The 144,179-nt window shown below is 44.1% G+C and overlaps 4 protein-coding genes and 1 long non-coding RNA gene across 5 annotated transcripts; 2 read left to right on the top strand and 3 right to left on the bottom strand.

Moving 5' to 3' along the window:
• Positions 1 to 42,104: 42,104 nt before the first annotated feature.
• On the bottom strand, positions 42,105 to 43,837 carry LOC134131240 (piggyBac transposable element-derived protein 4-like). The gene is made up of 2 exons (XM_062562986.1): positions 42,729 to 43,837; positions 42,105 to 42,571 (listed from the first exon to the last, which is right to left on the bottom strand). The coding sequence occupies exons 1-2, from the start codon at positions 43,624 to 43,626 to the stop codon at positions 42,105 to 42,107; spliced, it is 1,365 nt and encodes a 454-aa protein (XP_062418970.1). The 5' UTR covers positions 43,627 to 43,837.
• Positions 43,838 to 44,391: 554 nt separating this feature from the next.
• On the bottom strand, positions 44,392 to 45,811 carry LOC119196956 (uncharacterized). The gene is made up of 4 exons (XM_062563080.1): positions 45,324 to 45,811; positions 44,853 to 45,212; positions 44,623 to 44,741; positions 44,392 to 44,554 (listed from the first exon to the last, which is right to left on the bottom strand). The coding sequence occupies exons 1-4, from the start codon at positions 45,394 to 45,396 to the stop codon at positions 44,435 to 44,437; spliced, it is 672 nt and encodes a 223-aa protein (XP_062419064.1). The 5' UTR covers positions 45,397 to 45,811; the 3' UTR covers positions 44,392 to 44,434.
• A 4,505-nt stretch (positions 45,812 to 50,316) lies between these two features.
• Positions 50,317 to 65,683, bottom strand: LOC119195795 (aminopeptidase N-like). The gene is made up of 21 exons (XM_037451057.2): positions 65,326 to 65,683; positions 63,709 to 64,015; positions 61,854 to 61,996; positions 61,603 to 61,739; positions 60,766 to 60,892; positions 59,974 to 60,128; positions 59,673 to 59,786; positions 59,439 to 59,582; positions 59,204 to 59,269; positions 58,756 to 58,821; positions 58,466 to 58,638; positions 58,060 to 58,136; positions 55,731 to 55,864; positions 55,573 to 55,628; positions 55,221 to 55,368; positions 55,001 to 55,092; positions 52,500 to 52,607; positions 52,255 to 52,422; positions 52,009 to 52,149; positions 51,743 to 51,824; positions 50,317 to 50,983 (listed from the first exon to the last, which is right to left on the bottom strand). Exons 1-21 carry the CDS (start codon positions 65,621 to 65,623, stop codon positions 50,834 to 50,836), a joined length of 2,886 nt encoding a protein of 961 aa, XP_037306954.1. The 5' UTR covers positions 65,624 to 65,683; the 3' UTR covers positions 50,317 to 50,833.
• An 8,593-nt stretch (positions 65,684 to 74,276) lies between these two features.
• Positions 74,277 to 75,534, top strand: LOC119195799 (uncharacterized). The gene is made up of 3 exons (XR_005114245.2): positions 74,277 to 74,466; positions 74,563 to 74,663; positions 75,287 to 75,534. It is a non-coding gene; the product is annotated as an uncharacterized LOC119195799 (long non-coding RNA).
• A 9,804-nt stretch (positions 75,535 to 85,338) lies between these two features.
• On the top strand, positions 85,339 to 99,166 carry dnaaf4 (dynein axonemal assembly factor 4). Its single transcript, XM_037489454.2, has 9 exons — positions 85,339 to 85,797; positions 87,843 to 87,990; positions 92,493 to 92,623; positions 92,727 to 92,943; positions 93,030 to 93,175; positions 93,890 to 93,999; positions 94,078 to 94,231; positions 94,501 to 94,606; positions 94,797 to 99,166. The coding sequence occupies exons 1-9, from the start codon at positions 85,675 to 85,677 to the stop codon at positions 94,904 to 94,906; spliced, it is 1,245 nt and encodes a 414-aa protein (XP_037345351.2). The 5' UTR covers positions 85,339 to 85,674; the 3' UTR covers positions 94,907 to 99,166.
• The last annotated feature ends 45,013 nt before the right edge of the window (positions 99,167 to 144,179 follow it).

The raw sequence follows: 144,179 nt of genomic DNA, 5'->3' as shown, positions 1-144,179 counted from the left end.
TTCATACCATAATGATAATGATGAAAAAAGAATTGGCTTGATAGACACAGTGTAAGCTAATGCATTCTTCAATAGAGTCCGTTTTAGCTGTTTCCTCCTTCTGCAAAAGCTTTGACAGTAACAAAAATCGTCAAAACGTTGTTGAGTGAATTCAGGTTCTAAAACTTTACCTAATCCTTCATACCATGATGATGAGGAAAAAGGCAATTTGCCTATAAGAAACAGTGTAAATTTTAAAGCATTCTTCATACAGTCTGTTTTAGCTGTTTTCTCCTTCTGCAAAAGCATTGACAGTAACAATAATGGTCAAAACGTTGTTGAGTGAATCAGGTTCTAAAACTGAACCTAATCCTTAATCCCATAATGATAATGATGAAACAAGGTTTTTTGCTTGATAGACACAGTGTAAGCTAAAGCATTCCTCTTACAGTCTGTTTTAGCTGTTTTCTCATTCTGCAAAAGCTTTGAACGTAACAATAATGGTCAAAACGTTGTTGAGTGAATAAGGTTCTAAAACTATCCTAATCCTTCATACCAAAATGATGAGGAAAAAAGGTAATTTGCCTATAAGAAACAGTGTAAAGTAAAGCATTCCTCTTACAGTCCGTTTTAGCTGTTTCCTCCTTCTGCAAAAGCTTTGAAAGTAACAAAAATCGTCAAAACGTTGTTGAGTGAATCAGGTTCTAAAACTGAACCTAATCCTTCATCCCATAATGATAATGATGAAACAAGGTTTTTTGCTTGATAGAAACAGTGTAAGCTAAAGCATTCCTCTTACAGTCTGTTTTAGCTGTTTTCTCCTCCTGCAAAAGCATTGACAGTAACAATAATGGTCAAAACGTTGTTGAGTGAATCAAGTTCTAAAACTGAACCTATTCCTCATCCCATAATGATAATGATGAAACAAGGTTTTTTGCTTGATAGAAACAGTGTAAGCTAATGCATTCTTCATTAGAGTCCGTTTTAGCTGTTTCCTCCTTCTGCAAAAGCTTTGAAAGTAACAAAAATCGTCAAAACGTAGTTGAGTGAATCAAGTTCTAAAACTGAACCTATTCCTCATCCCATAATGATAATGATGAAACAAGGTTTTTTGCTTGATAGAAACAGTGTAAGCTAATGCATTCTTCATTAGAGTCCGTTTTAGCTGTTTCCTCCTTCTGCAAAAGCTTTGAAAGTAACAAAAATCGTCAAAACGTTGTTGAGTGAATAAGGTTCTAAAACTATCCTAATCCTTCATACCAAAATGATGAGGAAAAAAGGTAATTTGCCTATAAGAAACAGTGTAAAAGAAAATCATTCCTCTTACAGAACGTTTTAGCTGTTTACTCCTTCTACAAAAGCATTGACAGTAACAATAATGGTCAAAACGTTGTTGAGTGAATCAAGTTCTAAAACTGAACCTAATCCTTCATCCCATAATGATAATGATGAAACAAGGTTTTTTGCTTGATAGAAACAGTGTAAGCTAATGCATTCTTAATTACAGTCCGTTTTAGCTGTTTCCTCCTTCTGCAAAAGCTTTGAAAGTAACAAAAATCGTCAAAACATTGTTGAGTGAATCAGGTTCTAAAACTGAACCTAATCCTTCATCCCATAATGATAATGATGAAACAAGGTTTTTTGCTTGATAGAAACAGTGTAAGCTAAAGCATTCCTCTTACAGTCTGTTTTAGCTGTTTTCTCCTCCTGCAAAAGCATTGACAGTAACAATAATGGTCAAAACGTTGTTAAGTGAATCAGGTTCTAAATCTAAACCAAATCCTTCATACCATAATGATAATGATGAAAAAAGAATTGGCTTGATAGACACAGTGTAAGCTAAAGCATTCCTCTTACAGTCTGTCTTAGCTGTTTTCTCCTTCTGCAAAAGCATTGACAGTAACAATAATGGTCAAAACGTTGTTAAGTGAATCAGGTTCTAAATCTAAACCAAATCCTTCATACCATAATGATAATGATGAAAAAAGAATTGGCTTGATAGACACAGTGTAAGCTAATGCATTCTTCAATAGAGTCCGTTTTAGCTGTTTCCTCCTTCTGCAAAAGCTTTGACAGTAACAAAAATCGTCAAAACGTTGTTGAGTGAATCAGGTTCTAAAACTTTACCTAATCCTTCATACCATGATGATGAGGAAAAAGGCAATTTGCCTATAAGAAACAGTGTAAATTTTAAAGCATTCTTCATACAGTCTGTTTTAGCTGTTTTCTCCTTCTGCAAAAGCATTGACAGTAACAATAATGGTCAAAACGTTGTTGAGTGAATCAGGTTCTAAAACTGAACCTAATCCTTCATCCCATAATGATAATGATGAAACAAGGTTTTTTGCTTGATAGACACAGTGTAAGCTAAAGCATTCCTCTTACAGTCTGTTTTAGCTGTTTTCTCCTTCTGCAAAAGCTTTGACTGTAACAAAAATGGTCAAAACGTTGTTGAGTGAATCAGGTTCTAAAACTGAACCTAATCCTTCATACCATAATGATAATGATGAAACAAGGTAATTGGCTTGATAGAAACAGTGTAAGCTAATGCATTCTTCATTAGAGTCCGTTTTAGCTGTTTCCTCCTTCTGCAAAAGCTTTGAAAGTAACAAAAATCGTCAAAACGTTGTTGAGTGAATAAGGTTCTAAAACTGAACCAAATCCTTCATACCATAATGATAATGATGAAAAAAGAATTGGCTTGATAGACACAGTGTAAGCTAATGCATTCTTCAATAGAGTCCATTTTAGCTGTTTCCTCCTTCTGCAAAAGCTTTGACAGTAACAAAAATCGTCAAAACGTTGTTGAGTGAATCAGGTTCTAAAACTTTACCTAATCCTTCATACCATGATGATGAGGAAAAAGGCAATTTGCCTATAAGAAACAGTGTAAATTTTAAAGCATTCTTCATACAGTCTGTTTTAGCTGTTTTCTCCTTCTGCAAAAGCTTTGACTGTAACAAAAATGGTCCAAACGTTGTTGAGTGAATCAGGTTCTAAAACTGAACCTAATCCTTCATACCATAATGATAATGATGAAACAAGGTTTTTTGCTTGATAGAAACAGTGTAAGCTAAAGCATTCCTCTTACAGTCTGTTTTAGCTGTTTTCTCCTCCTGCAAAAGCATTGACAGTAACAATAATGGTCAAAACGTTGTTAAGTGAATCAGGTTCTAAATCTAAACCAAATCCTTCATACCATAATGATAATGATGAAAAAAGAATTGGCTTGATAGACACAGTGTAAGCTAAAGCATTCCTCTTACAGTCTGTCTTAGCTGTTTTCTCCTTCTGCAAAAGCATTGACAGTAACAATAATGGTCAAAACGTTGTTAAGTGAATCAGGTTCTAAATCTAAACCAAATCCTTCATACCATAATGATAATGATGAAAAAAGAATTGGCTTGATAGACACAGTGTAAGCTAATGCATTCTTCAATAGAGTCCGTTTTAGCTGTTTCCTCCTTCTGCAAAAGCTTTGACAGTAACAAAAATCGTCAAAACGTTGTTGAGTGAATCAGGTTCTAAAACTTTACCTAATCCTTCATACCATGATGATGAGGAAAAAGGCAATTTGCCTATAAGAAACAGTGTAAATTTTAAAGCATTCTTCATACAGTCTGTTTTAGCTGTTTTCTCCTTCTGCAAAAGCATTGACAGTAACAATAATGGTCAAAACGTTGTTGAGTGAATCAGGTTCTAAAACTGAACCTAATCCTTCATCCCATAATGATAATGATGAAACAAGGTTTTTTGCTTGATAGACACAGTGTAAGCTAAAGCATTCCTCTTACAGTCTGTTTTAGCTGTTTTCTCCTTCTGCAAAAGCTTTGACTGTAACAAAAATGGTCAAAACGTTGTTGAGTGAATCAGGTTCTAAAACTGAACCTAATCCTTCATACCATAATGATAATGATGAAACAAGGTAATTGGCTTGATAGAAACAGTGTAAGCTAATGCATTCTTCATTAGAGTCCGTTTTAGCTGTTTCCTCCTTCTGCAAAAGCTTTGAAAGTAACAAAAATCGTCAAAACGTTGTTGAGTGAATAAGGTTCTAAAACTGAACCAAATCCTTCATACCATAATGATAATGATGAAAAAAGAATTGGCTTGATAGACACAGTGTAAGCTAATGCATTCTTCAATAGAGTCCATTTTAGCTGTTTCCTCCTTCTGCAAAAGCTTTGACAGTAACAAAAATCGTCAAAACGTTGTTGAGTGAATCAGGTTCTAAAACTTTACCTAATCCTTCATACCATGATGATGAGGAAAAAGGCAATTTGCCTATAAGAAACAGTGTAAATTTTAAAGCATTCTTCATACAGTCTGTTTTAGCTGTTTTCTCCTTCTGCAAAAGCATTGACAGAAACAATAATGGTCAAAACGTTGTTGAGTGAATCAGGTTCTAAAACTGAACCTAATCCTTCATACCATAATGATAATGATGAAACAAGGTAATTGGCTTGATAGAAACAGTGTAAGCTAATGCATTCTTCATTAGAGTCCGTTTTAGCTGTTTCCTCCTTCTGCAAAAGCTTTGAAAGTAACAAAAATCGTCAAAACGTTGTTGAGTGAATCAGGTTCTAAAAGTGAACCTAATCCTTCATCCCATAATGATAATGATGAAACAAGGTTTTTTGCTTGATAGAAACAGTGTAAGCTAAAGCATTCCTCTTACAGTCTGTTTTAGCTGTTTTCTCCTCCTGCAAAAGCATTGACAGTAACAATAATGGTCAAAACGTTGTTGAGTGAATCAAGTTCTAAAACTGAACCTATTCCTCATCCCATAATGATAATGATGAAACAAGGTTTTTTGCTTGATAGAAACAGTGTAAGCTAATGCATTCTTCATTAGAGTCCGTTTTAGCTGTTTCCTCCTTCTGCAAAAGCTTTGAAAGTAACAAAAATCGTCAAAACGTTGTTGAGTGAATAAGGTTCTAAAACTATCCTAATCCTTCATACCAAAATGATGAGGAAAAAAGGTAATTTGCCTATAAGAAACAGTGTAAAAGAAAATCATTCCTCTTACAGAACGTTTTAGCTGTTTACTCCTTCTACAAAAGCATTGACAGTAACAATAATGGTCAAAACGTTGTTGAGTGAATCAAGTTCTAAAACTGAACCTAATCCTTCATCCCATAATGATAATGATGAAACAAGGTTTTTTGCTTGATAGAAACAGTGTAAGCTAAAGCATTCCTCTTACAGTCTGTTTTAGCTGTTTTCTCCTCCTGCAAAAGCATTGACAGTAACAATAATGGTCAAAACGTTGTTAAGTGAATCAGGTTCTAAATCTAAACCAAATCCTTCATACCATAATGATAATGATGAAAAAAGAATTGGCTTGATAGACACAGTGTAAGCTAAAGCATTCCTCTTACAGTCTGTCTTAGCTGTTTTCTCCTTCTGCAAAAGCATTGACAGTAACAATAATGGTCAAAACGTTGTTAAGTGAATCAGGTTCTAAATCTAAACCAAATCCTTCATACCATAATGATAATGATGAAAAAAGAATTGGCTTGATAGACACAGTGTAAGCTAATGCATTCTTCAATAGAGTCCGTTTTAGCTGTTTCCTCCTTCTGCAAAAGCTTTGACAGTAACAAAAATCGTCAAAACGTTGTTGAGTGAATCAGGTTCTAAAACTTTACCTAATCCTTCATACCATGATGATGAGGAAAAAGGCAATTTGCCTATAAGAAACAGTGTAAATTTTAAAGCATTCTTCATACAGTCTGTTTTAGCTGTTTTCTCCTTCTGCAAAAGCATTGACAGTAACAATAATGGTCAAAACGTTGTTGAGTGAATCAGGTTCTAAAACTGAACCTAATCCTTAATCCCATAATGATAATGATGAAACAAGGTTTTTTGCTTGATAGACACAGTGTAAGCTAAAGCATTCCTCTTACAGTCTGTTTTAGCTGTTTTCTCATTCTGCAAAAGCTTTGAACGTAACAATAATGGTCAAAACGTTGTTGAGTGAATAAGGTTCTAAAACTATCCTAATCCTTCATACCAAAATGATGAGGAAAAAAGGTAATTTGCCTATAAGAAACAGTGTAAAGTAAAGCATTCCTCTTACAGTCCGTTTTAGCTGTTTCCTCCTTCTGCAAAAGCTTTGAAAGTAACAAAAATCGTCAAAACGTTGTTGAGTGAATCAGGTTCTAAAACTGAACCTAATCCTTCATCCCATAATGATAATGATGAAACAAGGTTTTTTGCTTGATAGAAACAGTGTAAGCTAAAGCATTCCTCTTACAGTCTGTTTTAGCTGTTTTCTCCTCCTGCAAAAGCATTGACAGTAACAATAATGGTCAAAACGTTGTTGAGTGAATCAAGTTCTAAAACTGAACCTATTCCTCATCCCATAATGATAATGATGAAACAAGGTTTTTTGCTTGATAGAAACAGTGTAAGCTAATGCATTCTTCATTAGAGTCCGTTTTAGCTGTTTCCTCCTTCTGCAAAAGCTTTGAAAGTAACAAAAATCGTCAAAACGTAGTTGAGTGAATCAAGTTCTAAAACTGAACCTATTCCTCATCCCATAATGATAATGATGAAACAAGGTTTTTTGCTTGATAGAAACAGTGTAAGCTAATGCATTCTTCATTAGAGTCCGTTTTAGCTGTTTCCTCCTTCTGCAAAAGCTTTGAAAGTAACAAAAATCGTCAAAACGTTGTTGAGTGAATAAGGTTCTAAAACTATCCTAATCCTTCATACCAAAATGATGAGGAAAAAAGGTAATTTGCCTATAAGAAACAGTGTAAAAGAAAATCATTCCTCTTACAGAACGTTTTAGCTGTTTACTCCTTCTACAAAAGCATTGACAGTAACAATAATGGTCAAAACGTTGTTGAGTGAATCAAGTTCTAAAACTGAACCTAATCCTTCATCCCATAATGATAATGATGAAACAAGGTTTTTTGCTTGATAGAAACAGTGTAAGCTAATGCATTCTTAATTACAGTCCGTTTTAGCTGTTTCCTCCTTCTGCAAAAGCTTTGAAAGTAACAAAAATCGTCAAAACATTGTTGAGTGAATCAGGTTCTAAAACTGAACCTAATCCTTCATCCCATAATGATAATGATGAAACAAGGTTTTTTGCTTGATAGAAACAGTGTAAGCTAAAGCATTCCTCTTACAGTCTGTTTTAGCTGTTTTCTCCTCCTGCAAAAGCATTGACAGTAACAATAATGGTCAAAACGTTGTTAAGTGAATCAGGTTCTAAATCTAAACCAAATCCTTCATACCATAATGATAATGATGAAAAAAGAATTGGCTTGATAGACACAGTGTAAGCTAAAGCATTCCTCTTACAGTCTGTCTTAGCTGTTTTCTCCTTCTGCAAAAGCATTGACAGTAACAATAATGGTCAAAACGTTGTTAAGTGAATCAGGTTCTAAATCTAAACCAAATCCTTCATACCATAATGATAATGATGAAAAAAGAATTGGCTTGATAGACACAGTGTAAGCTAATGCATTCTTCAATAGAGTCCGTTTTAGCTGTTTCCTCCTTCTGCAAAAGCTTTGACAGTAACAAAAATCGTCAAAACGTTGTTGAGTGAATCAGGTTCTAAAACTTTACCTAATCCTTCATACCATGATGATGAGGAAAAAGGCAATTTGCCTATAAGAAACAGTGTAAATTTTAAAGCATTCTTCATACAGTCTGTTTTAGCTGTTTTCTCCTTCTGCAAAAGCATTGACAGTAACAATAATGGTCAAAACGTTGTTGAGTGAATCAGGTTCTAAAACTGAACCTAATCCTTCATCCCATAATGATAATGATGAAACAAGGTTTTTTGCTTGATAGACACAGTGTAAGCTAAAGCATTCCTCTTACAGTCTGTTTTAGCTGTTTTCTCCTTCTGCAAAAGCTTTGACTGTAACAAAAATGGTCAAAACGTTGTTGAGTGAATCAGGTTCTAAAACTGAACCTAATCCTTCATACCATAATGATAATGATGAAACAAGGTAATTGGCTTGATAGAAACAGTGTAAGCTAATGCATTCTTCATTAGAGTCCGTTTTAGCTGTTTCCTCCTTCTGCAAAAGCTTTGAAAGTAACAAAAATCGTCAAAACGTTGTTGAGTGAATAAGGTTCTAAATCTAAACCAAATCCTTCATACCATAATGATAATGATGAAAAAAGAATTGGCTTGATAGACACAGTGTAAGCTAAAGCATTCCTCTTACAGTCTGTCTTAGCTGTTTTCTCCTTCTGCAAAAGCATTGACAGTAACAATAATGGTCAAAACGTTGTTAAGTGAATCAGGTTCTAAATCTAAACCAAATCCTTCATACCATAATGATAATGATGAAAAAAGAATTGGCTTGATAGACACAGTGTAAGCTAATGCATTCTTCAATAGAGTCCGTTTTAGCTGTTTCCTCCTTCTGCAAAAGCTTTGACAGTAACAAAAATCGTCAAAACGTTGTTGAGTGAATCAGGTTCTAAAACTTTACCTAATCCTTCATACCATGATGATGAGGAAAAAGGCAATTTGCCTATAAGAAACAGTGTAAATTTTAAAGCATTCTTCATACAGTCTGTTTTAGCTGTTTTCTCCTTCTGCAAAAGCATTGACAGTAACAATAATGGTCAAAACGTTGTTGAGTGAATCGGGTTCTAAAACTGAACCTAATCCTTCATCCCATAATGATAATGATGAAACAAGGTTTTTTGCTTGATAGACACAGTGTAAGCTAAAGCATTCCTCTTACAGTCTGTTTTAGCTGTTTTCTCCTTCTGCAAAAGCTTTGACTGTAACAAAAATGGTCAAAACGTTGTTGAGTGAATCAGGTTCTAAAACTGAACCTAATCCTTCATACCATAATGATAATGATGAAACAAGGTAATTGGCTTGATAGAAACAGTGTAAGCTAATGCATTCTTCATTAGAGTCCGTTTTAGCTGTTTCCTCCTTCTGCAAAAGCTTTGAAAGTAACAAAAATCGTCAAAACGTTGTTGAGTGAATAAGGTTCTAAAACTGAACCAAATCCTTCATACCATAATGATAATGATGAAAAAAGAATTGGCTTGATAGACACAGTGTAAGCTAATGCATTCTTCAATAGAGTCCATTTTAGCTGTTTCCTCCTTCTGCAAAAGCTTTGACAGTAACAAAAATCGTCAAAACGTTGTTGAGTGAATCAGGTTCTAAAACTTTACCTAATCCTTCATACCATGATGATGAGGAAAAAGGCAATTTGCCTATAAGAAACAGTGTAAATTTTAAAGCATTCTTCATACAGTCTGTTTTAGCTGTTTTCTCCTTCTGCAAAAGCATTGACAGTAACAATAATGGTCAAAACGTTGTTGAGTGAATCAGGTTCTAAAACTGAACCTAATCCTTCATACCATAATGATAATGATGAAACAAGGTAATTGGCTTGATAGAAACAGTGTAAGCTAATGCATTCTTCATTAGAGTCCGTTTTAGCTGTTTCCTCCTTCTGCAAAAGCATTGACAGTAACAATAATGGTCAAAACGTTGTTGAGTGAATCAGGTTCTAAAACTGAACCTAATCCTTCATCCCATAATGATAATGATGAAACAAGGTTTTTTGCTTGATAGACACAGTGTAAGCTAAAGCATTCCTCTTACAGTCTGTTTTAGCTGTTTTCTCCTTCTGCAAAAGCTTTGACTGTAACAAAAATGGTCCAAACGTTGTTGAGTGAATCAGGTTCTAAAACTGAACCTAATCCTTCATACCATAATGATAATGATGAAACAAGGTAATTGGCTTGATAGAAACAGTGTAAGCTAATGCATTCTTCATTAGAGTCCGTTTTAGCTGTTTCCTCCTTCTGCAAAAGCATTGACAGTAACAATAATGGTCAAAACGTTGTTGAGTGAATCAGGTTCTAAAACTGAACCTAATCCTTCATCCCATAATGATAATGATGAAACAAGGTTTTTTGCTTGATAGACACAGTGTAAGCTAAAGCATTCCTCTTACAGTCTGTTTTAGCTGTTTTCTCCTTCTGCAAAAGCTTTGACTGTAACAAAAATGGTCAAAACGTTGTTGAGTGAATCAGGTTCTAAAACTGAACCTAATCCTTCATACCATAATGATAATGATGAAACAAGGTAATTGGCTTGATAGAAACAGTGTAAGCTAATGCATTCTTAATTACAGTCCGTTTTAGCTGTTTCCTCCTTCTGCAAAAGCTTTGAAAGTAACAAAAATCGTCAAAACGTTGTTGAGTGAATCAGGTTCTAAAACTGAACCTAATCCTTCATACCATAATGATAATGATGAAACAAGGTAATTGGCTTGATAGAAACAGTGTAAGCTAATGCATTCTTGATTACAGTCCGTTTTAGCTGTTTCCTCTTTCTGCAAAAGCTTTGAAAGTAACAAAAATCGTCAAAACGTTGTTGAGTGAATAAGGTTCTAAAACTATCCTAATCCTTCATACCAAAATTATGAGGAAAAAAGGTAATTTGCCTATAAGAAACAGTGTAAAAGAAAATCATTCCTCTTACAGAACGTTTTAGCTGTTTACTCCTTCTACAAAAGCATTGACAGTAACAATAATGGTCAAAACGTTGTTGAGTGAATCAGGTTCTAAATCTAAACCAAATCCTTCATACCATAATGATAATGATGAAAAAAGAATTGGCTTGATAGACACAGTGTAAGCTAATGCATTCTTCAATAGAGTCCGTTTTAGCTGTTTCCTCCTTCTGCAAAAGCTTTGACAGTAACAAAAATGGTCAAAACGTTGTTGAGTGAATCAGGTTCTAAAACTTTACCTAATCCTTCATACCATGATGATGAGAAAAAAGGCAATTTGCCTATAAGAAACAGTGTAAAGTTTAAAGCATTCTTCATACAGTCCGTTTTAGCTGTTTCCTCCTTCTGCAAAAGCTTTGAAAATAATAAAAATGGTCAAAACGTTGTTGAGTGAATCAGGTTCTAAAACTGAACCTAATCCTTCATCCCATAATGATAATGATGAAACAAGGTTTTTTGCTTGATAGAAACAGTGTAAGCTAAAGCATTCCTTTTACAGTCTGTTTTAGCTGTTTTCTCCTCCTGCAAAAGCATTGACAGTAACAATAATGGTCAAAACGTTGTTGAGTGAATCAGGTTCTAAATCTAAACCAAATCCTTCATACCATAATGATAATGATGAAAAAAGAATTGGCTTGATAGACACAGTGTAAGCTAATGCATTTTTCATTAGAGTCCGTTTTAGCTGTTTCCTCCTTCTGCAAAAGCTTTGAACGTAACAATAATGGTCAAAACGTAGTTGAGTGAATAAGGTTCTAAAACAATCCTAATCCTTTATACCAAAATGATGAGGAAAAAGGTAATTTGCCAATAAGAAACAGTGTAAGCTAAAGCATTCCTCTTACAGAACGTTTTAGCTGTTTACTCCTTCTACAAAAGCATTGACAGTAACAATAATGGTCAAAACGTTGTTGAGTGAATCAGGTTCTAAAACTGAACCTAATCCTTCATCCCATACTGATAATGATGAAACAAGGTTTTTTGCTTGATAGAAACAGTGTAAGCTAATGCATTCTTCATTAGAGTCCGTTTTGGCTGTTTCCTCCTTCTGCAAAAGCTTTGAAAATAAGACAAATGGTCAAAACGTAGTTGAGTGAATAAGGTTCTAAAACAATCCTGATCCTTTATACCAAAATGATGAGGAAAAAGGTAATTTGCCTATAAGAAACAGTGTAAGTTTTAAAGCATACCAAAATGATAAGGAAAAAAGGTAATTTGCCTATAAGAAACAGTGTAAGCTAAAGCATTCCTCTTACAGAACGTTTTAGCTGTTTACTCCTACAAAAGCATTGACAGTAACAATAATGGTCAAAACGTTGTTGAGTGAATCAAGTTCTAAAACTGAACCTAATCCTTCATCCCATAATGATAATGATGAAACAAGGTTTTTTGCTTGATAGAAACAGTGTAAGCTAATGCATTCTTAATTACAGTCCGTTTTAGCTGTTTCCTCCTGCAAAAGCTTTGAACGTAACTATAATCGTCAAAACGTTGTTGAGTGAATCAGGTTCTAAAACTGAACCTAACCCTTCATCCCATAATGATAATGATGAAACAAGGTTTTTTGCTTGATAGAAACAGTGTAAGCTAAAGCATTCCTCTTACAGTCTGTTTTAGCTGTTTTCTCCTCCTGCAAAAGCATTGACAGTAACTGTTACGATACTAGGCGGTCCAGGGATAACCGTAACACTAATCCTGTCAATGTATCAGGGGGGTGAGAGGGAGATGAAAGGAGACATGGCAGGCACTTTGTGGATAAAGCAAAACTGGGGTTTTATTGTTTCCACGGGCCCAGTTGATTTAAATGCTCGTGCACTATGCACGGTGCAAACAAAAAAAAACAGATGGAAACAGACACCCATACATGAATACACTGGGGAAAGAACGTAAGTGGCGCCAACTGAAAGAACCAAAATATAACAAAACACCCCTACCTCGACCTACCCCTAACCAAAGAAAAAGGTAGAAAGAAAAACGGAATCTTCGCGCATCCGGCGCCTAAACATCCTAACCGATAACAAAAATACAGGGGGTGGCGCTCACCTCTTACCTGGTGTTTCTATACACAGAACCGCTACGGGCAGGATGTATATCGCGATATACTAGCCTACCGTTCTTCCCCTATGTAGCTTTGCAGCTGATCCCGGAGTACTGGGCATAACACATAATATAAACAAAAACACTTATCAAAACAGTCTGTGGTGCACAACAGACTGCTTGCTGGAGCAGTCCACAACCGGCTGCCGTGAGCGTCAGCGAGAGTGAGAGACCCCGAGAGAATGAACCCGCCGTCCCTCTTAAGCAGCGGTTCCGTCTCCTGATTGGCCCCCGTCCTCCGCCCCACTGACGACCGATCCCCGAGTTCCGCCAGTCACAGCGACCTAGAGGAGGGCAATCCACAGGAAACAAAACAATGAGCAACCAAACAATAAGCAACACTCACCGAACAACACCCAGCTGCACTGGGAACGTAACACCGCCCATATATTCCTAATTTCTCCCGCATAGCGAAGCCACTGTACAGTCTGCTGGCGACAGAAACATCGGCAGGTAGTAAAGTTCAAGGCACAAACGCAAACCGCGGCAAAGGGAAATCTAAGAAGTCAGACCAGCGACCCTCAAGCCAGCCTATAATCTGGACAGAACTACATCAGCAAGTACTCTGCCAGCTCCTAGAGCATCTGTTGCGTCCACCACTCCTAGGTTACCCCGATTTTGAGAAGCCGTTTGTGCTGCACTGCGATGCCTCTCAGCAGGGGCTTGGTGCTGTACTATACCAGAGGCAGAAAGGCAAGCAGATTGTCATCGGTTATGGGTCGAGAACACTAACCGCTCCAGAAGCGAATTACCACCTTCATTCGGGAAAATTAGAGTTCTTGGCCATGAAGTGGGCAATCTGTGAGAGATTTAGGGAGTACTTGTACTATGCACCTTCCTTCATTGTCTACACGGACAATAACCCTTTAACTTATGTATTGACAACAGCAAAGTTGAATGCCACAACACACAGGTGGATTGCAGAATTAGCCGACTTTAACTTCTCAATTAAATATCGGCCAGGAAAAGTCAATGGAGATGCTGATGGCTTGTCACGGATGCCGCTGGACATGGAGCAGTACATACAACGATGTACACAGGAAATGGAGCCAAAGGTAATCACAACCATCACACAAGCACTACAATTGGAATGCGACGAGCATGAGCCCTGGATGTGTCCCGTCACCATCACTGCTGCATGCAATGACGATTGATTCGAGCTCAATTAGTGTTACCTGCGGCGTTCCACCAGTTGATCTATAAGGAGCTACACGAGGAAATGGGGCATCTGGGAGTGGAGCGGACGCTTGGTCTGATCCGAGATCGGTTCTATTGGCCTCATATGCAAAGAGATGTGGAGCACTATGTGACCAATGTGTGCAGCTGCCTAAAACGGAAGCGTCCAAACAAGCCAACCAGAGCACCACTGGTTAACATTGTGACGACATATCCTTTTGAGATAGTCTCAATAGACTACCTGCACTTGGAGAGCTGCAAAGGAGGATATGAGTACATCCTAGTGGTGATGGATCACTTCACACGCTTCGCGCAGGCGTATGCGTGCACGAACAAGTCAGCAAAAACTGCAGCTGAAAGAATATTCGGTGACTTTGTGCTCAAGTTTGGATTTCCTGCCAAGTTGCACCACGACCAGGGCCGGGAATTCGAGAATAAGTTATTTTCCAAGCTGGAAGAATACTGTGGCATTCAAGGGTCACGTACAACACCTTACCACCCGGCTGGCAATGGTCAGGTGGAGAGGTTTAATCGAACACTCCTTTCCATGCTCAGAAACCTCACAGAAGAAGCTAAGTCAGACTGGAAGACCTCCTTGGCGAAAGTGGTGCATGCGTACAACAGGATATGCCCCCTACTACCTTCTCTATGGTAGAAACCCCAGACTTCCTGTGGACGTGATGTTTGGTCTGAAACCAGCTGACCAGAGCGCTTCTCACAGTGAATATGCAAGTAAGTGGAGAAAGCGAATGCAGGAGGCATACGAGCTGGCATCACAGACAATTCAAAGGGAGAAAAATAGAACTAAGAAACAGTATGATCGAAAGGCTTATGGAGTTGAGCTACAGCCAGGGTGCAGAGTACTGGTGCGGAACTTCAAGGACAGAGGGGGACCCGGAAAGCTCAGATCATATTGGGAGGACAAAATCCATGTGATAACAGAGAGGAAACATAAGGACAGTCCTGTCTATGTTGTAGAGCCTGAGAGAGGCCCAGGAAGGACCAGAGTACTGCACAGAAACCTGTTACTGCCCTGTGACTTTCTGCCAGTGGAAGAGGTTGAACAAGAGCAGATGGAAAGGAGGAAGGTGAAAACCGCTACTAACAAGAAGAAGCAGCAAAGACAGAAGGGCAGAGATCGTGACAGTAGTTCAGAGGATGAAAGTGACTGGAGAATTATCACACGACCGGCAAAACCACTGAAACACCATAGAAGCCAGCTGAGAGCTGAGGCAGCGGAATTCCAGCCACAAGTGACTATCGGAGAACAGGAGCAAAGTGGTCAGGAAGAACAGTCTCCAGGTGAGGTTGAGGAAAACAGAAGGGAGGCAGAAGTGGAGCACAAAGGAACAGAGGGAGCTGAGCAAGAGGAGTCCTCCACTGAAGCAGAGAAGGTCAACTCCGGACAGGGGTCGTCATCTGATGAAGCAGATGAGAGGGATCTTGAGTTGCCTTCAGCTTCACCCAGAACATATCCTTTTCGACAAAGAAATCCACCAAAAAAACTCACATACAATAGATTAGGTCAACTGTCAGTTATGTATAGACACAAGTGAATAAAAGGAAGAGACTAGGGTTGTTATTGATTATGGTAGACACATGTTCATGAGTGTTAGCTGTTGTTTGAAAATGGTAAAATTGATGCAAGATAATGTTAGTCCAGGTGCGTTGATCAAGAGAGTACTAGAATACAGACCACTTACATGTAGACTAATACTGGAACATGTGTGAAACATATAGTATTGCATGTGGGTGGGTGTGTTGGGTTATGCAGTAGAAATAAGGTCAAAATCTTTCATTCCAGGATACATAGCCGCATGAATAGCGGACTAGCACTTCAGATATCACCTGGCCAGTGGTGTCTGCTGCTAACACGTGACATAAGAGGGAGATGAATGTTATGTGAATGACTGTTGTTGTGCAGAGAGTATCTCGATAGGATGACTCCCATCCCGCCTACTGTCATAACGCAAGAGTTGAGGACACAAGTACTCTTGGTGAATCTGTAATGTCGGGTTGACATTCATTTTGGAGGGGAGAGTGTGGGGTCCAGATTGAGTTGCTACAAGAAGTGGACACCCCCCTATTGCATTATCTGTTGATTTGATTTTTCTAGTTATGTTTATGGAACCGGCATATGTTTCTGTGCTTGTATTGATTATATATTATATATCTATGATTAGGTGAGAACAAGGGGTGCCCACACAGGCACTGAGGTCACCTAACGGGTCCTTGTACAGGAAGTGTAGCGGGAGGTGTTTTTCGCGGGTTTTTGGAGAAAAAGTAAGAGAAGAAGGAAGAAGAGGAGAACAAGTGTACCTGTAAACTGGCGCTGGTGCGCACTTCTACCACTGTCCGTTAAGAAATAAAAGATTCATCAAACTCAACGCACGCCTGGATGTCACGTTTGTCCAAGTGTGCTACATATAACAAAACAATATTGAGATATAAATATGCTGCATTCTTTACTAAACTTGGCTCCCACAATAAAGTTAAAGATGTAGTCACTTCTTATGATTTCAATGCTTTCAAATTTCTTGGTATTTCATCTAACCTGCCCCAGCAACTGTTGTGATCAATTCTTTCCCAAGGTGTCAAGTGTGTGCTTTGATTTTTTTTGATCATTGCAACCCTTATCTGCAAGGAGGGATTGCTCTTGGCTCTGATATTTATTGTCCACGCATTGTGTTGCTTCAGCGAACGCACAGCAGAGACAGTTAAAGGAGACGCAAGAGTAAATGTGTTCACATCTCCACCAGTATGTGGCAGAATACGTGTATTTAAACCATATATTTAATTATATTGATGTACTGTATATGGATGTTATTCCTTGCAAGAAAGGTCACAACAGCTACGTGCTCTCTCAAGAACCTCCTTGCCCCTCAACAGAGCGAGGCAGTTCTTATACCTAAGTTCAGTTATCGCTGGCGTCAACAGAAACCATGACCACCTTGTTGAGTATCTACAGCCAGAATACTGGGGACATCTAATCCATGTAAGACATGTCAGTTCTTTGACCATGGTATCGCCCTCCCAACACTTGAAAACAATTCGGATTATATACATATAATCCACTTTGTTTAGTTTCTACAGCTAGGACGCTGGATTCATCTAATCCATGTGAGACACGTCAGTTCTTATACCATGGCCTTTGCCATCTCAGCACTTGCAATTAATAAACTGGTTATACAATGAAGCATTTAGAAGAGTTACATATATTTTTGCGATTACACGCTCCACACAAGCCGCACACAGTACTTGGGTTACTTACCAACGCTACCAACCAATACTTACAAAACCAGTGGGATTATATTTTCTTTTAGATAAAACAGGCATTTTTCAATATTTTTACAACTTCCTCAACGCTACGCGAGGAGGCCTACCAAACAAGATAAGCCTGAGCCTGTGCTACAGTGCTAAAGGTAATTAGCAGAAGATGCCTCCCTTCTCTACGAAAGATTACCACAAACTCCAACAGAAGATTTTACTGTTGGAAACAAAAGTTAATCGGTTAGTAAATGTAGAACTAAATGGACCATGTGGGAAAAACACCACTCTAGCACTGACTCAAAACAGTGGACAAGAGCAAGCTAGAACCCAGCTAACTAGCAATGATGGATCTATGAAGAAACAGGAGGACTCTGTACAGGGGAATAAATCTACCAGCGATAATCTTCCCTGGAACACACTTGGTGCAAAGCCAAAGATATCTGTGATCTGGCCGACTGGCCTGCGTTACCATCCAGGCATAACGCCTCCTCAACCCCCGTGCTTCGTAGAACAAAGCAGCGGACAACTGAGAAGAGGGGAAGTACCAAGAAACCTCCCCAACAAACAGGTGTACAACTACAAAATAGATTTGCTCCACTGTTGCAGGACCATGGATCCCCTTCTAAATTTCTGGATCACCCTCCACCACCACGCAGCTGGGTAAGACCTGCTAAAGCCACACAGTGCCGGCGCTCCGCACACCACGCGCTGCGCGTAGGGCACCAAGTGCCTGGGGGGGCACCAAAAAATCTGGGACGTGAAAAATCATCACAGTAGGCTACTAGTATAAATAACAAATAAAATATGTCTAAAGCATGATAATATGCAAAAGCAATACAAAAGTAATAGGCCTAGACCAAATTAGTGGAGAAAAAGGGGAACCTCCTGTGCGCCCCCCCCCCTCCCAGTGGTTTGTTCGATTATGCCTCAAATCTCAAATGTGGCAGACAGCTTTGAAATGGCTTCGAAAAGGCATCAAGAGTCGGGGGCGGAAAAAAGAAGAAAGAAGAGACAGCGGCATGATGCTTGCGCGTTTCTCTCAGGTAAGACAATGTTTTAAATCAGGGGTCCCCAAACTTTGTCTCGTGAGGACCGTTGCTAGCGGTCACCGGGCGGCCGGCTGCCCACATATACCCGCGCTCATAATGTCCGCACGGATCGCCGTATTCGGTACTCGTCCGCGGGCCGCCCGAAGTTTCTGTTACCGTTTTTGTTATCATTTGTTTTTTATGTTATCATTTACGTTTTTGTTATCATTGATGTTACCGTTATCGTTTCTGTTACCGTAAGCAATAATACTAGCAATCATTCCTTAGGTTGCTAGCTAGCAATGGTATTTCTGATTATGCTTAAATTGGGCCTGCTATTTATTTTAGCCATCAGAGATAGAGGCCATTTCTCAATATGCGTTCTTGTGTGGACTTTTGTTCTCGTGGACTCGTGAAACGTCATCAGTCGCAGCCCGAGTACTGTTCCAATTCTAAAGTCCGCATCTGGCCGAGAACGGCCCGCACAGAGCAGCCTGTTTTCGGCGAGTCTTCTGTGAAATGCTCCGCTGGTTTTCACGTCTCCGTAGCGGTTATACATGAGTTTTAACTGTACTATAACAAGTCTTCATACGTTTTAATGTGGTGTCAGAGACTGATGTTGTTCACCGTCTGTTTGAGGACAGAGTTTAGATTCATAACTTCATGTAACTTTAACGTATTGTCTGTATCCGCAGAGTGCAGCTTGTTTATTGTCCATCATTGTGCATTAAAACTAACAATGTTTTAATTAAAGGACATGAGGAGACCGTCCTCAAGACTCTAAACCGGCAGCAGAACTTCAGCTTCAAATAAACTCTGAAGTTCTGAATTATAATAATAATAAATAAAAAAATTCCACATATGAATTATTGTATAGTTCTCTGTAAGATCTTTGATGTGTGGTCAGCTGCTTGCTGTACGAGGACCACTACACTGATTATTAGAGATGAGCCAGATACTCGGCTGAAACGAATATCCGGTACGGATAAAGCACTTTTGCCAAGTACGAGTATTATTCGAGTAATAAGAGTCAATATCTGTGCTCGGATTGAATAAAAGTCCTTATTGGGTAGCTGTCTGTGTCTGCGTTCTGTGATTGGCTGGTAGTCACGGCGCCCCTCCCCTACACACATACTGTTTGTGTTGCTGTGTCCCGCTCGGCTCACTCACACACAGAACTCCTCTCTCCCTCCCTCAGTCACCAGGTTCGCGGGTCTTTCCCGATAAATTTAAACGATTTCTTCGCCTTTATTTTTTTTTACTTCGGTTTGTTGTTCTTAACTAGTAGAGTTCAGGTAAACGTGGGGCTTGTTAAGACGTGGTGCTTAAGAATGCGACTCGCGTTGCGTCTCTGCCTGTCGGAGTTTTTTTTTTCAGTCGGCTCTAACCAGTTTTTTTTTTTTAACTTTACGCACTGACCTCTCTCTCTCTCTGTCTCTGTCTCTCTCTCTGTCTCGGTGCATGCTGGGAGTGAGTGTGTGTGAGCGTGTGTGAGTGAGTGGCTGTTTGAGCGATTTTCTTGCATTGTTTTCTCCTTAGTTATATATATTTAATTTAATGTGGTTTATGGGTTGGTTTTCACCTTAGTTGAGGGTTTAGTCTTTGGTTTTTTTTATTTGTTTGTTTTTTTTCTCCTGCCGGTGTCTCGCCAGTCGGCGTCCTTAGGACGCCATGGTAAATGGGGAAAATCTGTCCCACCTCACGCGAAAGCATGGCATTAAGATCAGCGCCGGCTTTCCGTGCAGTGTGGAGGACATTGGGCTGGCTGTGGGGGAAATAGTCGGGCACGGCAGCGTGAAATCGGCCGCTCGGATGAACGGGGCCGTAGTCATTTTCCTGGACCAGGTGGGGAAGGTGAACCGAGTCGTCGAGGCGGGCCTCACGGTAAACGAAATGTTTGTGCAGGTGATGCCGCTAACACAACCGGCCACGAAGGTGGTTTTATCTAACGTCCCTCCGTTCATCACCGACGAATTTCTCAGTAAAGAACTCTCCAGACACGGAAAGGTGGTGTCACCGATCAAAAAGATCTTGTCTGGATGCAGGTCTCAGTTACTGAAGCACGTAGTGTCTCACCGCAGGCACCTCTATATGATTGTTAACAACCGGAATGTGGAGCTCAACCTCCGCTTCCATGTTAGGATAGATGATTACGAGTACGTGATTTTTGCAACATCGTCAGCGATGAAGTGTTTCGGTTGTGGTGAGGAGGGGCATACCGTGGGTGCCTGTCCGAGACGCGGGGACCCGACCCCGCCTGGCCGGGCCGCGGCGGGGGAGCCTCCCCCCGCGGCGGCGGCGGGAGAACCTCCGGGGCCGCCTCCCCCCGCCGCTGCGGCGGGAGGACCTCCGGGGCCGCCACCCCCCGCCGCTGCGGCGGGAGAACCTCCGGGGCCGCCTCCCCCCGCCGCTGCGGCGGGAGGGCCTCCGGGGCCGCCTTCCGTCGCTGCGGCGGCGGGGGAACCTCTGGGGCCCCCTGCCGCGGGGATGGCTGCGGTGTCCGAGCGGCCGGTTTCGCGGCCCGCGGGCTGGTCCGCTGCTGTGTCTGATTTACACGGGGTGAGTATGGAAGATGTGCACGGTGTGGATGAAGGTGGTTTGGTAGGTGAGAGAGACACTTTGGGTGAGGTGGTAGAGGGTGAGGATGGGGAGGAAGGAAAGAAAAAGGGTGAGGGGGGGTGCAGCGTGGGACAGGAGGCGGGGGGTTTGAAGGTTCAGTTGGGGGAAGAACTGAACGGGGCAGTGGAACAAGTGGAAGAGGTGGAGATGGTGGAGATGGTGGAGGAGGAAGCAGGGGAGACGAAAGCTGCAACCAAAAGAAAAAAAAAGAAGCAAAACATAGGCAGCGAGGCAAAAGCCAGTAAGGTTGGGGAGGAAGAGGAGGCAGGTAGGGGGCAGTTTACAGACGGAAGTGAAAGTGAGGGCTGTGTGTCGGATGGCAGCGACATACACAGTGCCTTTTTAACAAAAAGCCAAAGAGAAAAATTATACTCTGCAGACCAAATAAAAACATTCCTACAAAAAGTAAAAAATAAAAGAAATCTAAAAATTGAGGAGTTTTTCCCAGACCTAATGTGCTTTTATAATTCAACCAGACTCCGCATGAGCCAGAGGGAGGAGTCTGGCTTCACCGATCAAGAGGTTTTTAGACTGAAAAAACTTGTGCTAAAAGCAAAACGGGCGATTAACGATGGTCACGAAAAAAGCTCCAATGTGTGTTTTTATTGATTTTTTGGTTTTTATTTGTGTTTTAATTTTTTTATTCATCATGGACTCTTTTAAAATAGGAAGCCTAAACGTGAATGGAGCCAGAGAGGCCAAGAAGAGAACATCTATTTATGAATTTAAAAAAATGAAACACCTTGATGTTCTCTTCTTGCAAGAGACGCACAGTGACAGCACCAACGAGGCCGACTGGAGGAGGGAGTGGGAAGGGGAAGTCCTGCTGAGCCATAACACCAACCTCAGTGGAGGAGTGGGCTTCCTCTTCTCCAGGTCTTTTAATCCAGTCTCCCTGGAGGTCAAACACATCATCAAGGGGAGGTTGTTTTTAGTCAAGGCACGGTTCGACCTTTTTACTGTTGTTTTTATCAATGTGTATGCTCCAACAATCGGTGCAGAGAGGAAGCTGTTTTTACAACAGATTAATGAGATTTTAAATGGCTGTGCCTCGGAGGATTTTTTAATTTTGGGTGTTTAAAATGTGCAGTATTGTTCCCGCTGGTTTTACTGATCATGCTTTGCTTTTATGTAATGTTTTTATTGGAAATGTTTTACCTAGGAGCGCATACTGGCATTTTAATTCCGTTTTAGCTTTCGATAAGAATTTTAGAGAGGTGCTTTTTTATTTCTGGAGTGTTTTTAGGCTGAGGAAGAGCGAGTTCAGCAGTCTTAAACAGTGGTGGGACCGCGGCAAGATTGAGATTAGACTCCTCTGTCAACAGCACACCTTCAACGTCACCAGAGACATCACCAGATCTATGAAGGACCTGGAGACTGATATAGTGGAACTAGAACGTTTAAATGAGTCCACAGGAGATCGAGGGCATATTGAAGTCCTCAAAGTAAAAAAAATGGCTCTGGCCGACCTGTTTGACGTTAAAGTACAGGGCGCACTGGTCAGGTCCCGATTTCAGACCATCACGGAGATGGACACTCCCTCTAGCTTCTTCTTCGGCCTGGAGAGGAAGAGTGGGCAGGGGAGGGTGATCCACTCACTGCTAGGTGATGCAGGGCAGCCCGTGGTGGAACCATGCCAGATCCGAAGGCGAGCTGTGGGTTTCTTCTCCTCCCTGTACGCCAGTGAGTACAGGGAGGAGGAACCACTGATGGAGGAGCTCAGTAATGAGCTACCTCAAGTCTCTGACGAGACAAACCAGCAGCTCAACAGGCCCATAGAGGTGCAGGAGCTGAGGGCCGCCCTGAAAAGCATGCAGGGACGGCGTGCTCCCGGCATCGATGGCCTCCCTGCCGAGTTTTATAAGGCCTTCTGGGACATCTTTGAGGAGGACATCCTCAAAGTCCTGAACGAGAGTCTGGCCTCTGGTTCCATGCCGATGTCCTGCCGCAGAGCTGTAATAGCTCTGCTGCCAAAAAAAGGAAACCTGCAGGACATCGGCAACTGGCGCCCTGTGTCCCTGCTGTGTGTGGATTACAAGCTCCTGTCCAAGGTCTTTGCCTCCAGGCTGAGAGAAGCTATGGAGCAAGTCATCCATTGGGACCAGACCTACTGTGTCCCTGGCAGGTCCATGGTGGACAATGTCTACCTTATTCGAGATGTTTTGGAGGTCTCCAGCTCGTTGGGCATTAATACTGGCCTGATTTCTCTAGACCAGGAAAAGGCTTTTGACCGCGTTGAGCACAACTTCCTCTGGAAAGTCATGGGGAAGTTTGGGTTCAGCGCTGGTTTCATAGCTAAGATCAAAGTGTTGTACAAGGACGTTGAGAGTGTGCTGAAGATAAACGGCAGTCTGTGTGCACCTTTTAGAGTGTGTAGAGGGATCCGCCAGGGTTGTGCCCTGTCCGGGATGCTCTATGCACTCTCCCTGGAACCCCTCCTCGAAAAAATACGCTCTAGCCTGGAAGGCCTGATTTTACCTGGTTTTAGTAGAAGAATGATTTTATCGACGTATGCCGACGATGTCGTTGTTTTTATTAAAAACCAGAGGGATGCAGACCTTTTAACTGACATTGTAAAAATTTTTAGCAAAGCATCGGCAGCGAGGGTGAACTGGAACAAAAGTGAAGCCCTCGCTGTCGGTGAATGGCGTGGCGGCCTCCCAGTTCTTCCCCAGAACATAGTGTGGAAGAAGGACGGTTTGAAATACCTGGGGATATACCTCGGACAAGAGAATATAGTCCAGAAGAATTGGGAGGGCGTCACAGAAAGAATTGAGGGGAAACTTTCAAAATGGAAATGGCCGCTCCCTCAAATGTCTTTTAAAGGAAGAATTCTGGTTTTAAACAACTTGATTGCATCCCAGTTGTGGCACCGACTCACTTGTTTAGACCCTCCCTCGGGTTTCCTGGCCCACATACAAAAGAAAATGGTAGACTTCTTTTGGGGGGGTCTACACTGGGTGCCACAAGGGGTGCTGTTTTTAGCCAGGGAGGAGGGGGGACAGGGCCTTGTCCACCTGGCCAGCCGGACGGCCACTTTTAGACTCCAGTTTATACAAAAATACCTCACAGGTCCAGATGATTTAGTGTGGAGAGACGTGGCCAGCTGTATTTTCAGGCGTGCAAACAACATGGGGCTGGATACTGCTCTGTTTTTAATTGATTCCAATGTTTTAAAGCTAGATGGGCTACCTCCGTTTTATCAGGGTGTTTTTAAGTCGTGGGCCCTTTTTAGTCGTAAAAGGTGCCCACAGTCTTCCTCTCTGTACTGGTTGTTGAGAGAACCTTTGATTCATGCAGCAAAGCTGGACATCTGCAGCAGTGGTACCCCTGGCCTGATGGGGGCGCTGCCTGCAGCAGCTGGTGGACGCAGTGGGGCCGACGCTGAACGACGCCCCGGCCCTGGGCTCTCTACTGGGACTGCATTCCGTCCGAGTGGCAAGGAGGGTCCTTGAGCTGTGGAACCAGAGGCTGACGGGAGAGGAAAGGACCCTCCTCAAAAACTACAGCCAGAGCCAAGTGGAGCCGGACCCTGCAGACCCTTTCCCCGAGATCTACTTGAGCCCGGGGCTGGGGGACCTCACCGGCCCCCTGCTCGCTACAACACGCCCGGAGGCACTAACACTACATGAGGCAGACAAGAAGACTCTGTATTTTAACTGTGTGAAGGGCATAAACCGGGCTGGACTACACAACAGACTCCCCACTGTGTGGTCAAACAGACTGGGACAAAATGGACCTGGCCCACAGTGGAGGATTTTATACAAACCTCCCCTAAAAAAACGGACTGCCGACCTCCAGTGGAGAATTTTACATGGTGCTGTCGCCTCCAACGCTTTTATTTCTGTCATCAACCCCACTGTCCTGAGCAAGTGCCCCTTCTGTGACCTCCGAGAGACTATTTATCATGTTTTTACTGAGTGCAAGAGACTTGCGAGTTTCTTCTCTCTTTCAACATTGGTTTTTAGTCTTTTTAATGTGGCTTTTACAGAGAAAATTTTTATCATGGGAGCTGCCTACAAGAAAACAGAAAAAGAAAAGTGGCAGCTCCTCAACTATCTCTCGGGGGAAGCAAAAATGGCCATCTACCTGAGCCGGAAAGCCAAAGTAAAGAACGGAGAGGGGCAGGAAGCCAGGGCAGTGTCGCTGGTGAACATCAGGGCCAGACTCTGGCTCGAGTTCAGTTTTTATAAGCACATTGGAGACGTGGACGCTTTTAAACAACGCTGGTGTTTTAATGATGTTGTTTGTTCTGTAATCGAAAATGAATTGGTGTTTGCTCCAGTTTTTAAAAAATGAAGTGTGTATTGAAAAAAAAAAAAAAAAAAAAAAAAAAAAAGCAGCAAAGCACGTCTGAACTTGAAAGGATTATAACAATGTAAATAAAGCGTTTTTTTAAAAAATCAAAAAAAATTAAAGCTGCAAGCAGCGATGAACGGGCCTTCGCCTATTCTCGCACGTCGGGGTGGGGCGGCGGTCGGCCGGGCTCGCGGGTCAAAAAAGACTAAAGAGACTAAACAAATCACTCTCGGGGCTGCCATTCAAACCTTAATCTGCGGCCTCGCGAACGGAATCCACCGACGCCGGGCTGTTGCCCCGCTGCAAAAGACCTGCGGAGTAATTGTTACGGGTCTCGGGCACGATGACCACAATAAGTATCACAGCAACACTTGTCTCGTTCTCCAGTTTGCGTCTGTATAATTGATTCAACACATATACACATCCAGTGCATTTTTCTTGTCCTGTATATCTTAGATATCATAGATGCAGTCTCATTTAAGGTTAATTCCCAGAAATATCCACCTGTAATTACCTTAGCTGTTATTACTGCCTACTATAGTTCCTATTGACCAACTACATAAGGGATATTTCCATACCATATTGACTATGAAAAACGTATACAACTCTTATTCACATATGGACATTGCACTTTAGAATGTATATTCATTAACTCAGCATGTACCAAACCATATTGTCATGTAAAAAAACCAAAACATGACCAAACATGACTAAATAAATCACTGCCCTTGCATACTGAACAAATATTGCATTCTGGATTCATTTTAAGTCACATGAGGAGTCTTGTGCATGCCAAGAATCAAACCCTGGTTTACTGCGCCAGGGGCCAACGCTCTGCAGATGACCTATATGGTCCAATACAATTTCACAATCGAAACGTCACTCAAATAGGATTGGTGCCTCTCTTGCAAAAATACAGCGAATTTTAATACTTAAATGAGAGCTAAAGGAGAAAATAAAACGCAGTAGGGTCACATAAGTTCTGTCGGATGTTTAAGTTGCCCAGAAGGATGAGCGGAGAGCTGTCATCTGGAGGTTGTAACTCTTCCATTCGTTGTAGAAGTAAATAACTTCTTCTCTGGAAGGATCATTTTCCGCTGTGGTCCAGTCGACTTGGGTCTTTGCCACGATTGCCCGCGGTGAAGCCCACCCGTGCCGTGTGGTGGAAGAAAAAAAGAAGGCCAAATTATTACATCCATCGACAGTCACACGATATGGAATGCTGTTGTACGAATGCGGGAAGAAGTCTTTTACAATTATGCAGACAGAACAAAATATACATAAAGAAATGCTTTCCCACCTCGCTGGAGTTGAAAGCCACGTGTCCCATGTGCCATTCCCAGTGATGTCCTCAGACTGGTGGCATGACTTTGCACGGGCCATCTGAAAATATTTGAGCACCAACGTGTATTATCAGAATACGATTATGGCTGTCAACAGATTATAGACAATTGACTAGTTAATCACACGTTTTGAAAACATTTATCTTGATTACAATATTTTTTTCTCTTATATTAACTGTTTACAGTTTAGTAATTTGTTGTTTCAACTCCATAATGAGCTTGACGTGTGTATATTATTTCTTTGGAATGAGGGGCATATTAATCATATCATTTAATGTTAGATTCATGCTCATTGTGAAGGCAATAAATATATAACATATTGAAAAGCATTGAAGACGCACAATACATTACGTGTCATTTAGCTGCGCCCGGCTGCAGGCTGCGGGCAGATTATAGAAAGTTATTTAGGGCACACGGAAACGTAAACAAAGTGGCGCTGATAGCGTGAAGAGGGGTCTTTTATCCCCGTGAAGCTACCGTAGTTAGCTTAGCTAAAAGACGTATGCTGGTCGTTATGAGGTCATCGAATTTAGGTTGCTTTGGGCTGTGCTAAATAAAAACCCTCTTGAATGTAGAACACGACTCACGTCTGGCCTCATATGACAGGCTCTTAATGTTGGCAATTAAGTCCATAGCAAATACTAATACCGTTCTCCCTCAAACAGCTGTTAGCAACGAGGCACTGTTAGCACGTTCCCCGCAGTATCCCCGCTATTTAAGTGGGTAAGACTGGAGAACGCACAAGGAAAACGTAATCACTCACCGTCCAAAAGCGTTTTCACTTGGTTGAGTACATGTGGATGTACGCACAACAGATAGATCCCCCGTAACAACATCCATGCATTCCAATGTGTGCTACAGTCATTAGCAACATAGAGCCATGGATGCGGTAAACGACAGGCCAAGCTTTACATTGTTGTTCTTAACTGAATGCAGGAAAACATGAATTAACATCATTCAAGACTACCCATAACGAAGAGATCCTTGTATACAATAAAGTCCAATGTTATTCACACTGCGTCCCCAGTATTATGTCCACTCGCAGCTCACGGTTCTGCCCGTTCTGTTAAAAAAAAGGAGCCACAAACCGGTGTCCCCGTTGCTGTGGGTGGACAAGGTGGCGTCACTTGTGGCACTTGTGGCCAATACTCACAAATGTCTGTTAGTGGCGTGGGAGAGAGAGGGGGGAGAAAGCCGTTGATCTCCGGGCACATCACTGGCTGTAGAGGCGAGGCGGCTGGCTGCCGTTTGCGTTCGCGGTGAAGCCTTCGGCGTTGGTGACGAGCTAATGACGTTTCTAAAGTTAGCTTCACACTGAGCTGAGCTGTGATTACGCAATACAAAATGGCGGAGAGTGCGATCTTTGGGGAATTTATTTTGCAGCATTATTCAATAAACACAATGTAAGTCACATCAGGAGTCTAATTAATTAAGTAAGGGCGATGTACAAAGGGCAAAACATGAATAGCGGTTACTTTGAACAGAAATACATTACGTTGGAGCTGGCGAACTCTCGCGATAAAAGCATGATCTCACGAGAGACTACAAGCGCGTCTGCGGCTCCGCTATTTATATCTGTAGATGTAATTATATTGAACTGTCCGTGTTATCTGTCCAGGTTAGATATGTCAAACTCGCGACACGCTGCGGAACGGCTGTCCCGTCCAGACCGTACCGCCACTGGACTGCGTACTGCAAACTGCCCCGCCTCTGCCTTTCCTTCGTCAGTCAGCTGTTAGTTCCGTTCCTGCTGATCCTACACCGCAGCCGACAGTAAACTTAAATGAGTTTGACAAACGTCCTCTAAAGTGTACAAAGTCCATAACCTCAGCAAGGAGAGTAAACTGAATCATTTTGTTCGTTAGATCAGACGACACGCGTTTAAAAAGAGGAGGAAAAAAAAATGATTTCGTCGGGAATCGATCCCACGACCATAGCATCGGGGGGCCAACACCTTACTCACTGAGCTATTCTTTCAGATGGATTTGAGAATTCGAAAACTCAATGAAATAGGATTGGTCACTCTCCGCCAAAAATACAGGTAATATTCACACTAAAAAAATTATAACTGCCTTCCTGTTTGTTTTAGAGAAAATTCCTCAGAGACTTTTTTAAGTCTCCCTTTAATACATTTGGTAAAAAATCAGCGGACTTGTCGGTCAAACAGGGTGCGGGCGGGGCTTCGTCAAAATCTTCCAGGGGGCGCAATGGAGGCAATTTTTCACTTTTGATCCAAAACTGCACATCAGGTCTGTAAAGGTCATCACGTAGGATACTCACAGAGGTTTTCAAGAGTTTTGGAGTGTGCCGAGGCTCAGAAGATGTGCTTGAACTTTCATGCGAATATGGCGACGTCACAGCCACAAAGTTGGTCCAAAACTCCCAATTCTCACTGTGAGCCATCGTCACAGTCTTACGTCTTATATTCCCAGATTTGAAGTTGATCAGATTAAAGGGCTAGGAAATGGACATGTAAATGTAGAAACTTTGCATTGACCTAAGCCAATAGGTGGCGCTATACTTTTTCGAAAATCACTGCATGGCATTACTTAAAGGCCTACACAAGCATCATGAATATACATTTATAGCCAGAAATATCAATGTTCCTTGGAGTTATACCATTTTCCGTTCTGGAAAAAAATCTTCCAAAATTGTCCAAACTGCACGCACGCTCACGCCCAGGTAGTTTTATGAAAACTCTTGATTTTAATAACTTTTGACCCCAAGGGTGTCAGGAACCAGTTGGCAGATTTTGAAATGGATCGGATTTAAACTCTCGGAGGAGTTCGTTCGTTTGTAAATGCAAAAATTGAAGGAAATGGCCAAAAATACACAGTATCACCACAGCGCCCCCTAGTGTTCAAATATTCTGGGAAAATTTGGGGATGTTCTAGGACTCATTGTGAACATGTCCTCAAAATTTGGTGAAAATGACGGTTAGAAAAAAAAAAAGTTATAGGCCTTTGAACTTTTAGGACACAAACCTACAAACTTCATTGGTCCATAACTTTATTGAAAAATGAGATATCAACATTCTTTCAATAACTTTTGATCGCGTCAAGCCAACGATCATTTTGCCGAAGATTTCGTAAGAATCGGACCAAGCGTCTGGGAGGAGTTCGCAAAAACGTGTTTTTCACAAAATTCAAAATGGCGGCCATAAAACGGTAGGCGCATTTGCATACCATAATTTTTTTTGTGTACAGCACATCCAAGAGAACCTGTGTGAAAAGGTTCCAAGTCGATCGGTAAAAGTAAAAAAAAAAATTAACATTGCGGCCACTTTGGGGGGCGCTAGAGAGTTCTTTTTTCTCTCCTCTAATTGCGGGACCCCAATCATACGTCAATTTTGCGCACTTCTGATGCGCGTGCAAAAATTCAAGAGTTTTTGAACATGATAAAGTCCCCAAAAGTGCGTTCGAAGTGGCGAAATAATAATAATAATAATAATTCTTGCAATTTCAATAGGGCTTTCGCCCGACTTTCAGTCGGCTCAGGCCCTAAAAAGAAAAAGAAAAATTCTTGCAATTTCAATAGGGCTTTCGCCCGACTTGCAGTCGGCTCAGGCCCTAAAAATCTCTCTCTGTCTCCCTCTCTGTCTCCCTCTCTCTCTCTCATCAGTTTTTTTTACCGTCTGCTGGCTCTCTTCACGCACTCAGTGTCTGACGTTGACTAGTTGTGTTGAATAACAAAATATTAATATTACAAATTAAGCCACACCCACTTCCCCTCTCTCTCTCATGATCATCAGTGATAAGAATTAAGAAGGAATGCTGTTTTAACCGCAGAAAGGCTTAACCCGACAATTTACGGGGTAAATCCTTCCTACTTCCGGGTTAGGCCCCGCCCATTTTCGGGTTAGGCCCCGCTCAGTCCGAGTACGGATACGGATACAGATAATTCATATGGTTCAACAGATACAGATACAGATAATGCTGTACTCGCTCATCTCTACTGATTATCAGCCTCTTGATGTTTGAGTAACAAGACAAACGGTATGTCTGTGCGCATTAAAATATTTTAGTATAATAGTTTATTTTTTGTTACTATATCCAACCTCCTCCTCCTAAAATGATAAAGGTAATTATTTTATGACTGATTATATATATGGTGCTCAATATTATCATCATTTTAAATGAAAATGAGACAAAAGCTTGTTAATAGTAAAATATTTAAGTCAAAAACTAAATTAAAACGTATTAGCAAGACCAGTTGACGTGGTGACGTCATCAAGTCAGCTGCTGTTCCAATTGCGGAAATGACCGTTCTCCTGAACCTGCGAGTCAGGACTCCCGAGTCTGTCTCCCGAGTCTATTCTCGCGGGAACGCAAGTCCGTTCTCGCCGTCTCAGGTATTGAGAAAGGGCCATAGTCAGGTAACGTTAGCCTATTAGCCTAGTTTGCTTTGTACTTCAGGACGCTTTTTTTGCGGTGGTTATCAATTATGTTCAAACAATCTTATTGTGTAGTGAAAAAGTAGCCTAGCTACAAGTGACACTTTCACAACGTAATGAAATGATGAGTGGGAAACTGCTCTTGGTAAGGTTAACTTTGGAAAAACCCTTCGACTGAACGTGACGTGATTTAGGGAACGTTTAAGTGGTCGGGCCTTTGACAACTGATGGTAGTGAAAATGTTTGTAATCGGATAGCAGAATGGTCTCTTTTATAGAGATGGTAAAGTAAATTCTACTGTGCAGTTTGCACTTTATTATTATTATTTGTACTTATGTAGATTATTTACTGAAGAAATGTGCACATTATTACTTACACGGATATATACTTGAATACTTTCTGCGTTTACAATTTTCAGTTCTAAATCTGTGTTTTTAGTAATTGTGGTTATATTTGGTATTTATAATTTATTTTATTTAATAATTTAAATTATTTGGGGAATAAAGAGAACCTAACTAAGACATTCTGAATGGTTGTTATTCCTTTCGTGGTGGTGGTGGTTGGTTGGTTGGTTGGTTGGGGGGGGCACCACCAAGCATTTGTGCTTAGGGCACCCAAATGGCTAGCGCCGGCCCTGAAGCCACAGAGAAAGCTAACGACAGGGCCTGAAAATCTGATTGTGGGTGATTTTTCTGTAAAAGATATGAAAAGTAGTAAAGACACCAAAGTACTCTGCTTTCTGAAGGAAATTGTGTCTGCACACCCAACTGTGAAAAATATCATTCTTCACATTGGTTCTAATGACATTGAAAAACAACAATCATAAAAGTTGAAAGAGCACTTCGACAATCTCCTAGAAACAGTCAGCTCTGTGAATGCTGAGGTGTACGGCAGGACCACTGCAGGGACAACCACCATCAGGTCGAACCACCATCCACAGAGGCTTCTGTGGGGAGGGAGAGCAGGAAGATGTTGGTTTATGATGACAGTAATATGAATCATATATAAAGTAATGATGATGGCAGCAGCAGGTGTCAGGAGAGCCATGCCAGGAGTCAGAACCGGGGTCCGCACGAAACAATGATCCACGGAGACCTGCTAGGCGAGAAAGCACAAAAAACTCCCAGAAAGAAGCTGAATTAGTGATGTACATTAATAAAACATGAATGATTGTGGAAGGAGAGAGTGAGAGTGTGAGCGTAAGAGAGGGGCTCGGTGTGTCCTAAGAAGTCCCCCGGCAGTCTAAGCCTAGAGCAGCTTAACTAAGAGCTGGTCCAGGCTAACCTGAGCCAGCCCTAACTATAAGCAATATCAAAGAGGAGCATTTTAAGCTTTATCTTAAATGAACTGACCGAGTCTGCCCCCCGAACTGAAAGTGGAAGCTGGTTCCACAAAAGAGAAGCTTGATAACTAAAGGCTCTGGCCCCCATCCTACTTTTTAAAACTCTAGGAACCACAAGTAGCCCAGCATCTACGGAGCGCCTTGTAGGAAAATACGGTGTAACAAGCTCTTTAAGATAAGACGGTGCCTCACCAGCAAGTGCCTTGTAGGTGAGGAGAAGTACCTTAAATTCTATTCTTGATTTAACAGGAAGCCAGTGCAGAGAAGTTAATACAGGAGTTATATGATCCCATTTCTTAGTTCTTGTTAATACACATGCTGCAGCATTCTGAATCAGCTGGAGAGGTTTAAGCGATTTACAAGAGCAGCCTTTTAACAAAGAATTACAGTAATCCAGTCTAGAAGTAACAAATGCATGAACTAGTTTTTCTGCATTACTTTGAGACAGGAAGTTTCTGATTTTCGATATATTACTGTAGTAGAAGTGCGGGACCCCGAGGGAGTTACACGCGGACACCAGGCAGCTCAGTTCGATATTTCTTTATTTCTTTTTGTGTTGCACGCCGTCACTCGCTCCACGCGCGCTCGCTCCTGCGTGCCGGGCTCTGTTCGCCCTCTCCAGACCTGCTCACTGTTTTAAGCACAGGGGAGACAAATCAGTCCAATGCTTTCCAGCTGCGCTTATTACCTGCCGGCATCGTTCCCTGAACCCCTCCTCCCAGCTCCCCCCCCCCCTCTGGAGCTGAGCTAATCACACCCCACCACCACATACCCCCACCGCCCGACTTAGGCCGGGGAGCCATCCGGCCGAACCAACTCCCCCCTCCTCCTCCGGAGGGCGGGAGAGGAAGTCGGCCACGACCATCTGCGTCCCGGGCCTATGGATCACCTTGAAGTTAAAAGGCTGTAAAGCTAGATACCACCGAGTGATCCGGGCGTTGGTATCCTTTATGCGGTGGAGCCACTGCAGCGGAGCGTGATCCGAGCAGAGGGTGAATGAGCGTCCCAGGAGGTAGTACCGCAGGGAGTCGACCGCCCACCGGATGGCCAGGCACTCTTTTTCCACGGTGCTGTACCTGGCCTCTCTTTCCGATAGCTTCCGGCTGATGTAGAGGACTGGACGGTCCACCCCCTGCACCCGCTGGGACAAAACGGCCCCCAGCCCTCTGCTCGACGCATCAGTCTGCAAGATAAAGGGGAGAGAAAAGTCAGGTGTATGGAGAAGTGGTTCCCCGCAGAGAGCCTGTTTCACCCCCTCAACCGCCCACTGGCACCGCTCGGTCCACTGGACCGGATCTGGGGCACCTTTCCGGGTCAGGTCAGTTAAGGGGCTGGTCAGCTCCGCAAAGCCCGAGATGAACCTCCTGTAGTACCCGGCCAGCCCCAGAAACTGCCTCACCTCTTTTTTTGTCTTGGGACGCGGGCAGGCCGCAATAGCCGCGGTCTTGTCTACCTGAGGGCGCACCTGCCCGCCCCCCAAGTGGTACCCCAGATACCGTACCTCCCTCCGCCCAACTGCGCACTTCCCCGGGTTGGCGGTGAGCCCGGCCTGCCTCAGGGATTCCAGCACCGCGCCCACCTGCCGCACATGCTCCGCCCAGGTGGTGCCGTGTATGATCACATCATCCAGGTAGGCGGCAGCATATGCAGCATGCGGGCGAAGCACCCGGTCCATGACCCAAACGGAGTGGAGAAAGCCGTCTTTTCCTTGGACTCTGGTGATAAGGGAATCTGCCAGTAGCCCTTGGTTAAATCCAGTGTCGTAAAAAAACGTGCGGTGCCCAATCGGTCCAGGAGTTCGTCGACCCGGGGCATCGGGTAGGCATCGAAACGTGACACGTCATTCACCCTGCGATAGTTCACACAGAACCGCACAGACCCATCCTTCTTAGCGACCAGGACGATGGGGCTGCACCAGGCGCTGTTGGACTCCTCTATTACCCCCATCTCCAGCATCGCCGCTAATTCTCGCTGAACAACTTTTCTCTTGTGTTCAGGTAACCTGTAGGGCCGTGTTCGCACGGTCACGCCCGGGGACGTCTCAATGTGGTGCACTATGAGGTCCGTGCGACCTGGCAGGAGAGAGAACACATCATTAAACTGACTTTGCAACCGGGCTAAGTCTGTTTTCTGGGTCGCAGAGAGATGGGCATCGAAGTGGAGCCGGGTCGGATCGGTGGGCTTAGGAACCTCGGGCCCCAGCTCCTCTCTCTCAGCTACTGCGGACACCAGCGAAACAGACTCCGCCTCCCTCCATTGTTTGAGGAGGTTGAGGTGGTAGATCTGCGTAGCTCCGCCCCTGTCAGATCGCACCACCTCATAGTCGACGTCCCCCACCCGCCGTGTGACCTCGAAGGGCCCTTGCCACCTGGCGAGGAGTTTTGAGCTGGAGGAAGAAAGCAATACAATAACTTTTTCTCCCGGTGTAAATTGTCTCAGCTTTGCTCCTCTGTTGTACAGCCGTTGTTGACGCTCCTGGGCCTCGAGCAAATTCTCACGTGACAACTCACCCAGTGTGTGGAGTTTGGCTCGCAGGTCCAGGACATATTGAATCTCGTTCTTACCGGGGCTCGGACCCTCCTCCCAGTGTTCCTTAAGCAGGTCGAGCACCCCCCGTGGTTTCCTGCCAAACAGCAGCTCAAAGGGAGAAAATCCCGTGGAGGCCTGAGGCACCTCCCGTACTGCAAACAACAGAGGATCAATCCATTTATCCCAATGACGTTCATCGTCGTGAATGAACTTACGAATCATGGATTTTAAGGTTTTATTTAGCCGCTCCACCAGCCCGTCGGTCTGGGGGTGATAGACGCTGGTCCGAATAGACTTAACTCCCAGTAATTCGTAAGGTTCCCGCAGTGTACGTGACATGAACGAGGTGCCCTGGTCAGTCAGAATCTCTTTCGGGATTCCAACTCGGGAGATGACCTGAAACAGTGCCTGCGCAACGCTCCTCGCGGAGATGTTGCGCAATGGCACTGCCTCGGGATATCGTGTTGCGTAATCCACCAGAACTAGCACAAAGCGATATCCCCGTGCACTCCGGTGAAACGGCCCGATGAGGTCCATACCTAAGCGCTCGAACGGCACCTCCATTAACGGGAGTGGTCGCAGCGGCGCTCTCGGAATGGCCGGCTGGTTCACTAGCTGACACTGCGGGCAGGACGCGCACCATCGGCGCACATCCGCCCAAATGCCTGGCCAGTAAAATCGGGCCGTTATCCGGTCCATAGTTTTGTCACTACCCATGTGGCCCGCCATCGGGTTATAGTGAGCCGCCTGGAAAATTATTTCCCGACGGCTTTTCGGTATTACTAACTGAGTGTTCTCCTGCCCTGTACGAGTGTCACGACTCACTCTGTATAACCTGTCCCTGATCAATGAAAAGTGCGGGTATGATAATGCCGTGTCAGGGCGCACCATGTGACCATCAATACGTATCACCTGGTCGAAGGCAGAGCGTAGAGTATAATCACGAGACTGTTCCAGTGGAAAATCTTCCATGGAGCGTAATTCGGGAGCCCGCGGAGTCTCTGGGGGAGGCTCCGTCGGTTCCCCGTCCCTGTCTGCAGCGTCGGATAACCTCGCGTCACCACTGAGCACCGCACACATCCCACATGTCCCTGCTGCTCGTGACCGCACCCCCGCACACTGCCCCGCTAACTTATGAAACCCTGCCCAGTCCGTCCCCAAGATTAGGGGGTGGGGTAAGGCGGGAGCTAACCGCAACCTTTATCTTATGCTTTTTACCCCCAAACCTAATCTCTACCGGTACCACTGGGTAGTCGTGAACATCCGCATGCACACACTTAATACACACCCGCGATGCCTCCACCAATACCCCGGGTCGAACGAGCCTCTGGTGGATCATGGACTGCGTGCAGCCCGAATCCACCATCGCCTGGTATGTACCCCCCTGGATCCTTACCGGAACGCAGTACGTCGCTCCCGGACCGGGGGAGGGTGTTGGAGGTCCGGCAACCCTTACCGTCCGGCCCACCTCCATCAGGGGGCACTCCCGCCGGTAGTGCCCGGGCTGCACTCCTGCCCTGGCGGTTGAGGCGCTCTCGGCGGGTCGGGAAGAGTGCCGGGCCCGGTCGGTTCCGCACGGTCGCCCCCCCTGGTACGGGCTGGTGATCGCGGCGTTGGCACGCGGGGTCCTCCTTCGCGGCGCGGGGACTGGCTGCGGTGGCGTGGGCGGGCGTCCGCCGTCGCCCCGTCCGCCGGGGTGCACCGCCAGGTGGTCCTCCGCCAGGGTGACCGCGGCCTCCAACGTCGCCGGGCGGTGATATTGGACCCACGACGATGTCCGCGGCGGCAGCCCCTGCAGAAACTGCTCCACCACCACTTTCTCCACCACCGCCGGTGCTCCGACCGCGCCCCCCGGCTGCAGCCACTTGTTGGCCGCGTCCCGTAGCTGCTGGGCGAAGGCGAATGGACGGTCCTCCGGCCCCAGCCTCGCCTCCCGGAAACGCCTCCTGTGGTCCTCGGGGGAGAGCCCCAGCCGGTCCATGATGGCCTTCTTTACCCCGGCGTAGTCGTGCCTTGCCCCGGGTGGCAGCCCCAGGGCTGCCGTCTGCGCCTCCCCGGTCAGCAGTGGCAGCAGGCGGATCGCCCATTCGTCCGCCGGCCACCCGCACGCCCCCGCCATCGCCTCGAACATTTCCAGGTAGCACTGCACCTCGTCCGCCGGCGTCATCTTGTGCAGCACCACCCCCGCGTACGCCGGGGGACCCGTCGCCGGTGCTGCCGCGACTGGCCGGGCCACCAACTGCTCCAACACCCGGGTCTGCCGATCCGTCTGGGCTTGGAGCGCCCCCAGGAAGTGCTGGTTGGACTCGGCCTGCTCACGCTGCATTGCGGCGATCTCGCCCAGCATCCGCCCGAGCGTGACCGCCGGCTGCGCCATCCCCTCCCCGTTGTGATCGCCGGGTTCCATTCTTTAGTTGGGTGCCACTGTAGCAGAAGTGCGGGACCCCGAGGGAGTGACACGCGGACACCAGGCAGCTCAGTTTGATATTTCGTTATTTCTTTATTTCTTTTTGTGTTGCACGCCGTCACTCGCTCCACGCGCGCTCGCTCCTGCGTGCCGGGCTCTGTTCGCCCTCTCCAGACCTGCTCACTGTTTTAAGCACAGGGGAGACAAATCAGTCCAATGCTTTCCAGCTGCGCTTATTACCTGCCGGCACCATTCCCTGTACCCCTCCTCCCAGCTCCCCCCCCTCTGCAGCTGAGCTAATCACACCCCACCACCACAATTAGATAGATGAAAAAAGGCAGTCGTTGAAGTCTTCTTTATATGAGAGTTGAAGGACATATCCTGGTTGAAGAGAACTCCAAGATTTCTGACGGTGCTGTTGGATACCAGAGCAATTCCATCCACAGAGACTGTATCACGTGACAGCTGACTTTGAAGGCGCTCTGGGCCTATCATGATAACTTCCGTTTTTTCTGAGTTTAACATCAGGAAGTGGCAGGTCATCCAAGTTGTGATGTCTCCAAGACAATCCTGAAGTCTAACAAGCTGGTTGGTGTCTTCTGGCTTGATCGATAGATACGGTTGAGTATCGTCTGCATAACAATGGATGTATTATTGATGTATGTAGATCTGGAAAAAGAGGTGGAGGGATTGCTGCTATATTTAAAAATATATTTCAGGAGAAACAGATGTCACTTAGTGATTTTCCATCATTCGAATACCTTTGTGCTGTATTGTGTTAGGAGTTAGGAATTTAAGAAGTATGTTACGTGTATCAATGTTTAGTGTAGAATTGTAGTTTGTGTGATGTTAGATAGTATATATTACATTTGTATGTTAAATGAAGTGAATGTATTATAGTCAATAACAATTTATAGTCATGTAAATCATATAAATACTGTATACATTAACATCCTGTCATGATGTAATGTTAAAACCTGGGGACGGAGGCTAATTGCCGTCCGTTATGGATTTCTCCCATCTTTCCCCAAAAGAGGGTTTTTGTTGGGAGTTTTTTCTCCTGTCAGGTATTAGTTAAGCAATTGGATGCAAGACAGCCGAATGAGGCAATGTGTTGCACCAGATAAACTGTGATAAACCAATAAGTACTGTGATCTTATATGTTGTGTTGTAATCGAAGTGTACTAGTTATAAGATGAAGACAAACTATGTAAATTATGTTATATTCACTCTTTGAGGCATAAAGCCAAAATGTTTTTACATAAGAATGCATTGGAATGTGAGGGAGAGATAAGACAGAGATTTCAGGTTACTGCAGCAGATTCACACCTTGATGTGAAAAGGCTGAACCAGGAGGAGATACATTGAAGGAGCCAATGACATTCAAATACACCCAGAAGACAACCCCCCCAGGAGCTTTCGAATTGACAAACCGGGAGGAGAACAGTTAGATTTTTTCTGCAGCCGCTTTGATAAGTCACCTTTGACTTGGTCGGAGAATTCTCAATTTCGCGAAATATATCACTATTTACATTGTATTTCACTTTGTAATCCCAGAGTTCTGCTGTTAATTATTTACAGGCCACCTAAATATTCTGCACATTTTTTCGATGATTTTACTGAATTATTGTCTACTGACTTTGACTGTCTAGTTATAACTGGTGACTTTAATTTTCATACTGACGATTTGAATGACAAGGGTGCAAAAGAACTTTTGATTTTTTTAGACACATTTGAACTGTCTCAACTTGTGAAAGAGGCTACTCATTGTAAGGGACACACCCTGGACCTGATTATCACAAAAGGTCTCATTGTTTCGGATGTTTTTGTGACTGATCCTTCATTGTCTGACCACTTCTGTGTTTTCTTTCATATTTCTTTCATTCTTGACACACAAACAAAATCAAATACTGTCAAAAAACGGTACATCAATGAACATATTAACGTATTCTTTAAAAATGCCATCTCCTCGTTACCACCTTTAGTCCCATGTCATGCTGATGATCTTGTAAACAACTTTAATTCCAAAATTTTGAATGTTATAGATGACATTACACCTGTTACGGTTAAAACCAGTTTGATTAAGCAAAAGGCACCCTGGAGAAAAGCTGCTGTTGTAACAGCCCAGAGAAGAGAGTGCAGGAAGGCTGAACGAATCTGGCCAAATACAAAACTTCATATTCACCATGACATCTATAAAGAGCGCCTCCAGGCCTACAATTTAGACTTAAAAAGTGCTAGAGAAACATTCGTCTACAACATCATTAACAACTACACTAATAAGGCAAAAACCCTATTTGAAACTGTTGACAGACTGACCAACCCCCCAACACAAATACCACCTGAAATCCATTCCACGCAGAAATGCAATGAGTTTGCGTTCTTTTATACTGATAAAATTCAAAACTGCAGTTATTAAACCTCTCCTAAAAAAGCAGAGCCTAGATGCATCTATTATCAACAACTACAGACCAATTTCAAATCTACCTTTCATAAGTAAAATAATTGATAAAGTTGTCCTACAACAACTTAATCACTTCCTGGCTTCAACTGGCTGCCACAACAACTTCCAGTCAGGATTTCGGGGACATCTAGCACCGAGACGGCCTTAATTAAAGTTGTAAATGACATCCGTCTGAACACAGACTCTGGCAAAGCTTCAATTTTAATGCTATTAGACCTCAGTGCTGCATTTGATACTGTCGACCACTCAATACTTTTGGACAGGTTGGGGGTCTCAGGCACAGTCTTATCTCTCCCGTTGTCCTCCCATCCTCCAGCAGTCGCACGCACGTACGTACGTACGCGCTTACGTCACGCGTTCAGCCATCATACAACCCCGCCCTCCGGTAGTCGCACGTACGTACGCGCTTACGTCACGCGTTCAGCCATCATACAACCCCGCCCTCCGGTAGTCGCACGTACGTACGCGCTTACGTCACGCGTTCAGCCATCACACACCCCCGCCCTCCGGCAGTCGCACGTATGAACGTACGCACGCACGTACGTACGCGCTTACGTCACGCGTTCAGCCATCATACAACCCCGCCCTCCGGCAGTCGCACGTACGTACGCGCTTACGTCACGCGTTCAGCCATCACACACCCCCGCCCTCCGGCAGTCGCACGTATGAACGTACGCACGCACGTACGTACGCGCTTACGTCACGCGTTCAGCCATCACACACCCCCGCCCTCCGGTAGTCGCACGTACGTACGCGCTTACGTCACGCGTTCAGCCATCATACAACCCCGCCCTCCGGTAGTCGCACGTACGTACGCGCTTACGTCACGCGTTCAGCCATCACACACCCCCGCCCTCCGGCAGTCGCACGTATGAACGTACGCACGCACGTACGTACGCGCTTACGTCACGCGTTCAGCCATCATACAACCCCGCCCTCCGGCAGTCGCACGTACGTACGCGCTTACGTCACGCGTTCAGCCATCACACACCCCCGCCCTCCGGCAGTCGCACGTATGAACGTACGCACGCACGTACGTACGCGCTTACGTCACGCGTTCAGCCATCACACACCCCCGCCCTCCGGCAGTCGCACGTATGAACGTACGCACGCACGTACGTACGCGCTTACGTCACGCGTTCAGCCATCACACACCCCCGCCCTCCGGCAGTCGCACGTACGAACGTACGCGCTTACGTCACGCGTTCAGCCTTCACCTCTCTGTGCAAGACTATTATGGCCCTTTCGCAATACCTGAGACGGCGAGAACGGACTTGCGTTCCCGCGAGAATACACTCGGGAGGTTCGGGGCGGGGGGGGGGGGGACGGTCATTTCCGCCATTGGAACAGCAGCTGACTTGATGACGTCACCACGTCAGCTGGTCTTGCTAATACGCTTTAATTTAGTTTTTGATTTAAATATTTTACTATTAACAAGCTTTTGTCTCATTTTTTGTCTCAGAAATTGTATATATAAGCCGTCGTAAAATAGATAGCTTTATCAAGGAGGTTGTAACAAAAAATAAACTATTATACTAAAATATTTTAATGCACACACACACACACACACACACACACACACACACACCTACCGTTTGTCTTGTTACTCATCAAGAGGCTGATAATCAGCGTAGTGGTCCTCGTGCAGCAAGCCGCTGACCGCACATCAAAGATCTTACAGAGTACAATAATCCATATGTGGATTTTTTTATTCATTATTTTTACAAGTCAGAGCTTCAGATTTTCTTTGAAGCTCTTCCGCCAGTTTAGACTCTCGAGCGCGGTGCTCACCTCGTGTCCTTTAATTAAAACATTGTTAGTTTTAATGCACAACGATGGACAATAAACAAGCTGCGCTCTGCGCATACAGACAATACGTATGTACAAAAGTTACATGTAAACATGAAGTTATGAATCTAAACAAACAGACGGTGAACAACCTCCGTCTCTGACACCACGTTAGAAAACGTACCAAGACTCGTCGTGGTACAGCTCGACGAGTCTCACGTATAAACCGCTACGGAGACGCGAAAACGACCGGCGGAGCATTTCACAGCAGACTCGACGAAAACAGGCCGCTCTCCGCGGGCTGCGAGATGATCAGCTGACCTCCCGGCGCTGGAGGGTGTCCGTTATGACGGTCCGTTATGTCCGCTACACGTCCACGGGGCAGATTGTTACGTTAAAGGCTGTTGACAAACGTTTGCTTTAACAACTAACTTTAGTCATAAAATTACATAACGTTACTTAAATAAAGTAGTATTTATAAAACTCGGACTGTGTGTTTATTTTCCTCCGTCGGTCGTTGTCGCCTGCCGCTTAGGTTGAAATGCATTCTGGGATATTTGGCTCTCACAACAACAGGCGAGCCTGCTCCGATGCATTGTGGGTACAATGGAGGGGGCGCGAGTCGCGTATTATGACCGCGTTCGTGTCGACGAGGAAGACTCATTTAGAATTTCACGTTAAACGGTGCAACTTTTACTATAGTAAGCAAACTATATATATATATGTATGTATGTATGTATCCGTCAAGTATTTGTGTAAATGTGAATAAAGACAATGCAGATTGGTGTGTACATCCATTGTGTTTTTATTACGTCAAGCATTCAGCCTTCACCCCCGCCCTCCGTTAGTAGTAGCAGTCGCCGACCTCGGCCTCGGCGTGCCGCGTGCTCATGAGCACCACGTTGCGGTTTTTCTTGGGCACGTAGGACACCAGGGCCGTGGTGGGCGTGAACGCAAACATCGAAGAGAACACCGCCCTGTCCCTCGTCGCCAGCAGAGCGGGCGGAAGCTCGGGCTTGTTCTTTCGAACCGTGCCGACCACGGTGATCCCCCTGGCCAGGAGCCGGCGCGCCAGCTCGTAGGACGTGAAGTAATTGTCGCACGTCACGTTGCGACCCGCCAGGCCCTCCGTGACGTCGAGCACGACCCTCATCCCCAGGTTCCTCTCGGGGCCGCCGCCGCCCGTCGTCGGCTTGCCGGTGTACACTTGCATCTTCCACGCGTAGCTGGATCTGGCGTCGCACGCCACCCACGTCTTGATTCCGTATTTCGCCGGCTTGCTGGGCATGTACTGCCTGAAGGGACACCGCCCTTGGCGGCGGGGGGTTACGAGGAGAGAGAGAGAGAGAGAGAGAGACAAGACAGAGAGCGTCGTCATCATCATCATCATCATCGGCATTGTCTTTTCGCGAATCTTTACAAGAAAATAAAAAAAAGCCCCTCCGCCGCAGCCGCAGCCGCCGCTTACCTCTGAACGGAACCAGCTGCTCGTCCACGGTCACCTCGGGCCCCGGGTTGTAGAGGAGCGGCAGTCGGAGCACCCACGCGTCCCACACGTCTCGCACGGCCGCCAGTTTGTCGCTCGCTCGTCGCTCGCGCCTCGTCTCGCGGTCGTCGAATCGCAACAGTGTCGAGTACGCGTGAAAGTCCTTCAGCGGCATCGTGGCGCGGAAAATGGCCCTTCCGCTCTCCGCGTCCCACAGACTGGAGGCGGCCTCCCCTCTGGACCTGTACACGCCCGCCAGGATCAGGAGGCCCACGTAGGCGCGCAGGTCGACCCGGTCCATGCCTTTCCAGTCGTCCCCGTATCTTCTGCGACCTTCGAGGTTGGTCATCTCCAGGACAATGTCTTCTATCGCGGGCGTCACAAACAGCCGGAACGTCGAGGCGATGTCGGTGGCGCGGGACGCCGCTTCCTCCGTGGGCCCGGGGGTCGGCGGACCCGGCCGACTCTGCTCGTCGGTCGCGCCCCGTCTGCCGTGCGCCGTCGAGGACCACGTCAGTTCGCCGTTTTTGGACGGAAAGGTGCAGGTCTCGGGTCTTTCGCCCATGGCGCGGTCTTCTTCTTCTTCTTCTTCTCCTCCTTCTTCTTCTCCTTCTTCTTCTTCTTCTCCTTCCTCCTCCTCCTCCTCCTCCTCCTCCTCCAAAGACAAAGCTTCGTTCTCCGGGTTGTATTCTTCGCCGCCGTCGTCGTCGTCGTCGTCGTCGTCTTCTTCTTCCCCTCGTAGCTCTCGTTCTTTGTTGTCAGCCGCGGTCGAAGCCTCTCCCTCTCCCATGTCAGAGTAGTGGTAGACCTTTCGCGGCTCCACCGGATCTGCGAAAAGACGTTCGAGGAGCTCGAGCGCGGTCGGCGTCGCGGCAGTCATGACTTCGGGCCCTTTCGGGGAGACGAGTGTTTCGCGCGTCGCCTCGCCCGACTTTATCACGCGACGTTAGTATCGCCTCTCTCGCCGACCCGTTCTGTCTCTTCTGTCTGTCTCTTCTGTCACCTACACGCACGCACGCACACACGCACGCACACACACACACACAAACACACACACAAATCCAGCACCTCGGACAGATCTGCGAGCGCGCGAGGAGAGAGAGAGAGAGAAATTCCAGCACCTCGGACAGAGGCCCCCGAGTCCCCCACCCCCTGAAGCTCTATCTGCGAGCGCGCGAGGAGAGAGAGAGAGAGAAATTCCAGCACCTCGGACAGAGGCCCCCGAGTCCCCCACCCCCTGAAGCTCTATCTGCGAGCGCGCGAGGAGAGAGAGAGAGAGAGAGAAATTCCAGCACCTCGGACAGAGGCCCCCGAGTCCCCCACCCCCTGAAGCTCTATCTGCGAGCGCGCGAGGAGAGAGAGAGAGAGAGAGAAATTCCAGCACCTCGGACAGAGGCCCCCGCGTCCCACACCCCCTGAAGCTCTATCTGCGAGCGCGCGAGGAGAGAGAGAGATAGAGAGACATGTATACTTTCATGATTCTTACCAAGAACTTTGCACAAACTCCTCCTTGGTCACCCGCCAGCGCAGCCAGCGCAGGCAAACGCGCGGACAGAGAGTCAGGGGGAGGGGGGGGGGGGGGGGGGGGGGTGGGGGGTGGCGTCTGTCCGAGGTGCTGGAATTTCTCTCTCGCTCTCTCTCTCTCGCTCTCTCTCTCTCTCTCTCTCTGCCCCGGTCGGCCGATGTCTCTAGCGCGCCACCGTCGCGTTCATGTCCTCGTACACGTCGTCGAGGGGGAACCGCTGCAGCTTCTTCCTCTCCTGCCGCTGCCGCCACCGCCGCAGCGCTTCCTTCGACATCCTGCACGCCTGTGTCGGAAACGAACGCGTTAGTCATTGCGGCGTCGCGAGGCTTTTTTTTTTGGTCGGGCGCCTACCTTCAGGAGCGTCCACGCGAAGCACCACGCGATGACGACGACGACCAGGACAACAAAGGCGCAGGTCGCCAGTGTCGTAGGGGGGGTGTCATCCCATAGCTCGTCTCGACACCTCTCGCCTGTCGCGGACACGAGAGAGAGAGAGAGAGAGAGAGAGAGAGAGAGAGCGGGTCATTCGCTCGGCCTCGACGCGATGTCCTGTTTCGCGCGCGTGCAATATTTTTGCTCACCCGGCGACGACGGCTGCGGCACGACCAGGAACACCGACCCCGTGCCCGGCAACTCCACGGGTCGCCGTTGGCGATCGTATTTCAAATACACACACTCGTACCGCCCCGCGTCGGCGGGAGTCACGGGGTCGATGACGACGTCCACGTCCGGAAACGTTTCGCTGCACCGAAGTCTGCCTCGGTATTCGGGGGCGACGGTGCCGCCGCCCGGCTGGTCGTCTTTGAACAGGACCCTTACGTCGCCGCGGCCGCCGGCGCCGCGACCCGTCATCAGACTCAGGTACTCGGGCTTCGGATGGGAAGATCGGCACCGGACGGTCACGGCTTCTCCGGGCTCCCTCCACACCGCTTCGTCGGGCCCTGCGACGATTTAAAAAAAAAAACCACGCCCCAAATCATTTCGCCTCGCCTCGCCCGCACACACACACACACACACACACACACACACAGAAACAAGCACGCGACGCTCACCGGGACCGCGCGGGGCCGCCGCGCAGGAGAGGCACAGGGTCGCCGCCGCGAGGCTCAGGTAGAAAGTCGACATGTCGGCAGAGCGCTTCCCGGCGTCGAGGCGATCCGTGAGTAGCACGCGACCGTTTCCGCGTGCGCATTCGTTAGTATGTCACCGACATCGATGTCATCGGCCACACGAACCCCGACCGAGGGTACGCGAACCGAGGTGGCCACCGCGAATTAAATTGTCACAAGCGGCCCCTCAAATCTTGTGCCATACGCTACACGACAAGGCAACGACACGTGGAGATTGGTTTTAACCTTTTATTTTATTTCACACACATACGCACGCACACGGACTCCAAAGTCGCAGCGACGGGGACGGGTGCTCGTTTACGTGGAAAACACGTGTCGCACGAGGGTCCGGGTGGTCACGCGAAAGCGACGGTGAGAAGTGGCCGCCCGCTCGCTCCCTCGCTTCGTCTTCAGGGCACGACGGTCGGCCGCATGTCCTCGTAAACGGCGTCGTCGGGCCGCCGGGCGCGCTCGGCCATTCGGCACATCCGGGTCTGCGGACGCACGCACGCGCACACACACACACACACAGGAACGGTTGTTGTTGTGAGGGATTGAGAAAAGCTTGCACGCGCACACACACACACACCACTCGGACTACGCGGCTACCTCGTGGATGATCCACGCGAGGAGCCCTATGACGACGGCGGTTCCCAGAAGCAGCGCGCCGACGCAGGTCACGTTCGCCACCAGGGCCGCCAAGCCGTCGCCCCAGCTCGCCGTACCTGTCGTCGTCGTCGTCGGGAACAGCAAATGAAATACAAATAAAATGCGTTTAGCCCGCGGCGCGTTTAGCTAGCCTGCGTTACACCCCCCGCAGCCCTTTTGGGAAACTTGCGTGAATGTTGAGAAGGAGGAGGGCCAGCCGCCACCACCAGGAGCACCGACCCGGTTCCCCGCTGGTCCAAGGACAGGTCGAACCCAGGCTCGCGCCCCGAGTAAAAGCACCAGTACTGGCCCGTGTCTTCGGCGATCAGGTTCTCGATGACGGCCTCCGAGTCCGGGAACGTCCCGCTGAACCGAAGTCTTCCGCCGACGACGGCGTCGACCATGACGTTTCTCGGCGAGGCGCCCCGGGCCGCGAGCGTGAAGGTCTCGTCGCCGACGCTCTTGACCAGCCTCAGGGACCTCGGGCTCGCTCCGACAACAGCTCGGCACCGGATGGACACAGTTCCTCCGAGGTCTCTGCGCACCGCTCTGCCGCGCCCCGCGTAGGAAACCGCCGAAAAGGGCACGCGCGGGTCACTCTGCGGGACTGCGACGGCGAGACACAAGGCGGTCGCTAGCTTCAGATAGAAAGCCATCGTCACCGGCTGGCGTCTGTGGGTCGGAGCCGCTACTTATATTCCCGCGGCGGCCTTTCCCCCCCCCCCCCCTTCTTCCTTTTCCTCCAACCGACCTCTGCAGAGGGTGTGTGTGTGTGTGTGTGTGTGTGGGGGGGGGTGCTGTACAGGAGGCGAGGGACCTCGGTGGACAGGTAGGCGGCGGCGGGGTTCGACACTCCGATCTGCATCTGCCAAGCCGCTTGTTCCTCCCTCGCTCTGAGAGAAAAGCACTCGGCGAGATCGCGACTCTTTGCAGTCGTCCTGGCTCCCAGATGGCGGAACGAGCTCTGCGACATGAGGCGTCGGGACTGCGGAGGGCCTCTACGTCTTCCGCGGGAAAAGTCGAGACGCACCTTTTTTAGACCTCGACTAAAACACTAACGGACCGTAGCACTGACAAATGGTAGCACTTGAATTGGACTCGTAATGGCACTTTTCTGTAACGTGTTTTCAAACTGCTTATTTGATGAAAAATGTACGCTCACTCTATGTGGAAATGCACTTACGTCGTACGTCGGCGCTTTGGACAAAAGCCTCAGCTAAATGACATGTAATGTAATGTAGAAAGGGGAGGATCGGGGCGGAAGAAAAACAGCTCCTCGAGGCCCCTCCTCGCGAACGAAGAGAAGGGAGAGGAGAAAGCTCACAGGCTAAATAAATGGCTCTCACAAAAATAAAAAGTGACAAGTGGAGCGGCGGATCGCGATTCCGGCAGGCAGGCAGGCACGCATGCACGCACGGAGGAGGAGGAGGAGGCCTCCGCTGAGTCCTCCGACTGCAGCTGCGGCTCCCGGAGGCCTTCACGCCGTGGACTACGTAGAGGGATTTCTGCACCGCATCACTAAAGGAGCCAAAGGAGCGCAGAGGTCTCTCTCTCTCTCTCTCTCTCTCTCTCTACTAGTACTTTTGTTTATTTGGGGTTGTGTTTATTATGTGCTTTGTGTTGAGCTGATTTGATGTTGTGAATTGTTTTCTTGGGATGTTGAAAAATAAAGTGTTTTTGAAAAACCAAAAGAATCCCTCTCTCTCGCTCTGTCTGTGTGTGTGTGTGTGTGTGTGTGTGTGTGTGTGTGTGGTTCGGCACCCCTTCGGCCCTTTTGATTGCGACATACAGCGAAAGGTCAACTCGAGAGGCCTTGCCGCGGTTGGATATTATACTTTGTGTGGATCTTTTGCGGACGTTGATCGCGTACCTGAAGCCTCTCTCGCACTCGGCGGCGATGCATGTTATCGTCTCTCTCTCTCTCTCTCTCTCTCTCTCTCTCTCTCTCTCTCTCTCTCTCTCTCTCTCTCTCTGTGTGTGTGTGCGTGTGAGGTTCGGAACACATTCACCCATTGCAATCGTGACATGTAGGAAAACGTCATCTCTCGCCGAAGCCCCCACCCCCGGTGGCGAAGCGAGCCGATTAGACCCGAGCGATGAGTTCTCGCGAGTTCTCGCGAGATGACGGCTCGCTACGAGCCGGGTCGTTCTGACCCGAATGACGTTGCCGAGGCGAGGGTCAGTGTGACCCGACGCCGTCGTCTGGGCCGAGGCGCTCGCCGGAGCGAGCCGATTAGACCCGAGCGATGAGTTCTCGCGATGAGTTCTCGCGAGATGACGGCTCGCTACGAGCCGGGTCAGAACGACCCGAATGACGTTGCCGAGGCGAGGGTCAGTGTGACCCGGCGCCGTCGTCTGGGGGGCCGAGGCGCTCGCCGGAGCGAGCCGATTGGACCCGAGCGATGAGTTCTCGCGAGATGACGGCTCGCTACGAGCCGGGTCGTTCTGACCCGAATGACGTTGCCGAGGCAAGGGTCAGTGTGACCCGACGCTGTCGTCTGGGGGGGCCGAGGCGCTCGCCGGAGCGAGCCAATTAGACCCAAGCGATGAGTTCTCGCGAGTTCTCGCCGGGTCGTTCTGACCCGAATGACCCCCGCTGGAGACGGTCCCGGCCCTTCTGATGGTGACGCGTAGCTAGCCGTCATCTCGCGAGACCTCGTCGGGTCGTTTTGACCCGAACAGCGCAGGCCTCTCTTGTGTGAATGTTGCCGAGGGTCAGAGAGACCCGAGGACAACGTGAGGGTTAAGCTGGTTCAGGTCACATCTAGAAGACAGGAACAATTTTGTTTCCATTGGAGACTTCGTATGAGAACCAACCGACGTAACATGTGGAGTCCCCCAAGGTCCGATCTTAAGGCCGACTTTATTCAACATCTACATGCTCCCACTAGGACAAATCATGCAAAATAATAAAATTGACCACCATTGCTACGCTGATGACACCCAAATCTATGTAGCGCTATCACCAAACGACTATCGCCCCATAGATTTTCTGTGCCAGTGCATTGATCAAATCAAAGACTAGATGTGTCAAAATTTCCTACAACTAAATGAAGACAAAACTGAGATATTTGTATTTGGTGCTAAAAAAGTAAGGTTCAAAGTAACCCAACACCTTCACTCTATGTTCCTGAAAACATCAGATAAAGCCAGAAATCTGGGGGTAATTATGGATTAAGATTTACACTTAGAGAGTCACATCAAATCAGTAACAAGCTACTATCACCTCAAAAATGTAGCACGACTTAGAGGGCTCATGTCGGCTCAAGCCTTAGAAACACTTGTACATGCCTTTATAACTAGTAGGCTACACTATTGTTGGTCTCCTTGCAGATCTTCCGAAAAAAACTGTCAGGCAGCTCCAACTTGTTCAGAACGCTGCTGCTAGAGTGCTAACAAAGACCAAAAAATGTGAGCACATTACACCAATTCTTAAATCCTTATAATGGCTCCCAGTATGTCAGAGAATTAATTTCAAAATCCTACTGCTCACATATACTGTAAATCACTACATGGTTTAGGGCCAAAGTATATCACTGATATGCTTCCACTACATAAGCCTTCAAGATCACTAAGATCCTCTGACACCAATCTGTTAGTGATTCCCAGAGTAAATACAAATCATGGGAAAGCATCATTTAGTTACTATGCAACAAACAATAAACTTCCTGAAGATCTAAGACTTGCCCCAGCTCTGACCACGTTTAAAACAAGACTGAAACCTTTTTTTTCACCTTCGCCTTCTACTAAATTTTAGCTACATTGCCCTTTTAACCTTCAATTAAACAATTTTAATAAGATTTTAATCTCACTCTGCACTATAACTTTTAATTATTTTTATAATTACAATTTTATTTGCTGTTTTTTAATTGTCTTTTAATTCTTCCATTTTATTTCACTTTATTGTATGACATGTTACGTGAAGCACTTTGAGTCTGCCTTGTGTATGAAAAGCGCTATACAAATAAACTTGCCTTGCCTAAAATGTTCTTGACTAAGCCTGGACTGTATCATACTCCGCAGGTGAAGCAGTTCTTCCTAAATGAAATGAGATTATCTTCTCTATCTGTGTTTTAATGTGTTTACTGCCAAGTGCAGCAAGGTTGATACCCAGCATTTGGGTTTTGCCCAGTTTTAGTATGTTGGTCTTCCAGCTATATAGTCCAACCGCCGGAGAAGAAGACCTTTGTGTAGTCTTGACGCATAACTTGTATGGTGTAAATTTTGTCTCCTACGTAAAAGTATTTTGAATAAAATGTCGTGTTTAATCATTTTACAAGAGTAGACATTTTTGGTAGTAGTTTTATTATGCTAAATCATTTTATGTTTCGTTATGATGTCAACATAAGTATTTTATTCATGCAAATCACAAAAAATTTGATCCTTTCAACAAGTATCAAGTTACAAAGCAGGCCTGAATCACAAAAATAAAGCTTTGAAAATATGCACAAAGAAATATCTCAAACTATCAGGACTAACTTTAATCAAAATGTTTTCATTTAGTCATTTCAGGAGCACAAGTAGATACATTTAAAAAGTCCTTACCAAATTTGTCTGGCTATGTCTAACATTAAATACTGAATATTAGTTAAATATTATCACTTTATGTTAGACACAGCCAGACAAATTTGTTCTGCTTTCAAGGATTCCTTCTCTTTTTTTTTAACCCAACAGAGGCAACAGATCAAACCCACTTTAATCAAATTTACTCTATTAGTTTTGTGAAATCTTGTCCCCCCCATGCATACTTAGTTGATGAAAACAGAACGTCTATAAATTGCATGCCATACAAGTATCGAGTATAGCTAACAGTACTTGTTGAACCAATTTAGAACATTCTCCTTGTTTTCTGTGATCCATTTTATGTTGCTGACGGTTCTCTCAATGGACTGCTCCACTGCCAGTGTCCCAGAGCCAAAACCAATCCCATTGTTTTCTGCCTTAAACTGCTTCAGCTGTCACAAAAAATAACACAGGTGAGTTGTTTTTGAAGAGGATAAAGTTATCTGAGGTCAAGCAGCAGCAAATAACAATACAGAGTCACGCTGGTTTGTAATACAGACACATACACAGGACATCATTTTAGGTACTTGGGATTAATTTTTACAATTAATCATATTTTTTATCATAGTCAATCAGTTTCTAAACATGTGAGACTTGTTAGACTGTTAATCTGCACAACACATTAGCTGTGTCTTCCGTGTTGCTATATCAACATAAGATATTTCCCAACCCTGATTTCCAAAATCTTTATATTCAATTTAGCTGATAGAGTTGTCGTAATGAAAGCAATAGCATGCTAACCAGGTGTGTTTTGGAGTTGCAGATTAAGTTTGAATGTTTTTCTCTCACATGTGCAGGACAGGAAATGATCATAGTCAGTATGCACTGCTAACCCTTAGAAAACAAGTTAAAATACAGCAGCTACTACAAAATCATCTGATTTTAACAGTAACAAGAAACAACAAAGAATTTAATGCCCATCTGCTAACTGAGAGAGATCATATAGAATGAAATGCAGCACAGAAAAGATTGCTTCTTTTGACCTAATAATCTAAACCTCTCCCATCCTATTTCATCTCAAGCAAAATAAAAGATTACATTTTGCGCCATGGACTTGGTAACATGTAAAATATGTTTGATTCTTGTTGGAATTTGGGCCAAATGCATTTCAAAGAAACAATGTGGGGATAAAAAGGTAGAGGATATCTAACCTGTTGAAGCTCAAATTCAGTGGAAAAGCGCTTTGTGACTCCGTTGATGAGGTTGGAGAATGAGAAGGATCCACCACCATACCTGTGCGTCAAGACATGATAGAAAAATAACAGCTTTTACATTTGGCTAGAAGCATTTCTCCATGAAGATCTCATGATAAATGTAATCTTTGCTAAATGTACATATATATGACTTATATGTATGTATATGACTAAAATGCTGAAGGTTTCAAAGCGGCGGTCAAAAACTTGTGGATTGTACTCACTCTGCAAAAATGTATGACCATCGAGCCCTGACAAAGTCCCACGCCAGAGACTGTCCAACCACATTGTTAGCAATGTAAACAATGGTGGAGGTGGCATCCTGTTTTCTTATCAAGTCTGGTTCAAGAGTGTACTCCAGAAACCTGAAAGGGGTAAAACCAGAAAAGAAAGTATACATGTGTGTACTGGTCAGTAATTATCACATTGTACACTGAATGACAGCATTAACAAGCTGTCTCTGAGCAGACCTGTTAAGCAGCCAGGGTTGCTTCGTGCAGGCCAGGGCAGAGCGGAGTTTGTCAGCTTCAATGGCAATGGTGGCTTGAACAAACTGTGACCAAGCAAACTCCCACTCTTTAGCGCCACCTGCTGCGATAGCATTACAGTACACTGTGGAGCGAAGGTTCGGGGAGATCCTGAGGTAATGCAGTACAAGATGTTAGAGAAAGATGCTCTAAAAAACTATGTGAATATTAGAACACAATACACTCACTTGTTTTCTTTTGTGATCATCCACTGATTAAACCATTCCTTGGACAGATTTTGGCATTCCTCAAGGCCTGTCCTGCAAGCCAGGCTGATAGCATTCACTTGGTTATACCTGCAGGAAGAACAAACATGAAGGATGATGCACAGAGAAGGAGTAAGGCTGATTTAAAAACAGGGACCAAGAAAAAAGAAAATAATTGAAATACTTCCTGATACCCAAACCGTCAACGTTGAAATTGGGTTGAAATGATGTCTGAACGTCTAAGACTTTCAATGTGTAGATTGAAGTGGCCTAGTAGCTGCCAACATGTTCAAGGCATTATCAGCCTCTGCATTAGGGAATGTGTAAACTTTACCAGTGAGCACAAAACATAATTTTAATGTTGAGATATTGTTGGAATCGGGTTGAAATGAGGTCTCAACGTCTAAGACCTCATTTCAACTAGAGATGAGCCGGATACTCGGCTGAAACGAGTATCCGGTACGGATAAAGCACTTTTGCCGAGTACGAGTATTATACGAGCAATACGAGTCAATATCTGTGATCGGATTGAATAAAAGTCCTCATTGGGTAGCTGTCTGTGTCTGCGTTCTGTGATTGGCTGGTAGTCACAGCGCCCCTCCACTACACACATACCGTTTGTGTTGCTGTGTCCCGCTCGGCTCACTCACCAGGTTCGCGGGTCTTTCCCGATTAATTTAAACGATTTCTTCGCCTTTATTTTTTTTACTTCGGTTTGTTGTTCTTAACTAGTAGAGCTCAGGTAAACGTGGGGCTTGTTAAGACGTGGTGCTTAAGAATGCGACTCGCATTGCGTCTCTGCCTGTCGGAGTTTTTTTTTTCAGTCGGCTCTAACCAGTTTTTTTTTTTTACTTCACGCACTGACCTCTCTCTCTCTGTCTCTGTCTCTGTCTCTCTCTCTCTCATCAGTTTTTTTTACCGTCTGCTGGCTCTCTTCACGCACTCAGTGTCTGACGTTGACTAGTTGTGTTGAATAACTAAATATTAATATTAAAAATTAAGCCACACACACACTTCCCCTCTCTCTCATGATCATCAGTGATAAGAATTAAGAAGGAATGCTGTTTTAACCGCAGAAAGGCTTAACCCGACGGGGGTAAATCCTTCCTACTTCCGGGTTAGGCCCCGCCCATTTTCGGGTTAGGCCCCGCCCAGTCCGAGTACGGATACGGATACAGATAATTCATATGGTTCAACAGATACAGATACAGATAATGCTGTACTCGCTCATCTCTAATTTCAACGTCTTTTCAACTGGCCAAAAAGTGCGTGAAACATTGTGCTAGAAAAACGTAAATTTCATGATAATGTGTCATGTTGTAACATAAGGTTGAAAGAGAGACGATATTATTATTAAGATTTTCATAATAATGAATGAACTGGTCTACGCAAAGACGTGATTTCAACGCATTTAATATTTTTCTTAAAACGTCAAATATAGAACTACAGGCTGTGTGTCATTAACAATATGCTTTAAGGACATAATAATGCGGGTCGTTTCTAACATAAAGTTAAAAAAAGAAAATCAAAAATTTTAGAAACTAGCTTTTCTGAAGAAAGCCAAAAAAGACATGAAGGTGAAAATATAAGTTTTGAATCTGAAAATATAAAATCTGCAATCGAAAAATATAACACAATGAATATCAAAAAATAAATACTAGTGAAGAATAAAAAAATATATATTCAAAAAAATAATAAAACTGAGTAAAAACTATTCAACCCGAAAATATTTTTTGTCCACTTATTTTTATTTTGAATACAATGTTGTATTTTTCAATGTTCAACGACAAAACTTTAACTTTTTAAGTTCACTTTTTTTTTCAAATGAACAAAACTTGGATCTGGATTTGGATCTCCATAGATCAGCAGCCGGTTTGATGACACGTTGCGTCGGCTCGGTGCCCGCGTCTCTCAGTTAGACACCACTAACTAACTAGCGTTCAGTTCACGCTGTGGCAGAAGGGCGGCGGTGATGATGATGATGAGCGGAGCATCTCAGCGCTGATTGGCTTTCACAAGACAGCATCGCGCAAATTTTTCGCCCCGAGTTGAAATATTTCAACCGCGGCCCTTTTTTTTTAGGCCCTTTAGGTGGCGCTCACGGCCCAATTGTTAAGAATCACTGCCACGTGTCTGTATGTGCGTGCACACGGACCAGCGGACAGACAAACATTTCTGTCTCTACATGGTCGCGTTTACAACTCTCCTTTGCTTGGTATCGCTCACGGCGGAGCTCCGCCCCAATGCGTATAGAGACGTGCGCACTTCCACCAGCCAGTAGAGAGCGGAGAAAAGGATGTCGCATTTTCACGCTCCCACGGTGGTGACGATGGGACAAGTTGCTCTCCCTCTCCTGCTCCGAGTTCAAGTGCAGAAATGAACCGAGTGCTTAGTGGACAGTCACCATCGAAAGACAGGTTTTAAAAGTCTTAAAAGGTATGACTTCTGGAACTGTACTGTATTGTGTTTTTTCCCATACTCACTGATCCAGATGTCCAACAGGTATATTAGTCCAGTTTACAGTCATTTCCTTGTAGTACTCAAACAGAGGGGTGACCTGTTTCCTCAAATAATTCTACAAAAAACAAAACAGAGGTAATACAATTTTCAAAATTAAATGCAGATTAGAATGATAGAACTAATTAGTTTCTATTTTTGCTTTTTTTCTATGTTGCTGATATGTTTGGCGGTAAGGAAGCCCACCTGCATGGGACCATAAACCTCGTTGCGGTCAAACATAAGGTAGAAGAAGTCCAGGTTACTCAGGGCTGACTCCCAGGGCATATATTCTCTCTCATTGATCAGATATTTGGTGGTATCCAGGGCCAGTACCGTAGAGATGATCTTTGCTCTTTTGGGGTTACAAAATCAAAAATTACAAAAATTAATGAGTTATCAGATATCCAAATTTGGATGGTATTAAATGGTGTTGCAGCCTGGACCATCTTTAGTAAAGTATTTCTACTTTACTAGAGGTTGCAACATCTCAGTAATTCAGATGATTCTCTTTATAGATGAGACCGTCTATGTATTCCCATATATGAACATGACTTACCTGGCCAGGTTAAAGGCATCATCCACCAACTGAGCTCTGTTGATGACTGGAATAAGCTTGAAAAAAAGAGTGTTATCCCATTCACTATTACTAGAACTTAACTCGAGAATCCTGTTTAAAGTAAAGCACATCCCACATCAGTTAACCTTTAAATATACCTCATGGTCGGTACTTAGAACTTCAACCAGTCTGTTCCAGTTATCTAGGTCATAGTTGACTCTGTAGTAACCGACCACATTGAGGTTGGCCAGGACCCAGTCAGACCCTGATGCCTTCATCTCATTTATTTTTGCTAAAGAAGAAAAAGAGTTTGGAATTAGTCGTGGTTGTTTTTGGCAGTCAGGCACTTGAATTGATGGCGGAGTAATCAGCTCAGTATTTAATAGGCTAGTTCAAAAAGATCTGTGGCTTCTATTGAAACTACATCTTTTGCATTGTTTATTCTGTACACATGACATCCATTGTAGTCTGTCCATCCTAGCAGTGGGATCCCTCCACTGACGTTCTCTCTAAGGTTTCTCCCCGTTTTTCCCCTTGTAAGGGTTTCCATTTCAGTTTCATCAGTTTTTCCTGTGCCGAGGGTTTCTATACAGAGGATGTTGCATGTTTACAGACTGTAAAGCCCTCTGAGACAAATTTGTCTTTTGCGATTTTGTGCTATTCAAAATAAAATGTATTAATCGAAGAATGTCATGGAACATGTCACAAGCATGAAACTTGCGCTTGACTGCATTGTAATTCTTAGTTTTACAAAAAAGTGTAGTTACTGTCTTGAAAAAGGCATCTTTTCCAAAAGATAAAAGCCACGAATGGCCAAAAATGGCAGAATTTCAGAAATTAAAGCAAGCTAAGTTTAGAAAACGGTGAGAAAATGAACGTTTCTTCATAGAAGTCAAGGGTAAGTGTGTGTTTTATTGGCAGAGAAACTTGTAATTATGAAAATGCATAATTTACGACTCTCTGTAACCAAACCAGACAATCACGCCGTACACTGGCTCCGAGCGACAACAATATTGTCTTATAACAAAACACAAACTTATTACCTACTGCGGGAAGCCATTCTTAGATGGTGACTTGATAAAAAAGTCTTTATTTATTATTTAAGGTTTAATGTGTATCATCTTTAGATGTTCATCTTAACATACTGAACATCTTAAAAATATATTACACAGTATTTATGTGTTATAAGCCTTATTGTGACAAAGGACAGCCATACTCATAGGGTTCTGAAGGGCAGCAGAGCAGGAACAGCACCAAGTTGGGGAAAAGGCTTTTCAAGAGATATTCCAGGTGATTTTGAGGGCGCAAAAGAACTACAGTGTCTGTAAATCTTTTTAAGTGTGGCTAATCAGAATTTCTTGACGACAGCGCATGCAAACAACCAGTAAGAAAAGTTTGGTGTTAGTTGATTTCATTATACGGTTTGCATTGTATCATTTGCCCGACAATTTAGTCCGATATTTTGGCGCGAGGTGATTGCGGTTTACTTAGTGGCAACAATTATCACTGCCTGTTTTTTGTTCTTTCTCTATTTTAATGCGAAACCAGTTGAATAATAATAAATATATTGACGCCGAGCCTAAAGTTCCACAATTGTTTTGTTGAACGCTGCACAATGTAGGAAAAGTTATACATATGGATTTACAGTAAAGTACAGTAACTGCTGTTTTGCTAAGTCATCCTTGCTTGCTTGTTGTTATCTTCCTTCTGGTTGTATTTGTTCATATTAGGAATAAACACATTCTGATATGCAAAGTTACATTATTTAGAGGTTTATGATTTCATGTATATCGGTTTCAGAACGACACATGCCGTTTGACTGGTATCAATGAAACCTTCGAAGGAACATCTTGTCCTGAGAGCATTCTAATTGATGGCCACTAATAGACACTAAATGGCCCGGGAAGGACTGTATAATTTAACACCACCTCCTTATAAAATACCATTCACAAAACTACCAATCACAAAGCCATCTGCCCATCAGTAGCTTATATTTCAACAGTGTTACCACAACTACAGGAGAAATGTTGGTGGTTAAGTGTTTTGCCCAAGGAAACATGGACGTGCCGGACAGCAGAGCTGGGATTGAACTGAAAATCATCTGAATGAAGTTTGTCTGGCTAAAGATATTTTAGATCTCCGGTTTTTGCATTTACAGTTGTAAAATCTTCAGACATAAAGCATTGAGCGTAAGTTCGGTCAGGAAGATAAGACAATCCTTTTCATTTATTATGGGGATTATGCATTATCTTACCTCAGCATCACTACTAATTCCATTTCTCTATAGTTTCAAATATTAATTGTGCCTGTAGGAAGAGTTTAGTTTGTGCGCACAGCCAGTTACAAAGACCTGGAGGTTTACGTGACCATTGAACCTTTGTCACAACGTGCATATCTTTATTTTGAGTGATATTAAAATCATTAAAATATAGGGTGAGAGTGTTTCATTAGACACACAAGGTAAAGGTTAGTGTCTGAACATCCTACCTGATTTTTTCCTCAGCCATTGCGGTTCCTGAACGTCTCTAGTTTTCATCCACTTGATTGGAACAATCCATTCATAGCTGTAGGACAAACAATTGTTTTATTTTATATACATATATATTATTTTCAAAAACTGGACTACATGCCTTTCATCACAATGATAAAAAGAAAAATAATTAGGGATTACTGATAAAGTCTTTGTTGCTTCAATATTTGCAACGATACTTCTAATATATAACAACATTGAGGATAGTATAAATTAAGACATTATACTAGTTTGTTAGTATAAGCATGAGTAGCATCGAAGTATGGTGAATTGAGTTTTTCAATATTGTCGAGGTAAGACGTACAAAATAGAGATTTAATTTGTCAAGTAGGATTTTAACTCTGTAAGAAGCATTGCACATACTTGAAGGGAGATACAGCCGTAACGTTTGAGTCTGGATCTAAGAGAAAGTGTTCTTGGGACACGACCCCACTTGTGGTGTCAATTGTAACCACAGGAAAGCCCATCTGCAGCACCCATGTGTTCATGATATTTTTTACAGTGTCAGGAAGTTGAGTTCCACTTTCATCAACAGCCTGTGGAAGAAGAAATTATGAAGTAAATCAACAGCAGGTGGGTAGGAACCGGAGATCTTTTGGATTAACACATTAGCCCAATGTTCTGTATAATCAAGTCTTTAGAGATGAACATGCCATCTGCAGCTGATTCCATAGGTCTGTGTATACTGCATTTCCATAAGCAAATTTACCCAGGTAGGTCTGCGGGTTAGAGAGAAAAACGTGTTAATCGGGCATGTGGAGAGTGCTTTCCCTGAAAGCTTAGTTGCTCACACAGAACTTTAAATTCTTCATTCAGACAATAATCCTTGTGAGTTGGAATTACAATGACTGACACTTTAAATCACTCCACTTACATAACTGAAACGTTTCAACCATCATGGTCAGCTATCAATTCTAAGTTTCTAATAGAGCATTGATTGGTCAAGACCATTTATAATCAATTCACGGCCTGTATCTATAATCTCCAAATCCTCCGGAAACCAATTTATAGATTCATAGATTTACTGTGACAAAAGGAGAAGACACTATTTTTTGTATTTTTCAGGTAAATATCGGATTTATGTCTCAATGAAGTCAATACCATTAGTCCCGCTCTGAAGACATCTTCTGTTAGGAAGTCCGACAACATCCTCAGAACAGATGCTCCCTGAGAATGACCAAACACAATTTAAATCGTTATTAGAGATGATTAGATTAATACGATTCATCTATGGTTTTCTATGATAGAAATACATGCACAACCTGAATGGATTGTATACAGATCAGAGATGGCCAAAGTATGGTGCCGCTATTCAGTATTGAGTGTATAAAGTTACCTTGCTGTATGAGATAGCATCAAACAGTTCGCTGATCTGTGCAGGTTTCTGAATGTCCTCTTCTTTGGAGGAAAGGGGGTGAGAAGAGGCCAGAGCATCGATGGCAAACACCCTGTGGACGTCACTGAGCACGATGAGTTCTGTCTAATATAAGACATATCAGACATTAAGGCCAAAACTGCCCTGATCACTATCACCATTATTTAGGCCATGAGGTGGCAAGGAAAGTCTTACCAAATTCCAGTTGGGTTCAGCCTCGTGAGCTCCCAGATACTCAACATAGGAGGCAAAGCCTTCATTCAGCCACAGGTCATTCCACCACCTCAGGGTCACTAGATTACCAAACCACTAAAGGAACAGCGAAAGATAAAACAGTGAATCTTGTACCACGTTTTAAACAATACTAAATAATCATAAGCTCCTAGACCTGTAGTGTGAGAGTTATAGCTTGCGTAATCAAACCCTGTTAAATATATGTTTTGCAAGATTAAATAGACATTGTGATGTGTTACAGTTTCCACTGTTAAATCCAAACCATGTGAGCCAGTTCATGAGCAATGATGGTCGCAATCCTTTGCTTGTTGGAGTTAGAGGAGAACGCTTCATCGTAGAGGAGCGCTGTCTCTCTGTATGTGATCAGACCCCAGTTTTCCATGGCTCCAGCATTAAAGTCTGGTAGAGCTATTTGATCTGCATGGTGCAATATATTATTAGTGGTTGATTACAATTGGATTAACTGCTTATTAGTTGAGAACAGCATTAATGTTGTACCAATGTGTAAAAATGTAACAAAATAACAAAGTACTGAATAAGTTTACCTACAAAGATGGACAACAACAGTTTATAGCTGTCATGAACAACTGCACATTTAAATGATCAAGTTTGAGGTGTTTATAAGTGATACCGTATGTAATATGAAATCACCTCAGATCACTTTGCCAATTCCCTGGTAAAAATTAATTAAAATTGAAAGGTACGGTCACCCTTGTAATACACACATACTGTATGTCTTGCATTAATAACATAGTGTTCACAATGAGTGACATTGCTGGTACAGAAAAATAGGTTTTTGGGGTTGACCACAAAAAAACGATAAATTAATATGAAACTACTGACCACTGAACATTACCTCAAAACAATTGTATTAGGATTAGAAGTCAGTATAATGAATAACTTGGTAGGTCTATTGTGTGTAAATTAAGTTACATTAACTTACAAATTAAGAGTATCCTAGAAGCATATTTGATAATACATTTAACAAAGCCATAAGAAAAGAAGGATCTGAAATTAAAGAATTGCCTCAGACTGTCATGAGTGTTGGACTTACCAGATTTTGGCAGAGGGTAACTGGAATTGTAATACTTCTCAAAGAACTTAAGGATAAGTCCCGTTTTGTTAAGGGCATACCCTCCTTGACCAGCATCAATAGCAGGCTTCCTTGCGAAGATGCGAATCTAAAACAACATAATGCACAATAAAAGACAGTGTCATTATGAACTCATTGATTGCATAAGATAAATTAAACTATCACACTAAAGCCTCTGTCTACAAGGTCTTCAACTCCTGCCTACAAGAAATGTTCTGGTGCATTCTAGGAGAAGCTGGAATTATGGAATAAGCGTAGGTAAAGCAGCTGTTTGGAGTTGTCATAAAGTCATTAGTGCATGCTGTGGTATCTAAAAAGCTTACGCGTGTTGCAAAGCAATTCACCGCCAGATTACTAGGTGGAGTAATGCTTTTTTGTCGAAGACGACCTAGAGGATGGCATCTACGTGTGTGGAAGTTGTTTGTTTATTTATTTATTTATCAGAGACTTTTTTGCTCCGTGCATCGCCACTGCTGCTTTTCATCACATCACGGACATATTTGTCCTTTACTCCGGAAACTATGTAGATAGCAGACCAATAACAGCCTTGCGGGCTACGTGAGGCATGCGTAGCTTTTTACGCTAGTCTAGAAAAATTGGTCGACGGGGCACGCAAGGGGCACGCAAGAGGCCTTAATGCAGAAGCATAAACTAGGATTAACGAAGAATTATGCAACAAAAATCTCTTTTTAAATCTATAACTTGTCCTGGGAAAATTTGGCATGATTGTTGTGGTATTGTGCAGATCAAAGACAGCATATGATCATCTAGGGCAAATAAAAAGCAAAAGTCACTTACCAGAACTCCATCAATGGTATTATTGATGAAGTCAAAGTCACTGACAATGAACGCCAACAGGTAGGTGGACATTTTTTTTGTTGGCTCAAACGTTGTCAGTTGCACTTTGTGACCATCTATGGTGACGTTGCTTGATTCTGTTTAAATTGAACAGAACAACATTTTTTCACTTGAATCTTCAACTTTTCAATTAAATTCTTCCTTAAATTTTCCAAAAAATCCTGCCAAATTACTATTCCAGTGCAACTTACGTTTTACCTCGCCATTGGAAAGGGCTACAGTTCCGAGATCGTGGATCAATGTTATGTAGAAAACTGATTTCATAGCTGGCTCGTCAAAACAGGGGAAGGCCTTCCTGGCATCTGTTGGTTGCATCTGTGTAGTAGCAACAACCCTAGCAGGCAGTTAAAAACATGTAAAAGAAGCTAGCATAAATTCAGTCAAGAAAACAATAGTATTGTATGCTTGGTCTTGTAGTTTATATCTTTCACATCAATCTTCTTCGTTACGAATGTACGCAGGTTGGTACATATTTGTACATATTGCCTGAGGACTAAGCCGTGTCCCAGTTTTGGACACTCCCAAAGTTCCCCTTGGTCACTTACAACAACTTGATCCAGCAAACTATCAATGCATGCAATGGATCTAAAATTCTTTCCGGTTCTTCCTCACCAGCTTTTCTTGCGGCTGGTTCCTCGTGGAAGGTTTCTCACGCGCTTGGCATTCATTACAAGCTGCTCATTAATCTAGGCATTCATTAGTGATTTGCACCCAGACCATCTTCTCAACTAAATAAATAAAGTCAGACTGCTTCATCAGTCATTTTTGCGGTCCAAACTCTAATTTTACTTCAATTTCTTGGCTTTTTCCTATTCAAAAGGAAAACTATTACCCTAAACTCTTTAATATCTGCGGCGTCAGTTAGCCTACTTCTACTGCAAGGAAATCTATAAGGCATGTTTGAAGCAAGGATGGAGAAAAACACGAAGTAAGGACATACAAGCTAGAAAGAGTGTAGCTGACCCTTCTCACCCCGAACAAAACCTGCTTGTGCCCCTTCCATCTGGCAGGAGACTGCGGTCCATCAGGACCAAGACCTCCCCTAACACAATCAGTTTCTTCCCGTCGGCAGTCCTGCTCATCAACAGAGCCCGGGTCCCCCACTGACGGACACCCCTCTCCTCGGGTCACTCCTTTCACACTCCACATGTACATACACCCATCACTTGTCACACACTCACAACACAGTCTGTGGCAAATCAGGGGGAGGAACCAAGCACCGGAGGCGGAGCTCCAAGCGCCGAGTGGGGAAAGGTAATAAGGGGTATATATTATCCTGTGCAGGTCCTCCAGCCACTAAGACCGTGGCATTGATCACACCTGCGGGGCCATCAGGTAGGGAGGTAGAGGATATAGCGAGGGAGCAGAGCAGACACTGTGGAAGGGACGGAGACTGATGCAACAGGAGACCGAGGAGCCCCAGCAGCTGAGAAGAGGTAACAACCACGACTCACCTCTCTCCTCTGCTCTGCCCCTAACAGGACGAAGGAACCGGTGACACGGTGGAGAAGACTAGGGGACACTAACTATTTCTGTTGGAAGTCGGCCTAGAGAGCCGTTGTTTTGACCTTGTTATTAAAAGCACACTTTTTGCTTTGCAATTACTGCCCCTGAGCCTCTTGTTTTATACCGGAATCTGGCCTCCCTCCCCCCGGGCTGCCACAAGTTGTATAGAGTATGGTTATCTCTTCGGTGGTGCACTTTATATGTAACTTTTTATTTTTAGCTTATTTTATACCGTAGAGTCAAATTGTAAATTTAACATGCCATTTTGTTGTTGTCCATTGTCTTACTGTCTGATGTTAGGTACCAACCACCAAACATATTTTGGTAATAAATGTTTCCTGATTACTGATACATTGATGAAGTAAGGCCTAATTTGACTCCAGATACTTGACAGGTAATTCCTTTACAAGAGCGATGGAGTCTTACTTTATGACTTTTGTAATAAAGACAAATTACTATAATGATTATTGTTCATTGCTGGCTAGCAAATTTTTACCCGTAGGATATTTCAAAGTGCATCATCTGACACCAAATACATACTTTTTTACGCCATCCTCCATGTATTCGCTTCTATAGAATCCTCCAAGGTCATCCGCCAGCTCTCCCTGAAACTTTGTTTCCAGGTGGTACTTGTGGTCCTTAATCAGTTTACCATCCAGCTGTAGGACCAGATATTGTGTCACATTTTGGAGCCAGGAGTTCTTGATTGAGGGGGCTTTGACTTCACTATTGACTGATGTGAGCCGGGCCAAGTTGACATTATCCAATTTTGTGTAGTTCAGCTTATTGGAGTGGATAAGAATCAGGTCTGTCTCTTCAGTGCACTCAAACTCCACACTGGACTCACCTGAAACAACATGAAATAACTTTACTGTGATCAGCATTGTAAGAAACCCATCTCAAAATCTTGTTAGCCTTGTCCCTCATTACAAACAGAATCAGATTTATTGTATCTGTATGCATACTTTACATGGAATCTGACTCCGGTTTCACTGCGCTCTCAACGTACAGTACACACAAATACAAGGACAATATGAATTTATGAAATCAAAACAATAATTAAACAAGGGAAACAAAACTAAGCCTTACTTAGTAGGTATGTTAAGGTTGGGTATATTTACTTGAGTAGCTGTTTTGTGGTAACTGCTTTGTGTTTGGGTTTGGGTACACATATGCGCAGCGGAGGGCCGGAAACCCTCGAACAGTTACATTATTGAAGATAAAGTACAGCCTCAAGTACCTTATTGCTTTTTTATAACACGGGTAAATGAAATCCAGCGTTCTGATTGGTTGAGAGTGAGTCACGGGGGGTGCATTATTCAGCAATAATGTTGCTGTAAACAAAATCTGACCTCTAGTTGGGCAAGACTAATCAGATTGACTAATCAGATAGACTCAAGTACATATACGCAACCAAACATAATTGTGCAAGACTAATCAGATTGATACAATTTTAAATCAAATAGCAAAAGCTATTCAACAATATCCTAATATTTTGTACACCAAAATATTGTGTTGTGTTCCTCGCATAGTTTAAGCTCTGTCTGTAGGTAACTCTATATTTGTTGAGGGACCGGTGTATTGGTTAGCAAATGATAAATCAAAAGGAAGAAGAAAAGACTCAAAGCAAAGCAGATCTTATTTGCCACAGGGAGACACGATAGCCGTTAACTTCATCATGTCAGGTAGGTCATAAATGCAGTTAAAATAAAAAAATAAAAAAAATAAAAATAATGATGCATGCTAATCTAACCTCTGCCCAGACACCTTACTGTGCCTTGATTGGGTTTTCTGGGTTTCCTCGAGTCTTGGCTCTGTCTTCTTATTCTTACATCAAGGCTAGCCGATTTGGAAAAGATTGATTTGAAGAGATACTTACTACAGTCTTAACCTTGTACAGAGGCGGGGTCAGTTCGAAAAGAAAGAAACATTTCTTGCAAAGAAATTAAGTAGTTATGGGCTGCTCGATAATGGGACTACAAAATGCACACACCAGTCAGTTAACATGGTCACCATGTCTTCAACCACATAATGCACAGGCAATAGTTAAAACTCAGTCTTTATCGCCTTCCTTTTTCCTCTCAAAGGAATGTAATAGCTGTGTATTGAGTATATCACTGCTTGTGAAACAGGTGAATGCAAGTAATTTACGCTTACCAAGAAAGATGTAGAGTTTAGATGCTGGGTCTTCAGTCAGACGCGGCCACAGGGTGACATTGTAGTGTACCGGCACCAGGCTCTTGGGAAGTCGATACTTGTCCCAAGGTTCATTCGACGGCAGCGGTGTGACTGGGGGGCTGGATGTGGTTCCCCCATCTGGGGGAGGAGGATTATTATTTTTTGCCTTTTCCTGTGAGTAGACAACAGATAAAGCAATGATAGTAGCCAGGGCAGCTGAACATAGAATGATAGCCACTATCCCAACAGTTTTCCTGATAAAGAAGCCTTTCGCCATGTTGTCTGTTTGTAGTGGAGCCCCACACTCTCACAATTTATGTACGGGTGGAAAATGTAGCTTCTATATGTAGTCATTGGTAGCCTCTCCCCTTCCATTCACTCAAACCGGTGATACATTAACAGCGGGATTGTAAATTTCATTATCACCTGATCACAATACAAGTAGCTAAAATATTGTCATACTGAACACTTTACGTTTGGAAAAGAAAAGCCCAGAAGTGCAAGTGCATAAGCAACATTTGTCGTTAAAATGTATCATTTAATTTGCATGTCGTTTGACATTTTGGAAATACGGTTTGCCAAGAGTTAAATGGGGATATTATTACCACTTATGCCTGTCTGTAAAATTGAGTACTGTATGTAGCTGGCAGCTTGGCAACAAGACTGGAAATAGGTGAAAACGTCCCTGAGATGATGTTTTTCAATGGTTGACTGAGGGGAGTTAGCAATGGCTAAGTAGAACCCAAGTGTTGGCTTTCAATTATTATTATTTAAACATTATTTTAACTAAATAAATAGGTTATAATTTGGCAAAAAAAGGAAGCAACAGGAGGTTTGTTAAAGTTATCATCAGCTGCATAATTTTTGTTCAAAGATTGTCTTGCTCTTCATTTTTCTTAGTCATAATTATGTTGTTGTGCACTTCACCCTCTCCAAGTCGGTTATCTCAAGTTCCCTTCTTTAGTTAGACTTTAACGAAGAGGCAGTTTTCCATTTTTATGAATGTGACTCAGTTTTTTAGCCTCACAGGCCAAGTACCATCTTGTCCAATGATATTGGAGAGTAGGGAGACTTCTAAATAAGCAATATCTCCAACACCTCGATTGATAAATAGCACTACAAATATGTAGTAGAAAATATGTTAATTTTGATTGAACTGTCCTTTATATATATATATATATGTGATCAAGCAGACAGAACCCCATAACACTGATAGTGGCGATGGTGGCGCATGGAGTAGTATGATACGCTGGGAGCAGCAAAGTTGGTGGTTCAAATCCCGGCTGCCCCATGTCCAAGAGTCCTTGAGCTAGACACCCAACCCTTAATTGCTCCCCAGGCAAAAATGTAATGCATGGGTTATAATGCAATGTAAGTCGCTTTGGAAAAAGCTTCAGATCAATGACACCTTCACCTTGACAGCATTATAAAACCCTAAAGTAGATAGTACATGGGGTTTAGTGCTGTGACAGGGAGAAACACTGCAGGGTCAGCTGCCCTTCAATGTTCTTATCAGGCCTTGAGGAACAATAAAACATTTCAATGTGCAGCACTTCCTTAGAAGTGAGAACGATGTGGACATTTTCCATGTTCCATTTCAGGAGGAGAGTGAAGTCCAATGAAGAAATAGGAATTGTTGATTATTAACAGAAGATATATGACCATAAAATTCTTCAAAGTATTTGGTGGAATCTGCAGTTAGATTTGTAAAAGATGGGTATTTGCCCTGATCAGCATCCAGAAAAATACTGAAGGAAGAGAGACAATCTTATTTAAAAACACAGAAGCAAGATGATAGGCTAACAACGCCCTTCATTTGTTGTGCTATGGAAGAGAGCTGCTGATCTAAACAGCTGATATCTTGATTGACAGTGGCTGAACAATCATAGCAAGAAAATAAATGAGTGAGCATTCATGAGAAGTGAAAGGCAAAAGTATAATGAATAATGCGTTGGCATGGAAAAGAATAGTGGGACTGAATGAATTCACGCTAGAGCGTCATGGAGCAAAGAATGCACAAGGACAAATGTGAAAAGGTTTCCCTCCCACAACTCACACCATCATGTGAAACTTTCAAAACCCTGTGATGCATTGAAGATATTTTTCTTGGTAGGATCTTAATAATGCATGTTAATATCTCACAAGTTGTTAAGCGGTTTACAACAGGATCCAGTAAAGAAAAGACAGGCTACAAGAAGGTCTATAAAAACACCTGGGTGATTGTGATTCTCTCTGTGGCCTTGTTCTTTCTATCTGATAGCGTAATTAATGCATCACTGACTTTGTTGGGTCAAAGTCTGAATGAGAGACTAAACTAATTATGCAGGAGTTTGCTCAATTTTTTACCATGAGACGATGGGATTTTCAAGAATTGAACAAAGTGAAATGTGAAACTGATTACACATTGATTGAAAGTCAGGAAGTTGCCACTGTTAGAGTAGATTTTGATACACTTCAATTCAATTCATCGAACATATTTTAAGGATTTTCAGGAGTTACCTCCTAATGAGGTAATCACAAGAAACGTTCATTTTGTATATCTGAATCCTTTTAAATTGCACTTATTTATTTTGAATTTGTGCAAAAGCTGCTCCTCAAGACATAGTGTTTGTCATAGATCTGTTAAAGTTAGGGTATTTGAGTCTTTTTTCGACTTTGTGCATGAAAGCTGTTGAGTTTGTTTGAAATGGCTGAAGATTCTTAATTGTTAACTGTTAACTGTTAAGATAGCCACGTAGCGTTCACTGCTTTGTTTCTTTGTAGCACCGAGAACCGCAAACCAACCAGTTTCACCTTTGCGGCCAAATTACGTCACACTTGGCACCCAGTGGGTGGGGGGATGTCTTCAGTCTTCCCTTGTGGAGACTAAATAACTATCACCATGAAGAGTGATTTATTTATGCATGCAGGCCGTCAGATTACCTTCCTGTAAGGTGTGCTAGGATTTATTCAGCCAACAAGTTTCCTCTGCAACGTCCTTATTGTTTACTGATTTACTCCTCTTCACTTGGTCCATACACGGAGAAGGACGAGGTGATATATATATATACATACACCATTCTAATACTGTGTTTGACCCCCTTTTGCCTTTAGAACTGCCTTAATTCTACGTGGCATTGATTCCATCCAGGGCACGAAGCTCCCACTCCACCACATCCCAAAGATGCTCTATTGGATTGAGATCTGGTGACTGTGGGGGCCATTTTAGTACAGTTAACTCATTGTCATGTTCAAGAAACCATTTTGAAATGATTCGAGCTTTGTGACATGGTGTATTATCCTGCTGAAAGTAGCCATCAGAGGATGGGTACATGGTGGCCATAAAGAGATGGACATGGTCAGAAACAATGCTCAGGTAGGCCGTGGCATTTAAACAATGCCCAATTGGCACTAAGGGGCCTAAAGTGTGCCAAGAAAACATCCCTCACACCATTACAACACCAGCACCAGCCTGCACAGTGGTAACAAGGCATGATGGATCCATGTTCTCATTCTGTTTACGCCAAATTCTGACTACCATCTGAATGTCTCAACAGAAATCGAGACTCAGACCAGGCAACATTTTTCCAGTCTTCAACTGTCCAATTTTGGTGAGCTCTTGCAAATTGTAGTCTCTTTTCCCTATTTGTAGTGGAGATGAGTGGTACCCGGTGGGGTCTTCTGCTGTTGTAGCCCATCCGCCTCAAGGTTTTGCGTGTTGTGGCTTCACAAATGCTTTGCTTTGGGTGCGAGCGGTTGTCTTTGCGACGGCAACTTTTTAATTTTTATTTTCCAATGCAACGGCCCCCGACCCACTAAAAACGGGTCCGCGACCCACCAGTTGAGAACCACTGCACTACGCCATGGGCTCACTTGTGATTGCGCAATCAAAATTACACTAGAAGAGGTTGGATCGTCTCCTTTCCGTCAGGGCAGAGAATGCGACCTGTGGGGACTTTTTATTTGCAGTTATTTAGCTGTTCATTCTTAAATGTTATTGTTTGATTCTTAAAGATTAAAGGTTGATATAATATTAAGACTAAGACTTTTCATAGTCAATTACCGCAACCGTCTCTGCAATGGGAAGGTCGGCCCTACGGGGGAGACTTCCTGCTTGTTGATCCATTTCTGTAATCTGTATAAAATATATATAAAACCGTAAGAGCCTTAGTAAAATATTAGTGAACCTCTAAAGCACATGTGTCAAACTCAAATACGAAGCGTAGCCGCTAAACCGGAAGTTCGTAGATTTTCACAGTAAGAATGGGCGCAACCGTCTGCAATGACAGCGGTTACCAGGGTAACATGAGGAGAAAAGTTTTTAAACAGATTTAAATGAATTATCACTCCCTCCAGGAAATACACAAGACCACGAATCGTACTGATGTCCACGTTGGCATCCACCGTCAAACTAAAAACACATGTCGACCAGCTTTTAGAGAACATCATGAGAACGTATGGAACAGATATAACAAGACCTTAAACAAAACGTACCTCACTGGCTGCACACATCCAAGGGAGGGAATGAGAACACTTTAGTTCAGGAACTATTACTACTGTAAAAGCTACCTTAAAATGGTGATCCCCTTGCTGAGTTTTACCATAACTTAAGACTTCACATACTTGTTGGCTCTGTGACACTAAAACATGTCCCCCCGAAACTAACCACGTAAACATAGTTCCTACCCCACAAACAAAACAAATATTTGCACAAACCACACAACAAATAAACAAGTTCATCAAGATATAATACAAACGACACAAATTACATTCACCTCACCAAGGAAAGTAAACTGAATCCCTTTGTTCGTTAGATCAGCTGAATACGCAGTTAAAAAGAAGAAAAAACTTGAGTCAAAATATTGAAAAACCTGTGGCTATCCAACGCAGCCACGGGCTATACTGTGATTGCTCAATCAAAACGTGACCTAAAAAGGGGATTCACCCACATTGAATTGAGAATGCGATCTGTGGGGACTATATTTTGCAGCATTATTCAATAAACACAATTTCAGTCACATCAGGAGTCAAATTAAATAAGTTTGGGCAATGTACAAAGTGCAAAACCTGAATAGAGGTTACTTTCAACAGAACGTTACGTTACGTTAGAGCTGGCGAACTCTCGCGATAACAACATAAACTCACGCAAGACTACGAGCGCAACTGTGGCCCGTATGTGGCAGAATACGTGTATATAAATCCATATGTAATTATATTGAACTGTCTGTGTTATTTGTCTAGGTTAGATATGTCGAACTCATGACCCGCTGCCGTACGGCTGCCCCGTCCGCCAGCGGAGTGCCTACCGCCAGCGCCCCCGCGTCTCCCTCCCCCAGTCAGCTGTTGGTGTTCGTATGTGTCCAGCAGCCATATCTGGCCCTAACCTGAAATGAGTTTGACAACCCTGCTCTAAAGTGTACAAATTTAAGTCAATAACCTCACCAAAGAGAGTAAACTGAATCCCTTTGTTCTTTAGATCAGCCGGACACGCGTAAAAAAGAGAAGAAAAAAGATGCAATGTTTCTGTCGGGAATCGATCACAGGATCCCCAGGGGAAAAACTTGGAGCAATGCTTAGGGCTAGGGGCTCACTTGAAAATTTGGGATCAAAACATCCCTTATATAGGGTTCATGCCTCTCTGCAAAAAGATACAGGGAATATTCACACAAAAAAAAGTATAACTGACTTCCTGTTTGTTTTAGAGCATAGTCCTCTAGCGAGTCTCCCTGTAATACATTTGTTAAAAAATTAGCATACATAGGTCAAACAGGGTGCCGGCGCTGCTTCGTCGAAAACTTCCAGGGGGCGCTATGAGGGCAATTTTTCACTTTTGATCCAAAACTCCACATCAGGTCTGTAAAGGTCATCACGCAGGACACTCAGAGGTTTTCAAGAGTTTTGGAGTGTGCCGAGGCTCAGAAGATGTGCTTGAACTTTCATGCGAAGACGGTGTCGTCACGGGAACAAAGTTGGTCCAAAACTCCCGATATTCACTTTAACCTATCATCACAGTCTTACGTCTTATATTCCCAGATTTGAAGTGGATCAGATTAAAGGGCGAGGAGAGGGACATCTAACTGTAGAAATTTTCATTGACCTAAGCCAATAGGTGGCGCTATACTTTTTCGAAAACCACTGCATGGCATTACTTATAGGCATCATGAATAAACATTTCTAGCCAGAAATATCAATGTTCCTTGGAGTTATAACATTTTACATTTAGTCCAATATTGTCCAAACTGGACGCAAGATCACGCCCAGGTAGTTTTATGAAAACTCTTGATTTTAATACCTTTTGACCCCACGGTTGTCAGGATCAACTTGCCCGATTTTGAAATGGATCAGATTTAAACTCTCGCAGGAGTTCGTTCGTTTGTAAATGAAAAAAATGAAGAAAAGTGCAAAAAAACAATCACTATAGCGCCCCCTAATGTTCAAATATTCTGAGAAAATTTGGGGATGTTCTAAGACTCAATGTGAAGATGTCCTAATGATTGGTGAGAATTGAGGTTAGAAAAAGTCCATAACTTTAATGAAAAATGAGATATCAACATTCTTTCAATAATATTTGATTGGTGAAAATTCAAAATGGCGGAAAAAAACGGTAGGCGCATTTGCATACCATAATTGACTTTTTTGTAGAGCACAACCAAGAGCACCTGTGTGCAAAGGATCAAGTAAATCGGTAAAAGTAAGAAAAAATGTCCCCATAGGAATTGCTTATGGGGGCGCTAGAGAGCACTTTTTTTCATGCCCCAATGGCACGACCCGAAGAATATCTAAATTTTTCGCACTTCTGAAGCGCGTGCAAAAATGTAAACGTTTTTGAACATGATGAAGTCCCCAAAAGTGCAAAAGTGGCGAAATAATAATAATAATTCTTGCAATATCAATAGGGCTTTCGCCCGACTTTGTCGGCTCAGGCCCTAATAAGAAGAATTATTCGAAACACAATAGGGCTTTCGTCCGACTTTCAGTCGGCTCAGGCCCTAATCATTCTTGCAATAACAATAGGGCTTTCGCCCGAGTCCTAGAACATGCCCAAATATTTTCAGACATCTTACATCTTATCTTGTATATTTTTAATCTAATTTTACTTGATCTATACATATATTTTTATTACTTACATCACACAAACCATTAAGACAAATTACTCTCTGTGTGTAGCATATGCGTCAATAAGTGTCTCCTGATCCTGCATGAGGTGGATCCAGAAAGGTCTCTCTCGCTTGTTGATCGTTCATGTCAGGCTCTCTGTGGCCTTCATAACCCAGTAAGGCAGCTTCTGTGTGGGAATAACATTGCGCAGAAAACATAATCTTTTGTCTTTTCTTATTCTCTGATTTTATTTTCTCCCATTTGTTTGTTTTTGACGTCTTTTCAACGTCTTCACTTTTAAACCATTTTGCAACATCTTTTCAACGTTGGGCATAGACGTCTATTCAAGCTTCAAAAAATTCAACTAAAAAATGCTAACTGGGTTTGTTGACACAGTCTACTGGTAAAAACCTTCCCTCTGGTATCTCAACTCTGTCAACTTCCTTCGTTTGAGGCTTTTTGCATTTGTTAAACATCCTGTACTTTTGTTGAAAACATAATTAATTTCAAAAACATTTCTATGATTGTCAGACAATACTCCTCTAATTAATTTAGTTCAATGAAGTCCATACTAATGTTTTTGCGTAATTTAAACCAGTGATTCTCAACTGGTGGGTCGCGGACCCGTTTTTAATGGGTCGTGGGCCTCTGCATGGGAAAATAAAAATGGTGGTCCGTTCGACAGGGCAGGGGGAACGATTGCCCCATACGAAAGAGGGCGGAAAACTAGGAACTATTTCACCCTCCTGCGCTCCGCACTATGGAGGACTAGTATAGTATGGAGGACTAAAAGTGCCACAATGAAATAAATAAACACACTATTAAATAATTACTTAAATGTGTCATTAATTAAAATTAGAATTAAGTAAATAAAAGTAATTAAATGTGTCATTAATTAACTAAAATACCGATTCATTTTATGTAAAATGCATATATAACTATTTCACTATTTACATTTACATTTCATGAGCCTGCGTTGCAGGGCTTCATGAATTACTTAAAACTGTCAAACTGATCCATCAAAAGTTGGTAGGCGGAACCTAACGCCTGATTGGTTACCCTGTCCATCAAGTCAAGACAAATCAATTCCAGATACTGGATTGATGCAGAGCTACTGAACACATTCCAATACACTATTCACCTCTACGTTGGTTAGCCCCACTGTTGAGACGCCGTGCGAGGTGCAGGACAAAATGTCAAAAAGTTAAATAGTTAAATTAGATCGACTCGAAAATGTATTTGTATGTGGTATTATGATGTTTCGTACGTGACACGTTCATTGTTAATTGGGGGAGCTTAAAACTAGCTAGTTCGCTAATAGTGTTAGCTGGTTTGAGCATCCGAAGATAGAAGTAGAGGCTGTTTTAGCCCACTGGTGACCATTGAGTGGTGACGTTTTTCTGTGTTGCAGCGGAGGTAGCAAGGCTCTTTGCGCCATATAACATTGGAGCCAGAATGAATATGACGAGACGACCAGCACAAGTCCAATTTAGCCGAAGAAGCTACACACACACCGTCTGTTGTTTGGCTGACCACAATGCGGATAAAATTGCAAGCGTACTGTTTAAAGCTGAACTTCTTACTTCAGGACTTGGAGAGCAAAAAGTAACATTTTCAGGTCAGTGCGAAACTAGGCATTTAACAAAACTAAAAAATGTGTGTACTGTTGGTTGAAATTATTTGCATTTATTTCTATAGTGACTCGTAAACGTAATTGATTTTAATAGTTTGAATAATAGTTATCACAGGCTTATTTGCTTAATTTAAGGTGAGGTGAGTTATGATTTTGTTTTGTTTTCTCCAGGGAATGACCACGATCCCATGGTTATAACAAATAAACTGATGGAAGTGTTTCCGAAGCTCCAACAAGGGGGAGGCTTTGAATATCTAAAGCTTGTAGGATCGACTCGCAGTCGAAATCTTTCATTGCTTCAGTGTCCCAACACTGGATACACCCTTGCCTATCTGAAAGATCCATCAACGATGATTGGACAGGCTACCATCTACATACGTCCACTTCAACAGGATCTACCCTTAGATTGTGTACATAAATTTACAGAGACCTATTTTAATACATAATCAAAACAAAGATTACTGATGACTTTTAATCATTAATTAAAAGCCATTTGTTGTTGTTAGGAGAGCTCACGTCCGGCCTCTGGTCCAGTCATCCCCTGCATCACTTGTCAGAAGGAAGTTCCCTTTTCAGAGATGAAGCCGCACAGATTGAGCTGCGATGGGTATGTACTTCCTAAAGCAATGCAAGGGTAGCATATTCATTTTGTGTTGTGCACACAAATAAGCGAGTATGACCATCATTTCAATTGAGTTCACTTCAAGGACACCCATGCAGGAATCAGAAAGAGAACAAGAGGGAGGCCAAAGAGAAGAAAATGATAGTGAGACAGCCCTAGTCAGTGACAGTGTTCCAGTGAGGTCTGAAACATCAGCTGAGAGTGCAGTAGTACCAGCAGTGATTGTTAACGAGGAGTTGGATCACAAAGAAACAGACAGTGGTATGTGTCATCACAATAGTGTTGCTATAAGATTGTGTGTAACTGAAGTCAATAGAAAGATAACACTTGTAAGATATAATTGGATAAAATAATACAGTTACAGGCAATTAATAACATGCACCTGGGTTTTTCTATATTTCTAATATTTAGCCTTTCTTGAATGCCGTTTTTATGTCAACTCAGCATTGTGACAGATTTTTAAGCTGTTGGGTCTTGCGTTTTATCAGTGAAATAACATAATTTTCCCCCTGTTCTGTAGAGTGAGAGGGTGGGTATCTGTATATGCAGGTAACATGCCAACTCACAATATGTCTCTGGTATAGATAACTCTGTTGTTGTTTATTTAGAATGGAAGCTTATTAAAGAACCCACTCAAGCTGCCAAAGTTTTCAAAGAGAATCTGCTATGGAAACATGCAACTGGGAAACCACTTAGAATGAAGATGGATGAAAGGGAGTCTGAAGAGGACCGGGAACGGGAACTTCTCTTATTCTAAACAGCAGCAAGAATGGGCATGTCCACTTCATACTTCGTACTCTGGTTGGTAAGTAATATAAAGTTTATAATATAAATACATCAGTACAGTTTTTACCACTCAAGTAGCATATATGGAATTGTCCAATTGGAAAATGGGACAATTGAATGCACAAAATTCTATAATTGATAAAAAATATGTTATGTATTGTAGTGCCTTCCAATAAGGTCACTTCGTACGCCTCAGGGGTTTCAATAGGCTTGTTCATTTATTCCAGTGTTTCGTTCTTTCACATATAATAACAAAAATAAACTGTCACTAAACTTAAAAATAAACCAACAAATAAACAAGCAAAAAACTAACAACAATTGAAAAACCATATGCCTGCTGGCGTCCACGTCTTCCCAACACTCAACACCGAAACAAAAGAGACAACTTCCAGGATCGTTTGTCTTCCTCTGCCCACTAATTGCCACAGGTGTGCAACTTCGACCAGCAGGCGTCACCAAATTTTTGCTTCAAACTTTGCTTCAAAATGGCTCCTACACACCGGCCCTCTTATTGCTACCGGCTAAATAGGTACAATAACAAAGAAACAAAACAAAATATGGAGCCATTTCACAATATACACAGTAAAGATATAAATCTGTCGAATCATCAATGATCACGATTGGTCACTCATACAAACATGAATACGTTGGTTTCATTTGAAACACGTCAAGTTTTTTTTCCAGTTCATTTGTGACCATATTCTTTTCAATTCAAATTAAAGTCCATCAATGAAATAGTAATGCAATCAATGCTCCTTTTTCAGAGTCCTTCTTCAGTGTATAACGCAAATAGTCCATCATGCCACAAAGGCGTTGTGCGTTCAAAGGTCCATGTTAGTGTGCATTGGTATATTTATGTACGCATGTGTGCAGGTTGCAAGAGATTCCTTGCTTGAATTGTCCATAGTCCATTGTGCGTGTGTAAAGATCAGTATACATGTCAATTCCTACAAGGTGGAGTAAACATTACACATACATTGGACATTCATACCCACATGTGATTTTCCAACAATAAGCAAACCTTTGTTATCGGTCTGTCTATAACGCTAGTCTTTGTTTTTTAAGTCAAGCTACGAACGATCCCCTTTGAATCTCTTTGTGTCAATAACTCTCCCCAACATCCAAGATCCCCTAGGGGCAGTAGGATCTGCAATTAACACGATGTCACCATTTGCATAGTTTCTTTTCTCTTTAAACCATTTTTGTCCTTCTTGTAGGTTTGGAATATACTCTCTAACCCATCTTTTCCAAAACATATCAGCTAAGTACTGTACTTGCTTCCATCTGCGTCTACTATACACATCTGCTTTCTGAAATAAGCCAGGGGGTAATGTGGGTTGTCCTTTGAGAAGTAAGAGGTGGTTGGGTGTTAAAGGTTCGAGGTCATTTGGACTATCTGAGTTTGAGGTAAGTGGGCGACTATTCATTATGGCTTCTACCTCACAGATGAAAGTGTGAAGGGATTCGTCGTCTACAATTTGATCCTTTGTTAGTGATAGAAGTATTAGTTTGACCTGTTTTATTAACCTCTCCCATACTCCTCCAAAGTGTGAAGCGGCAGGTGGATTATAAGTCCATTCTATGCCATTTTGTTGCAGAGCAACTTGAAGTTTGTTGCTTTGGTTCCATTCCTTTAGGGCATTTTTTAGTTCTCGATCAGCTGAAGTCAGGTCAGTTCCATTGTCTGATTTTATTTGGCGTACTTGCCCTCGTCTGCTTATAAATCTGCGGATTGCGTTGATACATGAATCTGTGTCAAGTGAATTGGCTATTTCCAAATGTATTGCTCGAGTTGTGAAACACGTAAAAATGACACCATATCTTTTCACTTCACTGCGTCCTCTTTTCACTATGATCGGACCAAAGAAGTCTGCTCCAACAAAGGTAAATGGTGGTAAATCTGGTGTTGTTCTTTCTTTTGGCAAATCTGCCATTTTTTGTTCTCCCAAATTTGAATGTAGGCGTCTACAGAACACACACTCAGATCGTATCCTTCTAGCAAGGGAAGTTGCTGCTGGAATCCAGTACTGCTGTCGCAGTTTGGCCAACATATGGTTCCTTCCACAGTGGCCTAGTTGTTCGGGAATGTGTTTTAACACCAGCTTGGACACATGATGGTGTTTTGGAAGAATTGTAGGATGTTTTCGATCCTCGGGCATAGCCATTCGGCTTAATCTTCCTCCTGTACGAAGTAATCCGTCTTGCAGAATAGGATCCAGTTTACGAATGTGGCTCTGATGACTGACATGAGCGTTTTCCCTTTGCAAGGTTTTGATTTCTCCTGGAAATGCCTCCATTTGTGTAAAGTGTACGATTGCCTTTTCTGCCCTTTTGACGTCTTCTAAAGTAATCTGCTGCACATTCATGCGTTTTTTGACTGTTTGCATTTTTCTTTCCATCAGACGTTGTTTCTCTGCATCTAAGGTCTTAATACTCATGTTGGTAAGTATTTCCTTTCTTTTCAGACTTAATTGCAAGAGAACGTCTTTTAACTGAAGTAGCCATGCTACTGCTCTGGTTAGATGGTTCCACTTTGAGTGATAATGTATGAATGTGTGAGTAGGATTTTGTTCTTCTTTTACATTCAAGTTGATGGTGAGAACATCTTTCTTCACTTCCGCGTCATCATCATCTTCATGTGTTTGTATGGCAATGTCAGAATTTGTCCATTCAGATTCCTGACGTTTGAGAAATTCTGGACCATTCAGCCACACCTTTGAATTCAGAAGAGCACTGGCTTTGAGACCACGGGATGCACACTCTGCAGGATTTTGTTTAGTGTTTATGTATCTCCATTGTTTTATTTTGCTCATTGCCCTGATTGTGTTCACTCTATTAGCCACGTTTTAAATCTTTTGTTCTCATTCTGAATGTACTTCAGTGTTGATGTACTATCTGTCCAAAACATGGAGTTCTCAAGAGCAAGTTGTAACTCTGCTTTGATCAGTTTATCCATTTGAACTGCTAGTGCTGCTGCAGTAAGTTCCATTCTTGGCATTGTAGTTTGTTTTAGTGGCGCAACGCGTGATTTCCCCATTAAAATGAGGTGTGCACTTCATGCTCTGAATTTGTGAGACGGAGATACGTGACACAGCCGTAACCACTTTCAGACGCATCACTAAAGTGATGTAGTTGTGCAGATGTTATCGGATCAAAGCCTTTTGGCTTGAAACATCTGTTGACACGGAGCTCTCCAATGCAACTTAGGCCTGCCATCCATTCATGCCACAGCTGTATGTAGTGGCTTGGTACAGTTTTGTCCCAGGCGTAATTCAGTTTGCAGAGATCTTGCAGAATGTTCTTAGCAGTAAGGACGAATGGAGAGATGAAGCCGAGAGGGTTGTATACTGAGGATACGATGGACAGTATTCCCCTTCGAGTACATGGCTGTTGTTTCGGGCTCACTGCGAAGGTGAGTTTGTCACTTTCTATGTGCCATTGTATACCAAGAGTCCTTTCTGTAGGAAGATCACTGGATTCCAAGTTGAGGTCTTTGACTTCTTTTGATCTGGCTGCTTGTGGGATGGACGTTAGGACTGTTCTGCTGTTACTTATCCATTTGTGCAAATGAAAGCCTCCCATTGAGCAAGCTCTTTCAAGCTCTTTGCACAACTTTGCAGCATCGGCTTCAGTAGCCACAGCTTTCAAGCAATCATCTACGTAGAAATGTTGCTTAATTGTTTCTACTGTTTCGGGCAAAAAGAGATCTTTGAAATCTTCGGCAGTTTGTCTGAGGGCGAAACTTGCACAACTTGGTGAAGACGTTGCCCCGAATAAGTGCACTGTCATTCTGTGTTCGAGTGGTTGACCTGTATCACCATTTGGCCACCATAAAAAGCACAAAAAGTCCACGTGCTTCTCCATAATTCTTACCTGGTGGAACATGCTTTCCACGTCTGCCATAAGAGCGATTGGCTCCTGGCGAAAGCGCAACAAGACGGCTACCAAGTTACTGGTGAGATTTGGACCTTGCATCAATTTGCTATTCAAGGATACCCCCTGGAAGGATGCGGAGCAATCGAATACAACTCTCAGGGAGCCCTTCTTCGGATGGTGCACTCCATGATGTGGAATATACCACACCTTTCCACTTTGTGTTTCCAGTTCATCAGATGGCACGGCTTCTGTGTAGCCCTTCTCAAGCATTCCTTTTAGAAATGCAGTGTATTCTCTGTGAAATTGTTCATTCTTTTCAAATTTTCTTTTCAGAGACATGATACGTTGCTGTGCCTGTTGGTAGTTGTTTGCCATCATTACATCATTTTCTTTAAAGGGTAACGGTAAGTAATAATGACCATTTCTTAGTTCTTTTGAACTTTCCATCATAGACATGAACTGTTTGTCTTCGACTGACATCTCTGATTTCTCCTCAGCTGCCAGTTCTGGAAAATCTTGATGATACTCAACAAGTCATTCAAATCTGCTACCGATATGCGATTAACTACAGTACATGAGTGACTTCCTTGCGTTTGACATGTTGTTTCTTGCATGAGCCCATTGACGACCCATCCTAAAGGAGTTTTAACAGCATATGGCCCATTACCTCTACTGTTTATTACTTTCCAAGGCTCCATAAGCTTTGCAGCATTTGTGCCTATTAACAACTCAATGTCAGCATCCAATTGTGGAACCTTCACCTCATGTAAGTATTTCCATTTGTCTATTGATTCTTGTATTGGTATGTGTTGTTTTGAAACTGGTAATTTTGTTTGAGTATAGACTTCTGGGAGTTTGTGATACAGTAGGCCTTCCATACTGCTGACTTCAAGACCAGAGACTATACTGCTGTGGACATTTTTCTCCTGCCCCATTGTGCACAAGAGAATTGTGGTGTTTTTACCAGTGATGTTTAACTTTCTTTTCAATGAGTCTGTACAAAATGTAGCTGAGCTACCGGGATCTAAAAATGCATGGGTATTTATGACTTTATCTGAATTTGCTACCTTTACTTTCACTGGCACAATTGCAAGTGTGCATTGTTTTGATTGACTGACCCCCATTAGGTCATCGTCTTCTAACGAAACCATAGCACTACTCAGTGGTTTGTTTCCAGTTATCACACCTTCATTTCTAATTCCATCCTTTTCCCTGCCAGTGTGAATGTGGAGGATGGTTGGATGAGACAGAGAACATGTTTCGCATTTCATTCTGTTTTTGCAGGTTTTGCTAACTTGTCCCATGGTTAAACATCCAAAACAGATCCAGTTTAATTTCAGGAATTCTATTTTCTCGCTGTTTGGTTTAGACTTAAACTTTTCACAATTGTCAAATGTGTGATCTCTTTTACAAAATAAGCAAAGCCTTTCAAGTGCACGCTTACTTGTATTCAGTTTGGGTCCACATTGTGACTCGTTCCTTTTTAGTTCAGGTGCTTGAGCAACTGTAGTGGCAAAGCTGGTCCTCCCACCAAGTTTGGTAAATGGGTTTTGTGGTTTAGGTCTTGATGTTACTTTACTCTCTGTCGAGTTGTGTATGTCGCCGAAAATTGGATCAAGCATTGCTTTGGACTGTCTTTCAATGAAGCCTACCAAGTCCTTGAACGTTGCTCTGTTCTGGTTATCTTGCATGCTACACACATTTGCTCGCCATCTATCTCGTAGCCTAAATGGAAGTTTAGACACGATGAGTCTTAAGTTGGTGAAACTTTCAAGCTCTTTTAGGCCATCAATATCTTGCATTGTATTGTGGCAGCTTTGTAAAAAGAGAGCATATGATCGCAACCCATTGCCATCCTCTGGTCTGATGGTTGGCCAGTTCACAACTTTACTAATGTAAGCAGATGCTATTTTATAGCTGTTTCCAAAATTGTATTCTAGCTGCCTTTTGGCTTCTTTATACGCAATGGAGGAATCCATATGCATAAAGCTACTGATGAGGTTTCTGGGTTGGTCTCTTGTATACTGTTGTAAGTAGTATAGTCGGTCATCCATATTAGTTGTTTTATTCTCAATACATTGCTCGAACGCTTTAATGAATGTCCTGTAATGAAGAGCATTACCGTTAAATATGGGAATTTCTCTATCTGGCAAAAGAGAGAGTGTTTGCTGTTTCACTAACATTTCAGTTATTTCTGTTTGTCTCTTTAATACATCCGTGACATTTGTATCATTATGATCCCAGTGAATTCCGCTTCCTATCGGTGCTGAGGCGCTCTGATTGGCATTTTGTTGTGCACCTACAGTTTGAGGGGCTAATCTCTCTCTCTGGGATCTCATTGGTCTTTGTACTGTTGCAGGGGTATCATCTTCCGTTGGTGTAACGTATCGGTATACGCCCAACACTGAACGTTGTTTTTCAGCTTCTCTGAATACTTTAACTCTTGCCTCTGCAGCAGCAAGTTCGGAATCTATGACCATTTTTTCTTTTCGTGCCTTTAATTTTGCAATGATATTTGCTTCTTCAATATCAAGATCAAATTTGTTATCCAAAGCCTGCGCCTTTGCTCTAATTGCCGCACATTCAGCTTCGGCCTTTAGATGAGACGTAGATTCTCGTGACGCGCAACTGAGAGCGCTTGTTGCTTTGCGGCTATGCGTGTCACTGTGCGCTACCTGAGATGCGCTATCTTGTGGCTTGACAGCCCCTATATCCTCCTGCTCTTCTTCTTCCTCATTAACTTGATCAACCTCGAGCCAATTCATGACATCTTTTAAGAAGCCTTTGTGAAGGTGATATTTGGGTTGGTACCAGTCTAAGTTATCAGCCTCCCTTTCGTATTCGTCTTTTGTCAATTTTTGTACGGCTGCTTATAAACTAATAAACTCAGAGAAAAATCCTTCAAACAAATTAACTTGTTTCCTAACAGTTTCTTTGTCCTGTCAATTAAACTATGGATTTCGTTTCGTTTGCGTGTTAAAACACCAAGCTTCCCCCTACGTGTTGCTATTATTTTAAACAGTTCCTTTTCTTCATTCCAATCCAGCTCTTCAGGCTCTTCGTCAGCCATTTTTCAAAGATTAACTCAAGAGTTCATCACACACGAAATAAATAGCATTTCAAAGTCAACGTTCAGTTTGTAGTGTAGGCTAAACACGGCAGCTCACGTTCAAAGTCATTATATGAGCGCGGCGGCTCGCTTCAATTCAGCGTTTTACTCACAAACGTCCAAGGAAATAATGGTTGAATCCTCACGTATTTCCAGCGGGAACGTATATAATCCACAAACTTTAAGGAATGCAGCTCCCAATCTTCCAAGTATCCTCAGGGTATGGCTGTAAATCCAACTTTCCAAACTCAGGTGACTTCCGTATATTCCAATGTAGCAGGTTTCATTTTCCAGTTGCAGAAAGTTTTTCAACTTATGTAGTGCCTTCCAATAAGGTCACTTCGTACGCCTCAGGGGTTTCAATAGGCTTGTTCATTTAATCCAGTGTTTCGTTCTTTCACATATAATAACAAAAAGAAACTGTCACTAAACTTATAAATAAACCAACAAATAAACAAGCAAAAAACTAACAACAATTGAAAAACCATATGCCTGCATATGTCCACGTCTTCCCAACACTCAACACCGAAACAAAAGAGACAACTTCCAGGATCGTTTGTCTTCCTCTGCCCACTAATTGCCACAGGTGTGCAACTTGGACCAGCAGGCGTCACCAAATTAACTTTGCTTCAAAATGGCTCCTACATGTATATTGTGCACAATATACTCTTATCTGGAATACTCAATATTAAGGATGCTGTTCTAGAATTACAGCCAATAGAATTTTGACTATTTTTCTCCCTTGTTTGTTAAATGTTAGCTAATTCAGTTACCTGTATTTGTCCGCCACTTTTTTCCACTGTGTTATTATCAGTATTTTATTTCAGGTGATGTCGCTATCGGAGAGGGAGTGATGCGGTACTTTATGACAACAATCATATCCAAACTCCACTTTGGATTCAGTCTAGATCCTTTGGGATCCTTCTGTAAGTAATTTTGGAGTAGGCTACAATTTGGTTTAAGTGAATTCTACAAGCAGCAATAACATAGGCCAAGTAATCGCCCGTTCCAAACAGGCACATTTTCAATGGGCACTGCACTAGTATGATGTAATTTTATGTATTTAATAGAGATGAGCCGGATACTCGGCTGAAACGAGTATCCGGTACGGATAAAGCACTTTTGCCGAGTACGAGTATTATACGAGTAATACGAGTCAATATCTGTGATCGGATTGAATAAAAGTCCTCATTGGGTAGCCGTCTGTGTCTGCGTTCTGTGATTGGCTGGTAGTCACAGCGCCCCTCCACTACACACATACCGTTTGTGTTGCTGTGTCCCGCTCGGCTCACTCACCAGGTTCGCGGGTCTTTCCCAATAAATTTAAACGATTTCTTCGCCTTTATTTTTTTTTACTTCGGTTTGTTGTTCTTAACTAGTAGAGTTCAGGTAAACGTGGGGCTTGTTAAGACGTGGTGCTTAAGAATGCGACTCTCATTGCGTCTCTGCCTGTCGGAGTTTTTTTTTTCAGTCGGCTCTAACCAGTTTTTTTTTTTTTACTTCACGCACTGACCTCTCTCTCTCTCTGTCTCTGTCTCTCTCTCTCATATCAGTTTTTTTTACCGTCTGCTGGCTCTCTTCACGCACTCAGTGTCTGACGTTGACTAGTTGTGTTGAATAACTAAATATTAATATTAAAAATTAAGCCACACACACACTTCCCCTCTCTCTCATGATCATCAGTGATAAGAATTAAGAAGGAATGCTGTTTTAACCGCAGAAAGGCTTAACCCGACAATTTACGGGGAAATCCTTCCTACTTCCGGGTTAGGCCCCGCCCATTTTCGGATTAGGCCCCGCCCAGTCCGAGTACGGATACAGATAATTCATATGGTTCAACAGATACAGATACAGATAATGCTGTACTCGCTCATCTCTAAATATTAGTATTGAAATCAGCAATGGCACTTTAAAGCTTGGTTGGGAGTCTCATAAAGTGTTGCTGTTTTGTTTGACTGCATGGGTTCAAATCCACGTTGGGGCGATCTTTTAATAAATGTATGTCCTTTTATTTATTTATTTATACATTGCAGTGATGTAGTGCTCGCTTATACAATCATAATTGTTGCATTGGATATGGGATGCAATTTGAACATTTTCAGCAATATGTTTGCGAATGTGTGACGAATCAGGTGACCGAGGCAGACATCTGCCTCTGTCGGGGGGAAACAAACACGCACGCGTAGCCAAACCAGTAGGTTCAAAAACCAGTAGGCACGTAACACCGGTCCCTGTGTGTGTTGGGCATGATGCGCCCTGGTACCAGAGAAGCGGTGGACAACTTCTTCTAGATTTGCAATCACTCTGTGGTCGATATCTTCGTCGGAAAGTGCGGAAATGACTCCAACAACTTCAATAAGTTCCTCTGCTTTACTAGCTACATGCTCTGCTAAGTTTAAAATGTCTCTCACCAACTCCCTGGAAAGTTCACGGAGATCCTCCATGTTTCAATCTAGTCTGATCCAGCAATGGATCAGACTAGATTCGCGTTAGCCCCGCCCACTGACTTTGATGGGTCAGTTTGACAGTTTTAAGTAATTCATGAAGCGCTGCAACGCAGGATCATGAAATGTAAATGTAAATAGTGAAATAGTTATATATGTATTTTACATAAAATTAATCGGTACTTTAATTAATGACACATTCAAGTACACATTTATGTATTTAATTCCAATTTTAATTAATAAATGACACATTTATGTAATTATTTGATTGTGTATTTATTTATTTAATTGTGGCCCTTTTATTCCTCCATAGTATGGAAATATCCAAAGCCATTTTTTTCTCTCTCACTCACGACCCCGCCCCCCATGACACTCACATGCATGCCGCATTCACTGGACAGTCACACAGTAGGAAACCAGACCAGCATAACATTGTCCCACACAGCAGCTAACAGCGGGGTTGCTACCATATAAAACTCGCGGGCTGCACTAACATTTAACTTTCATATTAAGGTGGGGGCCACAAAATATCGTCCCGAGGGCCGCAATTGGCCCGTGGGCCGCGAGTTTGAGACCCCTGATTTAAACTGATTGCTGACAATGTGAAGGCAGCATAATCGTCGCCATAGCAACAGGACGCCATTAGGCAGCAGGATAACGCCCCTGCCCCTTTTCTTAGAGTTTTGACCGTGGTCACATCGGTGTTTTTTTTGTAAAGTTAGTGAACGTCAAGTAGAAAACTGCAACAGGAGCGCGACACGTCGAGAAAACTGCGTCGAAGATGCCGGTGCTAATAACGGACTACGTATGGACACAGACGGACTCCACGGTCTGCTTAAGTGTGCCACTAAAAGGAACGAAAGTTAGTCACGTGGACATCCTGTCTACAGATGAATACCTGAAGGTAAAGTTAGCGGACAGAAATACGCGTTGGGCTGTTTGACGGTGTACTGTTGTAACTTTCCCAGTGAGCACTTTTTGGTTGAATAGACATGCCCGACGTTGAAAAGGTTTCAAAATGGTTTAAAAGTGAAAGTTTTTTCAACGTCTATTCGTAGACGTTGATAAAACTGCGAGCTGCTGCTGACACATCAGTCTCACGCTCAGTCAACTTTCATTTCTTCCTTATAAAAAAACGGCAAGACATTTGGGACAAACAAAACAGTAATGCAAACGCATCCTCTTTAGCCTGCACCTTAGTGCCCCCTTATGGCTTATGCACAATACAGAACTCTACTGCATTACATTATTACTACAACTGAGGACATAATTAACATATTTTAACAGGGTCATAGACGTCTTATAAATGTCTCAACGGATAAATTGCTCGCTGGAAAACTACAAGTTACACACAGTCACAGTTGTCATGTCAACAGCCCCTAACAAAGGACAACACATTTGATTAATTTGTATTTAATAATATCAATATAACACTTTTCCTATATAAAACAGAATACAAAAATAAAATATATTTTGTGAAAATAAACTATGAAATTATAAGTGCACCAACAACATCAAACAGTTAGTTTGGGATTTTGTGTGTAAACCATTTTTCTGAATGGTACTTCATTTTCAGATTCTGTAACAAGATCTGGCTCTGAGTCACTAGAATCGGGATAGTATACCAGAAATCAGCTCCGTCTCCCTCATTGTCACTCAATGATTCTTTGTGTAAAGGGAGTCAGAATGAGCAGAACACCCGTCAGTTGCAGATTCCTTTAGTCAACATGTTAATTCAAATTCAAATCATTTTATTTTGTTCAACCCAAAAGGAAATATAAGCCTGAGGGAGCTTTAGTCTGTAAACATGCAGCATCCTGTCCCAAAACCATCACATCTGCACAGGTAAAGCTCCCTTCAACTGGAGAAAACCTAAGGGAAAACTGTGGAGGAGTGGGTGTGTATAGAATGAACAACTTAAAGATGTACAGTACGTTCAATTCCTACAACAGAAATTATTCAGAGTAGTAGGTGTAAGGGAGGACAACTGCAGGGACAACCTCCATTCAAAAGGAACCTGTGAGGAGGGAAGAACAAGGACTTTAGGGAAAAGGCAAAGTTTGTAATTTGGTTTTATGATGACATTAATAAAAAAGTGACTAATAATAATGATAACAGCAGCAGGTGTTTTAGAACCTTTATTTATAGATTGTTTACTTATTACATTATAAACAAGGTAACAATTCATCTGCAACTTATGGCATTTCTGGAGTAACATTTCCAGGTATATTACACAGTGCCATACTTTACAATGTTGCTTGAAGCATGCAGTAACTTACAATGTTTTGGCTAGCTTGTTTACAGGCCACAACTTGTTGAATTCAGCTGCGAAAATACTCTATGATGTTTACTTTTGGTGCAGTTCATGTTGAACGCTAGCATGCTCCACGCTAGCTTGTTAATAATAACAAGGCACAACCCTGAGGTCATGCTATAAAACTATGTATTAAACATATGTATTAAGTCATAATTGGGGTACACCTAATGTATCTAAAGTCAAAGGTCTGTTCTATTTTAAGAGTGTACAATGGCTAATCATGACAATACTATATTAAATGAACAACAGCTTCTGTACAAGTACTGGCCTACCATCCAAAAAAAAATCATGTGTGAAGAAAGTGAGTGTGTGCGGCTGTGTGTGTTTGTTGGGGAAGAAGCAAGAAAACTACCAAAATGGCGGATGTAGTTCTGTGATAATTATTATGCAATACAAAACTACAGAAATGGGACTAGGCCATTTTTGTGCTTATTGAAATATTAAAAGGGCTTTCTTTCACCTAAACATACATTTGTTATGATACAGTGATGCAAAAACTGTCCTTAAATCATCTGACTCAATACAGTGGAATAAAGGCAGCTCTTGAGTCTAGAAAGACAACTGGTGCCTCTTTTTGTTTAGCCTTGCGTCCCAAACAGTATCAAATGTTTTCCTCTTTATTTCCGACACAGGTGCATTACCCACCATATCTGTTTGAAGCCTTCCTATTTGAACCTGTTGATGACGACAGAAGCACTGCAAAGGTCGGAGATGGAGTTGCAGTTTTTAGTATGCCAAAGAGAACCAATAAAGTCTGGGAGCATCTGATGAAAGCTACAAGTAAGAACATCTGGCTGACCCAATTTCATTACAATCTGTCTCCCATTCAAGTTATTTCATATTTCGATCAGAGCTTTGCGCTCCAAGCCCCCTTGTGGTGAGACTTGCTCAAAAGACCTTTTATACCCAGTTTCATGCTTCTCACTCACCACTGATTGTTATGGTTGGGTAGTGATAACAAAGCTAACTGCTATTAGCTCACTGCTATTAGTACCAGTACACATGCTAATTCCTAACAGCTGTAACTTACAGATAAAACGTAATTGAGTGGGACTCAAAAGCAGACACAGGAAAACTGCAAAATAATGTGTGAGAGACAGGTAACACCCTGGATCGGTCACCAAGCAATTGCAGGGCAACACAGAGACAAACCATTCAAACTTTCAAGTTCCCAATCAACCTAACCAGAGCACATCTTTGGACTGTAAGAGGAAGGCGGAGAACCCACGCAGACTCCACACAGAAAGGAGTCTGCATGTGTGGAGTCAAACCCAGGACCTTCTTGCTGTGAGATAACAGTGCTAACCACTACACCACCATGCCGTCCTCTTTGTAATTGTAGTCCTCTTATCATAAAATACTAATACTTAATTAAAGCTGCGAGCAGCAATGAACGGGCCTTCGCCTCCTACTTGCATGTCGGGGGGGCAGCGGTCAGCAGGACACGCGGGTCAAAAAGAGACTAAAAAGACAAAATAAATCACTCTCGGGGCTGGTATTCAAACCTCAGTCTGTGGTTTCATAAACGGAATCCACCAACACTAGGCTATTGCCGAGTTGCAAAAAGTAAATGAAATGTAGCAGAGACAGTTGATGGAGATCGCAGAGTAATTGTTACGGGTCTCGGGCACGATGACCACAATAACAAAAAGATGTTTTCCTGCTGTTCGTGCCGTTCGAATCAAAGCCTGAAATGAGTTTGACAACCCTGCTCTAAAGTGTACAAATTTAAGTCAATAACCTCACCAAAGAGAGTAAACTGAATCCCTTTGTTCTTTAAATCAGCCGGACACGCGTAAAAAAGAGAAGAAAAAAATGCAATGTTTCTGTCGGGAATCGATCACGGGATTCCTAGGGAATAGACTTGGAGCAATGCTTAAGGCTAGGGGCTCACTTGAAAATTTTGGATCAAAACGTCCCTTATATAGGGTTCATGCCTCTGCAAAAAAATACAGGGAATATTCACACAAAAAAAAATATAACTGACTTCATGTTTGTTTTGGAGCATAGTCCTCAGAGTCTCCCTGTAATACATTTGTTAAAATATTAGCATACTTGTAGGTCAAACAGGGTGCCGGCGCCGCTTCGTCAAAATCTTCCAGGGGGCGCTATGAAGGCAATTTTTCACTTTTGATCCAAAACTCCACATCAGGTCTGTAAAAGTCGTCACGCAGGACACTCAGAGGTTTTTAAGAGTTTTGGAGTGTGCCAAGGCTCAGAAGATGTGCTTGAACTTTCATGCGAAGATGATGTCGTCACAGCAACAACGTTGGTCCAAAACTCCCAATATTCACTGAAACCTATCATCACAGTATTAAGGTTTATATTCCCAGATTTGAGGTGGATCGGATTAAAAGGGCTAGGAGATGGACATCTAACTGTAGAAATTTGCATTGACCTAAGCCAATAGGTGGCGCTATACCTTTTTCGAAAATCACTGTGTGGAAACACTTATAGGCTTACACAAGCATCATGAATAAACATTTCTAGCCAGAAATATCAATGTTCTTTGGAGTTATAACATTTTTCATTTTGTCCAATATTGTCCAAACTGGACGCACAATCACGCCCCGGTAGTTTTATGAAAACTCTTGATTTTAATAACTTTTGACCCAGGATCAACTTGCCCGATTTCGAAATCGATCGGATCTAAATTCTCGGAGGAGTTTGTTCGTTTGTAAATGCAAAAAATGAAGGAAAATGCAAAAAATACAGAGAATCACTATGGCGCCCACGTAATGTTCAAATATTCAAAAAATATTTGGGGATGTTCTAGGACTCAATGTGAACATGTCCTAAAGATTTGGTGAGGATTGACGTGTGAAAAAAAAGTTATTGGTCTTTCAATTTTCAGGACACACCCCTTACAAATTCATTGGTCCATAACTTTAATGAAAAATTAGATATCAACATTCTTTCAATACATTTTGATGACATTTAGCCAAGGATCATTTTGCAGAAGATTTCGGACCAAGCGTCTGGGAGGAGTTCGCAAAAACGTGTTTTTCACAAAATTCAAAATGGCAGACATAAAACGGTAGGTGCATTTGCATACCATAATTGACTTTTTTGTTGACCACATCTAAGAGCACCTGTGTGAAAAGGTTCCAGCTCAAATCGGTAAAAGTGGGGAAAAATTTCCCCATAGGGAGCACTTACGGGGGCGCTAGAGAGCACTTTTATTTCTCCCCTAATTGCGGGACCCAAAGAATATCAAAATTTTTCGCACTTCTGAAGCGCGTACAAAAATTCAAGAGTTTTTTAACATGATGAAGTCCCCAAAAGTGCGATCGAAGTGGCGAAATAATAAGAACTCTTGCAATATCAATAGGGGTTTCGCCCGACTTTCAGTCGGCTCAGGCCCTAATTAAAGCTGCAAGCAGCGATGAACGGGCCTTCGCCTCCCCTTGCATGTCGAGGGGGCAGCGGTCAGCAGGACACACAGGTCAAAAAGAGACTAAAGAGACAAAATAAATCACTCTCGGGGCTGGTATTCAAACCTCAGTCTGTGGTTTCATTAACGGAATCCACCAACACTAGGCCATTGCCGAGGTGCAAAAGACCTGCAAAAAGTCAATGAAATGTAGGATCACCTTCGTTCAGTCAAGGCAAAGGACGACAGCTAATCACACCACTTTTGCTCCATCAAGAAATATTAACCTGTTAACTACACACACTGGATGACCACGTGGCTGTCTTCCTGAAGAGAGCTTTGCTTAATGAATTAATATTAAAATGGCATTAAACCAAGGATCATTTTGCAAGAATCGGACCAAGGGTCTGGGAGGAGTTCGCAAAACGTGTTTTTCACAAAATTCAAAATGGCGCACATAAAACGGTAGGCGCATTTGCATACCATAATTGACTTTTTTGTAGAGCACATCCAAGAGCACCTGTGTGAAAAAGGTTCCAGCTCAATCGTTAAAAGTGGTAAAAAATGTCCCCATAGGCAGCACTTTTTGTATCCCCTAATTGCGGGACCCGATGAATATATACATTTTTCGCCTTTCAGTCGGCTCAGGTCCTAATAAGAATTCTTCGAAACACAATAGGGCTTTCGCCCGACTTTCAGTCGGCTCAGGCCCTAATTAAAGCTGCGAGCAGCGATGAACGGGCCTTCACCTCTCCTTGCATGTCGGGGGGGCAGCAGTCAGCCGGACACGCGGGTCAAAAAGAGGAAGTAAAAAAAATAAACTTAAGTGATTCACCCAGGAATCAAACCCAGGTCTACAGATTCCTAAGCATGGAGCCAACCATCAATGATCAAAAAGTCACTGAAATAAGTTGGATAGATTGCCCTCCATGAGCCTTTCCATATGTGGCGTGACAAGCTCTTTACCCAGTTCATTAATGAATAGCCACCATGCATTATTAGCCCTCTTTGCAGAGAAGGGTTGCAATGATAAAAAAAAAATCAAGGTACACACCGTGGGAAAGAATTGATCACAGTTGCTGGGGCCGACAATGCGATCTGTGGAGACAATTTTTTGCAGTCATTTAGCTATTCGTTCTTAAATGTGATAGTCTTAATATCAACCTAAAGAATTAAAATTGTAGTCAATTACCGAGCGGTCTCTGCAATGGGAAGGTCGGCCCTACGGGGGAGACTTCCTGCTTGTTGATCCATTTCTGTATTCTGTATAAACTATATATAAAACCGTAAGAGCCATAGAAAGATATTAGTGAAACTCTAAAGTGTGAAATAAGCTCACCAAGGAGAGTAATCTGGATCCCTTTGTTTGTTATATCAGCCGAACACGTGGTTAACAAGAGAAGAAAAACTTATCATACAGGAATCGAACCCGCTTCTCTGGCATGGAAGACCTATAGCTAAGCAGAAAAGCTATCTGCTCTTATTAGGGCCTGAGCTGACTGAAAGTCGGGCGAATCCCTATTGAGTATCGAGTAATTCTTCTTATTATTATTCTTATTATTTCACCACTTTAATCGCACTTTTGGGGCCTTTGCCATGTTCAAAAACTCTTGAATTTTTGCAGGCGCTTCAGAAGTGCGAAAAATGTATATATTGTTCGGGTCCCGCAATTAGGGAATAAAAAAAAGTGCTGCCTATGGGGACATTTTTATCACTTTTACCGATTAAGCTGGAACCTTTTTCACACAGGTGCTCTACAAAAAAGTCAATCATGGTATTTTTTTTAATTTTGTGAAAAACACGTTTGAAAGATAGACGGAATGATAGAGAAATGTCCGCTTGATTTCAGTAAAAGTCTTCAATGGCATTCCCTGAAAGTATTTAACAAATACTACTAAATATGTTTCAGATAATAAAGAAAAGAAGGAGGTCAGAGAAAGGTCTTTGTTGACGTACCAGGAGAAGCGCTCTGCACAGTCCATATCAAAGGCAAAGAAACAACATGCAGAGAAGAAATATGCACTGGAGAAAATGATGAAGGTAACATACTCAGGGACAGCTTCATCTACTTACACATCACACCAAAATAAAATCTGCTGGTAAATCTAGAAGGGTATTCAGAGTGTATTTTACTTGATCTCAGCTTGAAAAGGAGAAAATAGACGGTATCCAGAAAATCAAGGAGGGAGAGCGAGAGAAAAGCAAAGCAGAGTTGACCGCATGGAAACTGAGACAAAAACAAAGAGCAGAGCAAGAAGACCAACTCAAAGTCTACAGTCAGGGACAGAATCAAGACGGACTGCAAAGCACAACAGAGAAGCAGCAAAATGGCTTTTCTCATAGAGCAAGTTTTAAACAGGGTAAGTCGCTTTCTCTGTGATCATGTAGACACTAGTTGTAGTCACTAGTAGTTCTAGTCTTTTAATCAGCACATTCCTGCATTTAGATCAACGAAGTGAGAGTGAAGCAAAGAGCAAGAGCAAACAAAAGGATCTGCCTGCTCCGAGACTTGTTGGAAACATCGAAGTCACATTCACCCTGCGGCTTTTTCCAACAGCCCTGAGGGAATCAAAAGTGATAGAGGAGGAAGAGGTGAGCATTTCTGAACTCTTGTTCTGTCAGTGTTTTTAAACGGTAGTAAGTTTAATGAAGAGAATGCTATCCCACACTGATTACCAAAGGACACAAAGACGGAGGAGCATGGGATGGAACTGTCGATCTTTAGTGGAGCAACTTTGCTTTCCAATGACTATATGATGGCACAATTTATTCTTCCCCCTTTTGTTTCTTTAAATATGCATGGGGGACTTATTCATTCAGGGTTTTGTCACAACGCACGGGTGCGAGGGCAGGGAGGGAGGACTCGTGTGCGGAGTTGAGCAACAAAAGAATACTTTAATAGTCAAGATTCAAAAAACTAAACTCAAAATTCAAATTAAACTCAAAACCACTCCACAAAACAAAGACGAGACAGGGACCTGATAAAACAACATACACTATGACTACCTGGCTTGGCATGAAGACACCTGGAACAAGCAACATGTAATGACGCGACACGAGACAAGAGACTCACAGGGCTTAAATACATAAGGGAGCAGCAGGTGATTGGACACAGCTGGAAACAATCAGACGCGGCAGACAATCACAGGGGAAGACAGGACAAGGCAGGAAGTGAAGTTACCCCAGGGACACAAGAGACATTAAACAAACAAAAAAAAAAGACATGAACCTCAACCGTAACAGGTTTTGTGTCGGTGTACGTTCTGCTTTCTGAGCTGCTTTTTGAACTATAATTGAATCAAACAGTGGCTCAAACAACAAGCTGAATCCAGGCGTACCGGGAGTGTAGCTGTAGAAGAGCTGGAGGACCTGAAGGAGGAGCAGAGGAATCCTGATTGGTTGAAGGACAAAGGGGAGTGAGTGAAGTCTGCTCTCAAATCTTTTTCATGTGTTTTTTTTAACCACGGGATCACTGAATTGATTCTTTTCTTCAGCAAATGTTTTGTGAGTGGGGACCACCTTGGGGCAGTGAACGCGTACAGCCTGGCTATCAGGCTAAACAGAAAGATCCCAGCTCTATATTCAAACAGGGCTGCCTGCCATCTGAAGTTAAAAAACCTTCACAAGGCCATTGAGGACTCCTCTCAGGTCTGTACGTTCCCTGTGTTTTACATGTGTTCATCTCTATTCTACTGCATTGTGTGAAAGCTGTACTGCACATTTTTATGTCTGGAAACTGGTGAATGAATTCTACCACAGCAGCCTCTGGACCATCTATTTTTAATTTCAGTCTGATTTAGTAAAGTCTCTATACTTTACCTCCGATTGTAAAACAATTTCATGAGTCATTCTGAAAATGAAGCTATATTACACTATTATGTTGGTAGGAATTAACTTCTGAACACGTTTCTCTGCAGGCACTTGATCTGTTAACTCCACCAGTTGCCGCCAATGCAGCAGCCAGAACTAAAGCCAATGTCCGCCGAGGATCTGCCTTCTGCCAGCTACAGCTCTACGCAGAAGGTTTGATAAGCAGCAGTTACTGTTTTATTTGAAACACTTTTACGTGACTATACATCATTGAATTTGATGTCTTGGCTTTAATGACGCACACATTTTGTATTGTGAATATATCATTGTAGCCTGTCTTTTCAAAATGATGTGAATTGCTGCTCAGTGGTCTCAGCTGATCTACCTGTGGATGTTTTCTCAGGCCTACACGACTACCAAGCTGCTCTAATGATTGAATCTGACAACGAAGCGCTGCAAGCAGACACGCAGAGAATCATAGACATTATTCAAGGCACTGCAACGAGCCCCTAGTCACGCTGAAACACAAGCTGCTGTGAATATAGAATATAGATGTATATTGTTGGTGTTATTTGTGTGTCACCCAAAGGCAATTCATATTGCAGCCTTTTCTGTAAACTAATATGGAAGTTCACTGCATCTCAGTAAATTCAGTACATGAATAAAATTAAGTAGTACATTAAACATATTCTGGGAGAGAAAGAGAATCACACTTTTATAGTTATAACACCCGTTCACTCCGAGCAGCACATGACCGCTGCCTTTAATCTTGCAAACTTTATTAACCTTATCCATGAACAGTAATAAAATACCAAGTACTTCCAGTTCCTTTCCTCGAACCACATCCATTTTTTAACTCAGTCATACCACTTCTGTGGTAGTTTAGACCATGGTTGGTTTTCAATGGGTGAAGAAATTGTGTTGTGTGATTCAACAATGACGTTGGGGTGAAAGGAAAAGGGAGCCCCATGCTACCCCACTGCAGTCAATCAAATTTTATTTATACAGTGATTTATTTAGGTTTATATCAAAGATGAACCAGAGTATATAGCGACTGTTACAGTTAAATTAGTCTCATGCTGTACTTGTGATCATTGTCATCCACTGAAACTCAAACTCAATGTTTGGTGATTCTCAAGTTATCAGTACCCCCGATAAAATGGGTATGAAAATTCTCCCACAATTTACGAAGATAAAAACACACCACAACAATTATAATCTAGAAATAAAATAATCAGGGTTATATTTGTATTATTAGTAGGCATCTCTACAGCATTTCAAGGGCAAAGTATAAGCTTGTCTGCTTGATCATTATTGCCTATTTGATTACTGAGACCTCCTGATCACTTTTTAAATTTGAATTTCCAACATTCTGTGTACTGTGTGTATCGTTCCTTTTAATATTCTTTTTTTTTTTACTTTGCTCTCTTCACTGGTTAATAGTAGCTTCCCACATTCACTTCAAAACACTGGTACTCACTCTGAATGTATCGGGTCCAGTCTACATCTAGGACATGGTCAAACCTTACATCCATATCCGCTATGCATCTGCCAAACTGCTTGGGCCTCCCTTACTGAGAACAAAACACTTGACAAGATCACAACTCAGCAGAGAGCCTTTACATATTCCGCCACAAACTAAAGACACAACACTATACCTTGAGTGAAAACACTAACAAATTGGAGCACTTAAATTGTACTTACAGTTTTTCTCAATTGTTTACACACAAATACTGGTACTTGACACACAATGACCACAACATGTAACTCATGCACCAACCCCCTGAACCAATTCTGCTAAACTACAAGCACAATTCTTGCTTTACACTCAAATTGCAGTTCTAAAACACACTTTTTTCAAAACACTACACACAATTCTCTCCACAATTTTCATGAAGAAAATTTTGTTTTCACAAGAAAAACACTGTCATTCAAAATTCTAAAGATTCTTATTCCTTCTGAAGCCTGTAAACCCATGAATCTCCTTTTTCCCAGAGGGCATCTGCCTTTTGGCAATTTCCCTACTATGCACACAGACTCATCACATGGGCAAACACCTGTCACACAGTGTTACAATTAGGAATCAGAGCTTTAGCATAAAAGGGCAACAGGTGAGCTCTTCTGTTTTGGAGCAATGGATGCCAACATTAGAAACAGAGCCAGAGGAGTGAGAGTAAGAGGAGGAGGACAAAGACGAGGAAGGCCAAGGAACTTAAACTCTGATGAGATCCAAGCCACTTTGGTTGACCAAAGCTATGGAGGAATTCTTTTCTGCCTGGAGATGGAAAGTGTATGACCGGAAGACACATGTGGAGATATAGCAGTTGATGCTTTTCATGGCTGGATTCGACATTCTAAGCAATATTTCCCCCACTGCTTGGCCAGGGAAAACATTGCTTGTGATGTGGATGAGGTGCTGTGGAACAGACCGGAACAGAAGAGAGGATGCAGCATAGTTTTTTACTGTAACTGTATACAGTAACATTCTTCTGTTGTTTTGGATGTAGACCACTGTATGTGCAACTTTGTGTTGGTTGGGATGTACACTGTGTCCATGTCACGACCGGACGGTGGACGGGAACCCAAATGCACGACTCACACAACGTGGTGCGAAAAAAGAATCAAAGTTTATTAACAAAAGGGCAGGGCATGGCCGCTGAAATAAAAATCACTCGTGGGCGAGGAAAAACCGATCTAGAGACAAAAACTGAAAGCAGGCTCAATTAAGGTGTCGACAAAAAACGAGGCAAGACTGTGGACATACGTAACGCTGGCACGGTGGCTTGGGACAAGACGAACTGGCACAGGACAGAGGGGGACTCAGACAATATATACACACACATAGGGGAAGTGCACAGGTGGAGACAATCAGGGGAGGGGCGGCAATCACACCGACACAAGAGGAAGGGGAAAGTTGCCTGAAACAAGGGGAAGGTTCATTTTCCAAAATAAAACAGGAACTCACGAGACGGACACGAGACAACCTAACTAACATCTTTTTCTGGACATGACAGTCCATTGTTTTCGTGGGGGAAAATAAAATATATTTGTTACCATGTATTTGTGTGTTCTGAGTATAAAAACAATATTTTACAACACATATGTATGTACTGTCTGTAGTAACACTAAACAAAAAAAAGGTCAAAGTCTTTTTGATGAATGGAGAATTGTCCATTCATCATAGTGTTTTAAATTGAGCACATCAGTGTTCAACTGGTTCTTATAAAAGTCTATTCATATGATGGTTTGTGTATGTCATTTGAAAACAAATTACATTGTTTTGAATGTAAAGTTTAATTTTGCAGGAGTATTGAGGGGCTTTGCCCATTGTGTGTGTGTGTTTTTTGATTTGTGTGTAGAGTTCTGAGAGTATGAGGCATGCTGTAAGAAAATGTGTGTAAACAATCGAGAAAAACTAATTTAGGTTGGAGTGATATAGCGAATGAATGAATACCTCACGTTAAATTACATTTCTTATTGTGCTATGTGTAAGGTACACACAGTGCCTCCTGCAGATCTGGTTCTGGCACAGGTAAGTTACCTGTAACATGCCAATCCTTCAAAAGGTGACTAGTGTCGACAATAGTACCTCGGTCAGAGAGAACCAAGCCCATAGGATTGATTTAAATTGTGTCATTGATGCGTAACTAATAGAGATGAGCGAGTACAGCATTATCTGTATCTGTATCTGTTGAACCATATAAATTATCTGTATCCGTATCTGTACTCGGATGGGGCAGGGCCTAACCCGAAAGTGGGCAGGGCTTACCCCGTAAGTTGTCGGGTTGTCTTGAAATGGGCTGGGCTTTAACCGTTATGCTATTTTTAAAGCATGCAATTGACCCTTCGTAGGGAGCTTGATTAACAGGTGATATGACCAATCATACAATAACTTTAAAAACAGTGTACTGTACTGACGCATTTCTGCGGTTAAAACAGCATTCCTTCTTAATTCTTCTGTTCATTGATGTTAATCACTCATTATTCTGTATCACTGATGATGATGAGAGAGAGGGGAAGTGTGTGTGTGTGTGTGTGGCTTAATTTGTTAAAAAAATCTCTGACACGCAATGCCAGTCGCATTCTTCAGCACCACGTCTTAACAAGCCCCACGTTTACCTGAACTCTACTAGTTAAGAACAACAAACCGATGTAAAAAAAAAGAAACCTGAAGCCGAAGAAATCCTTTAAATCTATCGGGAAAGACCCGCGAACCTGATGACTGAGGGAGGGAGAGAGGAGTTCTGTGTATTGTTAGGGAAGAATTTGGTGAGCAGCATGGGTGTGAGTCCCTCAGGACTGTGGGGTGACCCTTCTTGGGTCACCTTGACCTGTCCGAGGCTAAATAGAGAGGCCAGCAGATGCCTTGACTGATCCATATCCTGTGTGTTATTTGTTTTCTGGGTTGATGATTGACGGGGCGCCATCAAGGGGGGTCAGGGGTGTTGACTTACGACCTATGGGAATTTTCCTCTAACTCTGTCCTGAGGGTTAAGGGGGGGTGACAGGGGTCCTTTTCCAGAAAGGTATAAAAACTCTCTGTACCCCTCTCCCCTTTGTCAGATCTTCCTGCTCCTCTGAGGGAGAAGGAACAATCTTTCCCTTTTCGGCTGAATTGTAGTCATTTGACTTCTGTCTGTACTTACGGCTTGTGTTGATGATTTCTGTATTCCTTTTCATTTTTCTATATGCTAGTTAGTAATAAATACTTAATCATAAAGCGAGTTCAAGATACTTTTGATTTCTCACAAGGCTTCAATCCACAAATTTCCACCACATGTATGAGTGAGCCGAGCGGGACACAGCAACACAAAAAACAGTGTGACTACTAGCCTATCACAGAACGCAGACACAGACAGCTACCCAATGATGACTTTTATTCAATCCGAGCACAGATATTGACTCGTATAATACTCGACAAAAGTGCTTTATCCGTACCGGATATCCGGCTCAACTCTACATTACATGTCATTTTTCTCTAGTAACTAATGTTACGTCCCTAAAAGGTCTAGGGGAAGACGAGCTTGGCTTCTTTGGTTTGGTCTCCAACTGGTCACTGACGAACCCACCACCTCTCTGCTCACTCTGGCCTCCACTGGCACAACCACCCCCCAACTCTGGCTTGGCACCGCCATTTATGCTCTTTCTGATCAGCTGCAGCTGCAGGAGTGATCACCAGCACACCTGAGGAGAATCTCACACACACACACACACACACCACAACACGGCACGTAACACCCCCTCCCATAAGAGAAAACCCTTACTCCATCTGCACGAATTTAGATAGTCATCAGAACTTAAACCACAAAAATTCCCATAATTGTTCTCACGTCACTGACCCACCAGTTCAACCAGAATCTCACTTAGATTCCTCATTGTAGCCTCCACTGACGGGACAGCGCGTCAGCCACAAGGTTGTCTGCTCCCTTGTTTGATGCAGATGTTGTAATGCTGGGCCAGCTGGGAAGGTTGATAATGTCAGGCGCAGCCAGCACAGGAGCGCTACAAAAGGAGAGACTTAGCAGAGTTAAAGGCATGGCCACACTCATCATGCCAAACAAAAGGAACCACAGGACCACACATTCGGCCAGAACGTGCTCAAAGGGCTCACCACAGGCGGGGACCGGCTGCAGGGGTGCAGGTGGCACAGGCTGATTAGGCTTACATACCATCTTGCAAGTACTGCAGGTGTTACAAAAACGAACATCAGCCTTCATTCCTGGCCAAAAGAACTGCTTCAGAACACGATCATAGGTTTTGTGGATTCCTAAATGACCGGACCACAAGTGCTCATGAGCCAGTGCCAAAACATGTTGCTGACAGTCAACAGGGATCACTACCTGAATTACCGCCTCCCATCCTGAACGCAAGAACCACCTACGCATTAACACTCCATTCTCCACAAAAAATAGCTGTTTACCATTACACTCTGGCTTTTTGAACACTGACTTCCAACACTTACCTAACGAGGGGTCATTTTTCTGAGCTGTTATGAGAGCCTCTCGAGTAAGCGGCAAGGGTGCCGAAGCTTCAGCCAGAAAAAATAGATCTAGAACCTTTTCACGAGGTTCACCTGCAGTACAGCTTACTAGTCCACCACCCGAGCTCACACTTCCCCCGGAAAGGACAGAAGCAAACAAAGAATCAGATAAATTGACCTCTTGGGCCTGCTTACGGACTCTGTGCTCTAATGGTTACACTAGCTACAAACACTTGGGGATGTTTTATGGTTAGCTCATCATTTTCCGACTCAAGAATTGGGGTGCTCACCACGTCAGGAACAGGATACACCTTCCCATCTGCAATATAATTCCCCATGATAAAGTCAACACCCTCAATAGGGAATCCTACACTGGCACCTACTGTGAAAACCCCTGACACAAGATCAGACTCAACGTGAATCTGGTACAGCGGCGCTGGCACAAAACCCATTTCAATGCCCGTTACAACTGCACTCACACTTGAGCTGAGACCAAACGGCAGAACATCAGACAGGATCAGTGACTGCGAACAAGCCGTGTCTGACAGTATTTTCACGGGACGCTGATCCTCAGATTTCCCTGAAAGAGACACAAAACCATTAAAGATGAACGGTTTAAAACAGTAGTCAGTTACCTCAGGAGCTAGGGACTCCAAGGACTGGACTCTGGGAGAAGTCTTAATCAATCCCACCCCCTTAGGCGGTTTCTGAAACGACCCCGGCTGCTTCCGCTTCCAAGCGTTACAATTAGCAAACAGGTGACCGGACTTACGGCAGAAGGTACATAGTTTCTTTGGCTTAGGATGCGAGAGCGCGCTGTCATAAGCCCCCGGAAGATCAAATTCTTTGGAAGATCCCCGCGAAGAAGTATCACTTCTTTGGAAAATAGCTTTACGCGTGAGCGTAAACTCATCAGCAAGAGTGGCAGCTTGCTGCAGGGTGGAAACTTTCTGCACGTTTAAGTAGACTGTAGTACGCTCAGGTACGCAGTTTTTAAACTCCTTCACCAACATCAGCTCACGGAAAGAGGAGAGATCGGCAACTTTACACGCGACACACCACCTGTCAAAAAGTATCCCTTTCTGCCGCGCAAAGTCGACATATGACTGGCTGGATGCAGAAACACTGTCGGTAGGCCTCAGGTACTAGCTCGTACGCTTGCAAAATAGCACTTTTAACTTTTTCATAATTGAGCCCATCCTCCACAGATAATGAGGAGCAGGTCTCTTGAGCCTTACCCACTAACTTACACTGCAACAAGATAGCCCACACATCTTTAGGCCAATGCAAAGCAGCAGCGATACGCTCAAATGCACCAATGTAAGCCTCTACCTCTGACTCGCGGAAAACAGGCACCAGGGAAATGTGCTTACTCACATCAAAGGTGACAGCAGAACTGGGAGAAGGCGTACCTGCAGTGGAAACGTTATGGGCCACTCCTACACCAGCCTCGATTTCTATGGAATTAAATCTGTGTCATCGGGTGTTGAAATAAAAAGGTGATTGAATTTCTAGCACTGAATATTTATGCATTGAAATGATGTATCTGAATGTTTTTCAACATTAAAATACTGGAAAAATTCAACCTAAAAAAAATCACTGTTAAAATATTCAGCCCAAAAAATTCAGCCGGAAAAACACCAACATCCCGGACACTAAGGTACAGCAATCGATTCTAGATTCAAGATCCGGAGCGTGCATCAAGCAAAAGGAGCGAGCACCCAATACACCTTCGGCTTGTCGGCAGCATGGTGACCGGATTGTAGCCATGTGCAATAATATCGGGGCTTTACGCCATCGGTGTGGCCACGCATGAAGAAATACATAAAAGAACATATAATGTTCACCCTGAACCAAAACATTTTCTTGCCACTGACGATATACATTTTTATTATAAATATACGAATCTGCAAACTAACCTACAAGCTTGGTTGGCCGACAGTGTAGCGTAGCCGCCTTACAACACATTGTCATTTTGCGTGACACGGTTTGAATCCAGGTTGTGCCGAACTTTTAATAAATGTTCATATGTGGCAGTGACGTAGTGCTCACTTATACAATCGTAATCGCTGTAATGGATATGGGATGCATTTTGAACATTTTCAGCAATATGTTTGCAAATGTGTGACGACACAAGACAACATCTGCCGCTGTCGGGGGAAAACAAACACGCACGTGTAGCCAAACCAGTACGTTCAAAAAGCAGTCGGCACGTAACACCGTCACAAAACAATGGGTTCTCATTTCAGACTTTATGAGCAAATACAGGATCCCTTTGTGTTAATTTCTAAAGCCTCGCATTAAGACGTGCATCGCTTTATTTAAGACCCAGCGCTACTTGCAGGTCCCCGTGTTGTGCAAGATCCTCAATAAAGTTTACCCATGGTCATGAAAATACTCATTTAACGTTACATGGACTTTTGCATGCCGCTTAATACTCAACTGAGATTGGCTTGTGCCTCTCTGTCCACCGACCACTTTCCGCACTTGGTGCTACTACGCTTATTCCTGCATGTCCTGTCAGGTTTATGCATCTGCACGCACCGCTAAAGCCACTGCCCCCAACTCCGCTACAGCGGCTAATGTGCCTCTTCAAGCGCGTTCCTGGTTTCAAAACTCCGCCAATCACTCCTAACAGCTTGTCGAAGGATCTCAGCATCATTAAATTAATTCAAAACTAGAAGAAGAGGCGTATTCTGACCGGCTGTACACTCTCGTTTAACTTCCGCTTAGTTCATGTCCAATACAGTCTGTTAAGGTACAAATGTCAGCTGTCTATTACGGAATCTTACAGACACAAACCACACTGATGGCATAAAGGATAGTTAAAGCCCCATTATTATTGGACATGGACAAGTTGAATTTTTTGAATATTTTAACGTTGAAAAACATTCAGATACATAATTTCAATGCATAAATATTCAGTGCTAGAAATTCATGTTCATGTTCATGTTTTTCTTTCAAAATCCAATGATACAGATTTACTTCCATATATGGGGATTAGGAAAGACTTCGTCTCACTCTCGGGCTCCTCACGTAAAAAGTAAGGAACTGTGGGATTCCATACTCTGGGATTCCATACTCTATCAGTCCCCCCAGCCTTTTTTACTGAACTCAGACCCTTCAGTTACTCTAGATTCCAAAGCTGCTCTCTAACTTTCCACATAGAAACACAACAAAAACTAATGAAACATAATTAGTGATTATGAAAAAAGTAGAATAGACAACAAGCTGTTTTTTTATCAAATTGTTAAGACTTGTGTCAACATTTTAAACTTTAAATGGTGTCTCTAGCTGAAATTTGGAAAAGCTGAAAGAGTTGAAGTTTTGAGAGGATTTGAAAATGAACTCCATTGCAAACCATGTTTAAAAATGATTTTAATATAAATTCAAGAGCTAGAAAGCTGAAAAGTCATAGCACCCCTCTCCTGAATGAGCTGAACGTATAATTAGCTAAAAGTGAAGGAGTTGAAAGGGGGTGTGGAAGAAATAGAATAAGTTGAATAAAGATTCGAGAACAATACTTGGAATGGATTGATGCATTCCAACAATAACATTTTATGTAGTCTTGATTTGGGTGTTTTCAATGTTTTGTTTTTTACATTTGAAAGGATTGTAAATCTAGTTCTTCAAGTAAATTGTAGCAAACAAGTAAATTGTGTCAAAACCCACCCTTCCTGGGTGTTGTCACCCTGCACCTACGAGCACTGCAGATCCCGTGGTCTTGGTTCATCCACCTGAAGACTGCATTGCACTCTGTAGAACGATTAAGACTCCAAAATATCGTTCTAAAGTGTCTTTACTTCAGTATCCTAGACCTCATTTGGTAATAATGCAATAATGTATTAGGTAGAACGTGGTGGTGGGCGTGGTTTGGCTTACCACACCTGATGGCTGGCTCCATGGGATACGGGAAAACGGCCCAATTTTATTGGCACGGTGATGGGTGCCAGTGGTGTGTGTTCTAACCCTAACCCTAACCCAGAATTTCAATAGGTAAACCAACCAGCCATCCTATGGCTGCGTTGCATCCTCGCCATTATTGGAGGTTCCATTCAAGCACATCGGGTCATTCCACCACAGTGCATATCTTTAGTCCTAGTTCATACCGCAACACCGAAGTTGGCAACATTTTTGCCAAGAGTGTGGCACAGGCTGTTTCAGGTTATCTCCCGAGTCAGAATCCCAAAACAAGGTTCTGACTGACCTAGCCACCTTTTTCATGTTGCGTACACTGAGTGAACTTTACTGGCCACTGGAAGTCTATTTGGCACAGTGTTTATCATCTACAAACCAACGCTGTAAATTCATTCACAGGGAAGAACGTAATTGGGATAAATGGCTTGATCCTCTGTTGTTTGCAGTGTGGGAGGTTCCCCGGGCCTCCACAGGATTTTCTCCTTTTGAATTGTTGTTGGGCAAAAAACCACAGGGGGGTCCTCGACCTGATTAAGGCAAAATTGGAGGGAGGTCCAAAGACCAGTTGTAAGGGATCAGAACGACTGAACGACAGAGAGTCAGAGTAATAAAACAACAAATTACTTCTTTCCAGGTTCGGGATCTAGTAGCAAAAATCAATTTCCCCCTGTATAGCCCTCTGAGGCAAATTTGTAATTTGCTCTTGTGGGCTATACAAATAAAATTAATTGAATTGAATGGAATCCGGCACGTGTGGATCAGTGTTGGTAGGTCTCAATTAATTCTGATTTTATTATTTTGCCAACATCGTCCTGTCTTCAAAGCTGTTGGTTGCGGTACTACATGCCATTCTCTCTTCATCTGGAACAGACAACATGGCTTGAAAACAAACAGTAAAGACTACAATTGTAGCCCCTGAACCTATTTCAGTTAGAGAAATTTTGAAAGATTTTTTTGCTTTTGAGATGGATATTGCATAGACAATTATAATAGATAATTAAATGACATTTTCTGCATGTCACTACGCAACGCCCATTATTATATAATCAAGATTTCCAAGACAAAGGAATGTCACGGTTTGGGTCTGCTTGTCTTATTTTGTAGCTTTCTTGTGTCTCGTGTCTCTGGGTAACTTCACTTCCTGTCCTGTGATTGCCTGATTGCTTCCACCTGTGTCCAATCACCTGCACCTCCCTTGTGTATTTAAGCCCTGTGTGCCAGTTGTCCTTTGTCGCGTCATTGTCCATGTCAGTCCTGGTTTGTGCACGTCCGTTCTTTGGCTTCGGTTTTGATTTTGGTTTGGTGAATAAAGATCACCTTCGGTAAACGTGAATCCTGCGTCTGAGTCCTCCCTCCTTGCCCTCGACCGCGTCCCTCCCTGACAGGAAGCACAATCTGAGGGGTCAGAAGAGATGTTGGTTGTGGTGCTGGACCCAAGAGGAGAACACAGAGCATAAATGGCTCAACAGTCTTTATGTCCACAATGCAAGTTGCAGGGAATCCAGAGGGGCAGAGAACCTGAGGCCGAGGCAGACAAAAGAAGTTACAAGGTGGCAAGGATTGCTGTGCGTTTTTAACCATAGCATTAATTCTGGCTTTGTGAACTGACGATCTGGAAAGGAATGAGTAGAGAGCTGGAGAATATCAAGCTTGGAGTTTGATTGGTGAATGAATTCCAGCTTTGCTGGTCAATTAGTGGAGGGAGCACAGCCATTTATTTATATCTATCATTCTAAAGGACCGTTTCAACTAAATTATTGCCTGTAGCCGTCTCTGGCTCTATCGGTTGCCGGGTTCTGTGGAATGAGGGCACGGACACTCGTTGTATTGCGTAACTCCTCTTTATTCGTCTTTATTCGTCTTATTTATACAGCGTTGTCTGCTTGCTGTCGGCGCTCCAGCCCGCTCTGCTCTCGGGTCCTCGCTCTGCTCACTGTTTTAATGGGAACACACACAATTATCCTGATGCGGCCCAGCTGCGCTAATTAACCCCGGCAGTGTTCCCCGAACCACTCCCCCGTTCTCAACCCCTGCCGCCGCGCTAACCACACCCCGCCACCACATACCCCCACCGCCCGACTTAGGCCGGGGAGCCATCCGGCCGAACCGACTCCCCCCCCTCTCCCTCCTGCGGGCGAGAGAGGAAGTCCGCCACGACCATCTGTGCCCCCGGCCTATGGACCACTTTGAAGTTAAAGGGCTGTAGAGCCAGATACCACCGAGTGATCCGGGCGTTTGTATCCTTCATGCGGTGGAGCCATTGGAGCGGGGCGTGGTCCGAACAGAGGGTGAATTGGCGTCCCAGGAGGTAATACCGCAGGGAGTCGACCGCCCACCGGATGGCCAGGCACTCCTTCTCCACTGTACTGTACCTGGCCTCCCTCTCTGATAGCTTCCGGCTGATGTAGAGGACCGGGCGGTCCACCCCCTGCACCTGCTGGGACAAAACGGCCCCCAGCCCTCTGTTCGACGCGTCCGTCTGCAAGACAAAAGGGAGAGAGAAGTTAGGTGTGTGGAGTAGTGGTTCCCCGCAGAGAGCGTGTTTCACTGCCTCAACCGCCCACTGGCACCGCTCCGTCCACTGGACCGGATCTGAGGCACCTTTCCGGGTCAGGTCAGTTAAGGGGCTGGTCAGCGCCGCAAAGCCCGGGATGAACCTCCTGTAGTAGCCCGCCAGCCCCAAAAACCGCCTCACCTCCTTTTTCGTCTTGGGCCGCGGGCAGGCCGCGATGGCTGCCGTCTTGTCCACCTGAGGGCGCACCTGCCCACCGCCCAAGTGGTACCCCAGATACCGTACCTCCCTCCGCCCAACTGCACACTTCCCCGGGTTGGCGGTAAGCCCGGCCTGCCTCAGGGACTCCAGCACCGCGCCCACCCGCCGCACGTGCTCCGCCCACGTGGTGCTGTATATGATGACGTCGTCCAGGTAGGCGGCAGCATAGGCAGCATGCGGACGCAGCACCCGGTCCATGAGGCGTTGGAAAGTGGCCGGTGCCCCGAACAGCCCGAAGGGAAGCGTGGTGAATTGGTATAACCCAAACGGAGTGGAGAATGCCGTTTTTTCCTTGGACTCTGGCGACAAGGGAATCTGCCAGTAGCCCTTGGTTAAATCCAGTGTCGTAAAAAAACGCGCGGTGCCCAGTCGGTCCAGGAGTTCGTCGACCCGGGGCATCGGGTACGCATCAAACCGTGACACAGCGTTCACCCTGCGATAGTCCACACAGAACCTTATGGAGCCATCCTTCTTGGTGACCAGAACAATGGGGCTGCACCAGGCGCTGTTGGACTCCTCTATTACTCCCATCCCCAGCATAGCAGCCAATTCCCTCTGAACAATTTTCCGCTTTTGTTCAGGTAACCGGTAGGGCCTCGATCGCACTGTCACGCCCGGTGACGTCTCAATGTGGTGCGCTATGAGCTCCGTGCGACCTGGCAGGAGGGAGAACACATCATTAAATCGGTCTTGCAACTGGGCTATGTCTGTTTTCTGGGCCGCCGAGAGCTGGGCGTCGAAATGGAGCCGGGTCGGATTGGTGGACTTTGGGACCTCGGGCCCCAGCTCCTCTCTCTCAGTTACTGCAGACACCAGGAAAACAGACTCCGCCTCCCTCCATAATTTGAGGAGGTTGAGGTGGTAGATCTGTGTAGCTCCACCCCTGTCAGGCCGCGCCACCTCGTAGTCGACGTCCCCGACCCGCCGTGTGACCACAAAGGGCCCTTGCCACTTGGCGAGTAGTTTTGAGCTGGAAGAAGGGAGCAATACAAGTACTTTTTCTCCCGGTGAAAATTGTCTTAGCTTGGCCCCTCTGTTGTACAGTCGCTGTTGACGCTCCTGGGCCTGGAGCAAATTCTCCCGTGACAACTCACCCAGTGTGTGGAGTTTGGCTCGCAGGTCCAGGACGTGCTGAATCTCGCTCTTACCGGGGCTCGGACCCTCCTCCCAGTGTTCCTTAAGTAGGTCGAGCACCCCCCGTGGTTTCCTGCCAAAAAGCAGCTCAAAGGGAGAAAATCCCGTGGAGGCCTGGGGAACCTCCCGTACTGCAAACAACAGAGGATCAAGCCATTTATCCCAATTACGTTCATCGTCGTGAATGAATTTACGAATCATGGATTTCAGTGTTTTATTCAGCCGTTCCACCAGCCCGTCGGTCTGGGGATGATAAACACTGGTCCGAACCGACTTAACCCCCAATAATTCGTAAAGTTCCCGCAGTGTGCGTGACATGAACGAGGTGCCCTGGTCAGTCAGAATCTCTTTCGGGATTCCGACTCGGGAGATGACCTGAAACAGTGCCTGCGCGACGCTCTTTGCAGAGATGTTGCGCAACGGCACTGCCTCCGATATCGTGTTGCGTAATCCACCAGAACTAACACAAAGCGATATCCCCGTGCGCTCCGGTGAAATGGCCCGATGAGGTCCATGCCTAAGCGTTCGAACGGCGCCTCCATTAACGGGAGTGGCCGGAACGGCGCTCTCGGAATGGCCGGCTGATTCACCAGCTGACACTGCGGGCAGGACGCGCACCATCGGCGCACATCCGCCCAGATGCCGGGCCAGTAAAATCGGGCCATTATCCGGTCCATAGTTTTGTCACTACCCATGTGGCCGGCCATCGGGTTATAGTGAGCCGCCTGGAAAATGATTTCCCGACGGCTTTTCGGCACCACCAACTTAGTGTTCTCCTGCCCCGTTTGAGTGTCACGGCTCACTCTGTATAGTCTGTCCCTAATCAATGAAAAGTGCGGGTAGGATAATGCTGCGTCAGGGCGCACCCGTTGACCATCAATTCGTATCACTTGGTCGAATGCAAAGCGTAGAGTGTCATCCCGAGAGTGTTCCAGTGGAAAATCTTCCATGGAGCGTAGCTCGGGAGCCGGCGGAGTCTCCGTAGGAGGCCCCGTCGGTTCCCCCCCCCTGTCTGCAGTGTCGGACAACCTCGCGTCACCGCTGAGCACAGCACACATCCCGCATGTCCCTGCTGACCGTGAACGCACCCCCGCACACTGCCCCGCTAATCTATCAAACCCCGCCCAATCTGTTCCCAAGATTAGGGGGTGCATAAGGCGGGAGCTAACCGCTGCCTTTACTCTATGCTTTTTGCCCCTAAATCTAATCTCTACTGGCACCACTGGGTAGTCGTGAATATCCCCATGCACACATTTAATCCTCACCCGTGATGCCTCCACCAATGCCCCGGGCCGAACCAGCCTCTGGTGGATCATGGACTGCATGCAGCCCGAATCCACCAACGCCTGGTGTATACCCCCCTGGATCCTTACCGGAACGCAGTACGTCTCTCCTGGGCCGGGGGAGGGTGTTGGAGGCCCGGCAACCCGCACCGACTGGCCCACCTCCATCAGCGGGCACTCCCGGCGATGGTGTCCGGGCTGCCCGCACCTCCAACACTCCTGCCCTGACGATTGAGGCGCTCTCGGCGGGTCGGGAAGGCTGCCGGGTCCGGCCGGGTCCGGCCGGGCCCGGGGCCTCGGAAACCCGGGACGGGGTTGATGGTTGCGGGGCCTGCGCCCCGGTCTGCTGCGGGCCCCTCCTTCGCGGCGCCGGGACCGGCCGGGCGATCGCCGGAGGTCGGGCGTCCTCCCTCTGCCAGCCGGGGTGGACCGCCAGGTGGTCCTCGGCTAGGGTGACGGCGGCCTCCAGGGTCGCCGGCCGGTGATAGCGGACCCACGCCGCCGTCCGGGGCGGCAACCCCTCCAGGAGCTGCTCCGTCACCACCTTCTCAACCACCGCCGGCGCTCCCCCCGCGCCCCCTGGCTGCAGCCACCTGTTCGCCGAGTCCCTCAGGCGTTGCGCGAACGCGAACGGGCGGTCCCCCGGGGAGAGCCTCGCCTCTCGGAAGGCCCGCCGATGATCTTCAGGGGACAGCCCTACCCGGTCCACGATGGCTCTTTTCACCTCCGCATACGTGTGCCGGGCCCCGGGAGGAAGGCTGAGGGCTGCCATCTGCGCCTCCCCGGTTAGGAGTGGCAACAGGCGGATCGCCCATTCCTCCGCCGGCCAGCCGCACGACCCCGCCATCGCCTCGAACATCTCCAGGTATGCCTGGACGTCGTCTGTGGCCGTCATTTTGTGGACCACCAGCCCCGCGTACGCTGAGGAGCCCGGTGCCGGAGGGGCAGCAGCTGGCCGGGCTGCCAGTTGTTCTAGCGCGCGGGTCTGCCGGTCCGCCTGCGCTTGCAGCGCCCCCATGAAGTGCCGGTTGGCCTCTGCTTGGTCCCTCTGCATGGCCGCGATCTCCGCCAGCATCTGCCCCAGCGCGATTACCGGCTGCGCCGCCCCCTCGCCGTGCTGTCCGTCCATGCCCTGGTCGTCCCCTGGTTAGGCGCCACTGTAGCCGTCTCTGGCTCTATCGGTTGCCGGGTTCTGTGGAATGAGGGCACGGACACTCGTTGTATTGCGTAACTCCTCTTTATTCGTCTTTATTCGTCTTATTTATACAGCGTTGTCTGCTTGCTGTCGGCGCTCCAGCCCGCTCTGCTCTCGGGTCCTCGCTCTGCTCACTGTTTTAATGGGAACACACACAATTATCCTGATGCGGCCCAGCTGCGCTAATTAACCCCGGCAGTGTTCCCCGAACCACTCCCCCGTTCTCAACCCCTGCCGCCGCGCTAACCACACCCCGCCACCACATTGCCTTTGTAGAAAATCTTCATTCTACAACCACCATTGCCTTTTAACTAGGAGTTAATTTGACTTTTCATTATCCATGAATGACTTAATTAATTAACGAGAAATGTTAATGGGTTTATCTGTAAACAGCCTCTCATTTGCTTTCAGTACCCTCCTCTTCATCCCTTTTGTTATGCCTCTCACATTCTAATCCAGATGAGTTTTCCAATGCATTAAGCTCCTAACTCAGAAAGAAAGGCGAGACTTTTTTAGAATGGTGTTTCAATTAAAGCCAAAGAAAGGAGCCTCGGCACTTATCGCCCGGACTCTTTTTCTACTTCTCAAATCACTCAACTTTGGTCTTCCCCATCACACCCGCTATATTTCTTTTGATCCACTTTTCCCATCATCCTTTCTTCAGAGTGGCAAAAAGAATGGTCTTCTCCCTCCTTCACGGTTCACTTGTGGCCGGTCAGCTCTCACAATAAGAGCCATTAAATACAATGAGGAAGAAAGACTATGCTCTAATTTAAATCCCCTCCTGCTCTACCTCTTGATACCATTATGGCATTAGACACTTATAGAGAAGGCTGAAAACAAAAAGAGATGGATGAATGTGGGACTTCAAAGTCCTGCAGCAGAAGCACTTGAGGTGAATAATCAGTCAGGCTCTCTGGTGGCCGAGGGTTGTATGTATGAAGCTGTTCGTGGCTTAGCAGCGGCCTCAAAGGTGCACAAGAAGTTTGTATTTTTGTAACTCTATGCTGTTTGATGTCAAACAGCTTAGAGTTACTTTGACTTCAGTTGATTCGACTTGCATAGGCGGATGTAACTATGGAAGTGGATGTGATAGAAATGGACATCATAGTGACATCGACACAGGTACTGTGGCAGCATCAGTAGGAATTCAAAAGTAGGCTACTTGAATTATTTGTTTTATTATAGAGTATTTGATCAAATTTATTTTCAAAACATTACTTAAACAAATTACTTAAAGACAGATGAGACCCACACTACTCCACTCATCCGCTCTTTTCACTGGTTACCGGTGGCTGCCCGCATCCACTTCAAAACACTAGTACTCACATCTCGTGCTGTGAATGAATCTGCTTGTTTCTCCCTCACTGAGAACAAAATATCACAACTCTTTGCTGTCCTGGCTCCGAAATGGTGGAATGAGCTCTCTGATTACATCAGGACCGCAGAGAGTCTTTTCCGCCGCAAACTAAAGACACACCTCTTCAGACTATATCTTGACTAAAGATACTAACAATTTCTAGCTTTTAAATTGGACTTAAAATGGTTCTTATCTATAGCAAGTTGACACCGGTGCTGCCCACCAAGCCCCTGAGGACAAATCCTTCCTCCTTGATGCCCCTATTTCCCCGGCAACCCTCTTTGGGGGCACCATTGGGGCAGTCGCGGAAAAGCTCCACGCAGAGAGGCGGCAGGCTGGGGCGCTCGACGCCTTCCTTCCCCCGACGACGCCACGTCCGCGGGGCTGCTCGAGGGAGATCGTCGCGCTACGTACACCTCCTCGCCGAGGCTGGGCCGTAGCACGGCACGCTCAGGCAGGGCCTTCTCGTGGCAGGGCTGGTCTAAAGACGCCCGCCGCGAACAAGGCTTCATCCAAACGGCCCTGACGCTACAACTACCAGGGCCCGGAGGGTGATCCCCAGCAGGTTCCGGTATTGGAGCAGGAAGTACAGGCCCTGCTGCAGAAAGGAGCTATAGAATGAGTTCTTCCTCCATGCAGAGAGTCGGGCTATTACAGCCGCTACTTCAAAGTTCCAAAGAAGGATGGGGGTTTGTGTCCAATACTAGATCTACGCCATTTGAACTGCCTTGTCGCGAAGTTGAGCTTCAAGATGCTCTCTCAGATCGCGTCACAGATCAAGTCCGAGGACTGGTTTATCACGATAGATCTTCAGGACGCCTACTTTCATATACCCATCCTCCACACAGGAAGTTCCTGAGGTCTGCTTTTGGGGACAAAGCTTACCAGTACCGGGTTCTTCCGTTTGGCCTAGCCCTCTCACCCATACATTTACCAATTGCGTGGATGCAGCTCTGGCACCATTGCGTCTCCAGGGCATCCGCATCTTGAACTAAATAGACGACTGGTTGATTTTAGCGCCATCCGAGCGGCTGGCGGCCCAACATCAAGATGTTGTGCTCGCCCACATCAACCGTCTGGGGCTGAGACTTATTGCCAGGAAAAGTGTGCCGTCCCCAGTGCAGAGGACCACCTTCCTGGGCGTGATTTGGGACTCGACCACGATGCGGGCACATCTGTCTCCCGCTCGAGTAGCTTCGATCCTCTCTGCAGTCAAGCAGGCCAAGCTAGGCCAGTCACTAGTTTTTTGAGTACAAACAAAGAACACTTCTTTGTAAGAACCCTGCGCCTGAGTCCTTAAACCCTGTCAGCCTGCACCAGCGCCATGCCTCGTGACAGTAACGTTACTGTAAACCAATTGCATCAGTGCTGGAAAACGTTAAAAGACTGTTCTCTCTCTCTGCTGTCAGTTGTCATTTCAACGCCCACCAAAGGCGACCCGCCACCACCCCTGACACCTCCAATCTACGCCTGACACCTCCAATCTACGGCAGAACCTGGCACATCAGGAAAGAGCAACTTATTCTCTACCACCATCACCAGTGTCTGGACTCCCAAAGGGGGGGGATATAGCTCGGCTCAGCATCCCTGTTCTTTCCTACGGCAGGATGGAGTCCAAGCCCCAAACACATTGCAATATCAATATTTGTGCATGTTATAATAAAGCAGTGTTCAAACTTCAACAAGTCTCTTCGGATTTAATTGTTTTTGACAGTTCCCTCGCGTCTAACAAATTAGCGGCTCGTTTTGTTTTCATATTTACTTATTTTGCGCTTACATTATTTAGCGTTGTTCTGTTAGTAGGCATGCCTATATTATATATGCAATATATTGACTTATTGTATGAAAATGAGTGGTGGTGTGATATTCATATGAATGAAGGTCACCAACACTTTAGTCGATCACACTGTCCCCTTGTCTGCTTTCATTGTCAATGCTCCTCTAGCTGTGACTACAGTGTGTGAATGTTGGTTACTGATGGGCAGTTGCCGCTGTGTATGGTAGGTCCTGTCATTAGTGTATGAATGGGTGAATGATGTCATGTAATGTTAAAGCGCTTTGAGTGGTCAGATGACTAGAAAAGCAGCGCACACATTCATTTTACCAAGTCCATTTAGTTTGAATGACAAACATTCTGTCTCCCAACCCTCTCCCAAACCCAATTCTATTATTTCAAAATAAAAGCCTCAATGATTATCTGTACCTCAACCATTAAGCACAGAATTAAACTGTTTTGTTAAAATACGAACTGCTATCAGTCTCTCCGTGTTTTAAAACTGCTCAACTAGCAGTTTTAAAACATGTGTACCTTCTGTTTTTTTTAGAAATATGTCGGCAGATTTGTATTGGATCGTATGGGGCTTGAGACAGACTTTGTCTCACTCTCGGGCTCCTCACAAAAATTAAATAACTGTTTCATACTAATATGAGTCCGACCGTTTTGATCCAAAAAGTGAATATTGTGGCCGTATGGGCAAAAGTGTCACTTTGCTCTCACTCTAGATCCAACATTCCAAAGCTGCCCTCTAGCTCTCTACATAGAAACACATGTAAAACTCATAAGATGACTGAAAAACTTGAAACATAATTAGTGACTATAAAAAAAGTATAATAGATATCAACAAGCAGTTTTTTCATAGAATAGTTTAGACTTGTCAACATTTTAAAGTTTAAATGGTGTTTCTAGCTGAAACAAGAAAAAGTTGAAAGTTGAATACGTTTAGGAGGATTTGAAAACCATATTTAAGTTTGATTTTAATTCGTATAAATTAAATTATAAGATCTAGAAAGTTGAAAAGTCATAGCACCCTTCTTTTGCAATTCTTTCAAGTTCATTTCACCTTTTCTCATTTTTGTATTTTCAGCTTCTCCAGACTAAAGTCTCAGGTCTAGTCTTAAATGATGTAACTGTGTCTACCCCACTTTATATCTGAAGGCTCCAGGTTCCATCCTACTTTACAAGACTTTCGGTCACAATGTAATGTTTGTACATTGTTTTATCACATGTCCTCACACCCCATAGCCTGGGTCCTGTATTTCACGTATGTTAATATTGCTAATCTGACATAACGCTGCATTAAAAAAGCAGTAAGGGAGGCAGCTGGACTGTTAGCCTCCCTTCCTGCTTTCACTGCTGGAGGCTGAGCCAGTACCTCCGTCTTCCTGAAGGGGGTGTGTCTGAGCACATGGGCTCGTTCTGCTGTTGTGTTTCTTCACGGACAGATGGCATAGTTAGCATGTGCTAGCTAAAACAGTCAAAGTAGGGAACGTCAAGTGCACCGCATCAGTCCTTGAAAATTAAAAACATACAATCCGAATCGGACCGACCAAAAACGACTTTCACCGCGAGCAATAATGTCTAATTATTGCTGCGAGCAGCGATGAACGGGCCTTCGCCTCTCCTTGTATGTCGGGGGTGCAGCAGTCAGCCGGATACGGGTCAAAGAGAGGTTAAGAGCCTAAACTAGGAATCAAACCCAGGTCTACAGATCCCTAAGCATCAAGCCAACCTCTACAACACAGGACTTGTTGTGAATCAATGATCAAAACGTCACTAAAATAATTTTGATCGCCCCCATTCAGTCAAGGCAAGATTGCTCTCCATGAGCCTTTTCATATGTGGCATGACGAGCTCTTTAGCCAGTTCCTTAATAAATAGCACCATCCATTGTTAGCCCTCCTTGCAGAGAAGGGTTGCAATGATCAAAAAAAAAATCAAGGTACACTTGACACCTTGGGAAAAAATTGATCACAACAGTTGCTGGGGCAGGTTAGATGAAATACCAAGCAAAATTCAAGTATGGAAGCATTCAAATCATAAGAAGTGACTACGTCTTTAACTTTTTTGTGGAAGCAAAGTTTAGTAAAGAATGGAGCATATTTAGTATCTCAAAAGCAACTTTTTTTCTTATATCAGCTGGACGTAATAATTTGTGCCTCTGACAGGATTCAAACCATGGATCTACAGCATGGCGATAACCACCAAGCCATCAGCACACTTGCGACTGTGTAATCAAAACGACACTAACGACACATGTTGATCCATTTTTTATTCTCTATAAACTATGTATAAAACTGTAAGAGCCTTAGTAAGATTTTAGTGAACCTCTAAAATGTGAAATTTAAGTCAGTAACCTCACCAGGGAGAGTTGGATCCCTTTGTTTGGTATATCAGCCGGACACGTGGATTTTTCGAAAATCACTGCATGGCAATACTTCTAGGCCTACACAAGCATCATGAATAAAAATTTCTAGCCAGAAATATCAATGTTCCTTGGAGTTATAACATTTTACATTTTCAAGAAAATCGTCATATATTGTCCAAAATTGACGCAAGATCATGCCCAGGTAGTTTTATGAAAACTCTTGATTTTAATAAATTTTGACCCCACGGGTGTCAGGATCAACTTGCCTGATTGTGAAATCGATCGGATTTAAACTCTCGGAGGAGCTCGTTCGTTTATAAATGCAAAAAACAAGCAAAATTAAAATTAAGTTTGGACGGGTCTTCGCTACTCCTTGCACGTTGGGGCACTGGCCAGATGGTTAGAGATGCGGTCGAGGACGCCTGCGGCGTTCGCAAGTCAGTGGTGTTAGTTCATGTTTCCACCAGGCTTGGATTATAATATGGATGTATAGAGGGTATGGATGTCCTGAGAATTGAGAAATATGGAGCAGTTTAGATGAAGTATGTCTCGAGTTGAAACCACTGTTCCACTTGTTCTCTTTACTTCTTTGTCACAATTTAAGTTTTCATTTAGTCTATCATGAACATCGTCAAAGGTGACATTCTTTCTGAGTAGATTGTGATGTCTTCAGCAGCAATCAAGAGGCCAATGTAACTGGATGAGCTGCATAAGAAATACAGTTTAGAGATTAACACCAGTCATGTGGGAGACACTGCTATGGTCAGATGAGACCAAAATGGACCGTGAACCCAAAACTGCCCATCATCTTGAGAACCCCATTGAGCACATGATCCCAACATGGAATTATTGAGGTGCTGGCACCATTTCACTTTTTATATTGGACCTATTCAATGAAAGAGATAAATATAACTAGAAAATGTGGCTTCCTGTTACCAGTAGGTGGCTCTGCGGCTGTAAATAGTTACACAGTAATTCCATTTCAGGTAGAGAGTACACATCCCCAGGGTGGGACTTGGTGATAACGAGAGATGAGCGAGTACAGCATTATCTGTATCTATATCCGTATCTGTACTCGGATTGGGCGGGGCCTAACCCGGAAGTGGGCGGGGCTTAACACGGAAGTAGGAAGGATTTAACCCGTAAATTGTCGGGTTGTCTTGAAATGGGCTGGGCTTTAACCGTTATGCACTTTTTTAAGCATGCAATTGACCCTTCGCAGGGAGCTTGATTATCAGGTGATATGACTAATCATACATGAACTTGAAAAACAGTACTGTACTGACGCATTTCCGCGGTTAAAACAGCATTCCTTCTTAATTCTTATGTTCATTTATGTTTATTACGCATTATTCTGTATCACTGATTATCATGAGAGAGAGGGGAAGTGTGTGTGTGTGGCTTAATTTGTAATATTAATATTTGGTCAGACACTGAGTGCGTGAAGAGAGCCAGCAGACGGTAGAGAAAAAAAAACTGATGACCGGCAGAGAGAGAGAGAGGGAGAGTGCGTGAAGTAAAAAAAAAAAAAATCTCCGACAGTCAGAGACGTATGGAAGCCAATTTCCGCCACAAAAAAAAAAAAAAAGAAGGGTTAGAAAGTCGAAATTATGACTTAAGAAAGTCGAAATTATGACTTAAAAAGTCGAAATTATGACTTAAGATATGCGCATGCGCAGCTTCCGTGACGCGGTCACAACGTCGCTGGTTTTGCAATGTATACGCTATCCTTTGTGATGTTGATTCATACACGGAAATTAATACTGTTAGTAATCAGCGATGTGTTTTCTGTATTCCTCAAAGGGGGATGACGTTACAGCAACATCAACATAGCTAGTGGTTTTTGAACCTACTGGTTTGGCTACGCGTGCGTGTTTGTTTTGCCCCGACAGCGGCAGATGTTGTCTGCCTCGGTCACCTGATCCGTCACACATTCGCAAACATATTGCTGAAAATGTTCAAAATGCATCCCATATCCAATGCAGCGATTACGATTGTATAAGTGAGCACTACATCACTGCCACGTATAAATAAATAAATAAAAGAACATACATTTATTAAAAGATCGCCACAACCTGGATTCGACCCATGCAGTCGAGCAAAACAGAAACACTTTTTCGAAACGGCTGTTTTTTGTACTTCTCAAATAATTGCACATCGTCAGTGGCTAAAAAACCGTTTGACCTTTGGAAGCTGCGCATGCGCATATCTTAAGTCATAATTTCGACTTTTTAAGTCATAATTTCGACTTTGTAAGTCATAATTTCGACTTTTTAAGTCATAATTTCGACTTTCTCACCCTTCATTTTTTTTTTTTTTGTGGCGGAAATGGGCTTCCATAGAGACGCAACGCGAGTTGCGTTCTTAAGCACCACGTCTTAACAAGCCCCACGTTTACCTGAACTCTACTAGTTAAGAACAACAAACCGAAGTAAATAAAACTAACCTGAAGCCGAATAAATCCTTTAAATTTATCGGGAAAGACCCGCGAACCAGATGACTGAGGGAGGGAGAGAGGAGTTCTGTGTATGAGTGAGCCGAGCGGGACACAGCAACACAATAAACAGTATGTGTGTAGGGGAGGGGCGCTCTGACTACCAGCCAATCACAGAACGCAGACACAGACAGCTACCCAATGAGGATTTGTATTCAAGCACAGATTTGACTCGTATTACTCGTATAATACTCCTACTCGACAAAAGTGCTTTAGTTTCAGCCGAGTATCCGGCTCAACTCTAGTGATAACCAAGACATTATGATGTACCAGTCCAAAATTAAAGCCTCTCAAAATACCATACAATAGCCATTTTCCTTCAATATCTCAATCACCAGACTACATTTTGTCATTTTCAGATTAGAATTAAAGGATGCAATCAATACTTTCATGACCATTCCACTTCAGGTTGATAGTAGACATCCCCAAGGTGACACCTATGGATAACCAGGACATTCTGATGTTCCATCCCAAAATACCATACATGACCCAACTTCCTTTTGAAATCTTTTAAAAGGTGTTTAAATCTGCGCCCTACGCACATACGTTTAGTATTTCTTCCGGCAAAATGCAACTTTTAGAGGCCAAGGTCTCAAGATCACACTGCCTAGATTTGAAAAGAATCGGGTTTAATCCCTGGGAGGAGTTCGGTCTTTTACAACTGTAAGAAATTATGAAAATATGCCAAAAAGGCACATCTTTAATGATTAAATGCAGCACCCCCTAATCTTCCAAATTCTGAAAAAAAAAGCGTTTACACATCCTGCAATTTTGGTGAGGGCAGGCCAAGCCATTTGGAAGTTATAAATCTTGCCAGATTAAGCCACACCCCTTGCAAAGTTCATTAACCGTAATATCTTCTTTAAACCATAAGACAGGTCAGAAATTATCATATTGTTGTTTAAAGGGTGAGAAGTTCATGCTATATGAGAAATATGGAGCAGATTAGATAAAGTATGGTCAAGTTATAACAACTTCAACGTTCGTGGCGAATGGTGTTTTTTTGAAAATGCTCCCTAAACACATAGTTTGGAAATTCTTCCGGCAAGATGAAATTTTTGGAGCTTCAGGTCTCAGGATCACACTGCCTGTCAAGAATCGGGTTTAATCCCTGGGAGGACTTCGGTCTTTTACAATTGTAAGAAATCATAAAAAAAGGCGAAAAACAGGCCAAAAAGGCAGATTTTCAACCATTAATTACAGCGCCCCCAATTCTTTGAAAATTATGAAAATATTAGGATGTGTTCAGGGTTTCAATGTTCACACATGCTATAATTTTGGTGAGGGCAGGCCAAGTCATTTGGAAGTTAAAAATCTGACAAATTAAGCCACACCCTTTGCGAAGTTAATTAGCCCATATCTCATCAAAACAATGAGTTATCAGCACCATTCTGATATGTCAAGGGCACATTGTCCCAATAATGATCAACCGACGGTTTCGTGACAATCAAACTCAGCGTTTAGGAGAAATTGCCAAAAATGTGTTTTTTACTAAATTAAAAATGGCGGAAAATCTAGTTAGGCGCATTTGCATACCATAATTGACTTTTTTGTAGAGCATGCCGAACAGGACCTGTGTGCCAACTTTCAAGTTGATCAGACATCGAGGGCGGAAACTGGCCTAGGGTGGTCTTTTTTAAATTTCTAGAGGGCACTATAGAGACATTTCTTCATACCCAAACGTGAGACCCAAAAATTATCAAATTTTTCAACAATCCGGATATCCATGCCTAACAACTTTTTGAATATGATAAAGGCCCGGGGTTTGTGAGAATAATAATAATAATAATAATAATTCCTTGAAATACAATAGGTTCCTCTACAACTAGTCAAGCGAGGACCCTAAATACAGAGAATCACTATAGCGCCCCCTAATGTTTAAATATTCTGAAAATATTTGGGGATGTTATAGGACTCAATATGAACATGTCCTAAAGGTGAGGACATTCCTTATACTTTTGAAGTTATAGGTCTTTCCTTTTAAGGCCACACCCCTTACAAATTTCATTGGTCCATAACTTAAATAAAAAAGGAAATTTCAACACTCTTTCAATAGCTTTTGATGGCATTGAGCCAATGATCATTTTGCCGAAGATTTCCTAAGAATTGGACCAAGCGTCTGGGAGGAGTTCGCAAAAAAAATTTTTTTTCACAAAATTCTAAAATGAGACAGGTGAGGAAAAGAAGGTCAGGAGCGATTGTCGAATATGGGATGGAATAGGGTCAAGAGGGCAAGTGGTGGGACAGGCAGAGGTTACTAAGGTAAAATTGTAGTTAGGAGACAGGGGGGTGAATTAGGGAAGCAAGGTCAATAGAGGTGAAGTCGGTGGGATACAGGTAGAAGGAGATGGGTTAGAGAAAGAAGAGCGTATGTCAGCAATTTTTTTGGTAAAATAGCAAACAAACTCTTGGGGGAGGAGGAGTGGGAGGTTCGAGGAGGTTAGAGAAGATAGAAAAGTTTTTTGGGGTTTGAAAATGAGGACTCGATTCTGGATAGGTAGAGAGAGCTTTTGGCAGCAGAAACAGTGGAAAGAAGAGACAAACGCATGCAGGTTATCCGGTTGTTTGTATTTACGCTATTTCCTTTCCGATGCTTGTGTAGTGGAGCTCACGGCACGCAGGGATTCCGACAGCCCCAGAGCCGGAGGGGATTTGCTGGCCCGTCGTGTCTTAAGAGGACAGAGTTGTCAGGAGAGTCTCTGCGGCAGTGTTTGGATATAAGAGTGAGAAAGAGTCAGTTGAGGGGAGAGCCAATAGAACAGAGGAGGCCAAAGGAGGGGGAGAGTGATCGAATGTTGTGGCGAACGGGTAGAGTCAGTTGATGGGGTGGGGTCATTAGTTAGGGAGAGCGGATGAAAGTAGCAGATGAAAAAGTGATCAGAGACGTGAAGTGGAGTTACAGTGATGTTAAGGGTAGAGCAGTTTCTAGTGAATATGTAGTCAATATGATTGCCAGCCTTGTGAGTAGGAGGAGAGGGATTGAATGACGAAAAGAAGGAAGTAGGAGTAAAAGGTCAGATAACTTCACTGTTGGGATGTTGAGGTCTCCTAGGAGAATGAGTTGAGGGACATTTTCAGAGAAGTTGGACAGGAGGATGTCCAGTTCTTCAAGGAAATGAACCAGTGAGGCTGGCGGACGGTATAGAATAACAATGTTTAATTGTACCAGGTGAGTAACTGTCACAGCATGGAATTCAAAAGACAGTGGCGTGGAGGATGAAAGTGGGTAAAGAGAAAAGATCCATTTGGGTGAAATCAGTAAACCTGTGCCTGCCACAATCTGTGCTGGATGCAGGTTGACGGAGGCAGGCAGGCAGGCAGGACTCAAACGCAGAGTTTTCAGAAGGTGATCTTTATTCACCATAGAACTAAACAGAAGCCAAAAACGTGCACCAACGAGGACTGACATGGACAATGACGCGACAAAGAACAACTGGCACACAGGGCTTAAATACACAAGGGAGGTGCAGGTGATTGGACACAGGTGGAAACACTCAAGCAATCACAAGACAAGGCAGGAAGTGAAGTTAACCCAGGACCACAAGGAACATGAAACTTCAAACTAAAACAGGGAAAGAGACCAAACCGTGACAGTGCCACCCCCCTGCCAGTGGGTGTAATGGCAAAAATATATGTAACTCTTCCAAATGCTTTATTGTAAAACCAGTTTATTGATTGCAAGTGCTGGGATGGCAAGGTCATGGGAAAAGAGCTGATGTGTCTCACATTGATAAGATGTCCCTAGTGTCCTGGCTGTAGAGACTCATCAAGTAGGTTCACATGTGTTTGATGTAAGCAAGTTTTCTGTTGATGCCACCTGTAACTGAACTGAATTATAGGAACGGCCTTGCTCTGCTAGAGGGGGCAAAAAAGAGTTCTTGGCAGTCTGCTGTGCACGTGGCTGTTGTGACCTTTTTTCCTTGCAAGAAAATAAACTGAGAGACACATTTGATTCAAAGCCTTTATTTCTTATTCTACGATTGACTGTGCAAAATCTTCCATCACAGGGTCTGGGTGTGTGGCTGAAGGAGAAAGCAGAGGAGAGAGCAGCTGGGGTGGATGTTGTCCTGTGTGATCCGAACATGGAGAGCAGCTGCGTTCGCTGGCCAACTACGTAGAAAAATTCTCACAGAGGGCTTAGGCCCACGTGCCCCCTGAAGTAAAGAGCAAGCAGGTGCTGGACCATTTCAACATCGCAATCGTCCCCGCTGAGTTGCGTGTCTAGCTACAGCACCTACAGTTGGCCTTTGAGACGACTGTGGAGAGATGGGAACAGCTGAGGCAGAGACCAACGTAGGTGACTGAAATAATCAGGGCTATGTCGCTACAGCAATCACAAAAACCACAACCTGGACCCTAATGTCTAACTATTATGACGAGTAAAATGTTCTTTGTTGTTCTTTGAGAGCACACTTGTGTTACTTTACTATTATATAGTGATTATGTTATCAATGGCAGAAAATGGTCTGAAAATTGCATTAATATCCTATGACGCAATAAATGTTGGTGCAGTAATCGCACAACAAAAATTTGATGTCATGACCGCCCTAGCGTGGACGACTGGTAAGTAATCTATTGATACATGCATTTGTTAGTCAAAACTGACAAATGCAAAAGTCTTTGCTGCTTTTGAGTAAAAAGCAGCAAATACTTTTCATTAGCAGCAATAATGCAAAGGACCCCAGGGTATTCTGGTTTTGTGCATTTTCAAAGTCTATATAATACAATAAATTACTCATTAGAATATTTATTATGAGAAATACTTGTCATGTTCCAACACGGCTATCAGTCTCACAAGAAATCCCCTTTGATAGTACAAGCAGAGGATCATGTTGTCATTGAAGACAAATTCAAAAGGCATTCTTTCTTATACAGCGCCACACACACACCAGATTATGGTCATGGTGCCCAGTGAGTGCTATTCACTCTACTTCCTATTTCAGCTTTGTTTGATCATTTCACATGGACTGAAGTCAGCAGGCGAACGAGCACACACAGACGCACACACATTAGAACAAAGGAAGAGCAAGGAGGATATCCCCATTTCTTCCATATGAAGCCCCCTTTGAAAGCTTGGACTCTAAGCTGAATGAGAGGTTTCACTGAAGCCATTCACCTCAATCTGCTCTGATCTACTCACAATCAACCATATCTGTCACACATGGCTAGATCTGAGACACAGATGGGTGGTGGTGGTGACGGTGGGTCAGAGGGGAGTAACTCAGTAGAAAGAAATAGTCTTGAAATGAAAAGATACAAAAATGTGCTGTCAGATTGGTGACAAACTGAACATCATGTGTTTTGCCTCTTCCACAACCAGACAGCAACGGTATAGATTTACAATAAGCATTACAAGCATATATATATATATGTGTATATATATATAGGAGAGGAAAACGTGCCGGCTTGCTGGTATGACTCTGTAAGCATGCCCACATGGAAAGAACCTATATAAACATATATGTTTTAATATAGGTTTTTGATATATGTGACATATATGAAATTGGCCGTTTTCCTATATGTTATATTATATATGTACATATATGCACGCATAAATGTACACATATATATACATGCATATATGTTCACATATATACATACATAAATGTACCTATATAGGTACATATATATGCACATATGTTCACCTATATATTAGTAAAATTATTAAAATCCATAGCTACTAGGAAACAAAAATAAAAGCCCAAAATGTAGAAATTTACATTATTTTTTAAGGACTATCAAAATGTACAAAAAACTGGAAAGTAAAAAAAAACATTTTATGGATCTTCGCATCTCTGCGAGATTGGAATTTATATCTGTGCCTATCTCTTCCCGACCCGCCGAGAGCGCCTCAACCACCAAGGCAGGAGTGTTGGAGGTGCGGGCAGCCTGGGCACTACCGGCAGGAATGCCCACTGATGGAGGTGGGCCAGACGGTGAGGGTTGCCGGACCTCCAACACCCTCCCCCGGTCCGGGAGCAACGTACTGCGTTCCGGTAAGGATCCAGGGGGGTACATACCAGACGATGGTGGATTCGGGCTGCACGCAGTCCATGATCCACCAGAGGCTGGTTCGACCCGGGGCATTGGTGGAGGCATCGCGGGTGAGTATTAAGTGTGTGCATGGGGATGTTCACGACTACTCAGTGGTACCGGTAGAGATTAGGTTTGGGGGTAAAAAGCATAAAATAAAGGTTGCGGTTAGCTCCCGCCTTACGCACCCCCTAATCTTGGGGACGGATGGATGTGACGCGAGGTTGTCCGACACTGCAGACAGGGACGGGGAACGGACGGAGCCTCCCACAGAGACTCCGCTGGCTCCCGAATTACTCTCCATGGAAGATTTTCCACTGGAACAGTCTCGTGATGATACTCTCAATTTGCCTTCGACCAGGTGATACGTATTGATGGTCACATGGTGCGCCCTGACGCGGCATTATCATACCCGCACTTTTCATTGATCAGGGACAGGTTATACAGAGTGAGTCGTGACGCTCGTACAGGTCAGGAGAACACCCAGTTGGTAGTACCGTCGGGAAATAATTTTCCAGGCGGCTCACTATAACCTGATGGCGGGCCACATGGGTAGTGACAAAACTATGGACCGGATAACGGCCCGATTTTACTGGCCAGGCCTTTGGGCGGCTGTGCGCCGATGGTGCGTGTCCTGCCCGCAGTGTCAGCTGGTGAACCAGCCGGCCATTCTGAGAGCGCCATTGCGACCGCTACTGTTGGGTTCGGAAGCCCCTCGAGGGAGATCACACCACGATGAATCAAAAGAGTCACTGGGCTTGAACTTTGAAATCAAAAAGTATTTAATATCTAAACAAAGTGATAAGGAAAACAATTTACAAAGTGAAATACAATGTGAATGGTAATATATTTCGCAAGATAGAGAATTCTCCGACCAAGTCAAAGGTGACTTATCAAAGCGGTGTCACGGTCCGTCAGAAAACGACCCAATAGCAGACGCGGGACACAGGTAAGCTGGATACAGAGTTTTTATTTGTGAGTAGCGTGACTTGGGCGAGAGCACGATACGGGATGGTCAGACAGGCGGGGGTCAGGCAGGCGGGGGTCAGGCTGGAGACAGGTGTGGTCAGACAGGCGGGGTTCAGGCTGGAGAGAGACATGGTCAGACAGGCGGGAGGGTCAGGTACGAAGAGCAGGTCGGGAAAGACAGGGAGACAGGAACGCTGGAAAGCTTGGAAACAACACAAGACGATCTGGCAGGGAGCCGACAAACGAACAGAGGTTAAATACACCGGGGAGGCAATCATCGTACAAGAAACACCTGGGAGAGGGTAGAGACAAACACTTGACGAGACACCGGCTGTGACAAGCGGCTGCAGAGAAATTTTAACTGTTCTCCTCCCGGTTTGTTAATTCGAAAACTCCCGGGGGGCTGTCTTCTGGGTGTATTTGAATGTCATCGGCTCCTTCAATGTATCTCCTCCTGGTTCAGCCTTTTCACATACAGGTGTGAATCTGCTGCAGTAACCTGAAACCTCTCGGTCTTATCTCTCCCTCACATTCCATTGCATTCTATGTAAAAACATTTTGGCTTTATGCCTCAAAGAGTGAATATAACATTGTATACATAGTTTGTCTTCATCTTATAACTAGTACACTTCAATTACAACACAACATATAAGATCACAGTACTTATTGGTTTATCACAGTTTATCTGGTGCAATACATTGCCTCATTTGGCTGCCTTGCATCCAATTGCTTAACTAATACCTGACAGGAGAAAAAACTCCCAACAAAAACCCTCTCTGGGGAAAGATGGGAGGAATCCATAAAGGACGGAAATTAGCTTCCCTCCCCAGGTTTTAACATTACATCATGACAGGATGTTAATGTGTGCAGTTTTTATATGATTTACATGACTATTAATTGTTATTTACTATAATGCATTCACTTCATTTCATCAACATACAAATGTAATATTTAACATCACACAAACTATAATTCTACACTAAACATGTAAAATACTTCTCACCGCTAGGGGTGCACTTCTTCTTAAATTCCTAACACTACCGTTAATGGAGGTGCCTTTCGAGCGCTTAGGTATGGACCTCATCGCGCCGTTTCGCCGGAGTGCACGGGGATATCGCTTTGTGCTAGTTCTGGTGGATTACGCAACACGATATCCCGAGGCAGTGCCATTGCGCAACATCTCCGCGAGGAGTGTTGTCTTAAATTGTCGGAATCCCGAAAGAGATTCTGACTGACCAGGGCACCTCGTTCATGTCACGTACACTGTGGGAACTTTACAAATTACTGGGGGTTAGGTCTATTCGGACCAGCGTCTATCACCCCCAGACCGACGGGCAGGTGGAGCGGTTAATATTAACCATGATTCGTAAATTCATTCACGACGATGAACGTCATTGGGATAAATGGCTTGATCCTCTGTTGTTTGCAGTACGGGAGGTGCCCCAGGCCTCCACGGGATTTTGCTTTTAAGGAACACTGGGACAGGGCCGGCGCTAGCCATTTCGGTGCCCTAAGCACAAATGCTTAGTGGTGCCCCCCCCAACCAACCAACCAACCACCACCATCACCAAAGGAATAACTTTCTTAGTTAGGTTCTCTTTATTCCCCAAATAACTTCTAAAAATAAATAATTTACATGAACAAACATTACAAGAAAAAATTATAAATACCAAGTATATAACCTTGTGCACATTTGTGCACATTTCTTCAGTAAATAACATACATAAGTACAAATAATAATAAAGTGCACATTTTAAAGTGCAAATAACCACACATAAGTACAAACTGCACAGTAGAATTTATTTACCATCTTTACAAAAGAAACCATTCTGCTATCCGATAGAACTATATTAAACATTTTCACTACCATCAGTTGTCTAAGGCCCTACAGAGGCAAGAGCCTGCGTTTCCTAGCTGCAAAATCAGCTATAAGGTCATCATATGACAGTTTCTGAGCCACGTCCCCATTGATGCTGATGACAGCCAGACCACTTAAACGTTCCCCAATCACATCACGTTCAGTCGAAGGGTTTTTCCAAAGTTAACCTTAGCAAGAGCCGTTTCCCACTTATCATTTCATTACGTTGTGAAAGTGTCACTTGTAGCTAGGCTACTTTTTCACTACACAATAAGATTGTTTAAACATAATTGATAACAAACGCAAAAAAAGCATCCTGAAGTGCAAAGCAAACTAGGCTAATAGGCTAACGTTACCTGACTATATCTCTGATGGATAAAAGAAATAGCAGGCCCAATTTAAGCATAATCAGAAATACAATTGCTAGCTAGCTAGCAACCTAAGGAATGATTGCTAGTCTTATACGGTAACAGAAACGATAACGGTAACATAAATGATAACGGTAAAGGTAATAGAAACTTCGGGCGGCCCGCGGACGAGTACCGAATACGGCCCACCGGCGGTCCGTGCGGACATTATGAGCGCGAGTATATGTGGCCATCCGGCCGCCCGGTGACCGCTAGCAACGGTCCTCACGAGACAAAGTTTGGGGACCCCTGATTTAAAACATTGTCTTACCTGAGAGCGACATGTGAGCATCATCCCACTGTCTCTTCTTTTTTCTTTGTTTCCGCCCCCGACTCTTGATGCCTTTTCGAAGCCATTTCGAAGCCATTCACATTTGAGATTTGAGGCATAATCGAACAAACCACTGGGAGGTGGGGGGAGGGGGGGCCGCACAAGAGGTTCCCCTTTTTCTCGACTAATTTGGTCTAGGCCTATTACTTTTGTATTGCTTTTGCATATTAACATGCTTTAGACATATTTTATTTGTTATTTATACTAGTAGCCTACTGTGCTGATTTTTCACATCCCAGATTTTTTGATGCCCCCCCAGGCACTTGGTGCCCTACGCGCAGTGCATGATGTGCGTGTGCGGAGCACCGGCGCTGCAATGTATAAATATAGCCGTGTTCCTATCAAGCATTAAGAAGAAGCTTGCCACTGCCTGTCCATGTATAGCTGTTGCAGACCTCTTCTTCCTTGCAAGAAATAAACGGAAAATGCATCTTTGATTCACAAGAGACTTTACAACTGATTCCCGATTGCATGAGAAAATCTTCCACAACATGTAACAGCTGGGTTACTAGGGGGAACGGAATGACACACGGACACCTGCTCGCAGTTGGTAACAGTCTTTATTATGACACCGGTTTCTCCGGCTTGCTCTCGCCCTTCTCTCCCCACTCGCTCCCGTCTCCCACTTAAATAGACGGGGAGGCCTGTTTAATTGTCCTCAGCTGGTTCAGGTAATGAACCTCCAGCTGTCACCATTCCCCGAGCCACTCCCCCGCTCTCCCCCTCTGCAGCCGAGCCGCAACCATGCCCGCCACCACATACCCCCACCGCCTGACTTAGGCCGGGGAGCCGTCCGGCCTAGCTTACTCCCCCCCCCTCCCTCAAGAGGGCGAGAGAGGAAGTCCACCACGACCATCTGCGTCCCCGGCCTATGGACCACCTTGAAGTTAAAAGGCTGCATGGCCAGATACCACCGAGTGATCCGGGCGTTATATCCTTCATGCGGTGGGGCCATTGGAGCGGGGCGTGGTCCGGACAGAAGGTGAATGGGTGCCCCAGTAGGTAGTAGCGCAGGGAGTCCACCGCCCACCGGATGGCCAGGCACTCCTTCTCCACTGTGCTGTACCAAGCCTCCCTCTCTGACAGCTTCCGGCTGATGTAAACCACGGGGTGGTCGACCCCCACCTCCTGGGACAAAACGGCCCCCAGCCCCCTGTCCGATGCGTCGGTCTGCAAAGTAAAAGGGAGAGAAAAGTTAGGTGTGTGGAGGAGCGGCCCCCCACAGAGAGTCTGTTTCACAGTCTCAAACGCCCGCTGGCACTGGACCGGATCTGACGCATCTTTCCGGGTCAGGTCGGTCAAGGGGCTGGTGAGGTCCGCAAAGCCGGCGATGAACCGTCTATAGTAGCCCGCCAGCCCCAAAAACCGCCTCACCTCTTTTTTTGTCTTGGGGCGCGGGGAGACCACAATAGCTTCCGTCTTGTCCACCTGAGGGCGCACCTGCTCACCCCCCAAGTGGTACCCCAAATACCGTACCTCCCTCCGTCCAACTGCACACTTCCCCGGGTTGGCGGTGAGCCTGGCCCGCCTCAGCGACCCCAGCACCGCATCCACCCGCCGCACATGCTCCGCCCAGGTGGTGCTGTGGATGATTACATCGTCCAGGTACGCGGCCGCATATGCGGCGTGCGGACGGAGCACCCGGTCCATGAGGCGCATTGCGTAGGCATCGAATCGTGACACGTCATTCACCTTGCGATAGTCCACGCAGAACCGCACGGCCGCATCTTTCTTGGCCACCAGAACGATGGGGCTGCACCAGGCACTGTTGGACTCTTCTATTACTCCCATCTCCAACATCGCCGCCAATTCCTCCCGAACCACTTTTCTTTTGTGTTCGGGCAGTCTGTAGGGTCGTGACCTCACCGTCACACCCGGGGGAGTCTCGATTCTGTGCATTATCAGGTCGGTCCGGCCTGGCAGGGGGGAGAACACATCAGCAAACCGCTTCTGCAACTGGACAACGTCTGCCCTCTGGTCCTCAGAGAGCTGGGCCTCACACGGGAGCGGGGTGGGATTGACCGCTTTTGGCACCTCCGGCCCCAGGTCCTCTCTTTCAGATACTGTGGACACCAGAGAAACAGAGTCCACCTCCCTCCAGGGTTTCAGGAGGTTGAGGTGGTATATTTGTGTAGCACCGCCCTTGTCACACCGCACCACCTCATAGTCGACATCCCCCATCCGGCGTGTGACCTCGAAGGGCCCTTGCCACTTAGCCAGGAGTTTTGAGTTGGAAGAAGGACCAACTTTTCTCCCGGTGTGAATTCTCTCAGCCTGGCTCCTCTGTTGTACAGCCGTTGTTGTCGTTCCTGGGCCTGGAGCAAATTCTCGTGTGACATCCTACCCAGTGTGTGGAGCTTTGCTCTCAGGTCCAGGACGTACTGGATCTCGTTCTTGCCGGGGCTCGGACCTTCCTCCCAGCTTTCTTTAATAAGGCCCAGCACCCGTCTTGGTGATCTGCCAAACAAAAGTTCAAAGGGAGAAAACCCTGTGGAGGCCTGGGGGACCTCCCGGACTGCAAACCACAAAGGATCAAGCCATTGGTCCCAATTACGTTCATCTTCGCTAATAAATTTACGGATCATGGACTTCAGTGTCCTATTCATACGTTCCACCAACCCGTCAGTCTGGGGATGGTACACGGTTGTGCGGACCGACTTAATTCCCAGTAATCCGTAAAGTTCTCTCAGTGTGCGCGACATGAACGAGGTGCCCTGGTCTGTTAGAATCTTTTTCGGGTTTCCAACCCGGGAGATGACCTGAAACAGAGCCTGCGCGACACTCTTTGCAGAGATATTGCGCAATGGCACAGCCTCCGGATATCGTGTTGCGTAATCCATGAGGACCAACACAAAGCGATATCCACGTGAGCTCCGGTAAAATGGCCCGATTATATCCATGCTGATTCGCTCGAACGGAACCTCCACCAAAGGTAGAGGCCGTAACGGGGCCCTCGGAATGGCTGGTGAATTGACTGACACGCCAAAAATGCGGATGCCCGGCCAATAAAATCGGGTCATTATACGGTCTAGTGTCTTCCCGTATCCCATGTGACCCGCCATCGGATTATAGTTATGGCGACCCGCCATCGGATTATGGCTTTTTGGCACCAGTAACTGGGTGTTTTCCTGCCCCGTCTGAGTGTCACGACTCACTCTATACAGTCTGTCCCTAATCAATGAAAAGTGCGGATACGACTGCGCTGCGTCAGGGCGCACCAGTTGACCATCAATTTTTATCACTTGGTCGTAGGCTAAGCGTGGAGTATCGTCACGAGACTGCTCGAGTGGAAAATCTTCCATGGAGCGGAACTCAGGAACCGCTGGAGTCTCCACGGGAATCTCCGCCGGTTCCCCCTCCCCTTCGGCAGCGTCGGACGACCTCGCGTCACCGCTGAGCACAGCACACGTACCGCATGTCCCTTTCGGTCATGAACGCACCCCCGCAGCCTGCCCCATTAGTGTGTTAAATCCCTCCCAATCCGTTCCCAAAATTACGGGGTGCGTCAGGTGGGAGCTAACCGCGACCTTCATCCTATATTTTTTTCCCCTGAACCTAAGTTCTACGTACACTATGGGATACTCGTGAATGTCCCCGTGCACACACCTAATTCTCACCCGCAATGCCTCCACCAATGCCCCGGGCCGAACCAGGCTCTGATGGATCATAGACTGAGAACAGCCCGAATCCATCATCGCCTGGCATATACCCCCCTGGATTCTTACCGGAACGCGGTACGTCGCTCCCGGGCCGGGGGAGGGTGCTGGAGCCCTGGCAACCCGGATCACCTGCCCCACCTTGAGACACTCCCCGTGGGTCGGGAATGGCGCCGCCGTCTGCTGCGGTCGGTGGGTAGTATAACAGTCTTTATTATGACACCGGTTTCTCCGGCTTGCTCTCGCCCTTCTCTCCCCACTCGCTCCCGTCTCCCTCTTAAATAGACGGGGAGGCCTGTTTAATTGTCCTCAGCTGGTTCAGGTAATGAACCTCCAGCTGTCACCATTCCCCGAGCCACTCCCCCGCTCTCCCCCTCTGCAGCCAAGCCGCAACCACGCCCGCCACCACAAGGAGCAAAGCTGAGACAATTTAAACCGGGAGAAAAAGTACTTGTATTACTTCCTTCCTCCAGCTCAAAACTCCTCGCCAGGTGGCAAGGGCCCTTTGAGGTCGCACGGCGGGTAGGGGACGCCGACTATGAGGTGGTGCGATCTGACCGGGGCGGAGCTACACAGATCTACCACCTCAACCTCCTCAAACGATGGAGGGAGGCGGAGTCTGTTTCCCTGGTGTCCGCAGTAGTTGAGAGAGAGGAGCTGGGGCCCGGGGTCCCCAAGTCCACCGATCCGACCCGGCTCAATTTCGATTCCCATCTCTCTGCGACCCAGAAAGCAGACTTAACCCGGTTGCAAAATCAGTTTAATGATGTGTTCTCCCTCCTGCCAGGTCGCACGGACCTCATAGCGCACCACATTGAGACGTCCCCAGGCGTGCGATCACGGCCCTACAGGTTACCTGAACACAAGAGAAAAATTGTTCAGAGAGAATTAGCGGCGATGCTGGAGATGGGGGTAATAGAGGAGTCCAACAGCGCCTGGTGCAGCCCCATCGTTCTGGTGGCCAAGAAGGATGGGACTGTCAGCCGGAAGCTATCTGAGAGGGAGGCTTGGTACAGCACGGTGGAGAAGGAGTGCCTGGCCATCCGGTGGGCGGTGGGCTCCCTGCGCTACTACCTCCTGGGACGCTCATTCACCCTCTGTTCGGACCACGCCCCGCTCCAATGGCTCCACCGCATGAAGGATACTAACGCCCGGATCACTCGGTAGTATCTGGCCATGCAGCCGTTACACTTCAAGGTGGTCCATAGGCCGGGGACGCAGATGGTTGTGGCGGACTTCCTCTCCCGCCCTCTGGAGAGAGGGAGGGGGGGGGAGTAAGCTAGGCCGGACGGCTCCCCGGCCTAAGTCGGGCGGTGGGGGTATGTGGTGGCGGGCGCGGTTTCAGCTCGGCTCTAGGTGTGGGAGAGAGGGGGAGTGGCTCAGGGAACAGTGCCAGGTGAGAACACCTTGCAATCAGCTGACAGTAATTGACGTGTGTGTGTCCTTCCGTCCCTATTTGAACAGTGAGGCGAGCGAGGAGGTGGTGCGCAAACGAGCGAGCGGAACGCCGGCACGTTGTACTGTCACGAGAGCAATAAAAACACATTTCTGAACTCGTCACCCTGTGGTCACGTTCCTTTGTCCGGAGCCAGAATAACCCACACCGTACAGCTACTACATATAGGGAGACAAACAATTCATTACATTGGCTGCAGGTGAGGCCAATTACGCCTCTCGCTCTCCTCTAGAGCCGAGCCCACGCCCGCCACCACAAAACTAAACTATATTTATTCTAAATAACACCCTGTTGGTTCTTCTGTCTGTTGCAATACCCATACCTGCTGTCTTTTGTCTCGGAAATTGACAGCTGCTGCATGATTTGATTGTTGTCTCAGTCAGCCACTGCCAAGCCTACATCATGTGGGAATGTGTCCTAGTGCTCCACAACAGCTGATCAGTGCGATCCTCATGTTACTGTCCGCACAAGGCAGGTCCCCACACTTATATCCACAAATGTGCTGATGCTGAATATTGAAATAACACATTTCCCTTTCTACACAGTAAATTCCACATCACGTATTATTAGGGTCCTCACTATGACTAGTCGTAGAGGAACCTATTGTAGTTCAAGGAATTATTAGGGTCCTCGCTATGACTAGTCGTAGAGGAACCTATTGTATTTCAAGGAATTATTATTATTATTCTCACAAACTGCAGGCCTTTTTGGGGCCTTTATCATATTCAAAAAGTTGTTAAATTTGGCATGGATATCTGGACTGTTAAAAAATGTGATAATTTTTCGGTCTAACGTTTGGGTATAAAGAAATGTCTCTATAGCGCCTTTTAGAAATTTAAAAAAGACCACACTAGGCCAGTTTCCCCCCCCCCCCCCCCGATGTCCGATCAACTTGAATCTTGGCACACATGTGCTCTTGGACATGCACTACAAAAAGATCAATCATGGTATGCAAATGCACCTAAATAGATTTTCCGCCATTTAGAATTTTGTGAAAAAACATTTTTGGCAATTTCTCCTAAACACTGAGTTTGATTGTCACGAAACCTTCGGTGGATCATTGTTTCAATGTGCCCTTGATATTTCAGAATAGTGCTGATAACTCATTGTTTTGATGAGATATGGGCTAGTTAACTTTGCAAGGGGTATGGCTTAATCTGGCAGATTTTTAACTTCCAAATGACTTGGCCTGCCCTCACCAAAATTATAGCATGTGTAAACATTGAAGCCCTAAACACACCCTGATGTCTAATAGGGAGCGCTGCATTTAATCATTAAAAGTGTGCCTTTTTGGCATTTTTTCATAATTTTTTAGATTTTTAAAAGACAAATCTCCTCCCAGGGATTAAACCCGATTCTTTTCAAAATTGTGCAAAATTGCATTTTGCCGGAAGAATTTCCAAAACTATGTGTGTAGGGATCATTTTCAAAAAACCACCATTCGCCATGAACGTTGTTGTTTTAACTCAACCATACTTTATCTAATCAGCTCCATATTTCTCATATAGCATGAACTTCTCACCCTTTAAACATCCATGTGATGATTTCTAACCTTTTTTTGAAGATTAGGGGGTCGCTGCATTTAATCATTAAATATGTGCCTTTTTGGCATATTTTCATAATTTCTTAGAGTTGTAAAAGACAAAACCCCTCCCAGGGATTAAATCCGATTCTTTCCAAATCCACTCCTTGGGCTCTAAAAATTGCATTTTGCTGGAAGAAATATTAAACTATGTGTGTAGGGAGCCATCAAAAAAAAGAGCTTTTGAAAGATTTTGAAGGACGGTGGGTCATGTATGGTATTTTGAGAGGCTTTTATTTTTGTATGGTACATCAGAATGTCCTGTGTATCCCTAAGAGATACCTTGGGGATGTGTACTATCAACCTGAAGTGGAATGGTTATGAAAGTATTGATTGTTTCCTTTTAAATCTAATCTGAAAATGATAAAATGTAGTCTGGTGATTGAGATATTTAAGGAAATTGGCTCATGTATGGTATTCTGAGAGGCTTTTATTTTGGACGGTACATCAGAATGTCCTGGTTATCACCAATTCACACCATGGGGATGTGTACTATAAAGCTGAAGTGGAATTACTGTGTAACTGTGTAACTGTAATTAGTTACTTTTTATTTATAACCTGAAATTGACCAAAAGTTGTCTTGTGAAAGATTTTGAAGGAAACCATTCAGCTCATTTTTGGTATTTTGAGAGGCTTTCATTTTGGACTGGTACATCAGATTGTCTCTAAATGAAAATGACTAAATATAGTCTGGCGATTGAGATGTTGAAGGAAATTGGCTCATCTATGGAATTCTGAGAGGCTTTAATTTTTAATGGTACATCAGAACCTCCTGGTTATATGTTGACATAAAAGGCCTAAGACCATGAAAATGTCAAAGATAAAGTTTGCAAAGCAGCATTCCTGGTGTTGCTCCACACGGTTAACGACCACTGACTTGCGAATGCTTCATCCGACGGCCGCATTTGTAACCGTCTGGCCAGTGCCCCAACGTGCAAGGAGTAGCGAGGACCGGTCCAACGCTGCTCGCAGCTTTAATTGATGTTGTTATGTAAACACACATAAGCATATAACTCTCTCTCCCCATAGAGCCACTACTACAGGCTGGCTACTTAAGACCATCAATGTACCTACATACATTTAAAACAAATACCTCATTCGACCAGCTCACGTTACAGGAAGCTGCTGCGCTGTCGCTTCAAAGCAACTTTCTGCTGATAGTCCAGCCAATAGTATGTTATCTATATATTGTATCAAAGTGACTGGCTGTACACTGGAGGTTTTCTAGATCAAAGAAATGCAGGAGGAGAAAAGGGAATGGACTGACGTGTAAAGCATCCCCTGAAATTACTCTTTTTTTTCTTTTCTTTTTCTGACTGCCCTGATAAAGCTGATGGATATGATAAAGATTCAGTGTTGATGGGGAGGTGAAAGGATGTGTAAAAGCAGCATGAACATACTTTAGATGGAGACAATCATATTTTGAAGAGACAGCAGCAAGATGATCAGCTAAAAATGAACGATGACAGTCTGCGTAAGGAATTTATTGGCAGATGTATGAGAAATAAACTACGTGTTTAGGAATAAAAAAAGTATAGTCCTCCTGACTGATGTTACGTTAGAGCGCCATTTGTGTGTTTCTGTTTTTGAAGAGAGGTTGAGTGAGAGACTGTGTGTGTGTGGCCGGCCCTCCCTACATCTCTAATCCCAGTGATAGAGTGCAGATCATGAACAGCCCTCTTGCTGGACTAGCTTTCTCCACTTCACCATGTCTGATGTTGAAACATTCTCCTCAAATTATCATTCCCATCATTTTGAAAAGAACGCACTTTCTTTTATCCTTTCCTTCCCCCCATAGCACCATGTTTTTAAACTGAGATAATTGATGCTTTTCTCATGGAAAAGAGCAACTCTTAGTAGTAGTAGTTTCCCAATGAAGGGAAATTATACCTGACTAATTCCATTTTGATCTAATTATTTCATCTGTTTCCCTAGAGAAACACATATAAAATATCTTAACTCTAATCCAAAACACATCAACAAAACCAACTTTGAAACTCATTCATTCAACAACTTTACTCTTCACACTTCTATGTGATTTTATTTTATGAGACCAGTCATGTAGTTCACTGACACAAAACTAAATGTTACCATTCCACATCTATCACAAACTGCAACTGTCTTGACCTGCAAAATCACCTTTTTAAATTGATAAACAAATTAATGGATCAATTCAAAAGGGATTGACATTGACTACATATTTAAAAGAAAATCCCAGAAATTTACAATGACAACCTATACGCTGCTCAAAATTTCAAGGAACAATCTTTTATCGGGGTAGGGTGGGAATTCAATTGCACTTCTCCAATAATGATCTGGTCAGGAAAGTAGCAGAGGGAGTTGTTCATCAGTTTCAGCCGCATTGGTGTTGATGGAATTAATACCGGGTGCACTAGAGGAGAAACAATGAGATGACGCTGAAAACAAGACTGGTTTTGCATGTGGAGGCCAATTCAAGTTTCTCCCTGTGGGGTCTAATTTCTTTGACTGGTTTTCCTCTAGTGCAGTGGTTCTCAACTGGTCTGGCTCCGGGACCCACCATCACCCCTTAATGACAAGCGCAAAACCCAAATCGAGAAACATTGTCAACAACATTCTCAAATTTATTCAAAATCAAGTTCATAAGCTGAATTTTATATTCAGGATGTTTAATTATCCTAAAAACTCATTGTCTCCCCCATTTCAGAATGGTTTGACCCAACCTGGCACACGCTGCTGAAAATATGGACAGACGAGCCAGAAAAGAAAACGACACTCCGCTGCATTAAAAAAGTCCCTTCAAAATAAAATCCCAGGATGAATTTTTTTTTTTCACATGCAAACCCACTAAAAACGGGTCCGCGACCCACCAGTTGAGAATCACTGCTCTAGTGTTTGCTTTACCTAGAGTCATTATCGCTATTGGGAGCATGAGGCTTAACCCTACAAAGGTTGCGAATGTAGCAGTATAGAAATAAGGTTGTCTTGCTGAAGTTAATTGCGCCGGCTGACCACTAGGACGGCAGTATACAAGTGCGGCCATCCTGCTCGCGCCCCCACTGATGCATCATTTCTGGGTCAGGTGTCTGCGCAGGTAATGCTCCTCGCTACTACTGCTGCTGCTGCTGTGGTTTAGTTTTTTTTTTTGTCTGCTTATCACTGTGTCCTCATGCTTAAAGCCGCGTGTTTTCACTTCAGAGTAGCAAGAGAGTGCTCCTTGCACCGTGCTCCGTTTTGCTCTTTGGTCCTCTCGATCGGTGGTAAGTGTCCTCTTGTTCTCTCTCTCTGTGTTGGATCGATCAATATTCTGTGGCTAGTCATTGTGGCCACAGGTAGATGTCTGCCGCCGTTTGTGTCTTTCTCTCCCCCCCTCTCCCTGTGCAGGTTTGACCTTGAAAACAGGTGTGTTACCTAAATCTAGCCTCCAAAAAGCCTTGATCAATGTAGCTTAGTAAAGTTAACTTCATGTCCATTGACAGGGAATGCTCATCAGCTGGCCGAAACCTACAGGTGGTGATCCATGTGACCGCACCATCAGTTGATTGGGGCCTCTGCTGCTTTGTCTGCTGCTTTCTCCACTGTTAAATGCTGCCAAGTGTACATTTGTTGTCTTTGCCACGAGGTACCCAGCGTGTCTACTGCCGGGTGCCGCCATCGCTGGCTGGGGGGGCTATGGTTGGCTTGCCTGGTGGATTGCCGACACCAGATTTGAACCAGTTTAGTCCTTTAATCTTATCTGAACAACTGAGTAGTTAATCCTTTAGTTTGTATTATTTTGTTTTTTTCCTGTTTTTTCTTTATTTTTTGGGTTACATAAATTGTTTTGTTAGGGTGATTTTTGTGTGAGTTATTTTCTGTTTTCTGTTTTAGGTCGTGTTGTTTGCTTTTGGTTTAATTTTGTTGTAACCTTTTTTTGTGTTTGTTTTATCCCTTCTAGCGGCTGCAGGCTGGTGGCGGTTTTCTTTGTGTGTCGTGCTCCATTTGATTTTGTGCCATCACTGGGTGAACTCTTGTTTGTTTTCTCTAAGTTGGTTTTATTAATTCTCTTGCCCCACCACGGGCCCTTCTCACCACTGGGCCCTTAGCATTTGATTAGGTTTATTTTTGATTATGTGATAAATGCCAGATTTTATAGTAAAGTATATTTACCTACATTTTATTGAATTGAATATTGAATCTTGTTTTTATTGAATAAAAATGTTTTTGTAAACGGGGAACCAAGAGCCCTTGCCTATTGAGTGGAACGAACCTGTGTGCTTTAAAGGTCTTTGGCCTATCCCAAGTGGCGTTGTTGGAAATCTTAAAATCCCTGAGTGTTTCTCTGCCACTCATTCGCGCTGCCACACATAGATTGTCCAACTCTTCCAGGAGGTCACATCCATACGTTCTGTTGCAAGGAGATTTGATGTGTCTCCCAGTACAATCTCCAGAACATGGAGGAGATTCCAGCAGGCAAGTTGTTGCTCTCGGAGGATTGGACAGGGCCATAGAAGATCTTCAACTCATAAGCAGGACGGATATCTAATGTTTTGTTCAAGAAAGAACAGAGCACTGCCCAAGCCCTAAAGCAGCAGGCCACTGGTTTGAATGTCTCTGTCAAATTATCATACCCTAAAAATGTTGTGAAAGTTTGCAAATATGGCAAAAAATCTAGTTAGGCGCATTTGCATACCATGATTGATTTATTTGTAATCCAAGAGCACCTGTGTGCAAAATTTCCAGTCAATCGTTGAAAATAGGCAAAAATCTCCCCAGGGAAGTAACTTCCAACGGGGTGCTAAAGAGACAATGTCACGGTTTGGTCTCCCTTCCTGTTTTAGTTTGAAGTTTCATGTTTCTTGTGGTCCTGGGTTAACTTCACTTCCTGCCTTGTCTTGTGATTGCTTGAGTGTTTCCACCTGTGTCCAATCACCTGCACCTCCCTTGTGTATTTAAGCCCTGTGTGCCAGTTGTCCTTTGTCGCGTCATTGTCTAAATGTCTACGTCAGTTGCTGTTAGTGCACGTTCTGCTGTTTGGTGAGTCTTTGGGTTTGATCTAGAATAAAGAGCACTTTGTTTTGGAGAACTTTGCATTTGGGTCCTGCCTTCCGCCTGCACCAGCACCCGATCCCTGACAGACAATGAATTACAAATGGCGTATATTAACTATAAAATGCATTTCCTTCTGAAAATGCGTTGGAATTTATGAAGCTGAGATTGATTTCTTAAAGTACACAAATGAAAAAAGCTGAAACAATATAAATAGGAAAAGCTCAAATGAATTAAAAAATTGCTGAAAATACAAAAATGAGAAGCTGAAATAAAAGAATTGCAATAAAACAAATGGGAGAAGCTGTTATGAATTTGAGCTGTGAATTCAAAAATGTATTTTTGTAGTAATATGAGTAGTAGTACTAGTTATAGTAGTATATTGTAATTTTGGTAGTAGCAGTAGAAGTAGGGTTCGAAATGACTTAGGACTCTTGGGGGGTCCCCTAAAATGTAACTATAAAAAATACTGAAGACTACCTTGCTACACTGTATACTGCAGGCAAAATTATATTGAAATATTTTGAAAGTTGGGATAATGGTCTTGGGATGTTTTTCATGGTTTGGGCTAGTCCGAGTATTGTAGTGGTTTCTGGAGAAGTGGATTGTCTATAATCAAACAGGTAACCCTCTAATTCTGGCGAAACAAAGTTACAGCACCTTATATAAATCCCTGGAATGACAAAGTGGATAACAGGTCATTCTTTCCTTGAGCAAGGAAGTTAACTAAGTTACCTAAATCCACTAGGTGTACTCATTATGGCCGCACCATGCACCTTCAAAGGGTTTGATGAAATACAACTGGCGTTGCTCATCCCTTATCTTAATGGGATTTGTAAAACAACTAGCCGCTGGATTGAATAATAATGATGTCTATAAAGACTGTTCCTGGCATCTAAATAAGGCACCAAAATCAGAGTTGGTCTTCGGTCCGGAAGATATCGGCGCTTAAGACACCTGTACCACAGAGGACATCCTGTAAATCTTCTTAGCTCACTGCGTAGAGAATTGTGCTCGTTGGCTATAGGATGTTTTGACCCACGGGTTCGAATCCCGATCATTCCGATATTTTCTTGACTACATGTTTTCATACGTGGTTGTGATGTAGTGCTCACTTATACAATCGTGAATGCTGCAATGGATTTGTGATTTGCTTTGTAGATTTCCAGGAATATGTTTGTGAATGTGCTGCTGTTAGCTGGCAGGTTGTTTGGCTTCATACACGTACAGCTATAAGAAACAAATGCACTCTTCTAATCATTACGTTACACTGGGTATCTAAGTTAGTTAATGCAACTTTTGTTATAGGAACACCAACTCCAAATATTTTACTAGAATAAGCAATTATTATGGAGATATAAACATAATCGAAGCACTTACAGCATTTTCATTAGGGATTTCACTCTTTGTGAGGCTTCGTTTTTGCCGCGTTCAACAATAACCTACGTGTCTGCGCCATAGACTGTACTGTTTACGCCGGAGGACCACAAAAACAATCTGTGATGCTATTAGCTTCCCTGATTGCTGCCCAATCGCGCTAGGAAATAAATTATTTATTTTTATTTATAATTATTTTTATAAATATAAAACGTCACTAAAGACGTTTTCACAATCACTTTTAATGTTAAAAATATTAAATTCTTGTAGGGGGTCCCTAATGACTTATAGGGGGTCCGGGACCCCCCCAGACCCCCCTCATTTCGAACCCTGTAAGTTCTAGTTGTACTAGTGTATTTGAAAGCAATTGTCGTGTACCTAGGGTTGAGGCAGAGATGGGGACTCGAGTTTGAGACTTGGACTTGAGTGCGAATTAAGTCGCACACACATTGACTTCAGGGTCCGTGTACCTTTTGATCGTCCCTTTTACCGTAAAAACCAGAAAACCAAAATACTCGTTTCTCGTTTTTTGTTTCTAATCCAAAACGGTAAAACGGAAGTGAGCAGTCGTTTTCTCGTTCTTTGTTTAGAACCAAAAAACGAGACCAACTGACAACTTTTCACTCCGTTTATCCCTTTTGTGTGTTTTTCCATAAAACGAATATACGAAGCGTAGCCGCTAAACCGGAAGTACGTACACAGTAAAAATCAACGCAATGGAACGTGTGTATGCTAGAAATCCGTCTGCGATGCCAGCGGTTACCAGGGTAACATAATGAGGAAAGTGAATAAAATGATGAAAATAAATAATCCTGGTCCTACGAGATGTGTTAGCAGCAGTAGTTGACTTGGCTCGGACATTTGTTGTCCACGCATTGTGTTGCTTCAGTGACCGCAGAGGCAGTTAAATGAGACGTCGAGTAAACGAGTTCACATCTCCACCACTAGGTGGCAGAACACTTGTATTCAAACCAAAGATTGAACTGTGTTCATGTTATTTATCTGTATTTAATGCTGTTTATTTGATGTGATTTTAGGATTCATTTGCAACCATTGTTGTATTCATCTTCAGGAATCAGGAAACATTTATTGCCATAATATATCAGACTTACAAGGAATTTGACTTGGCGGTTGGTGCATGACAGTAGACACAATACGTCAACGACAACAAAACATATAATAACATATAATGCTATAGGTTATGTTAGGATATTCCTTATCCACCCGAGTTGGTTGATAGAAGAATCCACTGCAGGAAATTAGTTAAAAAGTTTAACATTTATTTAGAAGAGAAAAAGTTGTACATGAGCAATTCTCCGCAGATATATCTGGAGACAATGAAATACGTATCGCAAGCAAATCCCTTCCAAAGTCCGCCTGCCTTCTGACACTGACCTGTTTTAATCCCTCTGGTGCCCTTGAACGTTGGTTCAACTCAGTTCATCCTTCTGTAACAAACGCCTTCCCCGAACAATGAGTGTCTGGTACTCTCTCCTGCAGCCTTCGGCCTTGCCCTGAAAATGGGTTCAAACTGGCTCTCCCTTCGGTCGCAGGTGTGTTATCTCAGATACAATTTTATCTTCATTTTTCCTGTGCTCTCTTTTCCACCATTCACATTGTCTGCCTTATAAGGACCGATCCGGTCACGCCATCTGTCCTACAAGCGGACATCTATTCTACAAGCTAAAAAGTAAATACAAGAAGACACACACAGAGAACCCCACATCCCACAATTTCCCCCTTTTGATCTCTTACAGAGATCACCCTAACTAATAGAGGAGGAGGTCAACCCGGCAGACTTACTCCAAGTCCTCTCCGCCCTTCAATACTGATGGAGGAGGGCCTCCCCCCCGGACCTTTAAACCTCTTACCTTACGCCACGCCCTGTCTTTTCGTGTCTGACTTTGAGAAGGGACCCCCAAGTGTTGGTTCTGTCGCTTACTGTGGCTCGCTTCCTTTCCACTAGATTACACAAACAACTCACAGAAAGATATACCCAAAAACAACCCAAGCTATATAGTATCAACACTGTAATAACACTCAAACAAACAAGGTGGAACCTGTGACAGCTAAGTATATAAGAGCTAATGCAATAACAACCGTTACCCCCCCCATAGCAATTATGGAAATATTAAGCGTGCTCAACATTCTCTATTTCAACTAAACTAACTGCGGAGAATTGAGAAAGATAGAACAGAGGAGAGGAGAGGATAGCATTGTGCATTTCTTCATCGCTGGTCTTCTTTCGTTGTAGACAGTCAACACAGAACACCATGCACTGGGTGTCTGTCGGTCACTGCCCGCCGAGAGCACGTCCGGGCACTATCCAGCGCCCAGTTCCGTCTCTTTCTGCTGCGTTGTCAGGATGTCCTGAAGAGTGCGACCCGGTTCGTCCGCGGGGGCGCACTGGCTCCAGTGGTACCAGGTGTCCCCTTTCCCTCTCAGCCTCACAGCGTGTGAGGTTCTCTCCTCCACCTGGTATGGTCCTGTCCACCGTGGCTCCGACCACTTCCTCTTAATGACCCTCAGGAGGACCCAGGCTGTTGTGTGGGGATCAGGGGTGTTCTGCCCTCCGGTTCTGTCTTGCACCTGGACCGCAAAATCTGAAACGAGAGCTCGTAGTTCGTTATAATGACTTGCATACTCACCTGTTGGTGTCTCCGGGTCAGGCTGGAGCTTCAAGCCTGCGCTTGGTCCGGGAAACTGTCTTCCAGTGGTCAGCTCGTATGGGGTGAAACCTGTACCCTGATTGACTGAGCTTCTGATGGCCATTAATGCAAGTGGGAGGGCTTGAACCCAGGTTAAATTTGTCTGTGCACAGATTTTAG

Source organism: Pungitius pungitius, chromosome 6 (assembly GCF_949316345.1).
Source record: "Pungitius pungitius chromosome 6, fPunPun2.1, whole genome shotgun sequence".
Taxonomy (NCBI): domain Eukaryota; kingdom Metazoa; phylum Chordata; class Actinopteri; order Perciformes; family Gasterosteidae; genus Pungitius; species Pungitius pungitius.
The sequence above is the reverse complement of the archived record's forward strand: the minus strand, read 5'-3'. Positions and strand labels throughout refer to the sequence as shown.

What these genes read in the sequence shown, in the direction of transcription:
- LOC134131240 (XM_062562986.1), bottom strand. Translation starts at nt 43,626, where the DNA reads ATGACTGCCGCGACGCCGACCGCGCTCGAGCTCCTCGAACGTCTTTTC. An exon ending in GCAGCTGGTTCCGTTCAGAG is followed by an intron (nt 42,572 to 42,728) that starts GTAAGCGGCGGC and finishes CCCGCCGCCAAG; the next exon opens with GGCGGTGTCCCTTCAGGCAG.
- LOC119196956 (XM_062563080.1), bottom strand. Translation starts at nt 45,396, where the DNA reads ATGTCGACTTTCTACCTGAGCCTCGCGGCGGCGACCCTGTGCCTCTCC. An exon ending in GCCGCAGCCGTCGTCGCCGG is followed by an intron (nt 44,742 to 44,852) that starts GTGAGCAAAAAT and finishes TGTCCGCGACAG; the next exon opens with GCGAGAGGTGTCGAGACGAG. An exon ending in TCGCGTGGACGCTCCTGAAG is followed by an intron (nt 44,555 to 44,622) that starts GTAGGCGCCCGA and finishes TTTCCGACACAG; the next exon opens with GCGTGCAGGATGTCGAAGGA.
- LOC119195795 (XM_037451057.2), bottom strand. Translation starts at nt 65,623, where the DNA reads ATGGCGAAAGGCTTCTTTATCAGGAAAACTGTTGGGATAGTGGCTATC. An exon ending in TTACCCTCTGCCAAAATCTG is followed by an intron (nt 60,129 to 60,765) that starts GTAAGTCCAACA and finishes TGCACCATGCAG; the next exon opens with ATCAAATAGCTCTACCAGAC. An exon ending in CTCATGAACTGGCTCACATG is followed by an intron (nt 59,787 to 59,973) that starts GTTTGGATTTAA and finishes CTGTTCCTTTAG; the next exon opens with TGGTTTGGTAATCTAGTGAC.
- dnaaf4 (XM_037489454.2), top strand. Translation starts at nt 85,675, where the DNA reads ATGCCGGTGCTAATAACGGACTACGTATGGACACAGACGGACTCCACG. An exon ending in CTACAGATGAATACCTGAAG is followed by an intron (nt 85,798 to 87,842) that starts GTAAAGTTAGCG and finishes TTTCCGACACAG; the next exon opens with GTGCATTACCCACCATATCT. An exon ending in CCATTGAGGACTCCTCTCAG is followed by an intron (nt 94,232 to 94,500) that starts GTCTGTACGTTC and finishes GTTTCTCTGCAG; the next exon opens with GCACTTGATCTGTTAACTCC.